This window comes from Sarcophilus harrisii, chromosome 4 (genome assembly GCF_902635505.1).
Source record: "Sarcophilus harrisii chromosome 4, mSarHar1.11, whole genome shotgun sequence".
NCBI lineage: Eukaryota > Metazoa > Chordata > Mammalia > Dasyuromorphia > Dasyuridae > Sarcophilus > Sarcophilus harrisii.
The window spans coordinates 22135154-22276738 of record NC_045429.1 but is presented as its reverse complement, the minus strand read 5'-3'; the positions used below and the strand labels follow the sequence as shown (position 1 = coordinate 22276738).

Sequence of the window (141585 nt, the reverse complement as noted above, 5' to 3'; positions counted from 1 at the left end):
CAAGCTTGAAGTCAGGAGGATCTGAGTTCAAATCTGTCTCAGACACTTAACACTTCCCAGCTGTGTGACCCTGGGCAAGTCACTTAACCCCAATTGCCTCAGCAAAAAAAAAAAAAAGTAAGATAAAAAGATTATTCTAATAATCTGAGAAGTTGAAATTTAATAGCATTAAGTGGAGAGTCCTCTTCTCTGAGGGTCTTTTCCAGATCTATGGGTCTGTGATTCCTCATTGTGGCTGTGGACGATCCTCGGGTTACAAGCTCCGACAGGTCCTACTGACATGGGAAGGCTTTGAGAACAGGTTGTGTATGTGTTGTCTGAGGGCCAGTCTTGGGTTGGAGAGGCTCATTACCAAATTTGCTGCGGCCAACAGACATTTATTAAGCACTTACGTTGTGTCCCCACCACTCGGCATTGGGCCTGGAACACTGTAAGCTCATATTAAATGCTTCTTGTTGTCACCAGGATGATGAATTTTTGCCCCTAGAAATTCAGTCGGGGAACAGATTTCTATTCATTTTGGTGGAAGGGGTGGCTCTGCCAATGAAATCACTCGTCCTTCAAAAATAAAAGCAAATATTAAAAAAAAAAAGTTCTATATTCAGGTTCCAAAATATCAATGGTACCATTGGAAGAGGAGGAGGCAGCCGCAGTCAGACAAGCAGTTCGTGTAATACAAAAGAAAAGATCTGCAGGTATTAGTAGACCACAAGCTGTGGATGAGTCAGCATTATGAATTACGGACCGTGTGGTCTTGGGCCATGGTACCTCGGACTCGGGAGATGGGCTCTGCCCTGTGGGGTGCAGCTGCTGCGCCTTCCCCCTTAGGGCTAAACCATCAAAATAACATGAGGACCAGAAATCTTCCTGGCAGAGGCTGATGGGGGTTTGGGGGTGGGGGTGGGGAGTCCCAGGGCTTCTTTTAGCTTCCCCGTCACCCTTGGGTTTAGGAGGGGCTGAATGGGCTTCTGCTCACTCCCAAAGTGCCTCCCGCGGGCCGTGAGCTGTCTTGGTCTTGGAGCCTTTGCCCAGAGTCTTTCTGGGAACTTCTCTGTAAATCCCAGGATCCCTGTCAAGGCCCGAGCGCCAGGTCCTGGCCCTTAGGACTCACCGACTCCACTGTTTATTGCAGCTACAGGAATCCCAGGCCAGGATGGAGGAGGCAAAGGGAAGCAGCAGTTGTTTGGGAAAGGTCTGGGGCAGGCTTCATGGAACTGCACGCTCAGTATGAGTCAGCACTGTGATGTGGCGGCCCCGGAGCTGCTGCAGTTGGCGGCTGCATTTGTGGAGGGAACGTGGCTTTCAGGAATGAGGAAAGGAGGGTCCCACCGGGCTCTGCCCAGGTCAGACCACGTCTCCACTGCTTCCCAAGGCCTGATTAGGAAAGACACTGATAACCTGGAGAGCAGCTGGGAACCACAGCAGGGATGCGGTGCCATGTTTGGGTTAGGCGGAGGGACTAGAGAAGGTTAGTCTGGAGAAGAGAAGAGAAGACCCGAGGGCAACATGGAGCTGCCTTCCATTATTTGAAGGGCCTTCTTGAGGATTGTTATAAAGTGCAATGGGCTCCCAATAAGAAACAGTTCCCGAGCCCCCTTAATTCTAGTACCTTCTTTCTGTTACTTATCTTCAGTGTAACACATCTACCATCTAGCTATCTATCGTCTACCTGCCTATCTCTATCTAGCTATCTATCTTTCAACCTATCTTCTTACCATCTATTTGTATTTATCTTTCTATCTTCTTATCTATCTTTCTACCTTTCTTCCTATTTATCTTTCTATCTTTCCATTTATCTATCATTTTATCTTCCTATCCATCTATTTTTCTATTTATCTTTCTACCTGTCTTTCTAATTATCTTTCTTTCTATTTATCTATCTTCCCATCTATCTTTCTAGTTATCTATGTTCCTATGTCTCTTTTTCTTTTTTCCTTCCTTTCCTTCTTTTCCTTCCTCCCTTCCTCCCTTCCTTCCTTCCTCCCTTCCTTCCTCCTCCCTTCCTTCCTCCCTTCCTCCCTTTTTTCCTTCCTTCCTTCCTTCCTTCCTTCCTTCCTTCCTTCCTTCCTTCCTTCCCTCCTTCCTTCCTTCCTTCCTTCCTTCCTACTTTCTTTCTTTCTTTCTTTCTTTCTTTCTTTCTTTCTTTCTTTCTTTCTTTCTTTCTCTCTCTCTCTCTCTTTCTTTCTTTCTTTCTTTCTTTCTTTCTTTTTCTTTCTTTCCCTCCCTCTCTCCCTCCTTCTCTCTCTTTTCCTCCTTCTCTTTCTCTCTCTCTTTCTCTCTTGTTTGTGCAGTTATTTGCTTGTTGTCTCCTTCATCAAAAGCCTTTTCTAATCTCCTTAAATTCTGGTGTCTCCCCTCTGTTTGTTCAGGCAAAACCTGGATGGTCCCTTGTCAAGGGGATTCTGGTTCAGTTTCTACTTGGGCTCATGGCTGCTCAGGTCCTTCCTGCTCTGAGATTCTCTGATTCCGTCTTGGTACTGGTATCACTTAAAATAATCCTGTCTTTGAAAGCATAGACTCAAAGGATCATGAACCTAGAGCCAGAAGGGACCTTAGGGCCATCTAGTTTAAAGTGCTCATTTTGCAGATGAGAAAAGTGATGTCAGGATGGATAAATGATTTGTCCAAAGAACCCAGCTTCCCGGACCTTTAGCTACACCATGGGTATAACCACTATTTCCATGGAGACGAGTCCCTCACAGATCTTTTAATCCATTTCTAGTCTATCCTTGGAGCTTCGTTCTCTCCAGCCTCACCTTCTACCCCCTGGATGTCCCAGAGTCATATTGTCCTTAACTTCTCCCAACATCTACTCCTTTCCCAGACTTCCCTATTTTTGTCGAAGTCCCCACAGTTCTTCTAATCCATTGGCATTATCCTCTACTCCTCCTTCTCCCTCACCCCACGTATGTGCAGCTCTGCCTTAAATCCAATTCCCATGAAAAATCAAGACTTCACCCTGTGATATCATCGGTCCTCTTAAAAAATGAAGGACAAACAACAGCGTTCCACCCCATTGGTTGCCAAATTGCCTTTTTTCTCTTGACAACATTTCTCTCATCTGGTGTCTTCTCTCTATTCAGTTACTTCTCACTTCCCACCTGAATTATCCCAAGAGCCTCCTCACTGGTCTCCCTGCCTCAAGTTTCCCCCCTCTTTATTCTGTCCTCCATACTGTGACCCAAATGGTTTTCCTCAACACTAGAAGGACAAGTTGCGTCAACTGACACAACAGCTAAAAAATGATGTTGTTGTAATTTCTCCTCTCTGTGCAAATGTAATTTAAATACAAATAATTACAAGCAGATTTTATAATTTTATGGTGAATAAAAATGTTCCCCCACCAGCTCTATTTTCTTTGCTGTAAGGACAGAAGGGAGGGAAAGCGTCCCATTACTTGACACAGTATGGTCCTTTGATGTACTCTCTAATTCCAGTTCTTCCTCAAGCATTGATCCGGCCATGTCGCTCCCCTGCTCAATTAACTGCGGTGACATCCCAGTGCCTCTCCTCTCAGAGATAAAGTCCTCTTTAGAGCCTTTAGAGCCCCTGGCAACCTTTTAACCCCATTGGGCATTTCCCTCCTTCTCACACTCTGTGACATGGCTCCCACTCTCGGTTTTTCCCACGTGGCACTCCCTCTCTTCTGCCCCAGCCATTGCCCATGGCTGGACCGTATTTCCTCTTGTCCCCCACCTCCAGAATTTCCTGATTTTATTTAAATGTCTCCTTCCTGAGGCTGCCAGTCACTAGTGGTTCTTTTCCCCAATATCTAACTACATGGTACTTATCTGTATCCATTCTCTTTGTATTTATTCTGTCCATTTTTCTCTATGCACATGTTGTGTTTCTAGAACTTGAACTCTTTGAGCTGTATTCAGCACAGTGCCCAGCATACAGTAGGTGCTTAATAATGGGTTGATTCAACCAAAATAAACTCTACTTGTGAGGACTCTTTCACTGTGTAACCTTGGATGAGAATAGCTCTTTTCTCAACTTCCATTTCCTCATCTGTAAAACATGGTGGTTGAAGTGAATGGTCTTTAAATCCTATTCCTGCCTTTTCCTTTAGTTCCTCCTCCCTCCCTCCCTCCTTTCCTTCTTTCCTTCCTTCCTTCCTTCCTTCCTTCCTTCCTTCCTTCCTTCCTTCCTTCCTTCCTTCCTTCCTTCCTTCCTTCCTTCCTAATTGTTTTCTTTTAGTTAATTGATTTTATTTGAGTAATTGTTTTTAGTACATAAAACTGTCTCCCTCTATATTCAGGGTCTATGGACTGCCTGTGAAGTCCGTTGACCTGTTCATTACGTTTATTTTGTTAATAAATCTCATAGCTTGGATTGTTTTCTTTTTATTAATTATCATTTTTATTATTAATTTCTTATTAATTATCCCCCATCCTCCTCAGGCTTTCTGTTCTCTTATTCTGGGTTCCAAGATCCCCTCTCACATTCCCAGAAGCCTCCAGTCTCCGAGCTGGAGTGACCTTGGTGATCAGGTGGTGCACTTGGCACCTGAACAAGCCTTCATTTCGCAATGGATGGGATCCCTGGTCATCCAGCTTCTGTCTGATGGCCTCAGTCAGGGAAGTCCGTTCTGCTTTGGGACATTTCTCACAGCGAGAAGTTGTCTTGATGTCCTGCCTAAACAAACCTTTTGGCCAGTGCTCCCCATCCTTCATTTCCCCTCTCAATTAGGGCAGCTGGGTGATATCATGGATAGAGTCCTGGACTCTACTTAGAAAGGTCTGAGTTCAAATCCTTCCCCCCCATTTGTCTCAGTTTCCTCAACTGTAAAATGGGCATCATAATAACAGCATCTACCTCCCACAGTTGTTAAATGAGATATTAATTGTAGCGTAAGGGAGATATAAATGGTATCTAGTGTTATCGTTCCTTCTGGAACCAAACAGGAAGGTTCATCCCTCCTCCGTGTGGCAGTCCTTCAGATAGCCCTGCGAGACCGCTATTGCCATTGCCGGAGTTTTTTCTTCTCCAGGCTAAATCGCCCAATTCTCTCAACTCAGTCATGAGGTTTAGACTCAAGGCCCTTCATAATCTCTCCCTGTCTCAAGGCTCCCCTCCCAAAGCTCCCAAAGTTACTTTGTATTTCGCCTGGGGATAATGTGTCTCTTCTTATCAGTCCACATGTCTTCCCTTCCTCTCCAGGAGAATATGGTCTTCTTGAAAGTAGAGATTGTTTTCATTTCTGTGCTTGTCTCCCCAAAGCTTGGCGTGGAGCTAGGACTTCTGCTCCTTGAATTGAATTGAACTGATTTGCTGTGCTCTGGCCACTCTCTGGCTTGTTATAATCCTTCTCAAACATGGTTCTCAGAACTGAACCCAATCCTCCATCAGGACCCTGGCTTCCCTACTTCTGGATCCCCTCTTCTCCTAACGCCACCCAAGGTCCCATTAGTTCTTTTGGCCACATATTGATCTCAAATATTAACCTACCTGCCCTGCATCTTTTTCATACAAATTGGGATCTCCTCCCATCTCCCTCTCATCTGGTCCCTGGGAAGTTGATTTTTTGAACCCAAGTGCCAATCTTAACATTTATTCCTATTATATTTCACCTTATGTGACTTGATCCAGTGTTCTAACTGATCTGGATCTTCTGAGATCCTGACTTTGCCATACACACATTCGCCATCTCTCCCTGCTTTGGGTCATTTGCTTACTTGCCAACATGCTTTTGTCCAAGTTACTGATAGATTTTAATCAACATGGGGCCGAACACAAATCCTGGGACTCTCCACTATAGACTTCCTTCCAAGCTGACATAGAACCATGAATTACTCTTCTTTGGTTCCTCCATTCGACCAGCAGCTGTATCATCCACTTACTGAATTAGCATCTGGTCTCCTTCTCCACCAAGGTCAAAGTGAGCGAGAGGACCAGGATTCAAACACCAAAGACAGCACTCTTTCCCAAACGCTCTCCTTTCTTGGATTGGACAACAAATGGTCTTAAAGTACAGCAGGAAGGATGGAGGTCAGACAGTAAGAAGTTTGTCTAACTTCATAGTCAGACCCTAGAATACCCAAGTGGCACAGGACAAACACTGACTTAAGAGGGGTCAAGAGACCCGGGATCTGCTCCCAGCTTTGCCACTATTGGGCAAGTGACTTTTACAAATGATTTCCCCTCTCTGGGGCACAGGTGCCTCTTCTTCAAAGTAAGCAAAGACCTCTGTAAAATGAGGACAATGATGTCTGTAGCACCTACTGGACCAGGTTGTTCCGAGGCGCAAAGTACCCAAGAGAAGGAAGGAAAGTATTTTGCAAGCCATGAAGCATTGTTTGATCACTATCTGGGTTAGGTCTAATACGTGTGAGGCTCTGACATGATTACTGGCACCCAGAGGACACCTGTTTTAACAGACCTTCAAATGATCCTTCTCCCCAAGGGTGGACAGACTACATTTCCCTGCCCTTCCACCCTGAGCACCCAGGGAGGCGTGCAGGGACTTCTGCAAGTTCTTTCCAGGCAGCTATCCCAAGAGAGAGAATTCTTCTTGGCCACTCAGTTCCAAGATCCTGATCTGGCTGCCTGGAATTTCTCCTGCTAATTGAAACCAAACCTAGTTCTTGGGAGATTCCCGCTAACTGAATACCCTGAATTTTCTTTTCTTTTTTGTTTCCCCCTTTCTTCTTCCTTCCTTCCTTTCTCTTTCTTCCTCTTCCTTCCTTTCTCTTTACTTTTTTCTTCTTTCCTTTCTCTTCTTAATTTTTCCATTCTTTTTCTTTTCTTTCCTTTCTTCCTTCCTTATCTCCCTCCTGTCTTCCTTCTTCATTTTCTTTCTTAATTTCTTCCCTTCTCTTTTTTCTTTTCTCTTCCTTCATTCCTTACCTTTCTTTCTCCCTCCCTTTTTCTTTATTATTTCTTCATTTCTTTCTTTTTCCTTTCCTTTCCTTTCCTTTCCTTTCCTTTCCTTTCCTTTCCTTTCCTTTCCTTTCCTTTCCTTTCCTTTCCTTTCCTTTCCTTTCCTTTCCTTTCCTTTCCTTTCCTTTGCTTTCCTTTGCTTTCCTTTGCTTTCCTTTCCTTTCCTTTCCTTTCCTTTCCTTTCCTTTCCTTTCCTTTCCTTTCCTTTCCTTTCTTCCTTCCCTCCCCATTCTTCCTTTTTTTCTCTTTATTCTTCTTTCCTTTCTCTTTTTTCTTTCTCTTTCTTCTTTACTTTTTTCTTCCTCCCTCCCTCCCTCTGTTCCTTCCTCTCTCCCTCCCTCTATTCCTTCCTTTCTCTTCATTTTCTTTCTTCTTTCCTTTCTCTTCTTTCTTAATTTCTTCCTTCCTTCTCTTTTTTCTTTCCTTTCCCTCCCCCTTCTTTTCTCTTCTTTTTTCCTTTCTCTTTTTTCTTCCCTTTCTTTTTTCTTCTTCCTTCCCTCCCTTCTTCCCTTCCTTTCTTCTTTCCTTCCTCCCTTCCTCCCTCTCTTCCTTCCTTCTCTTTTCTTCTTCCTTCCTTTCTCTTCCTTCCTTCCTTTCTCTGTCTGGACAAGAGGTGATGAAGGCTTGAATGAGGGTAATGGCTGTGAAAATGGAAAGAAGGTGAGACATTAGTAAGGGAGGAATGACAAAGTAAGAGCACTGAGCAGACTCTTTGTAGGTAAAGAGTGAAGAGTCCAGTTCAACACTTGGGAAACCAGGAAGATGCGGCCCCACTGATAGTAGCAGGGGAGCTCAGAAGAGGGGAAGGTTCGGGGGATATGCTCTGTTTTGTACAGAGTTGAGTTCAAGATTCCTATTGGTCAGCCTGGTTGGGGTGTCCCAAAGTTGTATTGGATGATACAGGACATAGCTTGGAAGAATGACCAGGGAAATTTTATCTGTATCTATGTCCATGTCCATGTTCATATTCATGTATATACCAGTGTGCATATGTGTTTGTATGTATGTACAAAATGCACACACATATCTGCAGGCATCTGCACAAATGTACACATACAGAGACATGAACAAATATTCACATGTGTGCACTGTCCATGCAGTGTGAGCACATGTATACGCATGTAGTTATATGTGAATACGTATATATATATATATATATATATATATATATATATATGCATGTGTGCATGTTGGGGTTTTGCCTGTATGTGCATTCATATGTGTATGTATGTGTGCGTGTATATAATCTGAGAATCACCTGCTTAGAGGTGAGGATGGAACCCAAGGGAGCTGATGTGATCAACACGAGAGTGAATATAGAGGGAGAAAAGATCGCCCAGGACAGATCCTTGTGGGTCCCCTGCGGCTAGTGGGTATGACACGGGAAGCTCCAGCAAAGGAGGCTGAGGGGATGGGGGCAAAGGAGACAAAGGACTCCAGGAACAGAAGAGAGCCATCAGTGACCGAAGGATGCTGGGGTCAGAGCCCTGGCTCTGGAGGGGAGCTCGGAAGCATGTTACAAATGAAGAATAGTCCTGGAGAACCCAGGTTTTTTGCTTCTATTTTGTCAACCTGTCTCAGAAGTAGGGGAAAGGGAGAAAACCCTGGAGGGTGGTGGAAGCTAATTTAGCCACCAGTAGAGTGAATGAATGAATGAATGAATGTCCAAAGGAATGAATGCAAAGCTCCTCCCAGCCAAACACTTCTTATTTCCTTCACAGAATGCAGACTCCACGAGGTTTCTTTTGTTGGCCTTGGTCTTTGTCCCTGTGTGCTTTTTCTGGCACATAGTGGGAGCTTGTTCACTGAATGGTAGAGGCTACGATTAGAGTTAGAAATGGAAAAGGGTCAGTGAGAGCAGATTCAGAGCTGGGTCATGTGACAAGTTACTTAATTTCTGTATTTATCAGTTTCTGCAACTGTAAAATGGGAATGAAAATAGAATAAATAGGAGTTAAGAAAGGGAGAGCCCTGGAATTAAGAGGATTTGGAGCTGGTTTCCTCTAGAATGTGAGATTTGGGTTGTTCTTCGTTCTCCAAGGACCAAAATAACATCGGTGTGTTGAGATTGGTGCATCCAACTGTGGTTGATCAGACCAATAGGAGCTTGGGACGCTCTGCCTCAGGTCTGGCACAAGCAGTTCCTATGAACATTTGATGTAGCTTCTCTGCCTTTGCCATCTTGCATGTCTCCTGGGCTAATTCAGTCCTGCTTTGCTCCTGGAGCACGGCCCCTTCTCTGAGGAGGGCAGCTGGACTGCTGGGCCTGTGCCAGGGTCTCCCATGTCATACAACCAATCTTCAGAGAGACTTTGAGTGTGTCCTTGTTATGGCTTTTTCTGTCCACCTTGTAAGTGACTGCCCTGTGTGAGTTCTCCATAAAGTAGTTGGGACTTAAGGGGAGGGGACTTAAAGAAGCAAAAGGAACCACAAACAGAGCGAATGCCGCATGGCCAGGAGAAGGGGTCCCTGGATCCAAGAGTTTGTGTAGGTTGGTAGGAGGGGGCAGGGGGAGGACGGGCTTGGAGCACAAGCAGAGGATTTTGGATTTATGGCTGAAGGTGACAGGGAGCCCCTTGAGCTGGTGAGAGACTGAGTGTGTGCTCATGGGTGTGGCCAGATCTGGGCGTTAGGGAGGACTGATTGGCAGATCCCCCAGCAGCCATTGCAATGGTCTAGGGGTTAGGTGATGGGGGCCGTGTCAGAGGGGGTCAATTTGAGGGACGTAAAGATGAAATGGACAGGCCTTGGCAACACTTGGGTTTGGAGCTAGGGAGGAGTCCAGAAGCCTCCTTGCTTGGGAGGGTGAGAGTTTAGGGGGAACCATGGCTTCTGGTTTGGGACTCATTGAGTTCAAGATGTCTGCTGGTTATATCTCGATCCTGGGTCTTTGAACTAGATGATGCTGTAAAAGGCATTGAAACATCCTCCTTTTTACAGATGGGAGAGCGGGGGGCCTAGAGAGGACCCCGACTTGCCCCATGTCAGGTGGGAATAAAGCCCTTCAACCCTGGGCTTCTCTGACCCACCCGCCCTCTCGGCTTACTTACTTCCCTTGGCGCAGCTCGCCAGGAACCAGCCTTTCATTGGTTTTGAAGCCAGAGGAGACTTTTTAGATCTTTTCATCCAGTTCTTTCATTTCCCTGGGAAACTGAGCCCCAGAGAAGAGAAGGGATTTTTTTTTTTTCTGGGTCTCAGTTTTGCTAATTATAAAATGAAAGCTTTGGACTAGACGGTCTCTGAGGCCCTTTCCAGCTTGATATGCTACGGTTTTAGAACCGCTGAGAAACTGGGGGAGGAAGTGCTTAATTCAGGTTGGAGTTTTAAGCAAAACGCTTTAAATGAGCCATTTGTGTATAATCAAGAGGCGACTGGATAGAGATACAAACATCCTGGCTCTCTGGCCAACTCACTGGGCGACCGTGGGTGAGTCTGGCCTTCTGTGTCCCCTGTCACAGAATGAGAACGAGAGCTGAGACCAGTGAGGATCATTGGATTCTAAGCTCCCTCCCACCCCGGACACCCCCTGTGCTAGGACTCTCCCTCTTCAGCGCTCTCCTGGCCCCAGCATTCCCCGTTCCTATTTCCTCCCAGCTCTGACATTCTGTGGTTCACTGTTCCTTGGACACAGGCTGGGGCTCAGACATTTTTATTTTATGAAGAATTATGTTATAGACAGCATTTCCACGCTCTCTGTTGTTGTTTACTTGCATTTTTGTTTTCCTTCTCAGGTTTTTTTTTTTTTTTCTTTCTAGATCCAATTTTTCTTGTGCAGCAAGAGAACTGTATAAATATGTGTACATATGTTGGATTTAACATATAATTTAACATATTTAACATGCATTGGATTATCTGCCATGTAGGGGAAGGGGTGGGGAGAAGGAGGGAAAAAGTTAGTTTTGCAAAGATCCTTGTTGAAAAAAATGACCCACACATATGTTTTGTAAATAAAAAGATATAATAATTAAAAAAAAAGAAAAGAAAAATGATGTTATATTTGAAACTGCACAGTGGTTACAAGAACTGGATTGGGAGGATCTGAATTCAAATTTCACCTCAGATACTTACTAGTGGGCAAGTCACTTTTTCTCTCTTAGATTCCCCATTTATAAAAATAAAATAAAATAAAATAATAATAATAATAATTAATGATGATGATGAAGGTACCTTTCTATCGAGGTTGTTGTCAGGATCAAAGAAATAATATTTGTAAAGTACTTTGCAAATCTTAAATTTGCTAAATTTATAACATTGAATATAACAAAATGCTAATGGTGCTAGTGATATAATAACCTTACCTCTTACTCTTGTATTCCAGAACTCCACTAGGGCAGCCAGGAGGTCACAGTGCATGGAGCCCCAGGCTGCAGTCAGAGAGGCTCGTGTTCAAATCCAGCCTCAGACACTTCCTAGCTGGGTGATTTTGAGCAAGTCACTTCACCCTGTTTGCCTCCATTTCCTCATCTGTCAAATGAGCTGGAGAAGGAAATGGTAACTCTAGTGTCTTTGCTGAGAAAACCCCAAATGGGGTCCCGCTGGGTCCACCTCAGTCAGGTGAACAGCAGCAACAATGGGGCTCCAATAAATAGCCTTTGGGCTTCCCAGAATGCCCAGAGCTGTCCCCGTCCCATGCTCACTCTGTAGCTCTCCCAGGAGTTGGCTTCCCTACCTCCTCCTTCCTTGTTCAGTGATTCCCTCTCCTTTAAAATCCACCTCAAACCCTTGTGACCCCTTCCCTTCACTAGTCACAAAGGCCTCAGTTTCCCCCAATGCCAAACTGGCTACTGTAGTTTCCTCCTAATTTGATCCTCCACAAGACAAAAAAGGGAGGAGGGAAACTTTGTATCTCTCCTGGTGTTCAGCTCAGGAGTTAGCGCACAGTAGGCACTTGAAAAAAAGATTTGGTTAAATAAATTGTCTTGAGAGGTTTATCAGGACTTTTTTTTAAAACTTGGACTAACAAGATCTGTGGATGGGAAGATGTCAAATACAGTTCAGTCATTTAAGTCTTTGGACTGTCCTCAGAGGAAGGGGGGAGAGAAAGAGCCTACTATGTGCGAGGTACTGTCCAAATATTAGATTATTTTATCTTCACAACAATCCAGGAGTGGGGGAGGTTTTATTTCTCTTTACAATTGAGGAAACTGAGTCAAAGAAAGGTCACTCAGCCGGTAGGTATCTCAGACACTACTTTGAACTCTGATTCTGGGCCCAGCGCTTCTTCATCCACCAGGCCACCTAACTGCCTCAAGCACCCCTGGATGTGGGAACAAGTACAGCCTTCTGGAGAGGGAAGGGGGTTTGCTTTAAGGGGCAGAGGCAAAGAGCTCCCTGAAACCTGGCGTTACCTCTCTAAATGGGCGCAGGGAAAGGCCTTAGGCTTGGGAAGTTCCCAGCCCAGTAAGGGGAGTTTGGAGGGAGGGTAGGGGTGTTGGATCCCTGAGTATGGAGCCTGGAAACGTGTGTGTGTGTGTGTGTGTGTGTGTGTGTGTGTGTGTGTGATGGAGATTCCCTTTGAGGAGCTGGGGTGAGCAAACCCCTCCCCCCCAGTCCTTCTTGGTTAGAGACCCAGAGGGGGTGAAGGGCTTCTAGACAGAAATACCCAGCAAGCCCCAGGGGGTCTCTTTGGGGGTGGGCTCTGAGGGAAGGCACCGGCACCAAAAGGCTCGGAAAGGCTCCCGATGGAAGGCGGCATTTCAGAGCAGGCTTAGAGGAAGCCAGGAGCAGAGGCGGGGAGGCAGGAGCTCAGGCAGAGGAAGCCCACGGAGCCGGGGGGAAAAGGGTGTCGTTCGAGGTGCATCAGGAGAGCCAGGGTCCCTGCATGGAGAAGGTGTGAGAAGGCTGGAAAGGTCAGAGGGCCTAGGTAAGGGGGGGGGGGGCGAAACGTCAAGCAGAACGTTTCTATCGGCTCCTGGAAGGTCCCGGAGCTTAGTGACTGAGGAGTGTGAAGTCTGGCAGCTGAGGGGAGAGTGGCTCGGAGTCCCAGAGGGGCCGGGGGCAGCAGACCACCCAGCCAGGCTGCATTGCCATGAGCTGATAAAGGCCTAGACCAGGAGGGCCGCAGAGTCTGAGAAAGCAATAAATAGGAAGGTAGAAGCGCTAGGACTTTGTGAAAGAGGGATATGGGCCCAAGGAAGAATGAGGCCCTTAAAGGACCATCCAGTCCGGTATTCATTTTACAGAGGTGGACACTGAGGCAAGAAGAGTGATTGCAAGATCACAGCCAGGCAGCTGTGGAGCTGAAATTAAAAACAAGATTATAACAATCACTCATCAGGTATTTTGTAAGTTCCTGCGTGGGCCAGCTCCTGTTCTAGGTGAGACTGGAAGGAAGCAGCTCCCACTCTCCTGTTCTCAGTCTGGGTCAAGGAGATGCTACGTGTGCTCATAGGTCAGTACAAAAGAGAACCAAAGAGATCCCAGAATGATTGCTCAACAGCAGGGGCCGGAGAGGTTTCCCAGTCCGGGGGAGCCAGACCTTTGTCCTGGGGAGTCCTTGCAATGAAAATGGAATTAGGGAATGTTTAGCAGAATAAATAAAAGTAGAATATGACAAAGATAATGTCAATCTGTGGTTTTCTCAGCCGTTGGACTAATGTGTCCCATTTGGATCTGATGCTAACACTCTGACCCCCAACTCTTCTGGCTTTGGGGATCAGTGTCCGGAAGCCGGCAGCAAGTGGGGCCATGACAGTGACAGTAATATCGCACCAGACACGCTCTGACACCTAAGCTTGGGGTGGGAATGACCCTGGCGCAATCTCAGCAGGGTCCTACCAACCAGCCAAAGCTTCTGCCTGGGGTCCGAGGACCAGCCTCAAAATCGGAGCCCCCGCGCCAGGTTTAGCACATTCTGTGACTTTTTCTGACCCTAGCAATTTTCCAGGAATAGCTGACAGGTGACAGAGACCCAGAACCCCTGACAACAGCGCTCCCTTATTCAATGAACTCCAGCAGCTTCCCAGCACTTCCAGGATCAAATAGAAAACTTTCTGTTTGCCTTTTTAGCCCCCTCCACCCCCAGCCGGCCTCTCTGATTTCTGACTCCTGACTCCCGTCCATATGCTTCTCCATAGTGAGACCCCAGCTTTCCCGATGCTGCTTGGACAGTCTAATTTATTGTGTGGAAATAAATGTTCTCCGTGATTGCACAGGTATAACCTACATCTGACCGCTCGCTCTCCCAGGGAGGGGGATGGCCAAGGACAGAACTTGGAACGCTAACCAAAGAGTCTGCACCCTACGCTGAGTTGGGGGGGGGGTCTCCCCCAGGTATGGAAAGTTGGAATGGGAGGGTGAGAACAGTCTGTTCCAGTGGCCACGAAGGCAGGGAAGCAGGTGCTGGGGAGCGCTCGGAGCTTGGTTGGACATCAGACCGACCCGGGTCATCCATGCATCCCGAGCCATCTCCAGTCGTCTTGTCTCTGTCCTGCCATTGCCACTGGTGGTTCTGGAAGAGAGGGGGAGGCCGATGGCTCACTCTGCCTCACTTAAATTCAATTTATGCAAGAATCAAAAGGAACTCAAAACTTAAAAACAACAACAACAACAAAAAAAAAAACAAATGCTAAAAAATCACTTAAACGTCATAGGGGAAATTAAATCTTCATATCAAAATTTTAAAATATCAAATGAATTTTACTCCCTTAAGGAATAAGGTGTGTTCCATCCAACTTTGGCTGGCCTTGCCATGTGGGGGAGCAAGGACCCCCAGGCTCTCTATTCAGGGCATTCAGACATCGGTTCCACAATGAACATGCGTAGAGAACGACAAAAAAACCATTTATTCAAATTATAGCAAACCCGGAATCAGAAAATGTACATGGGAGAATATGTACCAGATAACGCAGAATGAAGGCAAGAGAACTCAACTCAAGCAAGCCAGAGATCTAGATCTCGCTCTGTTTCAAGGGCAAACACCTCCTCGTCTCTAGTGTTAGCAAGATGGGGATAGGGACACGGGGGCGGTTTCTGCCTCCTTTCATGTCTTCCCAAAGGGTTTTCCTTTAGCAACGTGAAGGAGAATTGGCTTTTTCCATCTTGCTTCTTGAAGCTGAAAGTCAGAAGTAGGTCACCCTGAGGGAACCGATGCTTGGAGTTCCCAGAAGGAAGCAGGGCAGGTTGGATCTGTCCCCTTCAACTCTGCCCTGTCCCCCCCGGCCTCCGGTCCCTGGCCCTCGTCCCCCCATCACCTGGCCCCCGGCCCCCAGTCCCCCGTCACACGGGCCGGGCATTCGTTTCCACCAACAGGAAGAGAGCCCTGGGTCAGTGGGCATAGGACTGGGCTACATGACCCCACGCTAATAGTATGGAGGGGGTTGGGGATTTGGACTGAAGTTTGAGTAGGCGACCTCTGTCCCTCCCAAATCCAGGCACTGCCTCCGAGGGAAGACGTTAAGAGGAAGGAGGGCTGGAGGAGCGAGTCTCTAGGTGAGATTTCAGGGAAGCCTGGAGGCAGAGGTGAAGTCCAGGCATGGGGAAGAGGTTGTAAAATCCCCCGGAGTTGGGGGTCCAACCGTCCTGTTCCAGTGCGGCCAGGAGGGCGGCGCCACTATTTGCAAGAATACATGATGGGTTTCCTCATTGCCTATTCTTATTCCTTTAATCTCTTTCTCAGCTCTTATTGCTATAGCTAGCGTTTCTAATACAATATTAAATAGTAACGGTGATAGTGGGCAACCTTGTTTCACTCCAGATCTTATTGGGAATGGTTGCAGTTTGTCTCCATTACATATGATGCTTACTGATGGTTTTAAATAGATGCTGCTGATTATTTTAAGGAAAAGTCCATTTATTCCTATACTCTCAAGTGTTTTTAATAGGAATGGATGTTGGATTTTATCAGATGCTTTTTCTTTACAGTCAAAGGTTCTGATAAAGGCCTCATTTCCAAAATATATAGAGAATTAACTCTAATTTATAAAAAATCAAGCCATTCTCCAATTGAAAAATGGTCAAAGGATATGAACAGACAATTCTCAGATGAAGAAATTGAAACTATTTCTAGTCATATGAAAAGATGCTCCAAGTCATCATTAATCAGAGAAATGCAAATTAAGACAACTCTAAGATACCACTACACACCTGTCAGATTGGCTAAGATGACAGGAAAAAATAATGATGATTGTTGAGGGATGCGGGAAAACTGGGACATTGATGCATTGTTGGTGGAGTTGTGAACGAATCCAACCATTCTGGAGAGTAGTTTGGAACTATGCTCAAAAAGTTATCAAACTGTGCATACCCTTTGATCCAGCAGCATTACTACTGGGCTTATATCCCAAAGAGATACTAAAGAAGGGAAAGGTACCCGTGTGTGACAAAATGTTTGGGGCAGCCCTGTTTGTAGTGGCTAGAAACTGGAAACTAAGTGGATGTCCATCAGTTGGAGAATGGCTGAATAAATTGTGGTATATGAATATTATGGAATATTACTGTTCTGTAAGAAATGACCAACCGGATGATTTCAGAAAGGCCTGGAGAGACTTACACGAACTGATGCTGAGCGAAATGAGCAGGACCAGGAGATCATTATATACTTCAACAATACTACTATATGATGACCAGTTCTGATGGACCTGGCCATCCTCAGCAACGAGATCAACCAAATCATTTCCAGTGGAGCAGTAATGAACTGAACCAGCTACGCCCAGAGAAAGAACTCTGGGAGATGACTAAAAACCATGACATTGAATTCCCAATCCCTATATTTATGCCCACCTGCATTTTTGATTTCCTTCACAAGCTAATTGTACAATATTTCAGAGTCTGATTCTTTTTGTACAGCAAAATAACGTTTTGGTCATGTATACTTATTGTGTATCTAATTTATATTTTAATATATTTAACATCTACTGGTCATCCTGCCATCTAGGGGAGGGTGCGGGGGGGTAAGAGGTGAAAAACTGGAACAAGAGGTTTGGCGATTGTTAATGCTGTAAAGTTACCCATGCATATATCCTGTAAATAAAAGGCTATTAAATAAAAATTAAATTAAATTAAAAAAAAAAAAGAATCTTGGAGGATGAGAAAAAAAAAAAAAAAGAACACATGATGGGGAGGAAGGGGTAAGTACCCGGAAAGGGGGAGGGAGACTGCACTACGAAGGGCTCACAGCGCCGAGCGGCAGATTTTGGGTTTGATCCTGGAGGTTCCAGGGAATCACCGAGAGAGTCGCACCTATGATCGGGAAGAGCAGTTTGACAACGAGTGAAGCACGGCTGGGAATGGGAAGAAACTTGAGGTGGGTGGACCAGCCGGCAGACACCATGGGGGGTCGCTCGGGCCCAGGCTGCTCTGGTGTCAGGGAGAGGAGGGGGATGTGTGAGCGATGCCCGAAGTTAGATTGTACACGGGGGTGAGGGAGAAAGGGGGGCCTTCAGGATGGCTCCTGGGCCTGGCCCCATGTCTGGGAGGAGGAGGGTTCCCTTGGCAGAATAGGGAAACTGGGAAGAGGGGAAGGCTCTTTGGGGGGAAGGGGTGATGGACTCGGATGGATCAGCTCATGATGAACTGAAGTTTGGGGACGTCTAGATGTCCACAGGCAGCGGGACACTTAAAACTGGAGGTGCCCTGAGAGTTAGGGATGGACCCCTAGGTCTGCGTAGGGATGATAATGAAATCCATGGGGGCTGAAGAGAGCATCGAGGGAAACAGCCTAGAATCAGGAGGGATCCGCACTCTCTGCCTCATTCCTCGCTCTGATATTCGGGGCTCTGTCATTGTGGAGCTTTCATAACTTCAATAGTCTTTGCTCAAAGATTCTCCCAGGAACAATTTTTTGGTTTGTTTTAGAGCCTCTTCACATTCTGATATCTTCTATTCTAAAGTCCCTCTTAGCTCTGACTTCCCCTGTTCTAAGCTCCCTCCCAGCCCTGATATCCCCTGTTATAAGCCCCCTCCCAGCCCTGACACCCCGTGTTCTGAGGCCCCTCTCAGCTCTTATATTCCATTTTCTAACAGTCAAAATCGCAAGGCAACATGGTCTAATGCAAGGGTTCTAAACATTTCCTGCATCGTAGACTCAGAGGCTGAGTCTGTCGAAGATTTCTTAGGAAAGTGGTTTTGTTTCCTACATTCCTAATTGAGGGAAATGCAAAACTTCAGTTAGAAATTTGTGAAAATAAAGACTTATTATTTCCCATTCAAATCCATGTACCCCTTGAAATGTGTCCCCAGACTCTGTGGCCCAGATTAGGAGCCCCTCACGCCATGGATGCTCCACTGACTGGTACAAATCGTTCTTCACACATGGTGCGATCACGACCAAATCAGTTCTCCCGTCCGAGCCTCAGTTTCCTCCTCTGTAAGATGGGGATAGCATCCTTGCAGTAACATTACCGTGCCACAAAATAGCTGTGAGGAGGAGGGGGCTTTGCTACTTCAGGGAGCTGCGGGAAGCGGACTGGCTTCATGGTCTCCCTGTGAGTCTCAGGTTCTCGTCTGGTTCACTGGCCATTCCGCTGGGCTGTTCACCCCCTCCCCTGGCGCTCAGGTGGCCTGAAAGTCAACAGCGTAGGCAGAAGTCTATGGGGGCAGTGGGGAAAAGACAGAGCTCCCCCCCCCCCATTTCCATTGAAACTGTGGGAGAGAAAGGCAAAAAGCGCGCCATATTGGAGCCCTGGCCGGTGTGAATGGGAGCTTCCAGGAGGAGGAGAAGACAGCTCTGTTGTAGGGAACTCCAAGGAGCCCAACAGGCCGCCTGCCTTTCCCTGGCTTCCTGTTTACCGTCACAGCTGCAACCCCTGCCTCTCAACGTGGCCGTGCTTTCCCAGCAGCCTCTAAACCATGTGCATGAAGTGAGAGAGCAGCAAAATTTGGCGGAGGCTTGTTGGAGGAAGGATCCAGGACTGGAGGCCTCCGTCCTCCCTCCCACCCATGGCCTCTTGGGCTTTTGTTTGGATGGAGAGAGAGAGAGAGAGGGAGGGAGGGAGAGAGAGAGAGAGAGAGAGAGAGACAGAGAGAGAGAGAGAGAGAGACAGAGAGAGACAGAGAGAAACAGAGAGAGAGAGAAAGAGAGAGAGAGAGAGAGAGACAGAGAGAAAGAGAGAAGAGAGAGAGAAAGAGAGAGAGAGAGAGAGAGAGAAGGAGAGAGAGACAGAGAAAGAGACAGAGAGAGAGAAAGAGACAGAGAGAGAGAGAAAGAGAGAGAGAAGAAGAAGAAGAAGAAGAAGAAGAAGAAGAAGAAGAAGAAGAAGAAGAAGAAGAAGAAGAAGGAGGGAGGGAGGGAGGGAGGGAGGGAGGGAGGGAGGGAGGGAGGAGAGAGACAGAGAGAGAGAGAGAGAGAGAGAGAGAGAGAGAGAGAAGAAGAAGAAGAAGAAGAAGAAGAAGAAGAAGAAGAAGAAGAAGAAGAAGAAGAAGAAGAAGAAGAAGAAGAAGAAGAAGAAGGGAGGAAGGGAGGGAGAGACCCCTATAGCATAGAAGAATTTTTTTATTGAGCACCGAGAGACACAGCAATCTGCTTGCAGATACTGTACGTGCATAATTAATAAAACCTCATTATTTATTTATAAAGACACACGAACTGGAGAATTGGGGATATCCCCCTTATGTATAACGCTGGGAGGGGGGGGTAAGACTCTGGAAAGCTAGATCTCAGGGTGGAAGATCTTGTGCTTAATAAAAGAGGGACAAGAGGCGGCAGCGGCCCGGGCTCCGTGGGCAGCGGCCCGGGGACCGGGGCAGCCGGAGCCTGAGCCCGGCGCTCTGGGGGCCCCCGGCGCCCCGCTAGCCGGCGTTCCCGCCCCAGGAAGCGGCGCTGCGGGGCAGCAGGCCCCGGGGGGCTTGGGGCGGAGAAAGCGGCGGGCTCCGGGGGGAAGCCGGGGGACAGCGGGGGCGCGGCCGCCTCCGCCCGGGGACTCAGAGCCAGGGACGGTCCCGGAGCGTGGCGGGCGCCCCCGCTCACGTCCCCCAGGGGGACACCAGGCCCCGGGGCTGCCATTGGCCGAGGCCGGGGCCGGGCCCAAAGCCCCGCGTGCCCGGGAACGTTCCCCGGCATCCTGCGGGCCCGGGAGGCAGCGGCGCCAGTTCTGTCCTTGGCTACAGCGGAGCCGCCGCTTGGGGTACGAGAGCGCCGGTAACGGGCCCATTACATAAGGAGACCCGCGGGGGCGGGGGCGGGGCCGTCGGGAGGGGCTTCCAGCTCGGCCCCTGCTCCCCCCCCGGGAGAGAGGGCTCGCTCTTTATTTTGCCCGGAGCGGGGGGGGGCGGTCTCTGCGGCGCGTGCGGCCCCCAGTGATTTCAGCAGCTCCGTCTCGGAGCGGAGCCCAGCGAGGCAGGGGCGGGCGGGCGGCAGCCAGGGACGGAGGGAGGGGGAGGGGGTGGCGGGGAGGCTTGAAACCGCCCGCGGGCCGCTGCTGATTGGCCGAGCGCTCGGTCTCGGCGTTCCATCCAGGCTGCCCCCCTCCCCCCGGCGCGGTCCACCCCGGAAGGAATTTCCTGCTCTTGCGGCCCCATTGTTGTCCATCCCCGCCGCCCCCTCCTCCCTCCTCCTCCTTCCTCCTCCCCCTCCTCCCCCCCCCCCCCGTATCTCTAGTCTCTCCCTCCTCCCTCCTGCTCTCCCTCCCCCTCCCTCCCTCCTCTCCTCCCCTTTCTTCCCTCCTCCCCCCTGCTCTGCTCGAGTAACCATAGTATCCAAGCGGGGTCCGGCGCCCCCTCCCCTCGCGCCCTCCCCAGCCGCGCGTCTGCAGCCAGCCGCGCGATCATGACTTCATCGGGCACCGGGGAGCGGGCAGGAGGCGGGGGAGGGGAGGGGGCCAGGGCCTGGGGAGCTCCTGGCGGCCCCAGCCGAGATGTTTTCAATTACATGAGGAGGGGGCGGCGGAGAGGAGGGAGGGAGCGTGTGTGAGTGTGCGCGAGTGTGAGTGCGTGTGAGTGTCTGCGAGAGTGTGAGTGTGTGAGAGTGAGTGCATGTGAGTGTGAGTGCGTGTTTGTGAGTGTGAGAGTGTGAGTGCATGTGAGTGAGTGCGTGTTTGTGAGTGTGAGAGTGTGTGAGTGCGAGTGTTTGTATCAGTGTGTGTGAGTGCGTGTGAGTGTATGTGTGTAAGTGTGAGAGTGTGTGCGTGTGTGTGAGTGCAAGTGTAAGTGTGTGTGCGAGTGTGAGAATCTATGTGTGTGTGAGTGCGTGAGAGTGCGAGTGCATGTGAGTGTGAGAGTGTGTGAGTGTGTGTGCATGAGCGTGTGTGTGTATGAGTGTGAGTCCATGTGAGTGTGAGTGTGAGAGTGTGTGTGTGTGTGTGTGGGTGAGTGTGTGGGGAGCGGGCACGGGGGCTGGCGCATCCCTGTCTGTACTCGAGGCTGACAAAACTTCAGGGTCCCCCCCCCTCCCCCGTAGCTCACAGCCGGGGAGGGGCGGCCGGCAGACCCCCGCCTCTGTGCCCCGCTCGGACCAAGGGCAGAACTCTCGGCGCCTGGTCCACAGCGGAGCGTGTGTCAGGGGTCTGGTGGGCCCGGCTGCTGCTGGGAGGTCCCGGGGCGTGCGCCTCCCCCAGGGCCGGCTCCGAGGGCTCCCTCCCTCCCCTCCCCGCCCCTTCCCGCAGTCACAACTCCGCCCGAGTCCCCCACAAAAAAACAAACCTTCCCCCAGAGCGCTCCCGGAGCCCCCAAAGGCGGGATTGCCGGCTTGGGCCGGGCCGCTCCAGACGGCGGAACCGCTCGCGCCTTCTCCCCCCCCCCCGCAGAACTTTCTGGGCCCCCCCTCCCAGACCGCGCCCCCGTGGCCCGGCTCCCTGGGTCTTCTTGTCCCCCCACCCAGAATTCCCTGCTCCTTCCCCGGTTGGCCCGGGATCCTCCGCAGCTCTCCCCAAATCAATGAACTCCCCGAGCCCTCCCTCCCCCGCCTCGGGCCGCTCGCTGCCCCCGCCCCCAGCGGGACCCCTGGAGGGTTTGTCCTCCGCCCCCAGGAGCAGGACACCCGGTCTCAGAGCCGCTGGCTCCTCCTGGGTCCTAGTCCCGAGCCCCAGTGTCCAGCGCTTCCCCAGCGCTGCCCCCAACTCCCAGGAGGTGCAGGACATCCTTCCCCTGCTTCTCCTCAGCAGTGAGGTGCCAGCGGGCCTGCCCAGCAGCGGAACGCGGGGGTGTGTGTGTGTGAACGAGTGTGTGTGAGTGTGTATGTGTGTGTGTGCACGAGTGTTTGTATCAGTGTGTGTGTCTGTGAGTGTGTGTGTTTGTATATGTGTGTGTTGAGTGTGTTTGTGTGTGTGTGAATGTGTGAGTGTGAGTGTGTGTGTGTTTGTGAGTGTGTGAGCGTGTATGTGTTTGTGTGAGTGGGTGTGTGAGTGGGTGCAAGTGTGTGTGTGTGTGTTTGTGTACGCGTGGGCCTCGGCCCTCACCCTTCTCAGTCCCAGCAGCAGGAGCAGAGCCCCGGGCCTCTCCCCCTCCGGGCAGGAGGCCCAGCTGGGCTTTGGGAGCAGCCCCCGAGCTGGCAGAGGACTCCCGTGTTGGAACAGGGTCCACAGGACCCCGGCCCCAGCCTCCCGTTGCTCCCTTGGAATCCTTGGCAGGGCTCAGGCTCCGGCTCCGGGCCGGGGAGTCTCTCAGCCCTCGGGGATGCTGCAGGAGGCTGGTACTGACCCAGACGGGGTGTGGGGGCTGAGAGGGACTTAACTCATACCCAGGAGGGGGGAAGGGGGCCGCCCTCCTGCTCCTCCCTTTCCCAGAAGCCCCCACAGAGGTTGGGGGAACCAGAACCCTCGGCCGGCCAAAAGCTGACACTGACCAACGTGGGGCCCACAGGAGGATTCGAGGGGCTTTGGGAGGCCGCAGGGGGCGAGGGGCCGTGGGGCCGGCCGGTGGCAGGAAGAGAAGGCCGGGGCTGACCGAGCTCAGAGCAACAATGCCCCCTGGAGGCAGGTCTCAGGCTGAGCCCGCTTTGCAGGGTCCAGGGTGGGGTGGGGTGGCTGGGGAGGAGGCTGGGGGAAGGGAGACCGAGGCTGTCTCAGGCTGAGAGGACGGGAAGATTTGGGACTGGAGGGGTCTGTAGAAATGATGCAGCCCCCGGCCGCCCCCTCCCCGCTGCCTCATTTCACAGCCAAGGAAACTGAGTCCCTTGACAACAAAATGAGTCGGCCCCAGGTAGAGTTGGGATTCACGGATGCTGAGATTCAGGGGTTTCTCCTACTGGGCGAGGAAGGGTCCCTCCGCCCCCGAAGCCATAGCCCCGTGGGAGACGCCCTCTCCTGCCCGCCTCAATCACCAGCCACGAGCTGGCGAGACCTTGGGGGCCACGGCCCAGCGACCTCCCTGGGCCGGCCCAGCTGGGCCTTGCATCCAAGGCTCGGGGCTCCAAATCCCAGGCTCCTTCCGTGGCCTGTTGGCCGGGGGGCCAGGCGTGCCCAGCGGCATCGAGACCCCTTGAGGCTGGATTGCCCCGATGACACAACGGGCAAGCCTGGATTTGGGGGCAGCGGGTGCCCCTTGGCCCCTCGGTACCTGTGAGTCATCGTTCACGGCCTCAGTTAATGAGCTCATCCCTTCCCCAAACCCTCTGATCTTGCTTCCGTCCTCCCTTTCGGGCTGGTTTTCTGCCGGCGTCCCCGCCGCTCCCGGGCCCCCAGTCTCGGGGGTCTGCCCTGCCGGCCCCCCTCCCCACCCCTCCCTGCTGGCCCTCGCAGCCCGCCCCTCCCTGCTCCGGCCCAGGCTTCCAGCCGACTGACTGCAGGGAGCTCCTCGGAGCTGAGCCAGCCAGGCAGAGGAGAGCCAGTCCCCCGGGAGCAGGCAGGGAGGGGGCCTGGGGGAGCGGCTGCTCCTGGCTGTGCGGCGAAGGCTGCTGTCTCCCGGCTCACAATCCGCCACCTTTCTCCGCCTCTTCTCTTAAGGCTTTGCCAGAAAAGGCCATGGGGGGAGAGGGGTGGGGGAAGGGGGTTCCCAGGGAACCAGGGCGCTTGGCGGAGCTGGGCTGTGCTCTCAAGGTTTCCCCCTGGCCCTTTTAGCCCCCCCCCCCCCATCCCTTTGGGCATCAGTTTCCTATTTAGACACTGGGACTGAGGTCCCAGCCAGCTTAAGTCTGGGTCTGCCTTGGATCAGGGCACTTCTGTGTGGGCCTGGATTTCCCCCGGTCCTGCTGGTCTAGATCAAGGCTTCTTACCCAGGACCCACAGGGCTGAATGGATTTCAGGAGCTCCACGAGGTAGGATGGGGGAAAAATGACATCTTTGTTTTCACTGCCTTCTAACTGAAAGTTAGCATTTCCTCCAATTGTTTAAAATCCTGCTTCTGAGAAAGGGCCCGTGGACTTCCCCAGACTGACTGCCAAGGGATTCAAGATGCAAAAAAAAAAAAGTAAATACCTGCTCTAAAAATCTCTGAAATCTTTGCTTTTCCTTTGGTAGAGGAGGGAAAGCTATATCTTGCACTTGGGGTGTGTCCCGGGTCATAGCTTCTTTGGGAGATCCTGGATCCTGTTTCCAGCTGCCTCAGTTTACCTACCTGAAAAATAAGCTATGGAAGCATCCTCCAGGAAAAAAATAAATATTTAGGTGCTTTGAGATCCCTCTCATTCTTAAACCTTCACTTGGCCCCTCTCTTCTTCCCTCTCCTTTATAATAATGTCCTAGGGGGGAAAAACCTGTCCACAATCTTTCCCTTCTCTTCCTCACAGCACCACTTCTTGACCCTTTGCCATCTGATTCCTCTTCCCATCACTGAAGTGAAACAGCTCTCTTCAAGGCCACCAGCAATCTCGATGGCTACATCCAAAGGCCTTGCGTCCTATACATCATTGGTGGAGCTGTGGATTAGTCCAGCCACCATGGAAAGCAACTATGTCCCAAAAGACACCAAATGACCATAATACTGCCATTAAATCAGAGGAAGAGAAGGTACCCGGATGGTCAAAAATACTTGCAGCAGCATTTTGGGGATTAGCAAAATCCGGGGCACTGAGGGGATGCCCATCGGTTGGGAAAGATCTGAGCAAACAAGGTATAGCAATGGCACGGACCATTACCGGGCTGTAAGAAAAGAGGAGGTGATTCAGAGCCGGTTTCGGAGGATCCTGGGAAGAGCTGCATGATGTAATGCAGAGGGGAGGGCACAGAATCAGGAGATCAGTTAATTCTCGCCCTAACAACGTTATAAAGACAAACAACTCGGAAAGTGGCTCAGAAGAATTCCGATGAGCTCAGTGACCAGCCAGGATGCCCAAGGAAGGACCGACGACGAAGCACATCCCTCCTCTCCCTGCAGAAAGGTGACGGACTTGGGACGGGATGGGGAGTGCGGCTCTCATCGCGGAGTTTCTGGGATTTGACTGTTCGTGTTCATTACAAGCATTTTCTTTCTTTTTCTTTTTTCTTTTTTCTTTTTTTCAATCTAGGGAGAGAGGGTGGGATGGGATAGGGCTGGGAGAGAAAGGAAGAAAAAGGAAGGAAGGAAAGGAGATCGAAAAGAGTCGCTGAAACATTGCCTTTAAAATGGTCAGAAGAGAAGAAAGTACCAAAGGAACTGCAGAGCAGCAGGACAGATTTGAAAGTTATCTCTTGGATTTATTACACACGTAAGAAGAAAGTCAGGTTGTACTTGACTTTTGGAGTTCGGTGTACAATCATCTTTTCTATGTAAATGGCAATGTTTATTCTTTTGGCATTTCATTTCAGAATAAAAAAATTAAAACAAAGAAAACAATAAAAACCAGTGACCTTTTCCTGGGCCTCCTCTTGCTCTGCAGTTTTTCCCATTGAGGGCTCTCTCCTCTTAGACACTCACCTCTCTGGGTTGTTTTTTTGAGTCCATGTCCCCTTCTCCCTCACGAGCTCCAGAAGGGAAACACAGGCCAAAGGCACAGGCCTGGCAATAGCCAGTCCCCTGTCTGAGAGACCGCAGCGGCTCCCGGGGGTTTTAGAATAAAATACAAGGTCCTCTGTCCGGCAGCCAAAGCCTTTGCCGGTCTGAAGCCAGCCTGTGTCCGTGTGTGGGATGCACACACATGAGTCTCCACTCTGCGCCCTCACCGGTCAGGCGCCCTCGGTGGTTCTCACAATGCAGCCTTTCTTTTCCTTCCTGACTGCAGCGGGGCCTGGATGCTCCCTCTCCTGGGCTCCAAGTTCCAAGCTCAAGGCTCAGCTCAAGTATCCCCTTCCTTATTCCCAAAGTAGTTAATTCCACCCCTCTCCTCCTTATTGTGTCATCATATCCCGTGTCTAGTATATTTATTTGTTAGATTTAGAGCTTGAAGGGACCTTAGAAACCATCAGGTCTAACCCTTTTACTGACAAGAAAACCGAGGCATGGAGGCAGTTGGGGACTTACTCAAGGTCACACACTTACGGGTGTGTCTGGAGCCCAAGTCCCTGCCCTACCCATGGTCTCAGGGTCTTTGTGGCCCATGCAGTCCGAGGGGGAGAGCAGGGACCAGGAACAGCGCTCTGACCCACCGCTCTGACACTCTGTGCCCATCCCCAGCACGCTAGGGTCTGTGCTCCCAGGCCCTCCTGGCCCCCACACTGGGCTGAGGTTTTGCCCTGTGGACTTTGGCCACGGAAAGGATATTTTCCTGGCGCACAAGCTCTGTTGCCCCCCAGTCCCACAAATAGGGCCTGGGTCACTGTGACCCAGGCCGGGCTCTGCCGCTGACCACTGGGTGGTTCCAGTACTTGCCTGTCCAGAGTGCGGTGCCGGCAGGTGGCTGACTGTGAGCCAGACCCCGATGCTGGGAGGGAGAGGGAGGCAGTGGGGCTGGGGGAAGGGCGGAGAGGGGCTGAAGGGCTCAGCGGGGGGGGGGGGGGGGGGGGGGGGGGTGTCCCAAGGCCATGGGATTCTCTTGGGACAGAGCAGGAGGGAGGCGAGAGCTGGCAGGAGTGTCCCTGCAGAGAACAGCACAAGATTACCCTAGTCAGGTTTTTCTCTGAGCCACGTCCTGGTCCTTTGAGGGGCAGAGGCAAACAAGACCCACAGAAGCCCCTCTGCCCCGGACTCAGTTTCCTTTCTGGCCAAATGGAGGCGATAACGCCAGTCCTGACTAGCACACGGGAGGCAGCGTTCACAGTTGGTAAAGACCTGCCAGGGGCTTCCCGGAAGCCTTTGAGAGCCTGGATTGTCACCCCAGGGTCCTGATGCGGTCATTGGGGAGGGGTCTTAGGCAGGAGCCTGGGACTTACCCAAGTCAGAGAATGGGGATATGGTAGGGACTGAATGAGATGTGGACTGGGGTGGGGAGAGGCTTAACCGAGCAGTCCACAAGCACTGATTAAGCTCCAACTGTGTGCCAGGTGCTGGGGATTTGAAACCATCTCTAAATCCTAGGATTTTGTGGAGATTCAGACTCGGTTGGTGGCACCTGCCAGAGCAGCCCCTCTGAGAGAAGGAGCTGAATCTGCTCTTGGTTCCAGAGCTGCAGGAGATGGGACAGTGGGGGCATCCCGGGCGGCCCATGGACCCCTGGCTCGGCAGCCAGGAAGGCCCCAATCCAATCTCAGACGGGTGGTCTTGGGCAGGTTGCCTCCCTGCAGCCTCCCTTATGCCACTGGAGAAGGAAACGACAAACCACTCCAGCGGCTTTGCCAAGAAAAGCCGGTCGCCAGGATGGCGGGCTGCAGTCTGGGGGTCCCGGAGAGCCACTGAGCAACATGCTCTCCTCCCACCCGGTTGCGGGCTTCCTTCAACGGACCCTGGGCTGGCACAAGCCTCGGCTTCAATCAGGCCGGGTTTTGCTCTGTCTCCCGTGGAGCTGGCTGGCAGCCCAGCTCCCTCTGATATCCCTGCTCTTTCCACCCACCTTCTCTCCCACCCCTCTCGCTCTCCCAGTTCCTCTGTCTCCTCCCTCCTTCCCCCTCTTTTTCTTCTCTTTTCCTTCCTTCTCTTCTCCTCCTCTTCTTATCTAGCTGTCCTTTCTTCTTTTCCTTCTCTTCCTATCCTTCCCCTTCCCTTTCTTTATTCCCTCTCTCCCTCTTCCTCTCCTCTCCTTTCTTCCTCTCTCTTCTTTCCCCTTTATTACCACTCTTCCCCCTCTTCCTTTTCCCTCTTAACTTTCCCTTCCTTCTCTTCACTCCTCCTTTCCTTGGCTTTCCCCTCTCTTTCTCTCCTGCTCTTCCCCTCTTCCTATTCTGTCTTCTCTGCTTTCTCTCTCCCTTCTTCTCTCCATCCCTCCTTTCCTTGCCTTTCCTCCTCTTTCTCTTCTTTTTTTCTTTTCCCTTTTCCCTTACCTTCCTTTCCCTCTCCCTTTTCCTATTCTGTTCCCCTCCCTTTCTATATTTCTTCTCTCCCTTTTCTCTCCACCCCTCCTTTCCTTGCCTTTCCCCCTCTTCTCTTCCTCTTCTCCTTTTTTCTCTTTCTCCTCTCCACCTTCTTTTCCCTCCTTTCCCTCTCCCTTTTTCTATTCTGTTCTCCCTCCCGCTCTCTCCCTCCTCTCCTCCCCTCCTCTCCTTGCTTTCCCTCTCTCCCTCACCTTCTCACTCTTTTCCCCAGCCCTGAGCCTGGTGGGTGCCTTTCCTCTCAGGGCAGCCTCCCAGTTAGAGCTGTTGGAAGGGGTGGGGCTCCCTTGGGGGCCGGAGCATGGTAGGTGGGTGTCTATGGGGAGCCTGGTGTGTGGGCTCTTCCCCAGCCCTGGCCCTGAGGGCTTCTGGGGCTGCTGCTTCTCCCTGCGTCTCCCTCAGCCTCCCACCGGAGCCGCAGCCTCTCCAGCTCCCTCGGATGCGGAGTCTGAATGGAGGAAATTAGGTAAATACTGAGGGCGGAGTTGACAAATAGATGACTTGGTAATTGAATTTGTTTCCCCCTGGCTTCCCTGGGAGAGAAGGAGAAAGGAGCCCCCAGCAGCCGGGCTGCCTGGCAGGGATGCCACGGAAAGGGCTGGAGACCTGCAGGCCCCGCCCCTGGGTCTCCAGACTTGGACCAGGGGCCAGCTCCCCAAGAAGCAGCGGCCATGGTGATGGGGGGGCACAGTCCCCTGCAGGCTCCCCCCTCTTTTCCCCCACATTTCTAGTCTCTTCTTTTTCTTCTGGCACATCCCACCTCCATCCCATGCACTGCATCCTAGTTCCACCCTGGATGGCTTTGAAGGAGTGAGTGGATCCTGTGCTCACCGTGGCCCTCCTCAGCCTGGGGAGCTGCTGGGGGAAGGACCCTGAATTTGGAGTCACGGGCCCTGGGTTTGCATCTGAACACTGTCCCTGTGGCCAAGTCCCGTCACTTAGATGACTTTGGAGGTTCCTTCTAGCTCTTGCCCTATGATTTGCCCCCTCTTTGAACCTCGGTTCTCATCTGTGAAATGGGAAGTTCAGTCTCTCTTCTCCTGCCCCCCTGCCCCATCTCGTGATCTCTCCCCCTCCAACAGCCTCAGTCCTTGTTCTCAGATAGTGGTCAGTTCCTCATCTCCAAGAAGCAGGGAGGTGGTATCTTCCATAGCCGAAACCTCCTGAGGGGACTCGACTTTTCCTAAGAAACTGCAGAAGGCTGAGGAAGGATCAAGGATTGGGAACAGGGGGAGGGGCCTGTGGGAGTCTTCCCCTTGCTTATGGCCTGGGTCTTGGGCAGTCCCTTTGGGGAAGGCAGGGGACCCTTCTCAGAGGCTTCAAAATACGTAAAATACGATACAAGAGGTTCCAAAAGAAGCTATTGATACTGAAATGTGGAAATACTTTTTAGAAGCCAAGTTAAGATTTAAGTCCACTGGGCATTTAAGGCGGAGGAAAAGGAGGGCCAGTGAAGGGAAGGATCTTTGCCAAGGTCACACAGGTCATAACTGGCAGAGCAGAGACTCAGCCCCACATCCTGTCATTTAAAATCCAGGACATTTTCCATAATATCTCCACTCTTTCTTTCTTTCTTTCTTTCTTTCTTTCTTTCTTTCTTTCTTTCTTTCTTTCTTTCTTTCTTTCTTTCTTTTTCTCTTTGTTCTTTCTTTCTTTCTTTCTTTCTTTCTTTCTTTCTTTCTTTCTTTCTTTCTTTCTTTCTTTCTTTCTTTCCCTCCCTCTCTCCCTCCCTCCCTCCCTTCCTCTTTCTCATCCTTCCTTCCTCCCTCCCCTTTCTTTCTTTCTTTTTAAATAATAGCTTTTCTTTTCTTTTTCTTTTCAAAACATATTCGTAGATAATTTTCAACATTCACGCTTTCAAAACCTTGTGTTCCAAATTTTCTCTCCCTTCCCCCCACCCCCTCCTCTAGCCAGCAAGTAATGCAATACATGTTAAACACGTGCAATTCTCCTATCTATATTTCACAAATAACTTGCTGCACAAGAAAAATCATATCAAAAGGGGAAAAATGAGAAAGAAAAAACAAGCAAGCAAACAATTACCCAAAGAGTGAGGATGCTGTGCTGTGATCCACCCTCAGTCCCCACAGTCTCTCTCTGGGTGCAGACGGCTCTCTCCATCTCAAGACCAATGGAACTGGTCTGAATCAGCAAGGAGCATGTCTTAAATGCCTACTATGTGCCAGGCTCTGGGCTAAGTGCTTTACACATATTTGTTGGTTTGCTCCTCACAGGTGCTGCTGTTCCTTCACACTGAGGAAACCAAGATAAGCAAAGGGGAAATCTATTGTCCCAGGCTGTGTCTCTAGGAAGAATCTGAGGCTAGATTTCAACTCGGTGCTTTCTGACTCCAGGCCCAGCGCTCTGTTACCTTGTGGAACAATTATAAAAACATCAGATTGGATCAGTCCAGAGAAGCTGGTGGTGGAGGAAGTCACTGAGGTAATTGAGGGGGCAATATATAAAGATGCTTTGAAGGAAGGAAAGAGGCCAAAGGTATGAAAATGATTCTGGATCTTTTTGTTGTTGTGGTTGTTGAGGAAATTGGGGTTAATGACTTGCCCAGGGTCACACAGCCAGGAAGTGAGAAGTGTTTGATTTGGATTCGAACTCAGTTCCTCCTGACTTCAGGGTTGGGGCTCTCTCCACTGCCCCACGGACCTGGTCCAATTCTGGATCTTTTAAATAACAAAACCGAACAAAAGGTGAAAGGAAACATTGAGAGTCTCACCTGGAACGTCAACGGTCCACCTCCAGTCTTTGTGCAGTCACCCAGTACATGAATGGAGATGGCAGATCTCGGGCTGTCACAATCACGCTTCAACAAGGAGCACGTCCCGATGATTTCTCAAACAAACAGGGAGAAAATAAAACGACTCCGTGCCTACTGTTGTAGATTATGAGAAAGCATTTGATTGGCTGAGCGTGCGCTCCTGCAAGGCCCTTCTCCAAGAAAGCGCCTCCCGTGCCTGCATCAGGATCAGTCCGGACTCCTTGGAACAAATCACGCCAGAAGTCATCCTGGTCACCCACCTTCTGATCGTGAACATCAAAGGAGGCAGAAAAATGGGGGATTGTGCTGGCTAAAGGTGCCTGACACTGACATAAAGGAAACCTGGGCCTGAAAAGAGATTCTCCGGCTGGGAAATCCTCCAGGTGTCTCTTTTTTATGGCAGATGACGTGATGCTGATGGGGTTAAGCCCTCGCAGAAATCCATCACCTTTCAAGAGTGTGACCTCACCATCCACCTGGGAAAGACCAAGCGGATAAAGAAGAAGGCCTTTTACTCAGGTTACGCAGTTCACTTGAATGGACGGCCTGTAGAGCTCTTACTTTGGGGAATCTATCTGAGAGAAACATCGTGTGTGTGTGTGTGTGTGTGTGTGTGTGTGTGTGTGTGTGTGTGTGTGTGTGTGTGTGAGTGTGAAAGGAAAGGACTGGGTTTCCTTAAGGAAACTGCACACCATTTTCAAGATCTCCAACTTCCCATGGAACAAAGGCCTACCTTTAATGCCCAGGACTCTACCAGTGTGGATAAATGGGAGAGTGATAGGGAGAACAGCAATCCCTGGAAAACTGGAAAATCAATATGGCCCAAAAGGCGGCGGAGAGGCGGGCGGCAAGTATGAACTGGCTGTAGCTAATGAGGATCGGCAAAGTAAAAGTGCCACCGGGGACGTGTTTGACAGGAAGAGGAGATGAGTTGGTTGTGGGGCGAGAACGAGCTATGACAGATGGACAACCTGAGAGTGCCATTGGTACAGAAATGTTAGGAGAGGAAAGGAACCAAAAATGGGAGGATCCCACTGGAGGGACCACACAGGGACTTAGACAAGGATGGTTGGGGATGAGGGGACTCTGGGTGGTTGGTGATATAGAATGTGGGAGGGGATGCCACCATCATCACCACTACTGGCGCCATCGTCACTGCCCTCATTCCCACCACCATCACTGCCCCCATTCCTGCCACCATCTCTGCCGCCATTCCTGCCACCACTGCCGCCATCATCCAGATTCATTGCTCTAGGGAAGGCCTGGGGTAACCAGTGCAACTTTGCAGTTCCCAGTCAGAGTCACTTGGAGCATTGAGTGATTTACTCAGGGTCCCGCTGCCAGGTGTCTCAGACCTCGGACCCAGTTCTTCCCGACGTGGAGGGAAGACCCTTTCCCTTCTCTGCATTGTTTCATGCTTCCTCACATCATCATCATCATCTGATTGATAGGAACGATTATTGTTTGTTTGAGCTGAGGCGACCAAGAGGGCCCGGGAGCTGTGGTCTCCACCTCACTCTTGGGGGCCGGGCCCGCTTGTCGCCGTTACAGGGAGTCTTGGCCGGGGCTGGCTTGGACTTCACAGCTTGGGATCCCTTCCGGCTCCGAGGGTCTGTGACACCGGTGGGACATGGGGTGTTAGTCTGATAAATGATGTCAGAGTCAGAACTAGATCTGTTTTCAGGAGAGGCAATAAGCTTTTCATAAGCAGAGTTGTCTTACAATGGCACTGACTTCTGGGGAAGATAGTGAGCTCCCCATCACTGAACATATGTGAGCTAAAGCTCAATGGCCATTTGTTGGCCGTTGTTTGCCAGAGATTCTCAATTCCTGGGGCGAGTTTCACTAGACGAATGATTCGGCCTCCATGGAGTTCCATAAACCCCATGACCCGTTCTCATTCTGTCCAACGACTCTGAGCAGAGGCATTGATCAGCATCAGAAATGGCCTTGGAGACCTTGAGTTCCAACTCCTGCCTCCAATCTGCTGCCCCATAAGAAGGTATCGGTGGGCTCCATGTTCCACAGCCCCGAGGGGCCTCTGAGCTCGCTACCAGCCCTGGTGCCCTGGGGAGCTATGATGGCACCGTGTGGGTCTGCAGGGGACGTGGGGGGGCGGACCCCGGTGCCCACCGAAGTGCAGAGACACACCTGGCCAGGGCAGATGCTGGAGAGAGGCCGTGAGGCAGGAGGCAAAGCTCCGGACCTGGGGCTACGTCTGGGTGCCGTGGGGCTCCCTTGTCACGGTCCCAGTGCGAGCCTGTTTTCTGAAAAATGGGCACAGGGAGAGGCCCCCACAGGGGCTGGGCCCAGGGATGGTCTTCAGACCTTCGAGGTTGCTGACATCACTGCTTAGAGGCCCTGCCCCCTGCTCCTATGGGCCCTGGCTGCTCCTGGTGAGGGGGGCGGCTTTGCCAGGAGCCCGGGCTGGGCCCTGTCCCCACTGAGGCTTAGCTAATGCTTCTGACTCCCCAGCTGCGTGATTTATTGGGCTAATGTTCTCACACATTTTTTACTCTTTCCTAATGACTCTTTTCCACCAGGGGATGTCTGGGAAATGCTTCTTACTCCTGCCCATTGGAGAGGGCCAGCAGGCATATGCTGGGAGGTTTCCCCAGCCAGGGAGATAAGGGTCTCTCTGTCATGCTTTCTGTCTCTGTCTCTCCATGTCTCTGTATCTCTGTATGTCTCTCTCTCTCTCTCTCTCTCTCTCTCTCTCTCTCTCTCTGTCTCTCTCTCTCTCTCTCTCTCTCTCTCTCTCTCTCTCTCTCTGTCTCTGATGCTGTTTCTCTCTCTTTCTCTGTCTCTCTCATGCTGTTTATGTATCTGTCTCTCTCTATCTCTCTCTCTCTCTGTCTCTCTCGCTGTCTCTGTCTCTGTCTCTGATGCTGTTTCTCTCTCTTTCTCTGTCTCTCTCATGCTGTTTCTGTCTCTGTCTCTCTCTATCTCTCTGTCTCTATCTCTGTCTCTCATGCTGTTTCTGTCTCTCTGTCTCTGTCTGCCTTTCCTCTGCCCTTCCCTGCCTTCCTTCTTTCTCTTCCCTCCCCTCCCCTCTCCTGTCTCCTCCCTCCTTTTCTCTTTTTTCTCTTCTTTTCTCCCTCCTTCTCTTCCTCCCTCCCCTTTTCCCTCCCCCTCCCCCTCAGGAGGACCAGGGACTCTGGGTGGGTAGGAGCTGGTGCCTGATGGGAAGGAGCTGGAGGGAGGTCAGCCCCAGTTGAGCAGGAAATATAAACGGAAGGCCCCGGGCAGGCCCCATATGGTCCTGTTTAACCATCATTCCCTTCTGGGTGATGGGTGGGAGGGAAGGAAGCAGAGCAAGATGACGGACACGAATGACCTAGTTGCACGCTTCCTGAGCCGGGCCTAGGAGAGAGGCTCCTGGGGAGGAAGGGCAGCTTTCAGGTGGGGTGGGGGGGCTCCAGCTGGGGTGGACTCTTTCCCTAACTGTCCTCCCGCATTAACTGACTGCAAAGAGGGGTAGGTGGGGATTGGGTGAGGTGCCCTCCCCCCCAAACATCTGGATGCTTAGACAGATGGGTTGGGGGTCTCGTCCAACCCCTCCCCCCCCAGCTTTCCCCAGAGAGAACAGGCCGCCGTCCCCACAGCTGCAAGAGGGGAGAGAGGACCCTGAGACTCTCTCTCCTCAGAAGGAAAGGGAGGTGGCCATGAAGTTCAGGAGACTGAAGAAGGAGGCTGTAGGACTGAAGAGCTGGCACATGGCGGACAGAGGGGCCCTGGCCTGGGAGCCCGAGTTATGGCTTTGGCAGACTTGGCCGGGTGACTCTGGGCCAGTCCCTTCCCTCAGATTCCCCTCCTCTGAGGAGGAGATCCCCCTTCTCGGAGGATCCCCCCCGGCCAGGGGATCTCCGGGGTCCCGTCCAGCTCCAACCTTAACTGCTGGCCTTCGTCCCAGGCCCGGTCTCCTTTCCCAGTCTGAGAGCTAAGTTAGGGCTTTTGTCCCAGACCAGTCTCCTTGCCTGGGAGCTAGGTTAGGGCCTTTGTCCCAGGCCCGGTCTCCTTTCCTAGCCTGGGAGCCCGGTCTCCTTTCCCAGCCTGGGAGCTGGGGCAGGCCCTTCATCCCAGGTGGTCCCCTTGCCTGGGAACTGGGGCAGGGCCTTTGCCCAGGGAAGCTGCCCGGCTACAGAGGATGGCCCATGGGAGAAGAAGCCGGTGTGGACGGCCACTTGTGCATCCTTGCCTAGGCTGCCCCCTGTCCAATGCCCTCAGCTCCCAGTTCTCTCTTCCCTCCTAGAGCACCTCCCGCCTTCTCAGTCTGCATCTCTCATTAGAACAGGAGTCCCTTGGGGTGAGCTTCTGCCTCTGTGCTGTCTTGGGATCTCCAGGGCCTGCAGAGAGCTGGGATGGGATGGGCTTGGGGGGAGCCGGCAGGACCACGCAGGGTCTCCCATCCATGATGCTTGAAGCCTGGGTTGTCCCCAAGTCTCTGGAAGGCCTGCTGCTCCAAGGAGCCCCGCCACAGGACTAGAGGGTTTCCCAGGTTGGGAAAGTTCATCTCTCTGAGCTGGGCCAGAGACCAGCCATGGCGGCTTCCCAAAGACCCATGGCCAGCATCGAAGCTTTTCCGGGGAGCCCCGTGCCCATTGGCCAGTCCCTTTGTCACGTTCTCCTTCCTTTTTCAAGCATTTCCCATCCTTGGCTAATAGGTCAGGGGCGCTAGGTCCAGTTCCCAATCCAGAACCTACTTCCGAGGTCCTGGGAGATCTAAGCATTATCTTTTTTCTTACTTCCCCAGGGCCATACAGACCACCCGGCACAAATACCCAAAGAAAATCCTTTCTATTATAGTCTGATAGGAAACCCATTCCCTAGAGAGCTTCCCAGACCAAGAGTTTTCCACAAAGAGATTCTGCGACCTCCATCCGGTAGAGCCACCTCCTCCAACTGGCTGGTCTGCCCCCCGGCCCTGGGTCCTCAGCTGGGGCTGGGGCTTTCTACCGTCTCCCCCTTCTGCCTCTCTCCTTTCCCCGTCTCCGGGTCCCACCATCCACCTCTGGAGCCCGTCCATTCTACTTTGGAAGATCTGGGTTTGGAGGTCCGCCCTGATGCCTTGTCCAACTTTGCTTCTGGACAACCCAACCTTTGCTCCTAGTTCTGCTCTTCGGGGCAACAGGACCAGGCTGGCCCTTCTTCCATGAGACAGTCCTTCAAAGACTTAAAGAAAAACTACCGATAGCCCCCCAGGTCCTGCCCCCAAGCTTTCTCTTTTTCAGACTAAAATGTCTTCAGTTGATGGACTTCCATTTATTTGGCAGGGTTTTTCACCATCATTTGGCTACCTCATTTTACAGAGGAGGGCCTGAGACCCAGAGAGGAGAAATTGTTCTCAGTTTCTCTTTTGTCTTTGAATCCCCAGTACTTAAACATGGTGCTTGGTAAGCAACAGGTGCTTAATAAATGCTTCCTGATTAGTTGTTCAATCATAATTATTTGTGTTTGTGTCTCAAAATCTCTTTTCTCTAAGCCACATCTCCAAGCCATAGAGATCCCTGAGGCTACTGAGTCCCATCCCCTCATTTTATAGATGAGGAAACTAAGTGACTTGCCTGGGCTCATACAGTGGGATTTGATTCCAAGTCCAGGCCCTCCTCCCTCCGCCATTTTGTTTTACTTTCCCTGAGCCTTCTCTCCTTATGGCTAAAATTCCTTGTTTTACATGTATGCTAGTCCAGACAGGGTGGCCTTTTGGTTGTTCTTCATTCGTTATCCCTTCACCTCCCACTTCCATACTTTTGCTCAGGTTGTTCCTCATTTCTGGAATGCCCCCGTTCTACCCCTTGGAGTCCATGCTTCCATTTCATTCTCCTCTCCCCAATTTATTCTTAATTTTTTTTTGAATTTCCAATTCCAAATTCTCTCCTTTTCTTCCTCCCTCATTGAAAAGCCAAGCAATAGGATAAATGGTTTCTTATTTTCCCATCACCTAGCACAGGACTGGGCACACAGTAGGTGCTTAATAAGTGTTTTTGCTTGGCTCACCGTGCTTTATTTCCTTTTTTAAAATTAACTAATTAATTTTTAAAAATACACATTGCTTTACGAATCATGTTGGGAGAGAAAAATCAGAACAGAAGGAAGAAACCATGGGAGAGAAAAAAAAGACAAAAAAAAGACGTGAATGTAGCATGTGTTGCTTTACATTCAGTCTCCGTAGTTCTTTTTCTGGATGCAGACAGCATTTTCTGTCCAAAGGCTACTGGGATTCCTTAGACTTTATTTCCTTTTTTTCACTGAGACCCCCAGAGTCTTCAGAGACTGTGTCTTTCTGAAATTTGGTCTCTCCTTCACTGTCCTGTACAAAGCAGATTCTTGTTAAGTTGTTGCTGATGCTGTGTGCTATAGATCTTGGGAAAAGCCCTTTTTAGATCCCAGTTTCTCCCTTTTTAAATTCAGGGGTTTGAATGAAATATTCTCTCTCTGTTCCCAATTCTCTAACCTTTGGGTAGAGTAGGAAGAGCACTGACATCAGAACTTTGGTTTAAAACCGGAAGAGCCGCTTTCGGTCAGTTAGGCCAAATGTGGCACCCTGGGAGGCCGCTTTCCCAGCTCACTCCCAGGCCCTGGAAGGTGACTTATCACTTCTTTTTAGGATTCTATACTAGATTTCTAGTACTGGCACTCATGAGCCCCCACCAGTCTTGTTTCCATTAACAGCGCTCAGTCAGCTTCAATAAGCTTTAGACAAGGGATATTTTACTAAGGTGATAAAATAAGAACAGAACTTACAAAAACTCTCTCCCCCAAACGTGGGGTTATTCTCTCACCGTGTTCACAGGAGAGCTTGGGGAAAGTGAATTTAAGCTTCTTAGACCAGTGGGGCACAGGTATAAGGAACACGTGGTGGAAAAGCAAATCCACAATTCCTGCTGCTTTATGGATCGGAAGGCCTTTCTTAAAGAACACATTTGTCACTTTTCTCTGGCCATACTCCCTGAAGTGACTTTCCCCCTTTGTTATCTATTCTTTGGATCTGTCCGTGTCTATGTTTACATTTATCTTTGGTGCCTCTTTCTCTCTGCTTCCAGGTACCGTCTTTCCTTTCTCAGTTATTTGCCCTAAGTATGTCTCTCAGCTGGAGAGATTTTTTTTCTCCTTCTCGGCCTTTCTTTCCAGGGACACAGTCAATGGAAGGGAGGGGAGGAGATGGAAACTATACCTTCCTATACCTTCTCAGGGGCCTGGACCTGGAGCCTTTTCCCACTTAATAACTACTGAATTTTTTTTTCAAAATTTAAAGCCCTGGAGGATAAGGTTAGTTAATTTACTTCTCCAACCACCTTGCTCCCCTCCTGCTCTAATTAAAAAGGAATTCACAAAAGGTTCACAAGGTCTAGACAATTTTGTTTACAAATTTTAAAAACCCAGTTCTGTATGTTGACTGATTGAATTAAGGGCTTGCATTTCCCTTTCTTATGTTCTCTCCCCAGATAAACATTTGCTGTCCCCAGACAATTAACTGGAGTGTGTTGGGTAAAGTCTATAGTCCCAAATCCTAAATAGTTTTCTAGTGACTTAGAGAGCTTTAAGCACAGTTCTTTTTCAGGACCTTCTACTAAGATCTTATAGAAATCCATATGGCGCAGTTCACAAACAACTGGGAAATAAAGCTTCTTCCATACTTCCAAACTATAGCGTGACACAACTTACCAGTCAGATGTAATTTGGCAAAACTCTCATAGGCCGCTGCCTGTCTTGATGCTTGCAAAGGTTTTTCTCATTAAAAAGAAAGAAAGAAAAAGCAAAAGATAATCAATCCTTCCTCAGATCAAAAGTCGGTCCCTATAGAGCTACCAGAACAGTTAAGGCTCTTTCCTTAGAGATTAAGGAGCTGGGATCAATTGGAAGTCACTCCTCAACTCAAGTGAGAAACTCATGAGCCCCCATCAGTGTGTTTCTATTAACAGCGGTCAGTCAGCTAATGTGAATTAATATGAATTAATGCTTATGTAGCAACTCTAATCCATGGGCATCAGGTTGAGGGGCACTCCTCTGTTTGGGCTCCATTGAATATCAAGGACTATGATAAATCAGCATTAGGTCTGGGGGAACAGGGACACTTTCTATCTCTCCCTTCTTCCCTCCCTCTCTGTCTCTCTGTCTCTTTATCTCACTTTCTGTCTCTGTCTCTCCAATCATAAACAATTCCTTTGTATTCTAGCAACACAGGGCACCCCAAAATTTCTCCAGGAATCCAACTGGAAACAACCTCATTTCCCAAACATCAAAGAAGTGTGTGGGCTATTGTGGAAAAGAGGTGAGAGTTAAAATTTCAGTGTGAACATTTATATTTCAGAAATTGGCCAACTACATGCTGGGACTTGATGTATTGTTTTGTTGATTTCCTACAGTAGAGAAGACAAAACAAGGGCTGAAGACTAAATCCAATCTCTCTGTACAACCCTAAGCTAATGTTAGTTCTTACATTTTATTCTTGATTCTCTGGGTCTCACTTTTATTCTCTTTCTTTTTATTTTGTTCTTTAACTTAATATCTTTCATTTTTTCTCAATTACATGCAAAAGCAATTCAACATTTAAAAAAAATGCTGAGGTCCAAATTCTCTCCCCCTCATTCAGAAACAAGCATTTTGACAAAGGTTATATGTGTATAGTCATGTAAAACATATTTCCATATAAGCCATGCTGTGAAAGAAAACATGGACTTAAGAAAAGAAAGAAAAAGGTATCTCTAATCTGCATTTAGACTCAGCCAGTTTTTTCCCTTTCATTATAAATCCTTCAGAATTACCTTGGGTCATTGTATTGCTAAAACTAGCTAAGTTTGTCACAGTAGATCATCACACAATATCACTGTGTACAATGTTCTCCTGGTTCTACTTATGTCACTTTTCATCAGTTCATGTAAGTCCTTCCAGGTTTTTTGAGAGCATCATGCTTGTCATTTCTTATAGTACAAAAAAATCCCACCACAAACACATACTACTTGTCCAACCATTCTCCAATTAAGGGACAATTTTCAAGTCTTTTCCATCTCTAAAAGAGCTGCTACAAATATTTGGGTACAGATATATCCTTTTCCTTTTGTTTTTTTCTCTCTTTGGGAGAAAAACCTAGTAACGGAATTTCTTAGGATCAAAGCAAGGCCCACTTTTGTGTTGTTGCTGTTGTTGAGGTACTAGGGATTAAGTGACTTGCTCAGGGTCATGCATCTAGTCAAATGTCTGAGGCCGAATTTGAACTCAAGTCTTCCTGGCTCTATCCACTGTGCTACCTAGCTGCTCCAAGGGTCCACTTTTCTTAAAGGTTGTACAAGGACTGTATTTGATTTGGCAATCCCTGATTAGTAGTACAGAAAATGTTAATAATACAATTAATCTTCAGAGTGTATCCTGTGTACTTTTTTTTTAAAGAGCCAGTTGTCAAACATTTGCTGGAAGATCTAAAAAAAATGTAGCTCTGGAGGTTGATTATTCTGGGTTTTTAAGCCAGAAAGTATTCCTTACCCTTCTGTCTATAAGGACCTTATGTACCCATCCTACAATAAGGGGAACAATCTAGGTCTAATGCAAAGCAAAAACAAAAAAAACAAAAAAACATTTATGAAGTATGTGCAACTAAAATTTTTAAATAGCTTTTTATTTTCAAAATACATGCAAAGATGGTTTTCAATGTTCACCCTTGGAAAACCTTGTGCTGCTAATTTTTCTCCCTCCTTTCCCCCCTCCCCTAAATAGCAAGTAATCCAATATATGTTAACCATGTGCAATTTTTCTATATATATTTCTACATTTATCATTCTGCATAAGGAAAATTAGCTCAAAAGGGAAAAAATGAGCTAAAAAAACCAAAATGCAAACAAACAACAAACCTTGCTGCTGAAAGTAGCTATGTCCATCAGAATGGATCATCGTATAATCTTCTTGTTGCCATGGACAATTTTCTCTCGGTTCTGCTCGCTTCACTCACCATCAGTTCCTGTAAGGCTTTCAGGGCCTTTCTGAAATCAGCCTTATCATCATTTCTCATGGAACAATAATATTCCATCATATTCTTTTCTTCTCCCCTAGTTGAGTCCTCATAAAGTCCCCTTGGCCCTGAGCATCCGTGCCTCTGTAGGGTCCAAGAATAGTACTTCTCTTCATCATTGTTGTTGTTTAACTGTTTCAGTCATTCCTTGTGACCCCCTTGGTTGGATTGTTTTGGTTGTTTTTATTCTTTTGGCAAATTTATTGGAGCGGTTTCCTTCTCCAACTCAAAGGAGGAAAATGAGTTAAACAGAATTAAATGGTGAAGGAGGAAGGAACTAGAGATCATTATTGATCACAAAATAGAAAATTTTGATTATATCAAATTAAAAAGTTTTTGTACAAACAAAACTAATGCAGACAAAATCAGAAGGGAAGCAACAAACTGGGAAAACATTTTTACAGTTAAAGGTTCTGATAAAGGCCTTATTTCTAAAATATATAGAAAATTAACTCTAATTTATAAGAAATCAAGCCATTCTCTGATTGATAAATGGTCAAAGGATATGAACAGACAGTTCTCAGATGAAATAATTGAAACCATTTCTAGTCATATGAAAACATGCTCTAAATCAGTATTGATCAGAGAAATGCAAATTAAGACAACTCTGAGATACCACTACACACCTCTCAGATTAGCTAAGATGACAGGAAAAGATGACAAATATTGGAGGGGATGTGGGATAGATGTGGGCTAGAAACATTATTGGTGGAGTTGTGAATGGATTCAACCATTCTGGAGAGCAATCTGAAATTATGCTCAAAAAGTTATCACACTGTGCACACCCTTTGATCCAGCAGTGCTACTACTGGGCTTATACCCCAAAGAGATACTAAAGAAGGGAAAGGGACCTGGATGTGCCAAAATGTTTGTGGCAGCCCTGTTTGTAGTGGCTAGAAGCTGAAAATGAATGGATGCCCATCAATTGGAGAATGGTTGGATAAATTGTGGTATATGAACATTATGGAATATTATTGTTCTGTAAGAAATGACCAGCAGGATGAGTACAGAGAGGCTTGGAGAGACTTACAGGAACTGATGCTGAGGGAAATGAGCAAAACCAGGAGATCATCAGATACCTCAACAACGATACTGGATGAGGATGTATGCTGATTTCTTCAACAAAAGAGAAGATCTAATTTAGTTCTAATTGATTAATGATGGACAGAATCAGCTACACCAGAGGAGGAACACTGAGAAATGCATGTGAACTGTTTGCATTTCTGTTTTTCTTCCCAGGTTATTTTTACCTTCTGAATCCAATTCTTCCTGTGCAACAAGGGAACTGTTTGGTTCTGTACACATAGATTGTATCTAGGATATACTGTGACATATTTAACATGTATAGGACTGTTTGTCATCCAGGGGGAGGGGATGGAGGGAGGGAAGGGAAAAGTCGGAGCAGAAGTGAGTGCAAGGAATAATGTTGTAAAAAATTACCCATGTATATTCTGTCAATAAAAAGCTATAATTTAAAAAAACCCCAGGATTAAGTGACTTGTTAAGGTCACTCACCTAGTGAGTGTCTGAGGCTGGATTTGAGCACATGAAGATGAGCCTTCCTGACTTCAGGCCTGGCACTCTGTGCACCATGGCCCCATGCTGCCCTTTCTTCACCCTAGGATTCTTGGGGCTGCCACTGAGCTAGTCCAAAATGGAAAACCACCAGCTAGCTCATAGATAATCTGGGACTCCTGGAATCTTAGCATGATGGCTCAGCTCATTTTGATTTTTTCTTGTCCAAAGTCCAGCAGACCACATTACCTTTCCATTCTTCTATGACACACCACTGTGAACGATGTCGATGGGTCATTGGACCCTGTGAAGATGCTCTTAGCCCACAGCTTCTGGAGACGCTCTGTGGAGAGGTCCACGGAATTATCTTAGGTCTTTTGTGGACTGGTCAGGTGACAATGAGCTGGATCTTGAGAATTACTCCTTCCCACTTATTCCCCATCCCATTTATACAGTGAGAATACAGTTGTACTCTAGCTGAGCTTCCGGCCTCAACTGTCTTCTGGACTTGGGGAATCCCCCAAGTTAAATTTCCCCAGACCATTTTAGGGGGTGAAGAGCCCATGATCTCTGAATGTCGGCCAGCGCCGTCCTCTGCAGGGACACGTAGTGTTTCATTAGAATGAGGAAACTGAGTCATACAGGTAGTAAGTGTAAAAGCTGGTATTCAAATTCAGGTCTCATGAGTACAAGTTCCACACGCAGTTTTGTTTTCTTTTCTTTTTTTGGTCGCACCTGTGATGCTAGCCATGGGATCATGAGAAAGTTATTTTTCTCCAAATCTTAGTTTACTTATCTGTAAAAATGAGGATACTCAGACTCATTCTCTGTCATCCTGATTTTTAAGAACCCATCCTATTTATGTCCCAGACAGAAACACTCTTTATTGGTCCCCTTCCCCTTAATCCCTCCCTTACTCTGGGAACTTTAATCTAAGCAATAATAACATTGCTTCTGGAGAAGGAGTATATCGATAGATTGTTCTCTGCTTGTGATTCCCTGGGGCAAAACACTCCTGCCAGACCCCCCTTCTTCTTTGTGCTGGCTTATAGTAGAATATAAGGTCCTTCAGGGAAGGAAGCATCTTTTCTGTTTGTATCCCTACTACAATGCCAGCTGTCTGGTAAGCACTTAATAAATGTCTTTTCCTTCATCCATTTATCCACCATCCATCTGTTCTGCCTTACAATATTGTGTATGATTTTACTTTTTGTTTTTTTCTCTAAAACAAGTTTTTATTTTTTGTTTCTTTTTGTTTCTTATTTCATCTATATTTCCCCAATGTATCTTCCTTCCTTTTGTCATTTTGTATGACAAAAATTTTAAAAAGAGCAGGAAAAAGAATCCATTCAGTAAATCTCATCAACATATGGAAAAGTCCTATATTATATGTAGTGTTGCTTACCCATAGTCCTCCACCTTTGCAGAAAATGGGGGCAGGGTCAGAAAAACACGTTATAAATCTTAGAGCACAATAGAAAAAAGAGCTGTGATGCAAACTTCAACAAATACTACTTAAGAGGGCAGGTCCTTATTTAAGACCCTTTGGTGGACCCTGGAGGGAGATGCAAAGTGAAGGAACACAAGGTCTCACTCCACTCCCATGGGGGCTGCTTGGTTGTCTCCAGTCCAGGTTACTATGAGTCCCCCACAGGGGAAGGGAGGTGAGAGCTTCAGAGCGTGGGTGGCAGCCTAGAGGCCTTGGAAACTGCTGATGGCCCAGAGTCTGTGCAAGAACATAATTACTAGCCTTACTTGCCCCTGCCGTGACATCACTAGACTGCAGTGGCCCCTGGGCCCCATGCCTGCTGTTGAATCAGTGGCGTCTGGTTGGCGGGGATGGTGCTTTTAGGAAAGCACGGCATCCCACGTCTCTGGCCCGGCTCTGGGTATGGGGTCCCCCGGTTTGGCAGATTCTGGCCGTTGATTGCTTTCTAAGGGCTCAGGTCTGGGTGAAAGGGATGAGTGGGAGCTAAGCCCTGTCCTCTGGACACTTGTTTTACGTATTGTCTTGCCTGGATGGGAAAACCAGGCCCTCTTGCTTGAGACTTCCATGATTAGATAATGGGCCTTCAGCTTCCACCTCTGTGGCACTGGGAAAAGGCCAGCTGGCTCGCCCACCAAGGCTGTCCAGAAGACCCAGGTACCGAGTAGACGACACCAAAATAGCCTGACACCGATACCAAAGACCCAGAACCCCGAGATCCTTTTCTGTGGCTGCTACTAATTTGCTGTGACTTGGGAAGTATGGGAAGACTTTAAATTTATTTTTTGATTTTTTATTAAAGCTTTTTATTGACAAAACATATGCATGGGGAAGTTTTCAACCTTGACCCTTGCAAAAACCTTCTGTTTCAATTTTTCCCCTCCTTCCCCCCACCCCCTCCCCTAGCTGGCAGGTAGTCCCACACATGTTAAATATGTTGAAATACATGTTAACTAGTGTGGGAAGACTTTTATGACCTGATACAAAATGAAGTAGACACAGCAACTGTAACCACATAAGTGGAAAGTTAACCCCCAGACAATCCCAGCAGAATAACCATGCTCAAACTTGGTCCCAAAGACTGATTCTAGTTGCTGGTGGGATCATGGGATCATGGAATCATAGGATCTTTCCGTCTCATAATTTGGCCTCCTGAAGAATCCCATCTCTGAATCAATCAAGGATGAATATTCATGAAATAATCACAGGTGCCAAGGGTTCCTGAGGACATGTGGCTGGTGGGGAGAGGCAGTTTGCTGCTCTCACCCACCTGGAGTCCTTCTTGGCGCCCTCACTTTCTGGAAGGAAGGAAAGTAAGAAGACAGACCCTTTTTATGCGCACTCAGCTCTAGTTTGACCCCCTCCTGAGTTGTTGGTTCTTCCAGCTCTGCAGCCAATTAGAAGGCTTTTTGTTAGGACCCCAGGGCCTCATGGCTGGAAACCAGCTCCTCCAAATTCCCCATTTTTGGAATATCCCCGGGGGATAGCCGAGCAATTTCCTAGAACCACCAGGGAGGGCAAAGCTAAGGTCCAGTCGAGGACCGGGCCCTCAGTCAGTCCCCCAGGACACAGCTATTTTTCTTTGTTACAAGGCAGGGTTAAGTATGGAGAGTGATGGAAAGAAGTGGTTTTCTTCCCCCTCCCCCCACCATTGATTCTAACGTAAAGCCTAAAGTCATCAGTAAAATGTATTTTTAAAATAAATAAACGGCAACCCTGGGTCTTAAGTGCATTACTTTCAATGGTGCACAATGGAGGTCACCCAAGGTAGGGTCTCTGACCCAGAATATTATGGAGTGCTTTACTGAAGAGGGGGGACCCCACCGAGTGAGACAGACCCTTAAAGTGGCTGACCGGAGTACAGGCTCTGTTTTGTGAAGAGCCAACAAGACTTCTCAGAAAACGACCGGGAGCCAGGAAAAACTAGGGCTGGAGGGGAGGACCCAGGGCCAAGGTCACCAGGGGACAGCTGATGAATGGGGCCTCAGAGCACGGGGAGAACAGAGAGGGGAGAGGATGCTGAGCTTCTGGGGCCGGGGAGTGGCCACCGCAAGCCCAGGGCAGGCGGCCTCTCTGCCCAACAACCGAACAGGGGCAGAGCTCGGCCCGAAAGAAGCGGCTTGTTCTTTGGGAGGCAGAGGGATGTCTAAAGAAAGCAGCTTGGACTGAGACCAGATGACAGGAACGGAACCGAAAAGTAAGATGGGGAAAGGTCGCTGGGACCGATAGACACCTAAGAAGCATGTGCCGTGGGCCCGGCACTGTGCAGGCTCCAGTTAAGTACAGGAGGAGCAGTGTTGCTGAGTGGTTAGGAGCCAGCTTCAGCATCTGGAAGTACTGGGTTTTAGTTCTGCCTCTGGGCAGTCTCTTCATTTCCCAGTCCCCTGAACAGCTCCCTATGTTGTAAATGGCGGACATGCAGCACAAGGGAGTCTGTCTGGTTATCAGGACCTCCTCACAGCAGTGAGATTGGAGGTCCTGACAACAAAAAATGGAAAAGAGACAGAAGGCAGGCAAGTTACAGGCTCTTTGAGCCTCAGTTTCCTCATCTGCAAAGTGGAAATACTGTCTGTCAGCCAACTAACATTTATTAAGCACCTACTTTGGGCCAGGAGCTGGGATGTCTGTGATGGAATCCAAGGTCCTCAGAGCAGGGACTGTTTCTTATTGGTCCTCAAATCCCTCATAGGTGCCTAATAACTGCTTGTTGACTGACAAGCTGACTGCCTCCCTTCTAGAATTGTCATGATGCTCAATGAGATGATGGATGGGAAGTGCTTTGCAAACCTCAGAGTCTTATATAAATGTCAGTTACTATCATTGACATTAATTTGTCATTAGTAATATTAATTAGTGACATCAGCAACCCTTTAACTGAGTTTTTTTTTTAAAACACGATAGAAATATATGTAAATCCAATATAGGGAAACATTTATACAATTATCTTGCTGCACAAGAAGAATCAGATCAAAAGGGAAAAAAAATGAGAGAGAAAATAAAAAGCAAGCAAACAACCACAAAAAGAGTGAGAATGCTATGTTAGGCTCTACACCCAGTTCCCACAGTCCTCTCTGGGTGCAGAAGGCTCTCTCCATCACAAGATCATTAGAACTGCTCTGAATCATCTCATTGTTGAATCGATCATTGTGTAATCTTGCTGTTGCCATGTACAATGATCTCCTGGTTCTGCTCCCTTCACTCAGCACCTTTAACTGAGTTTTGAAAGAAAAATCATGTTAGGAGCCTGGGCCTAGAACCGTAAGGGTTGTCATGGGCAGCTAGGTGGGGCAATGAGCAGAGAACAGGTCTGCAGTCAGGAAGTTCTGAGTTCAAATCCAGTCTTGGAGACTTGCTAGCCATGTGACTCTGGGCCAGTCACTTAATCTTTAATCTGTTTCCTCATTAGTAAAATGAGCTGGAGAGGGAAATGGCAAATCCCCTCATGAAGAATTGGACACAAGAGAAAATGACTAAACATAGAAAAGAGTCTTCACTGGATGCGAGTCCGAACTCTATCATTTGACAGAAAAGGAAACTGAGGCTTGGGGAGATTGTGACCTGCTCAAAATCATAGAGGAGGAATGATCAGAAATGAAATTTGACCCAGACTCTCTGACTCCAGAGTTGCCACCTTCTCATACGTCCATAGGTCAAGAGCCAGAAGGGACTTCAGAAGCCCTCACGTCCAGCCTCTTCATGTTACAGATGAGGAAATTGAGTCACAGCCTCCCATAACAGGACTCAGTCATAGACTGAGTGTAAGGGAGAAAAGAGTCAAAGGATGATTCTGAGGTTATGGACTTGGGGGCTGATGAAATGGGGATATATCAACAGAACAGGGACATTTGAAGGAGAGAAGGGATTCTGGGGAAGATAAGGGATTCCCTTGAGAACACGTTGACTTTGGGATACCTATGGAACATCCACGTGGTGATTTCCAGCGGTGATTGGTGGAGCAGGATTGGCATTCAGGAGAGAGATTGGAGCTGGATGTATAGATCTGGGAACTAACCACAGAGAGAAGATAATTAAACCCTTGGGAACTTGATGAAATTACTAAGGAAAAGCGTGTGAGTGTATAAAGGAAGGAGATGATGGGCCCAAGAGAGAGCCTTGGGGCACACCCACTCTTAGGGGATAAGAAATGGATAATGATCCAGCAAAGGAGGCTGAGAAGGAGCTGTCAGGCCGGGAAGTGGAGGATCGGGAGAGAACAACATTGTGGAGGCCAAGAGAGAGAAGAGCATCTGGAACCAGGAGCATCAAAAACAGAATTCAAGGAAGATGAGGACTCAGAAAAGGCTTTTGTATTTAACGGTTCAAAAATCACTGGACTGAGGAAAAATGCTCTCCACCTCTGGAGAGAGAAATAAGGAACTCCAAGTTCAAAATGAAGTGTAATTTTCTCACTCTATTTTTCTTGCCCTTTTTAGGGGGAGATCTGGCTAATGTGGAAATATGTTTTGCCTGATTTTGCATGTGAGATTAATATATTGTTTGCCTTCTTAGTGGGTAATGGACTAGGAGGGAGCAAGGGAGAGGATTTGCAGCTCAAAATTAAAAAAAAAAAAAGGTGTAAAATAAATAATAACATTTTAACCCTCCTCCCAAATTGGATCAATTTTATTTGAGTGGTGGGATTGGAAGCCAGACCACAAGGGTGTAAGAAGTGATGGCACGTTGAGGGGGAATGGACATGCGGGAGCTTGAGAGAATAGCGAGGGCCAGGGAATGGTCCAACTTGTAAGGGCTGTAAGCTACTGGGAAGTGGTCAACCAATAGGAAGGTAAGAAAATAGAGTTGGTCAATAGGACAAACTGGGAGGAGGAGGAAGGTTGGGCACAAGGAGAAGGATCTTGGGACAAAGGAGACCAGAATGATAATTAGCATAGGGTGTCCTTGAGAGGCAAAAGAGGAGAAATGGGGGCGCTCATGTGGTTGGTCTTGTTCTTGTCCCTGAAGGAGGTGGTGAGCTCATCAGAGTGGGGTATGGTGTTGAAGGCTAGGGGAAAGGACTTGAAACAATTATTGCTGAGGGTATAGAGTCAGGGAAGTATGGGAAGACTTTAAATTTATTTTTTGATTTTTTATTAAAGCTTTTTATTGACAAAACATATGCATGGGGAATTTTTCAACCTTGATCCTTGCAAAAACCTTCTGTTTCAATTTTCCCCCTCCTTTCCCCCACCCCCTCCCCTAGCTGGCAGGTAGTCCCACACATGTTAAATATGTTGAAATACATGTTAACTAGTGTGGGAAGACTGATACAAAATGAAGTAGACACACAGCAACTGTAACCACATAAATGGAAAGTTAACCCCCAGACAATCCCAGCAGAATAACCATGCTCAAACTTGGTCCCAAAGATAGAGAAGATGACACTGCCCAACTTAGCTGTGAGGTGTGGTTTCGTGGCTGAGCAACGCTGCACAAAATGTCTGATTTTCCGGTGGGCCGATTAGTTTTGCGGAACTATTTTGTCTTTGTCATAAGGGATGATGCTCTCAAAGTGGGAGAGGAAAATACCTTAGGAAAAGTAGGTGATGTTAAAATGAGATATCAATAAAAATTAATTTTTAAAAAGGAATCCGTGGAAGAATGGAAAAGGGATTGCCATCCAATAGCGAGGGCCTAATGAAAGCAGATGGCATATACTCCTGCTAGACCCAGTCTGCTTAGTTACATGTCTTCCGGTAACCGCATTCAGCAGTAAATGAGCGGGAGGGGAGGAGGTAGATAGGATCGATCCAGGGTTGAGCATCAGCTGGGCAAAATTGACATTTGGAAAAGGGAACAGATGTTTCCAGGGGAGACGGCAGAGTGAGGTTAACAGCAAAGTCAAAATAAGGAAGCAAGGAAAGTGAGGCAAAATTAGGGGCTGGACTGGGAGAATGGGAAGGGATGGAGGGGCCAAAAGTTGTAGTGAAGGAGAAATGAAGCAGGGGGAGAGCTGGGAGGAAAGGTGAGACCCGATGGCCTCTGGGATCCCTTCTAGATCCTTTCTCGTCCCCTTAAGGCCCTTTTGGCTCTGGAATCCTGCAATTCTGATAAAGCAGGAATTTTAGAGCTTATAATTGTGCAAATGGAAAATGAAAGAAATTCAAATAAACTGTTATTTGTATGATACTATAGGTTTGCAAGGGGCTTTGCATATATCTTATTTGATCTTCACATTATACTTGTGGGGTAGGCGCTACATGATGAAGAAATTAAGATTGAACCAAGTTAATCATGAGTCCATAGTCAAAACTCTAGAAATACTGAAGGCAGGACTTGACCCCAGATCTCTGCTGAACCATAGTCTACCCTGAAGACAAAATACTTTATGTTTAATATATATTGGATTATTTGTAGTCTATGGGGGGAGTGGGGGGAAAGGGAGGGAAAAACCCTGGAACTCAAGGTTTTGCAAGAATGAATGTTGAAAATTATTCAGGCATATGTTTTGAAAAAAAAATAAAACAAGAAATTTAAATTTCCAAAAAAAGATGGAATGCTTTTCAAAAGCCTTGGGTGATGGAGAGGGCTAGAGGTTCCCTGACACACGATGTGTAAAGTGAAAATGGGTATCATGAGTTTGAAGGGAGTTGATAACTTATTAAGGGAGTCTGGGAAATTTGCAGGTATGTGAATGTGTGTTTTGAAATCCCCAAGTAGGATGATAGGAAGAAGACTTGGAGGTAGGAAGAAAAATGAGCTGGAACCAGGATCAGAGTTAGGAAATGGAGACGGAGAGAGTGACCCTTCCAGGAGGAAATGTTCCTCAGTGGCAACAATGAGAGTGAGGAAGTGGGGTCTGGGAATGTCCTTGGAGAACAAGGAGGACTTCCAGCTCCTCTTCCTGGCCTGGTGGTGCTAGGACATGGGAAGACACATCCTGGCGGGGAGAGAGTGTCTGAGGAAGGGGGACCATTTGGACAAGACCTTAGAGGTGTTGGGTTATGGGAGGATTCTGGTTGAGCAGGACCTCTGCTGAATTCTGCACCGGGGTTGCTTCAGGCCAGTCCAGTGATTCAGCTCAGGATTGGAATGCCATGAAACAATGGTGAACCATAAAATATAATAAAAATAACTTTGTCATAAAAAAGGATATACTTCTCTAAAAAACAAGGACAGCTCTCCTCCACATCCATGTTTGCCAAGGCAGCAACCTGATCCCCAGGCAACAGAAACCTTGCCAAAACTCCTTGTAAACTGGTGTTTTTATATCATTCCTCACCATCCAACCAAATCCCTAGGACTTCCTCTTGACCTCCTTAAAGGGAAACCATTCTAGCTTGTGGAAAAGAAAGGCTATTTCATCTGATCCAGTCCTCTCATTTAAAGAGAAAACAGACTTGCCCAAAGCCACATCAGCCTGATCTGATGAAGGATTTGAATGCAGTCCTCGTGACTCCAGAGAGAATGCCCTTTCCACCGGGGGATGCTGCCTCTTGCCTGGAGACCTGCTCCTGAAAACTGCCTCCCTGGGGTGGAACAGGTCATCTGTCACTTTGCCAAACCCCAATGCTGAACCTGTTCGAGTGTGAATGCTTTGCAGGTAGAGAGAATGTTAGCTCCTAGAAAGCAGCAGCAATTTTGCTTTTTGTCTCCGTGTTGGCAACACCTAACATAGGATCTGGACCATTGCAGGGACTTAACAAATGTTTGTCGATTGACCTCAGAGCCTCCCACCGGGGCTTTAGATGTAACAGACACCTAACAGATGTGAGAATTGAATTGAAAAAATGAACTGAAGCTGGATCAAGTGGCCTCTAAGAGTATCATTTGCTTCCTCCTTTTGCATGTGGTCATGAAACCAAATGAAAGACTTGAGCTTGATCTCCATCACGTTCCTTCTTCATTAGACCAACGGCTATAACTTCTCATCTATCTTTAAAAACCTTGACTTTGTCATCTAGTGTGTGGTCTGTAACCCCTAGTGTGACAAGTCCCCTGTTGAGGTTGGGAAGGGACCCCCAAAATTTGGGGTCATAGACTGATCTCGAGGTGTCTCAAAAAAATTTGCAGGCTCGAACCCATCTCCTAATCGGGGGCCAAAGTTCATTGTAATTGTGATGCCATTATAAAGCGTTTACAATTTTTTTGTATTACAAATTTCAAAAATTACAAAGAATTTTCTAAGTGAGCAGAGAAAGAGAAGCAAAGAGACATATTTATCCAGCTTCTATCATTGATGTGCTAATTCTACGGCTCATAGGTAGGATGGATTTGGTTCTCACTAACAAGATTCTCAGTCAGCAATGAACTGGGGATTGGTCTCCAGAATGCGGCAGATGGTCAGAACAATTGCATTTCTAGATTGGGTGTGAGCGGGGCAAAGCCAGAAGACTTTGGAGTCAGATAGATTGCCAGAACAGAAGGCCCTCCCCCCCTGGGGTCAGGGAACTCCCAAACCACCACTGTATTTCCCAAGGAGCTATACCATATCTAGGCACACTTGGAACACCCTTAATTCTCTGGTTAGAGGCTTCTTCCCTGATCACGCAAATTAGCCTGGGCTACTTCTTGGAGCTCTCCGAATGGGAGAAGGGAGGGGATATTATAGGCTTCCATTGGCTAACTTCCCATCCTTCTATCTGAGTTATTGAATAAAAATATAACAACTCCCAGCCTGTTAAAGAGTTGGAGCTTGCAATCTGGACTGAATCTATCTCCACTGTTACCTTTGTTTTGTTTTTTAATTTCACGGTAATCTAAGGGATAGACCTGAGCACAATCCCAACCTGCAGTGTTTTTCTTTCTTTATTTCCTTAAAGAATTAGCCTTCTGAGGATCTGAGTTCAAATGTGATCTCAGACACTAACATTTCTAGCTATGGGACCGGGGTAAGTCACTTAACCTCAATTGCCTCAGCAAAAACAACAACAACAACAAACAAACAAACAAAACAACAACAACCAAAAAAAAAAAAAAAAATCAGTGACTCCCAGCAAAAATGAAGAAACTCCTGGTTCTAATCCTCGTCTTTCTCCCGACTCTGCATGGTGTGGGGCAAACCCCTCTTAAATCACTCTGGGAACCAGCTTCCCCAGTTCCCAAAGAGGACTCTCCTAACGTCAGCTCTCTGATCATTGTTTTAGGACCGACGTGGACATTGGTCACCGAGACAGAGGCACCGGGAGGACGGGAAAGGAGCCTTCTGGGGCTCTGTGGGCATCCCACCCCTGGCTCCCGCGGGTGATTAGGGGTAAGTCGTTCTCCTTTTCTGCATCTAGATTTCCTTATTCATAAGATGGGAGGAGAACGCCGGCACTTTCGCCTTCATAAGGCTGTTGTGAGACTCCAATGAGATAATGCGTGTGAAGGACTCTCTTTGAGCGTAAAACTATAGAAACACCAGCTGTGATTACTTGAAAGCGGCTCCCTCGAAATGCTCGGGGAGCAGATTGCCTCTGAAGGCCCCTCCTGGCCCACCCCCCGTCTCTCCACGGGAGGCACTTCAGGGATTTGCCCCCTCCCGGTGCGGCCCCCGGGGAGAAGGGGGTTTATTTTTATTTGGGGGCGTCGGCTTCTCCCCCCGGACTTTGTTTAGGGATTAGCGTTGGGGCTTCAAGGCCCATTAGCCCGGAGCTCCGACGGGGCTCCCGGAGGGAGGCTTCCCGGCTCTCAGACTGACTGACTCCACTCGTGGGCGCGGGCGCGGCAGCCAGCGCTGGCTCGGCGAGCACAGCCGGGCACGCTGCCTCCCGCCCCGGCACTCGGCTCCCGTCCTGGTGCTCCTCCGTCGCCATATGCCGGCGTCTTTTACAGTTCTTTGGTGCATGGCGCTCAGAGTGTGGATAATTAGCTAAATGAATTAATTGACATTCATACTTGTAATTAGTAAACGGTTACAAGCAGCTATTCTCCTCGGGACGCCCAAAATTTCTAGGGGAGGAATGCGCAAATACTGGCAGATCATTAGGAATCAATAAGGAAGAGCTGGCGTTTACAGAGGCTTTTAAGGCTGGAAAAGCCCTCTACAGATGTTAGATCATTGGATCTTTACAGCTAACGAGGAAGAGGGATGGCAGGGCCTGATCTGGGAGGTCAGCTCGGCCAATTCGTCCTTCCTTTCCCTTCCCACACTGCATCCCGCCTCCACCTGCCTTTAGTTTGCCTTTTTTCCCCTCTGACCTGCCTCCTCTTTTTCATTTCCTGATTTCTCTCCCTGTTCTTATTTTTTTCTCCTTCTTTCTACCCCCATCTCTTCATCTTTCCTTTCTTCTGTTCCTCCTTTTCTCTCTCCTTCTTTTCCTCCTCCAATTTTCTTCCTTTTTTCCTGCTTTCCTCCTTCCCTCCTTTTCTTTCTTTTTTCTTTTAATCTTTCTTTCTCTCTCTCCCTTCCTTCCTTCCTTTCTTCCTCCCTTTCTTTTTTCTTTCTTCCTTCCTCCCTTTTTCCCTTCCTTCCTTCTTTCTTTTCTTCCTTCCTTTCTTCCTTCCTTCCTTCTTTTCTTCCTTCCTTCCTTCCTTCCTTCCTTCCTTCCTTCCTTCCTTCCTTCCTTCCTTTCTTCTTTACTTCCTTTTTTCTTTATTTGTTTCTTTTTTCTCTCTTCATTCTTCCTCCCTTCCTTTCATTTTCCTCCCTCCTTCTTTTATCTTCCCTTCTCCTTTCCTTTGTTCCTTTCTTCATTCATTTGTTAGTTTGTTCATTTGTTCATTCCTCCTTCCCTTTCTTCCTCCCCTCTTTCTCTCCCTTCTTCTCTCCCTGCCTCCTTCCCTCCTTCCTTTCCTTCCTTCTTTCCCTTCCACACATCTTGATCTCAATAGCTACTACCTAGACTTTTTGGGTTGAACATCTATTTAAAAATGTGAATTTAGACCCCACCAATGCATCTTCATCCCACACCATAACAAATGACATGAATTTAAAAATTAAAAGACATTTAATTAAAATAGAACAGCATAGTAAATAACAAGGAACTAAGTCAGGTAGTTAAAAAATTCTTACATTTAAATATAAAGTGATTGCCACATCCCATTATCTCCAGGGGAAAATGATGCTAGAATCTTTATTTTTCATTTTTGAAGATTCTGACCTTAACAAACATCAAATCAAATGAACATTTCCATATGTGTTGGACAAAAGGAAAGGATTATATATGGGACTATGGGACTACAAATAACTATCATTTATTTATAACTTGTTTTTCTCTTAAGATATGTTATAAATTTAATTTATAACTTTATAAGTTGTCTTGTTTGTTTGTGATTCCTTCTGTTCTTTTTGAAGGTTTAGAGGAGGGAGTATGGGCACCTTATCCTTAGTGCTCCTTACTCTTTTACTTCTCTCATTGAAAAGAAAAGAAAAAAAAAAACACTCTATAAGAAAATTAAGAGTCAAGCAAACCAAATCCCCCAATTTCCCATGTACCAAAATGTATGTCTCATTCTACCACTTGAGTTCCTCACTCCTTTGTCAAGAGATGGGCAACTTTATCATTGGTACTTTTGAATTGTGGTTGGTCGTTGTATTGATTAGAATTTTCATGTGAATGGTTCAAAGTTGTTTGTCTTTACAATGTTATTATAACAATCATTCTCCTGGTTCTGCTCATTTTACTCTCTATCAGTTCATACCAGATTCCTCGGGTTTCTCTGAAATCTTCATCACTTTCTTAATTTCTTACTTTGAAACCATTTTTTATTATACGCATATATTACGGTTTGTTCAGAGACTCCCCAACTGATGGGCACCCCCTTCATTTACAGTTCTTCACTGCCACAAAAAAGAGTCGCTGTCAATATTTTTGTTTGTGTGGATCCTATCCTTTTTTGCGATCTCATTGAGTATATGGGTTTATTAATGGTGTTGCTAAGTTCACAGTTTAGTAACTTTGGATGGTTTCAAATTGCTTTCCAGAATAATTACTAATTCCAGAATAAGTTATAGAAATAAGTAGACTAATTTAGGTAGAATTGTCAAATTCTCTTTAAGTGTATTGATGTGTCTGTCCTACTACAGCCCCTCCAACGATAATTGTTATTTTTGCCAATCTGCTGAGTGTCAAGTTGACCCTCAGAGGTGCTATATTTCATTTATCTAATCAATCGTGATTTGGAGCATTTTTCTTACATGGTTATTGATGTTTCTTTGTTAATCAATCAATTGATCAATAATTCTACAAGCATTTATTATACGCTTATTCTCTGCCCAGTTGGGTATGTCAGTTGTTGGGAATACAAAGACAAAGGTGAAACAGTTCCTGCCTTCAAGAAGCTTACATTCTATGGGGGTAGGGGGGGAGAGAATATATATATATACAAAGTAGATGCAGCTTAATTCTTTGTCAGGACGGGGAAGGTGCTAGAAGGCGGAGGGGTGGAGATGAGTTTGGAAAGACCTGATGGTTCTCGAATTCACTCCAGAAAGAAATGGGGAAAGCTGATGCAAGGGTGAGGAGACAATATATTCCAAAGAAAAATAGAAACAAAAGCCTGGAGATGGTATTATATGTGGAAGGTGCTCAAAATGCAACGAAGCCAGCCTGGGCTTCCTTCTGAGCGCCCCATCACTGCTCCCACCAACCCTGTCCCTCTAGATCACAACACAGGGTCATTCTGAACTCCCCCCTCTCCCTCTCTCCCATCCAAGTGTTGCCAAGGCCTTTCCTCTCTATGTTTCTCATATGTTTCCCTACTCTCCAGTCCCTGGTACGGACCTTCATTGTCTCCCACCTGACAATGGCAATAGCCACTGAGGGACTGCTTCCCTCAAGTCTCTCCCCATCTCGCTCCATCTTCCATTTAGCCAATTCACAGGTTTTCCTAACTGACATTTACTTTCCTTCTCAGTGAACCCTCGTGGTTCCCCATCGCCTCCAGAATCAAATATAAAATAATCATTCTGACCTTCAAAGCTCCTCATGACTTGCCCCCCTCCCACTTTTCTAGTCTCATACTTTACTTTCAAAAGACACTCTTCAGTCCAGAAACACCGGCCCCCTGATTTATCGACAGATCCTCCATTTCTGGGCTTTGGGCTGTTCCCCAACGATGGAAGATGCTCCCTCCTCCTCTATGAGGTCTGCCCTCCCTGGTTTCTCCTAAGTCCCACTAAAATTACCTGTGACAGCAAGTCTTCCTCAGCTCCTCTTCATTTTAGTCCCTCCCCTCTCAATCATTTCCTAGTTATCTTATATATAACTTGCTTTATATACCTAGTTGTTTGCATATTGTCTTTCCCATTCGACTATAAGCTCCTTCTAGTCAGGAACTGTTTTTTTGCCTCTTTTTGTATCCCCAGGAATTATCAAAATGTCTGGTAGCAGTAGGCACTTAATAAATGATTATCACAGGATATCTTCAGTACTTAGTATAGCCCAGCACACAGTAGGTCCTCAATAAATGATTATTGATTAATTGAGAGATGGGAGAGTGAATGTCTTGTGTGATAAGATGAGTTTTATGAAAGATAGAAGGAATGAAGGGGAATAATGTTTAACAGAATACAAGTTGGAATCAGATTATGAAGAGCTTTGAACAAGCAAAAGGACAGTTTGTAGCTGGCCTTAGGGGTAGTAGGGAGCCACTGCAGATTATTGAGTAAGGGTTACTGTCTGTGCTTTAAGATGATCACTTTGGAAGCTGTGTTGGAGGATGGCTTGGGTTGGGGTGAAGTTTGGGAGAGTAAGGAGCTGTGCTGGTAAAGATCACCTCCAGGGTGGAGGTAACGGGGGCACAGGCCTTGGTGCCTGTGAAGAGAGAAAAGGGAACAGTAACTTTCAGGCCTGGAAGGGAAGAGGGCCTTGGGGGAAGGATGGTGAGCCCTGGACTTGTTGGGTCTGAGATGTCCAAGGGATATCAGGTCGGGCAGTCCAGTAGGTGGTTAGTTGGTGACATGGGACTGAGGCTGGAGGGGAGATGGGGATCATTCTGGAGATGGGAACTGAGTCCCTGGGGCTGATTAGATCATCAGGAGACCAGAAGAGAACAGGAAACCCTGAGTTCAAATCCAGTCTCATATACTCACTAGCTGTGTAGACCTGGGGAAGTCACTTAACCACTCTCTGCCTTAGTTTCCCCATCTATAAAATGGGTAACATAATAGCACTGCCCTCCTGGGTGGTTGTGATGCTCAAAGGAGATCATAATTGTAAAAAAATTTTTTAAAAAGACCCATTTAGAATTGTATGTACACACCGTGATGTTTGTTCTTTGTTTTTGAGGAAAACTGTGAAGTCCAGGAGGTGACTCCCTGATGCCCAGTGAGCTGGACTTAAGCAAGGGCGGGCTGGCCAAGGCCAGCAGTCTCTCTCCCTTCCCCAGAGCCTCTGGGCCCAGCGGTCACAGCTCAGGAGGCCCGGGGATGGCCCGGGAGCAGCGGAGGCCTTGGTCTTTCCCCTAACCCACAGCAGATGCTGTAGAAATGCCGCTTCCTTTCCCCATCTCAAGGCTCCAGGAAGTCATGTTTTTGTCTGGAGCAGCTCCGGGGCCTCAGGAAAGGGCCGAGGGGAGCTGTGTCTGTCCTCACGTCACCAGAGCTGCTGGGTAAACAGCTGGAAGGTTTCCGAAGGCCTCGGGAGGCCGGCAGGCCAACGTCTGGGTAGGATTGGAACCCGGGTCTCTGTGACCCAGACCCGGACCCCATTCACGGTGCGGCCCCCAAATGATGACATCGTGGGCCTTCAAGCAAGAACAGCCAGCACTGGGGTATCATTTCCGGGTTCTGCACAGCACTTTCCTCCACAGCCTCGCTGAGCCAGAGTTGCTCAAGGCGCCCGGAGGGACTTAAGGGGGGCCCTGGGGGAAGGTGAGCTGGGAAAGGGGAAGAGGGAGGGGGAAGAAAGAGGAGGGGAGGGAAGAAAGGGGAAGAGGGAAGGAAGGGGGGGGAAGGGGAAAAGGGGGGGGAAAGGGGGGGAGGAGGAGGAAGAAAAGGGAGGGAAGGAAAGGGGGGAGAAGAGAGAAAAAGGAGGGGGGAAAGAAAGGGGGAAAGGGGGGAGAGGAGGAGAGAAAAGGGAGGGGAAGGAAAGGGGGAAGGGGAGGGAGTGGAAAGAGAGGGGAGGTGGAGGAGAGAGAAAGAGAGGGGGAAGGAAAGGGAGAGGGGGAGAGGAGAAAAAAAAGGGAGGGGAAAAAGAAAGGGGGGGGGGGGGAGAGAAATGGGAGGGGGAGAAAGAAAAGGAAAAAGGGAGAGGAGGAGAGAAAGAAAGAGAGGGGGAGAGGGAGGGAGTGAGAAGAGAGAGGAAAGATGGAGGAGAGAGAAAGGGAGGGGGGAAGGAAAGAGAAGGGGAGAAAATTGCTGGAAAGTTAAAGGGCTAATCACTCCACAAGCATTTATTAACCCATCTGGCCAGGGGCATTAGAAAAAGAAAGACCCCACCCGCCTTTGAGGATTCCCATTCCCATAGAGAAACAAAGCCCTGTTTGCCCTGTTGGGAGGCGTAGGGCGCAGAGGACAGAATGGTGGCTGTAAAGCCCAAGGACTCCGGGTCAAATTCACCTCTGTAACCTCGCTTCCTTTGTGGGGTCTCACTTTCTTTGCCTGTAAATGGAGGGGGTTGGACTCAGTGGCACCTGAGCTCCCCTCCAGCCCTTGCTAGGAGCCCATTGTCACTTCGAAGTGTATGTAAACAAAGACAAGTCGATTCTTGCCCACTACAGGGAGAGAGGGTGAAGCAGGCCAGAAGTGGGGCTTGCTTGTAGTTTTAACAAGTGAGTATTAAGTGCCTACTATGCGCCAGGAGATGGTGAGCACGGGGAAAGCTTCTGGGCAATAATCATCTTCCTTGATTCTGGGTGCTGGGAGAGGGAGGCAGGAGGCTGTAGTTGTGGGGTGGTGGGAGAATCACTGGGCCAGGGAGGATCTATGCCCCTCAATATTTAGGTGCTCTGGCTCAAAGCCCCGTCTCTGCTGCCCTGGTTATGTCCCTGCCACCCTCACTGACAACCAACGTGAAGAGAGTGGAAAACAGTCAGGAAGACTAGTTCAAATTCCATCTTGGGTAATGCCAGCTGACTCTGGGTATGTGACTTAGCCTGTGTCTGCTTTGGTTTCCCGATCAAACCATAATGGCCATGGCTTTTGATCCATGTGTAAAGTTGCATGAAGTTTTCAGTCTCACTCCTTCCTCTAAAGCTGTCACTGTCCAGTGTCAGGACAGAGACAAGATGACTGGGGATGGCTCAGGATGCAGTAGATGACCCAGGTTGGTCTGATGTCCAACCAAGCTCCGAGCGCTCCCCAGCCCCTGCTTCCCTGCCTTTGTGGCCATTGGAACAGATGGTTCTCACCCACCCATTCCACCCGGGGAAGTCTACCCTCCTTTTCTGAGGAGACACCCCTAACTACCCTAGGGTTTGACCCTTTGGTTCCCCTCAACCTGGCTTAGTCCATCTGCTAAAATGGCGTGGCCCCTGTGCGTGGAGCCGCAGGAGAAGTCAGTGTACCCCAAAGGCGGAAAGCAGCCCTGTGAAGGGCTCGGCAGCTTCCCCCCGCAGTGGTACCAGCCTTCCCTGAGCACACCCTATCCTACATCACTCCCCCCTGCATCATAGGCTGGTGGGAGGATTACACTATTTGTAAAGCTCTTAGCATGGGCTTGATGGGGCACAATCGGTGCTTAATAGGAGCTTATTCACACTCCCATCCCATCCCAATGGCTACAAAACCAGCCCTTCTAGGGGTCATTGAACCATGAGAGACCAGAGGCTTCTCCCCAAGTCTGCCTCATTTCATCTCCACCAGCCCCATTCTGGATTTTTGAGGCTGGGAAACTAAGATACGGATGTTTTTTCCTAAGGGGGGGCACAAAGGAAACTCAGATATTTGGTTGGGTGAAAGTGGGCTGGGGCAACGGTGAGGAATGTTGGCACCAGAAGAAGCCTCAGTGCTCAGAGGGTCACTGGGCACCCTCTCTGGTAGTCCTGGCAACTGTTTTAACGTCTGCCACTGAAGACATCCAATGAAAGGAGCTCACTACCTTTTCACAATCCCCACTCCATTTTTGGGTTGTCATTGTGTCATTTAATTATTCCTGACTCTTTGGGCTCCATTTTGGATTTCCATGGCAGAGATACTGGAGTGCTTGGCCATGTTTCTGTACAGTTCATTTTTGTAGTTATGTTTGACTCTTTATGATCACTTTTTTGGGGGGAGGAGGGTTTCTTGGCAAATACACTAGAGGGCTTTGCCATTTCCTTCTCTAGCTCATTTTACAGATGAGGAAACTGAGGCAAAAAAATGAAGAGAATTGCTTGGGGTCACACAGTTAGGCAGTGTTTAAGGTTGGATTTGAACTCAGGAAAGTGAGTTTTGCTGAGTCCAGACCCAGTGCTCTGTGTACTGTGGGGACCCCCCTCCCTTTAGCTGTCCTCCATTTTTTGGACAGGTCCAATGGTTAAGAAGCCCTGGTGCACATTCTGCCTGGGTGACTGGCTTGATGTCTGGTTACAAGTAATCCATTGAATCTCTTTAGGCCAGTTTCCTCCCCTATTAAATGGTATCATAACTGTGGTACCTCTTTTGTTGGGTTGTTTTCGGGCTCATATGAGACAAATATAAAGTGTTTTTCTTTAAGCATCAGAGAAATACCAGTTATTATAATTAAAAATTGAGTTTTGCTTCTGGCAAAACTCCTGGTATCTTTCCCTTTCCGTTCCTTCTTATGGGTCCTGGCTCTACCCACTGAAGTCACACTGAACAAATCTGTTCCTTCCCCCAACTCATGCCCTCCTAAAATCGCCTCAATCCACAAAATCTACTGATGTCAAGAAATGGACATGAAGTGGAAACTGAGGAATCCTTGGAAGCTTAGTCAAGACAGAAACCTACTCAAAACAATATGTTTAAAAAAGAAAATTTAATGGATTTCTCTTGCTTTTGCATTATTTACATTTCCCAGTATGCTTTCCAGACACAGCCATCCCTCAGAATGAAGTATCCGGAAGGCTGAAAAAGCACAATCAAGCCAACAGATTGGATATTATCCACAATCCTAGTAACCCCCATTCCCCCCCCCCACTTCCCCACAGGAGCAAGGGAGGAACCTTCTCAAATTTTTCCCTCTTTGGGGCCAATTTCACAACATTTTATGTTATTTTCATTTCGTTGTGTATATTTCTTCCTTGTTCTGCTCTCTTCTCGATGGTCAGTTCAGGCAAATCTTCTGATGCTTCTCTGTATCCTCATAGTTAATGTTTTTCCCCTCCCCCAGACAATTCCAGTCACACCAATAGTGTCAAGCAAGTGAGGTCTGATTTGAATTCAGATCCACCTGACTCAGGTTGGGTGCTCTATCCATTGCACCACCCAGCTGTTTCTTACAGAACACTATATCCTGTTCCATTCATATGCAGCAGTTTGTCCAGCCATCATGTAGATGTTGGGCTTCTACTTTGTTTCCATGTTTTTCCTACTACAAAAAGGACTGTTGTATATGTTTTGCTGTGGATGGGACCTTTCTTTTTATTCTTGACTTCCTTGAGGCATATTCCTTGTAGTTTCTTCCCATAATTCCAAATGGCTAAACACATTTTTTAGCGAGATGTACCAGGACGGCTCAATGAGGGCCCAGCTAGTTGGGTGTACTCTGGCTCCCTGTAAATGTGGGAGTGCCAGTGGCCCCTGCTGCCTTCAGAATGAAACGTATTTGTCTTTTGATGACAATCTGACTTTGTCCCAACACGCCTTTCGGGGCTTACCACATATCACAACCCTTAGTGAACTCTTCTGCATCCCAGCCAAGGCGCCCAAATTGCTTTGCTTATATATATTTCCCAACTCCACACATTCCCACACCTTGTTTCCTGTGCCCGATGTGCCCTTTTTCTTCGCCTCTTCCTTAGTGCGCCTGTTTTCCTTCCAAGCTCAGCTCGCAGTATCCTCTTTTATAGGAAGCCTGTCTTGATCAAGCCCAGATGCTGGTGCTTTTCCCTGGAAAACTGTTTTGTAAATATTTTGTGGTGTTTTGTGTGTGTGTCGTGTGTGTGTGTTTTGTGTGTGTGTGGACATGTTATATGTTTTTACTCCACTCCCCAGAATGTCATCTCCTCCAAGGGACTCTTGTTTTTGCCTCTGGGTTCCCATCAAGCACTTGTTAAGCATTAGTACAAAGACCAAGATGCAATAAGGCTTGTCTGGGAACATTTTCACGAATCCCTCTCCCCACTCTCTCCACCATAGGTCACAAGGGTGTGGCGGTGCTAGAGTAGGAACCCTGCCTTCTCTCTCCTGCTCTAGGCTGGCTGCGGGCCAAGGGGCTTGGCTCTCTAAATTGTGGAGTGAACACGAGTTCCCTTGCCTGATCTTCAATCCCAGTCCCTGATGTTCTCCTCGGCAGAGAACCGGGCCCCTTCCCTCCTCCTCCCCCTAACCCTTTCCCTTCCCCCCCCCCACTTTGTGTGGTCTCCGGTCTGACTGCCAGCCTTGGTCCGACCACCCAGCCGTCAGCAGGGCGAAGGCTGGAGCCGCAGACAATCCCAGAGACGGAAGAAGGGCCCCAGAGAGCCGCTTGCCCAACACAACCCGACAACAGCATCCTCTTCCTCGTCCCCCCCGCAAAAGGTCCCCCAGCCTTGGCTTGGAGATCTGGCTGGGGAGCCCGGCCCCTCCAAAGGCAGCGTGGCCCTTAGGAAAGCCTTTTCTGCCACTGGGCCCCGACGCCCAGGGGCCCCGACGCCCACCCCTTTAACCTGCACTCTGCTCCCTGGAACCCAGGAGGAGCTGGACCCCTCTTCAGATACTTTAAGCCAGCTACCCGCCCCTCCCCCGCTCCAATCTGTTCTTCCCCAGGTCTTTCCTGGAGTCCTTCTGCTTCTCTCCCCCCCACAATCCCCTACCCCCCCCTTCCCCTGCAGAAAGGCAGGAGGAGGGAGGAAGCCCAGAAAGGCAGGTCTGACACGGTGCCGGGGGCTGGATTTCCAAGGTGCCACCTTAAGAAAAGTTGAGTTTCCTGTTCTCAGGAAGGGAGGGGGTGTGCCCCAGTCTGGAGCCAGTTGGCCGGAGGCCGCCGGGGCCCCGAGGGAGGGAGCACGAGAGCCCCGCCGGGTGAAGGGGACTGGCAGGTGGGTCCGGCGCCCGTCCCTCCCTCCCTGATTCCCTCCCCCTGCGTCTGGTTCCTCCCGCCGGTCCCGGGCCGTCCCCTGGTGGGGGGGGGGGGACGCTCCTGCCGAGGCTGCCAGGCGCGCCCGGTGCCCAGCCGCGGTGCCCGTTGGCGGCGCAGAGACCCCGCTGGCCCGAGGCCAGCGGGGGCAGCTGCGGGGGCGCGGAAGGGGCTCCCCCAGAGCGGGAGGGCGCGGCGCCGGGGACGGTGCGGCTTGGCCGCAGGCCGGGGTGGGGAGGTGGCGCTGGGAGGGAAGGGGTTGACTGAAGGTGAAGGAGGAAGGGTCGGGGGGTGGAGTGGAGAGGCCGGCTTCATTTAAAGCCCTGCGCCGGGAGCGCCGCTCAGGTGACGGCCGGCTCCGCAGCTCCCGGCTAACGGTCCCGCGGCCGGGGCGCGGGCCCGGGCAGCCCAGCGGCGAGATGCAGAACCTCGGCGCCCAGCTCCGGCGGGTAGGGAGCGGGCTGGGGGGCGGGGGCGGGGGCCTGCGGCCCCCCGAGCGCTGTCAGGTGGGGGGGCTGGCTTCGGTGACCTCTGCATCGGCTCCTCGGGAGTTTAGCAGCCGAGCCCAGCCCCTCTCCTGTCCCCTTTCGGGGTGTGTGTGTGTGTGTGTGGGGACTCGAAGCCAAAGTGTTGGGAACAAACCCTCCCCCTCCCCGCAAACCCCTCCCCCCCCGGGTGCCGGGCTGTCCCGGGAACGTGGGCTCCTTGCGGCTGGAGCTCCGAGGGTCCGGGCGCTGCTCCGGACTCTGCAGAACGTTCTGGCCCCGCGTCCGCCTCGCAGCTCCGGGGAGCGCGTTTCTCGGGTGCCTGCGGCCAGGATGGGCTCGCGGCAGTGGCGAGAGAACATTCTCTGTGTGGGGGCGGGGAGCACAGGGGCTTGGGGGACTGAGGTGGGGGGGAGCAGATCCCTCCGTTAGGGGCTTAATAAATACTCACTGATGACACACTGAAGGAACACTAGACTTGGAGTCAGGGGAGCTGGGTTCGAGTCCTACCACCACCTGTATGACCTTGGGCCAAGAAACCCCTTCCTCTCTCTGTTCTTTGGTTTCTTCTTCTGGAAAATGAAGTGTTGGACCAGATGGTCTCCACTTCTATGGATTGGGCCAGGTGCTCAGTCCCCCGAGAGCTCAGTTTCCTCATCTGTAAAATGGAAGATTGGCCTGGGTGACCACTAAGGTCTCCTCCCCCTTCTGATCTATGATTCTATAAATTTGGGACTAAGGACTATGGGAAAAAACCCTCCCAAGATGATCTCTTCCAACTGGCCCTGAGAGAAACAGGACTTTGGAGCTGAGATGAGCTACCACCCGACTCAAGGTGACTCTGGGGAGCCCGGAAAGGGGCAGGGCCAGAGGCTGCATCTAAGGAAAGCTTCCTAAGGAGCCCCGATCTCCCACAGTGGAACCTCAGGAGCTGGGACAAATGCAGGCTTGCTTTTGAGAAAGAACTTCCTAATGATTGAGTCTTTCTACAGAGGGACTAAATGCCTCCTGGAAGTGGTGGGTTCCTTTTCCTTGAGTTTTCAAACCACTTCCAGGAGGTTATAGAGCTGCCAGGTTCCCTTCCAATTCAAGAGATTCTGATTCTGTGAAGGAGCGAGTTTCGGTCACCGGAATCAAAGCCTAAATGGTTGGAGACATTGGCAGGCTAAGGGGAAGGGACATTCAGGTAAAGGTGGCTTTTCCTGAACAGGAGAGGCCTTTGAAGTTCCTTCAATAATAATTTAAATCCACGCTAGTTTAAGATCCGCCAAAACATTTTCCCGACACTTGGCAAAACTTGGCAGGCCTCCTCTAGTTTCCATTTGTTCCTTTGGTCCAGACTTCGGATGGCATCGTGTACGGATTCCTGTAGGAGAGGTATGTTCTCCTGAAACAGGGTGACGACTCCTTGGCCAATTCTGGCCTTCTAGAGTTGCCTGAAACACTGGGAGGGATGCAGGGGAAAGGTCGGTGAGGTTGGACTCTGCTGTTTTTCCCACGCCCACTTTCCTTTTGAGGATGCCCAAAGACAACCTAAATCTGGAAGCGTTTTGCCATGCCTTTGCCCCATAATATTCATCTGGCCCCATTTGTACACAGTGCTAGATTCTTTCTACGTTTAAGGATGTCCACAACTTAATCAGTGTCTAGGCTCTTTTCAGGGATTGTGGCTATAGTTCTTCCCCATCACAGTGGATGGTTCCAATAGTTGGGATGGCTGAAAAAGATTCATCAGCCTTCCAACTCAGCAGATCATTGGGAGACAGTGTCATTGCCGGGACCATACTTAGCTCTCTGAGACAGAAGAGCTTCTGGGCAGATGGTGCTGTTTTGTTGGCTTTCCAGAGTGAGGGCTCACTTCCACATCCCAAGGACCTGAGGGCAGATCTAAGCTGCCATATGAGTGACAGATTGGACATCCAAGGTCCTCTATCTACATCTTTTTTCCTCATCTGCCAGTTGAGGGAGGAAACTGCAAGAGAGGTCAGCTGCTTCACGTGTTTCTCATGATTCTCTTTGACCAAATGAACCATGGTGCACCACCCTGTTCCAGGCAGACTAAGTAAGAGCTTAATACAGCTTGTTTACTTGCCTTGGTCTTCCATCCTCCAGGATCCTGTGCCTGGAATGCCTCCTTTGTCACCCCAATTGCTGAATCCCTACATGTTCTTCAGAAGTGCAAATGACACATCCAGAAACTCTATCCTGATGTTGTCACTCTCTCTCCTCCCTCTTCTTAGGAAAGAGGACTTAAGACTTAAAAGAATATCTGTACTCTTCCACTACCATCTATTCTTTTTCTCTTTAAAAAAATACTTTATTTATTTTAATCAGCTAAGACTCACCTTCTTACTTTCACCCCTCCCCCCCACAATTGAGAATATAAGAAAAAGCAAAACCTGTTATATACATGTCTATCAATCAAGACAAATGTCCACATTGGCCATTTAAAACAAACCAGCTAAATGGCACATTTAGTGGATAGAGTGTCAGTCTTCCTCAGTTCAAATCTGGCCTCAGACACTTCCTAGCACGTAATCCTGAGCAACTCACTTTTTTTGCCTCAGTTTCCTCATCTGTAAAATGAGCTGGAGAAGGAAATGGCAAAGCTCTTTAGTGTATTTGCCAAGAAACCTCTTTCCCCCAAAAAAAGGGATCATAAAGAGTCAGACATGACTGCAAATAACTGAAAACCAACAAAACCATTTGTCTCATTCTGGATTCTGAGTCCTTCTCTATTAGAAGATGGACCATGCTTTTTCACTAGTCCTCTGGAATCCTGCTTGGTCTTGTGCTGATAAGAGTTCATCCAAACTGTGTTCAGTTACATTTCTATACCCTAACTTATTCAGCCATCCCCCCCAATTTATAGATGCCTGGGCCATAGATTTTCAATTTTTGCCGCCTCAAAAAAAAATATAAATATATTTGTCTATCTTTAGAATTTGTTTTGCGTAGAATGAATCCCTTATCTCTAATTCCTTTTCCTTTCCCTTCTTTCCCTCCTATTTTCCTATTGAATGAAATATATTCCATTCCCAACTTTGCAAGTGTTTATTCTTCCTTATTTTGACCAGTTCAGCTGAGAGGTCAAGTTCAAGTGTAAGTCACTCCCCACCATCCTCTCCTCCTAGTTTGTATAGATGTTTATTTGTGGACCTTGTTTATGGGAATCATTTTCTAAACTTTCTTTCCCTTCCACCTCCCTTCCCCCAAGTGTATTCCCCTTTCTCTCTCTTTCCATTTTAAATTAAAATTATCACGAGACAAAAGAACCAGCTCTAGACTTTGATTAGATGTCCTTTAGGAACCCTAATAGGGTTCAGAGAGATACAAGTATCACCTACTCACTTTTGTTTGTAGGTTCATTCATTCTTCTCTTTACTGCTTTGTTTGTACTTCAAAATTTCCCCAAAGCTCTGATGTATTCTTCAGCAATGCTTGGAAATCTCTATTTCATTAAAGGTGCAATTTTTCTCCCCCTCCCCATATTTAGTTTTTCTGGGTAAATTATTCTTGGCTGTAGGGATATGTCCTTTGCCTTATGGAATATCATATTCCAAGTTCTCCACTCTCTTATAGTGGTGGCTGCTAAATTGTGTGCGATTCTGATTGTGGTTCCCCCCCCCCTTTTTTTTTCTTTTTGAATTCTTTCTTGCTGACTGTATGCAGTATTTTTTTTTCTTTTATCTGGAACTTCCGGGTTTTGGCTCTGATGATCCTGGAAGTCTTTATTTTGAGGTTTCTTTCAGGAGGTTTTAAAGTTATTTTTTAGTATTTCATTAACAGTGATCTCTAGGTTCTTTAAAATGTTTTTGGTCACAGTGTTCAGACATTCCAGTGATTCTTTAAAAAATTATTTATTTTAAGTACACATTGTTTTATGAATCATATTAGGAGAGAAAAACCACAGCAAACGGGAAGAACTATGGGAGAGATAAAAAACAAACAACAAAAAGAAGTGAACACAGTATGAGCTGATTTATATTCAGTCTCCTTAATTCTTTTTCTGCGTACAGAAGGCATTTTCTGTCCAAAATCTGTTGGGATTGCTTTGGATCACTGAACCACTGAGAAGAACCAAGATACCTTATGAGATACCTTACATTTTTTCTAATTTTTTAGCCTTCTGACTTTGTTTTAACATTTCTAGTTGCATCATGAATTTGGCCTTTATTTGGTCCATTCTAATTTTCAAAATGTTTATTGCTTGGACAAGATTTTGTGCCTCTTGTCCAAGCCGTTCATTTCCTAACCAGTTTTTTCTTCCATAGTTCTCCTTTGTTTTCTATTTTTTCCTCATGTACTCATTTATTCCATTTATTACAATTTTAACAACATTAAAAAAAACTCTTGCTTCATAACTTTCAGGAGTTCTAGTTGAAAAACACAATCTGTGTTTTTCTCTGAGACATTGTAGATATTTTGGAGTCCTCCTTCTTCTGTATTTGTGTCTTGAGCATCCCTTCCACCATGACAGCTCATTATGGTGGGCTTCTTCTTTTGTTTGTTTGTTCATTTTTCTAGATTGTTTCCTGACTTCCGACTTGATGTAAGGGTTGGGCCCTGTGCGCTTGTGGAGGGAAGGTCTGGACTGGTCCTGTTGCTACTTTCTTGGAGTATTGAGTGTTACAGTGTGCCAAGATCTCAGGGATAAGTTGGAGACTTAGAAACTTGCAGAGCTCTTGAAGTTTTCTGATCCAAGGCAACATATGATCACTAACCCTCTGAAACCTCTTTGAGCTCTGAAAGCTCCTGACCTGGGATTAGGTCTGAGCTTGAGGATGCTGCTGGGCTCCGCCTCTGTCAGCACTAGAAAGCTCTTTTGGTTCAAAGTGGCAGAACTTCAGGCTCCCTTTTGGTCTGGGATTCCTATCCAGGTTATTCTTCTGAAGGCTGGACTGGATGCTGGAAGTGAGATCCTGTTCCCAGTCTGGGCTCTGCTGCTGGCTTTTGAATAGCTTCTTTTTTCAGTAGCCTCCCTAAGAGGAGGAGTCCAGAGCCTCCTTACCTGGGAACTCCCCTTCTCCCCTCTTCCCATGAAGGTTTTCTTCTCCCTTCTCTCTGGATCTGTGACCCAGAGCTGGATAGTGGGTGACCAAACCTCCAGTCTCCAGACACCTGGGTCTCTCAGGAGGAATCAGGAACCTGCTCTTGCTCTTGTGCATAACCTCTCCCTGGGAATTATCATTAGCTGCGTTTGATGGGCTATTCTAATAGTGCCCTGTATGGATTCAAATGTCTCCAGTCCACATAGCTGTCAAAATAATCTTCCTAAAGCAAAGAGAGTCAAAGAGGGGAAAGTCCCATAGAGAGATAGCCTTGGAGTCAGCTATACCTGTCTTTGACATACATCTTTCTTCATCTCTCCAGCACTTGGCACAGTGGCTGGTACACAGTAAATGCTTAATAAATGCTTTCTTGACAATGTGACTCTGAGCAAATTGCCTCACCTTTCAGTGCCCTCAGGCTGCTATAAATTGTAGAGCAGGAGCTATTCTGCAATAGTAGAGGGAATGTCCACACCAGGAGATCACACACAGGTAAAATCACAGATCTGCACCAAATAAAGAGGTAATAATCTTTATGGGAGTAATGGAGATTATTATTATCTCCATTTTATGATTAAAAAACCCTGAGATTTAGAGGTAACTAGTGTGAAGAGGAAGTGGAATATAGCAGCCCATGACAGAGCTAGGATGTTTGAGCTGGAAGGAACCCTTGGAGATGTTGATTGCCATGAATGAGACCTGGGCTTCTTTTGTTCTCCTAGAAAGGCCTTTGGGTGTTCAGTTGAAATCATACCCATTCTAGGTCCCTGGGACCACCTCTTCCATGGAGCCTTCCTTAATTTCCTCCCAACTGGAGGCTCTTTTAGGCTTTCCCAAACCCCATCATAATACATTGTTTATGGTTTTCTATGGCCTCTAGCCCATTCGGTTGTTTCACTCCTTATTTGATCTGTTCCTTCAGTATTTTTAAGTGTGTTTATTCTGTGGAGGGCCTTGGGCTCAGTGCCAGGGATATAGGGAGTCCTTTCTACAACAAGTCTTCCTTCAGCTTCTGTTCGAAGAACATTATCTCCCTGGGTTCTAGAATGAAACCAAATGTTGGTTCTGTTCTCAAGGAGCTTATAGTCTACTAAGAAAGGAACCCATTACCTACCTGAGATGATAGGATGAAATCAAATATAAGTCCTGACCTCACAGAACTTATAGAATAAAACTAAATGAAAGTTCTGCCCTCAAGGACTTAGTCTTTTTTTTTTTTTTTTACATATTTTGAATTCTCCTTGATGTTCCTTTTTTTCCCCCCCAGGACATTTCTTTTATTATTTTCTGGTTATACATGTACATTAATATTTTTAATATTTTTAAAATTTTAATTTTTTTGGTAAATTTGTAAAAATTGTATCTTTAATACACATTTCTTTGTGAATCATGCTGGGAAAGAAAAATCAGAACAAAGGGGAAAAAAATCATGAAAGAAAAAAAAACAGAAGAAAAGAAAAAAGTGAACATAGTATGTGTTGATTTATATTTATTCTCCATAGTTCTCTCTCTGGATGCATATGACATTTTCTGTTCCAAGTTTGTTGAATTTGCCTTGGATCACTGAACCACTAAAGAACAAAATCTTTAATATTTGATCATTGCACAATCTTCTTATTACTGTGACCAATGTATTCTTGGTTCTACTTATTTCACTCAGTGTCAGTTCATGTAAATCTTTCCAGGACTTTCTAAAACCATCTTGTTCATAATATTTTATAAAACAATAATATTCCATTACTTTCATATACCATAATTTATTCAACCATTCCCCAAATGGATGACATGTTCTCAGTTTCCAATTCTTTGCCACCACAAAAAGAGCTGCTACAAACATTTTTGCCCATGTGGGTCTTTTCCCTTCCTTTATGATTTCCTTGTATGTAGACCCAATAGAAACATTGCTGGATCACTGGATCAAAGGGTATTCTCAATTTTATAGCCCTTTGGGCATAGTTCCAAATCGCTCTCCAGAATGGCTGGATTGTTTTACAATTCCACCAACAATGGAGATTATAGAGTGCGAGTAAAGAAAAAGGAGTGAATAAGACACCTTCACTAAGTGTGGACAAAGCATAAGATCTGAAGTTTATTCCTAGCTCTTCTATTTGCTAGATGAAGTTTGGAAATTTGATATCTCTGAACCTTAGTCTTCTCATCTGTCGAAAAGAAAGATTGGATTGGATGATTTCAAAGATTCCTAGCTGATATTCCGTGATTCAGTGACTCGCTGCTATATTTTGCTTCATCTCCATTTTAATTCTTTGAATCTTGCTTTTCTTATCTGAAAGATGGAATCAAAAAAATCTCCCTATTTAAACAAAATTAATAATAATATTTTCTTTTCCCCCCTCACATGTAAAAATAATTTTTAGCATTCATTTAAATTTTTTTTGAGTTCCAAATTCTCCCCCTTCCTCTCTCTCCCTTCCTGAGATAGTAAGCAATTTGATATAATTCATATATGTGCAATCATGCAAAACATATTTCCATATAAAAGATTGAAAGAAAACAGAACAAAAAATCATGAACAAATTAAGTAAAATATAGAATATATTCAAACTCCAGTTCTTTCATTGGAGGTGGATAGTATTTTTTATCATAAGTCCTTCAGAACTGTATTGCTAAGAGTTACTAAGTCATTGATAGAAAATTATTGTATGACATTGCTGTTACTGTGGACAGTATTGCCTGGTTCTGCTCACTTTGCATCAGTTCATGTAAGCTTTTCCAGTTTTTCCGAAACCATCGTTTCTCATTATACAACAGTATTCCATTACAATCATGTTGCAACTCATTTTCCAAATCTCTTTGGAATAAAGACCTAGTAGTGGTATAGTTCTAAACTGGACTAACGGGAATCTTCATAAAGCTTTCTTTAGCCTCTGCGTAAATATCCCATTATTCTCTGGAGTGCTATGGGTACTTGTCTTTCCAGAATGGTAGGATCACTAGGACTAAAGTCTTAATTTTCCCACTTCTTCCAGCATTTATTATTTTTCTTTTCTCTCATACTGGCCAATCTGGATAGATATGAGATGGTACCTCAGAGTTGCTTTAATTTGCATTTCTCTAATCAGTAGTGATTTAGAACATTTTTTTTTTCTTATGTCTAGCGATAGCTTTTATTGTTTTGTCTGAAAACTGCCTGTTCATATTTTTTGACTATTTCTCAAATGGAGACTGACTTACATTCTTATAAATTTGACTCAGTTCTCTTTGTAGTTGAGAAACTTTTCAGAGACACTTCTGTAAAAACATTTCTCCAGCTTTTTGCTTTCCTTCTAATCTTGATTGCTTTAGTTTTGTTTGTGAAAACAACCTTTAAATTTAATGAAATCATCCTTTTTACATCTCACAATTCTCTTCCTATTTCTCTTTTAATCATAAATTCTTCTCTTATCCAAAGATCTGATAAATAAACTATTCCATACTTCCCTAATTTGTCCAGGGTATTTCCCTCTATGTTTAAGTTATGTGTTCATTTTGACCTTATCTTGGTGCACACTATAAGTCATTAGTCTATATCTAGTTTTTGATAAATCGCTTTTTCGTTTTCTCAACAGTTCTTATTAAATAAGTGAATTCTTGTCCCTGAGGCAGAAATCTTTGAGATGATCAAATATTAGATTGCTATTGTATACCTAAGCTATTCCATTGGTAGATTGTTGTTTACTAATCTATTTTCTTAGCTAACATCAGATTGTTTTGAAGAGTACCGCCTTGTAATACAATTTGACATCTGATATCGCTAGGCCACTTTCATTCACATTAAAAAATAATTCCCTTTATATTCTTGATTTTTTTTCCTTTCTAGATGAATTTTGTTATTATTCTTTCTAGCTCCATAAGATAGTCTTTGGTAGTTTGGTATGGAACTGAAGAAATAAATTAACCTAGGTAGAATTGTCATTTTTATCATATTGGCTTGCCCTAACCATGAACAATTGATATTTTCCCGGTTGTTTAGATTTGATTTGATTTGGCTGAAAAGTGATAAACTCTACTTCTTAAGAGATGGCAAGAGATTCAGATGCAACAAAATGCTTTGAAAACCTTAACAATAAGAACTGTTAATGGTTAGTGTTATTACAGGTGAGGCTCGATGAGGGCAAAGGGGAGGACCAAAGTTCCTTTTGACTTGAATAAGATGCTTCCTGTCCCTGCCTGCAGAGGACTTTGTTTCCTCTCCTTTGCCCTCAATATATCCTGCCTTCTATAATAATTAATAATAAAGACATCTCATGTTTGCCAGGCACTGGGCGGGTGCGCTATCTCTCTTTACTGAATGAAGATTGCTTAGCATGAAGTTTCTTGTAATCCAAAGCTTCTCTTAGTGGATTTAAATCCCCGGCCCAAGTCCTGTTGCTTCCTTTCTCAAATCTAGTCAGCAACAAATTCATTAGTCACCTACTGAAACATCGAGAAAGGCAAAAACGACGGTCTTTGACCTCTAGGAGTGACAATCAGATAGGGGAGGCAACATGCAAGCTAGCACAAACGTGATGGAGACAGAATAAATTGCGGGTGATTTTTAGCATGGCTCTAAATTTTCTCCTACATAAAATAAGTGAATCAGATTAGATGATCTGTAATTTGTGAGTGAGCATTTATTAAGCACCTTCTAAGTGCTCAGGTACTATGCCCTGTTGGGGATACAAAGGGAAAAGTTCCCACCTTGAGCTTACAGCAGAGGTGATTCACTAGTCTTTTAGCCTGAGGATGTCATAGCTAGGCATGACTTTGCTGCTCAGCTGATTCAAGCCTCTCAATTTCCAGTTGAGAATCGGAGGAGTGAAGGATGGGATCTTGCTACTGGCCTGGCCGCAGGTGCCCTTTGTGAGAGGTTCCAAGGCTGGGTTTCTCCTGAGACCTGGCAAAACTTGACAGGCTTGACCGAACTGCCAGGCTAAGCCAGGCCGGGCCAGTTTCCCCTAGTGGGATAGCCTGCTCCCCAGTAAGAATAACTATAATGGTGTCAGAAAACTCAGTTCAAATCCCAGCTTTGCTGCTGCTGCTGCTGCTGAGACAGTTGCTGCCTCCCTGAACTGTGGTCAAGAAGGATGGTCCGTGGGGACTGTCTGCTCCAACTACCTCATTTACCAAGAAGGAAATGAGCCCAGAGTGGGGGAGGGACTTACTCACCAGGAGCCCACAATGATGGCAGAGCTGGGGAAGCCAGGGCTCCAGGGGCCTTGAGGAGGGACCTTTTCCAGCACCGGCTGTTCTTTGGGGAGTCAGGCATGAAAAACAAGACATTGTGTTCCCAGAGAGTTCAAGAGTGCTGCTTTCCCAGGAGAAAAATGCACATTTGGGGGGCCCTGAGCTGTTCTTTGCAGACAAGTCCCTGGGACATAGTTTTTGGCGAGTGGGCAAAGTTGGAAGAGCTTCAAGGTGCGCGGTCCTGTGCTCTGTGCTGGCTGGCAGGCTGAAACTTGGGCAAAATACAAAACACCATTGTCTGCCCAAATGACTTTCTCAAGGTCACATGGTCAGGAAGTGCCAGAGCCAGGATTAGACCCCAGGTGTTCCCAACTCCATCCAAGGGCTTCCATATTGTGAGGTGGGTTGTGTGTCCTTAAACTTATTTGACAGATGAGGAAACTGAGGAAGAACAGAGAATCTAAGTGGAGTTTCCTGGTTACAGCTCAAGGCTCTCTTTACTAGATTCCACAAGATTGAGAAATAGGGGGAATGAGAGACCACATGGAAGAGAGAAAGAATCAGAGACAGAGAGGGACAGAGAGAGAGAGGAGAGAAAAAGAGAATGAGAGAGAGAAAGAGAGAGAGAAAATGAGAGAGGAAGACACAACATGAAAGATAGAAAGAATCAGAAACAAAGAGAGAGAGAGAAAAGAGAGACAGAGAGAGACAGACAGAGACAGAGAGAGAGAGAGAGAGAGACAGAGAGAGAGAAAGAGAGAGAGACAGAGAGCAAGAAAGAGAGAGAGACAGAGAGAGAGAAAGAGACAGAGACAGAGAGAGAGTATGTGCTTGTGTCTCTGGGTGCTGTGTTTGTGTAGTGTGTTGAGGGTCTGGAGAGCTGGTCAGGATGCCCCTGTTCAATTGTTTTCTCCTATCCCTCCCTTATGCCCTCACCTCCTTACACTTCAGTGATGAAATCATAGAAAGGGCATGTAATATATTGGACTACCTGCCATCTGGGGGAGGGGGTGGGGGAAGGAGGGGAAAAGTTGGAACAGAAGGTTTTGCAAGGATCAATGTTGAAAAATTACCCATGCGTATGCTTTGTATATAAAAAGCTATTAAAAAAAACAAACAAAAAAACTGTTTGGGGAACTAGGCAAAAAAAAAAAAAAAAGAAAGAAAGAAAGAAAGAAAGAAAGAAAGAAAGGGCATGTAACAGACACATCTTTGTGTTCCTTTTTTGCTTTGTGGCCCCTTTAAGAGGTATGACCTTCTCTTTGATGGAATTAGAAGAGGGGCTTGCCATTGGCTAGCCAAGGATTATGGGCACAGAGGATAGCCTTTAAAAATCCAGCTCTGGACATTCTAGGACGTATGAAGGTTCTCGGCAATCTAAGGAAACCCCCCCCCCCCCCATGGAAGGAGAATCCATCTGGAGAGGAGAGTCCTTGCTTCTCTTTGAGAGAACATCTCTCTCTCTCACTCTCTCTAGCCCCTCTCCCCAGGCTCATGGTAGAGCTAAGAGACATCATACATACAAAGAGCACGGGGTCAGCAGTGCAGCCCTGAGGAGAGTGAGCCCTGGCAGCAGAGAAGAGAGCCAGCTGTGGAGTGGGACAAGAGCTGCTCCTTAAGCTTACAGTAGAGCATCTTTAAGTGGCTGCAGCCGGATGGGATGAGGGACTCTTTCAAAGGGGATGGTCCATCCACTAGCAGCTGGAGCTGAGCCGGTCACTCTGGAAACAATGAGTTGTCAGTGTCCTTTTTCTCTCCCAGCCGGAGTCAGGACTTCTGCTCAGAGAGAAGAAATAAGAACAGATGAGGACTTGGGAAACGGATGATTGGAGAGAATGCCCTGGAAAGGATTTGCCACATACGAGTGATCCCGGGGAGGCCGATTGCTCCACCTCCTAACTGTTCCCCTCTTCTGCTTTGTCATGAAATGAAAGAAAATATGAGGAAGTCAAAGAGAGCAGCGTGAGGAGGGGAGACTTTTGGCAGACAGGGAAGGCCAGCTAAGGCTGCCCTCCTCATCGGCTCTCTCAGCCCTAGTAGAAGAGCTACCCCTCTCTGGGCCTCAGTTTCCTTATCTGTAAAAAAGGTTCTAAATCTACCAGCCTCTCTGGACCCAGGTCTCAACACTGTCCCCACCTCACACTGTTGCTGTGTAGACCCACTGAGGTATGGGACTGGGAATGCTTTGTCCAAATGCTCACCAAGCACATGGTAGACATTGAAAAAAGTGGTTAAATTAAATGGAATAAGATTACATAGAGAGGCAGCCTGCAATATTGGGTACTTGAGCTGGGAGTTGGCTTTAAATCTCCCCTACAGGGGCAGCGAGGTGGTGCAGTGGATAGAGTACCAGCCCCAAAGTCAGGAGGACCTGAGTTCAAATCTGGCCTCTGGCACTTAACACTTCCTGGCTGTGTGAGCCTGGGCAAGTCACTTAACCTCAATTGCCTCAGCAAAAAAAAAAAAAAAATCTCCCATAGGATACTTGGGGGCTATATGACACCCCCCCCCCCGGGAAGCCATTTTAAGCTTGACAGTTTCAAAAGGCTCCCAAGGACAGTGATTCCCAATTTTTTTGTTCTTCAATGCCCTGAACCTTTGGGGTAATCTTATAATCTTATAATAATATAATATATAAATATATAATATAATATTCCATATTCCATAATCTTATAATATTCTGCCATTAATCCCCACTGAAGGTACCATGAAATTTTTTTTAAGTGCGAGCCTCCTGTTCCGACATCAAGAACTAACTAGCGAGTGCCCGAGGCCTCATATTCGCTACGTTCCATAGAAGGTCATGGGTGGAACAGGAAGTTCCTTCGACTGACCTGTCCTGTTCTACTGGGTCCCATGGGTCCGAACTAGAGAAATGGATGGGAGTTGCTAAGAAGCCGACTTCAGCTTGATGTCAGCTTGATAAAGGGAGAGAGAGGAGACTTTCTTAAACTCTCATTCTACACCAGGCACCAGATCAGGATCCGCTTCCTGACATTGAGTGAAAGGAGCCCCCTCAAGACTTGAGGTCCCCTGGGAAAGGCCAGAAAACTTTTGTCAGGACTGTTCTAGCGGGGGTCCTCTGTGAGCTGGGGTTGGGGCCCAGGGGGATTTTCCTTCTAGCCCCTCTCCTCCCGTCTCTTTCCCTCCCAACCTAAAGCAAACATAACTGGGCCCCGGGGGTCTCTGGGAAAGCTTAGTCATCCGAGGATGGGGTAGAGGAGGGAGCGGGGGTGTTGTCTCCGTGGGCCGGGAACTCTGTGTGCCTCTGTGGATTTTAGTGCTGACCTGGGTGGGGGCCCTCCAGCTGGGAGCTCGGGGCCCTTTGTTCCAGCCGGAAGCGGGACTGTTTATTCTGCCTTCTCTGAGGAGCACCGTAGGGCTGTGGGCAGAACGTCGGTTGTGGTTAGAGCGGCTGCATGTGAAAGTGTGAGTCACCGAGACCACGTGGGAGACCCGGGCCCCCTCCTCAGCCTCCCCCAAGTCTCCCCAGATCCCCAGACTCAGCAGCCTCCACAGGCAGAGCTGCTAGCGCTGTAACGTTTGCAACATTCTTTCCCAGAAGTGATCCTGGGGGGTGGGTCCTTCCCTTTTCAGAGAAGAGAAAATGGGTTCAGAGCAGACCTAAGTCTCAAGTTGGAGGAGGAGAGTCCAAATGGATCCCACCTTAGAGACTGGTGCCTCTGGGGCTGAGAGGGACAATGACTAGGACTCTGGACTTGGGGGGCGAGAGGACCTGGGTTGGAGTCCTGCCTCAGCTCCTTACCCAGGGATCCCTGCTTCCTCACCTGTAAGTGAGGACCTCTCAGCTCTGAATCTGGGCTCCTATGTAGGATCTGAGTTCAAATTCAAAGGTCTCCGACTCTGTGACTGTGGTCAAGTCACTCTCTGGACTCCACTTGCATCATGGGTAAAATGAGTCAGTCAACAAGCCCGTACCGTGTGCCAGGCACTGTGTTAAATGCTGGGGACACAAAGAAAGGGCAACGCAGCGATGGCCCCGCCTGCAGGGGCTCGGCCTCTCATGCAGGAGGCAGCTGTGGAGGGTTAATGGAGGTAACCTCAAAGGGAAGGTCCCTGGAGGCTTAACAGAGCAGTGATGGGGTCTGACGTGGGCCCCTCACGTGGAGGCTGGAGCAGAGACTTGGAGGAAGGAGACCCATTAGTACTGGCCGCTGAAGGCCAGAGGCCGAGGAGGAGGCGTCTGGGGGCGATGGAGAGAAGGGCGAGTGAGGGGAGAGCAGGCAAAAAGAAGGATAAGATTGGATCATTGATTGGATGTGGATGTAAGAGAAAAGAGTGGGAAAGGACTCCCACATGGGAACCTTCAAAGGTGGTGAGGGAAGGGTGGTTCGGGGAGGAAAGAGACAGAGAGAAACAGAGACAGACAGAGAGGAGAGACAGAGACAGACCAAGATAGAGAGACAGAGACAAACACAGAGAGATAGACACACACAGAAAGAGATAGAGGAGAGACAGAGACAGACAAGACAGAGAGACAGGGAGGAAAGGAAGGAGATACATAGAGGGTAGAAGGATAGGTGGATGGATGAGTGTGTGTGTGTGTGTGTGTGTGTGTGTGTGTGTGAATGAGCACCTCAGCCGGAGGTAACAGGAAGCCACTATGGCCCACTGGGCTTATTTCTGGCTTGTGGGGGCTGTTCTCTGGGCCTCTGGGTCATTCTCTCTCTTCTTCAAGGGGTCCAGAAGCTGTTCTTTCTTCTTGTTTCTGTTCTTTCCTCTCCTCCGAGTCCTGCGCTCCTTGAAAGGCCGGCTCGAGCCCCGGGCCTCCGTGGGCTGTTAGGTCAGCCCTGGTCCCTCAGTTCAGCCTGAACAGAAGCTGGGTTAGGTTTTGTCCAAGCTCCCTCCAGGCTGAGTCGGTCACAGAGCACTGATGGGCGCCCTGAGCTGTGCTGAGTGCTGGGACCCAGAGAAAGGCAAGCCCAGCCCCCAGCCCTGGTAGAGGAGACAAAATAGAGCGTTTTCTGTTGCAGGCAGATTTTGTGGGTATAGGTTAGTTTGCCCAAGCAGAGTGCCAGTCCCCCAGGGCAGGGCTGGCCCGGCTTTGGCACTAGCTCAGCGCCTGCCATAGAGGAGGCTTTCATATGTTGTGGTTGAGCCATTGCTGGGGAGGGGGTACGGCAGGCCGGGTGATGGTCCCAGAGCCCTCGCCGTGCTCCTTGTGGGCTCAGTGCCCTCCCCTTGCCTCACCTGAAATGCCTGGACGGGTTCCATGACCCAGAATGCCCCTTGCACAGGGCACTTTTCTGCCAGCTGCCCATGTGGTCCTGGCCCCTGTGGGGCACACGAGGGACTGTCAGTGAATTCAGGGAGACTAGACTGGAGGAGAGCGGGCGCTTCTCCCTCGGGCAGTGGGCCCTGCTCCCTCTCCTTGGCCCGAGCTGACCCCAGGTAGTTGCTGGGGAACGGTGACCTCCCCTCGTTTCTGGCTCATAGAACCCCAGGGGACAGAACGTCCTGCCAGGCTGGTCCCTGGCCAGGGTCCTGAGCCAGAAGCCTCCCGAGTCCCCTTCTCTCCCTTCTCCCCAACCCCCAGGCCCTTCTCCTGCTGTGGGTGCTGGGAGCGAGGACTTAGTGGAGAGCAGAAAAGCCCCCTCACAGGGGAAAGGAAGGGGCTGAGGCAGGAGAGCTGAGCTTTGTTCTACTTCTTAATAACAGCCGGCCCACGTGGCCCCGGCCCCTCCAATTTGAAGTTCTGTGATTCACTGAATAACCTTTCAATTTTTTGCAAAAAGCATTGGGTCTATTATCTCCTCAGAGGCACCCAATGACCACATTAGTTTGAGAATGTGGTTCTTAGTTTGAGAGGAGGGGAGAGGTGACTTGTCCAAAGTCTCTCAGTGTGGCAGAGCTGGGCTTGCGAGCTCCTGACTCCCAGGCCAGCAACCCCCGGCCCTGGCTGCTGTGGGAGGGCAGAGAGCAGGACAGCCCTTCCAGTCCTTCCTCCTTAGTCCAAAAAGCAGCCCTGCTGAAATTTCAGTCAGTGAGTGTGAAGACTGAGTTAGCTCCCCAGATGCCTTAGAATCAGCCAGAATCAGGATAAGCAAAAGTCCTTGGTCTTTATTCTTGGTCTTTAGGGAGAGAAGTGAAGGGGATGGACGCAGGATCTCCACGACCTTCCTTCTCATCCATTGCCAAAGTGACCCTGGCTTGTCTTACTCCCCCCCCCCCCCATCCTTCCCACAATTCTCTGTATACACCAATCATTGAGCCAGCACAGGACAGTGGGAAGGGCCATTTCCCAAGCACATGCTAATAGAGTGTTTTCCAATCAGTCATTAGCCTTAAGTGCTGGGTTGTCCGATTCCAGGGCACCCACTCAGAGTTTCAGCCCTTTACAGGAGAGCCCGTATTTGTTTCAAAATGAATTTCGGAGACATCGTTTGTTTTTAGGTCCCTGGCGTCTTCCACTGTACGTGCCACCCTCCGTCCTCTCCCAGCCGGTCTTATAATAACAGACGTGCAGGTTTATAAAGCATTTGATGTTTGTTATCTCGTTTGATCTTAAGACAAAGAATAAAAAAGCAGGGACAGGAGCGAGTCACCAAAACTAACCTGGATTTGGGGAAAATCTGCGATTCTTCACCACCCAAAGTCCTCGATTTCTGTGAAGAAACGGGAGCCTGGGGCTTGTGGACTTTCTCTGGGGCCAACTTGGGGGAAATGGTTAAAAATAAAAGTCTCTGGCCCCTAACATCATCCTCTTCCTCATCTAGTCCCCGTGTCTCTAATGTTTCCTCCAACAGCCTTTCCAGTAGAGTGTGCAATTAGGCCCATTTTTAGATGGGGAAGCTGAGGTTGGGAGCAGGGAATGGGGCTCTCTGACTGCCACCCAACAGGAAGTTCCGGGCTCGGGCCTCCAAGCAGCCATTCTGACTCAGATTCTGGAGCTTTTATTTGGGGCCTGGCTCCAGGAAGTTTGAGATGTCCCTTCCCCCCTTTTTCCTGGGAGAGGCCCCTGGTAGCAGGAGGGAGGGGCTGGACTTCAGGTCCTTCGGTCCTGGCTCTGACTTGCTGTGGGCTGGCCCTGCAGTGGGGGTGCTTGGCCAGGGCCTCTGCCCTTCCTGGTTGGTGAGCTCAAGAGCAGAGGCACCAGGTGAGTTAAGGGGGACTTTCTCTTTACTCCTGGGCTCAGCTCTCCCTCCTGTTCTTGAAGGCCATCAAGGGTGTTTCTCACCGGCCCAGTCAGTAGGAAGATGCTTGGGCTGGGAGCAGGGGCCACTTATGGCTGGGTGACTGCACAAATGATCTCAGTTTCCTCATCTGGAAAATGGGCTGGATTTGGAAATCTCTAAGGGCTTTTCTGGTCCAAAGTCTGTGGTTGTGTGCGCTTGTTCCTTTGTGAGGGTTGTAAGACCTGGAAACGCTGGGTGCTTTAGTCTGTGCTCACCCACAAGCCTAGGAGCTGGTTCAGAGGATCTTGCCCTGAAGAGAATCAGGCCTCCAGGACCCAGCTCGCCTCCAATTCCAGCCCGGGGGTTCGGCCCCTGACCACTGTCAGACCTGACAATCTGGGGGAGGGGGGTTTCTGAAAGGACTAGGAGTCTTCTCAAGGAAGGAGGAAGCCCTTGTCTTAGAATCCACTTGCCCCTAGGCTTATCCCTTCTCCAGGAAGCCCTCCATGCTCACAAGATTGCATAGACCAGTGAACAGGGGGATCTGAGTTCAAATCTTGCTAGCAGTGTGCCTTTGGGTGAACTGATTCATCTTTCTGTATCTCAGCTTCCTCATTTGCAAAATGAGGCAGATTGGGCTGGATGGCCTTGAAGGTCCCACCTTGGAATATCAAGGGAGCCTGAGTCAGGACGGCCCGATCTGCTGTTAACTTTGCATTACCTTGAGTTGTGTCTTTGGGCTGGAGTCTCAGTCTCCCTGTCTCCAAAGCTTAGCATGGAGAGGGGTCCCAAAAGGAGCTCTTCTAAGGTCCGTAAATGTCCCCCATGATGCTTTTCCAGAAGGGACCTTAGAACTTGGTGTTCTGAAAGTCAGACTGAAAAGAATGCTAGAACATAGAACGCACGTGCCCAATGTTGGAGGTGGAAGGGACCCAAGAAGGGTGGGGTTTGGAGGCAGATGTGGATTCAAATCCGGACTGCATCACTTACTGCCTGCATAAGGCGACCAGCAATAGATGGAGTCTGGGCGTGGGGTCTGGAAGGCCTGAATTCAAATCTAGCCTCAGATGGCTGCTAATTGTGGGCACTTAGCCACTCCCTGCCTCAGTTTCTTCAACTGTCAAATGGGGAACATGAGAGCACTTGCCTCTCAGGGTAGTTATGAGGCTTAATATTTATGAGGTGCTTGGCAGGGTAGCTGGCACATAGGCACTTAGTAACCCTCTCCCCCATGTGACCTTGCCCTCTCTGGACCTCCGTGCCCTCTTTTGGAAGAAGAGAGGGTTGGAGTCAATGGCCTCCGAGGTCCCCACTGGTTTTATGGTCCTAGAATCGTGTGTCCAACCTTCTCATCTGAGGGAGCTGGATGTGTGGGCTCAGAGAGGGGGAGAACTGGGCCAGGGTGCGGGCCCCGGCTTAGGGAAGGACTTGAACTTGCAGATGTAAGCATGCCCCGACCAGGTGCAGTGGTTTCTCCCAGAGAGGGAAGAGGTGGGGCTTGGAGTGTGGCCCCGGGAGTCTCCAGGTGAGAAGGCGGGACGATATTCCGATGGGTGTCAGGGCCTGGCAAGGGGCCGAGGAGGAGCCCCGGATTATAGGATGCTTATGCTCAGCCCTGAAGCCCTCCTCTGTCCCGACCTGCCCTTCTGCCTGCTGTGGCTTCCACCTGGGCAGGAAATCAAAGAGTTGGCCGGCTCTCTTTCCTCTGCCAGCAGCCTGTGATCTCAGCTCTGGGGGCTGTGGGAAGCTACCCCGGGGTTGGAAACACCAAGGGGTGCAATGGGCTTGGCCCCCTTCCCTCCCTTTCTCTTTCTTCCTTCCCCCTCTCTCCTCTTCCTTTCTTCTTTCTTTCCTTTCCTCTCTCTCTTATTTCTTCTTTCAACTCTCCCCTCTTCTGTTTCCTCCTCCTTTCTCTCTTCCCTCTTTCCTTTTCTGCCTCTGTTCTCGCTCCCTCTCCTTTCCTTCTTTCTCGATCTTTCTCTTTCCTCTTCTCCTCTCTCGTTCCCTTTCCCCGCTCCTTTTCTTTCTCCCCCCTCCCTTTCCTCCGCTGTCTTCTCTTTCTCATCCCTCTCCTTCTTTCTCTCCACCTCTGTCCCCCCCACTCCTTTTTCTTCTTTTGTGAACCTTCTCGCCGGCAGGTTTTTCTTCCCACCTTGTGGCTTGTTAGCCCCAGAACAGCCTGTGATGATGACAAACGGCGTATTTGACTTTTAAGGTGCTTTTGCCGGAGCCCCTCCCCCCGGCCTGCTCCCCTGGCCCAGAAGTGGGTCACTCGTGGGGTGATGGTGAGCGGGCTGCCGCCGAGAGGTAATGCATCTGGTTGCCATGGGGACCCAGAGGCAGCATCCGTCAACAGCCTTAAAAATTTGACAGCTGAGTGAGACTGAAGATTTTTAATGAGGCCAGACACTTAGTTCCTTTCAGTCCCCTAATATTCTAAAAATACTCCATCCATCTTGTTAATATTTCCAGGGTCTCCAGGGTGTAAATTAATGTGGATAACTGAGGCACGGCCCCGGGGGGGTTTGACACCTGAGAGGCTTTGTCTGAGAGGGGGGCGCTGCCCGTGGGTGGGCTGGCACACCTCGGGGGGCACCAGCCCCGGCTCTGTGGCACGTGTCTGTCACCAGCCAGCTCCCCTGCCTCCTCCCTCCCACTGAGCCTTGCTTGGAGGAGGTGAGGGGAGAGAGAAAGAAAGGAGTGGGGAGAGGTGGAAAGAAAGGAGAGGGGAGAAGAGGAGGGAGAGAACAGGGGAGAAAAAGGAAGAGGGGAGAAGAAGAGGAAGAGGCAGGGGGGAGAGAGAGAGAAAAGGAGAGGGGAGAAGAAGAGGAAGAGGCAGGGGGGAGAGAGAAAAGGAAAGGGGAGAAGAGAACAGAGGAGAGAGAGAAAAGGAAAGGGGAGAAGAGAACAGGAAGAGAGAGACAAGTGAGAAAGGAGAAGAACAGGAAGAGAACAGGGAAGAGAGAGAAAAGGAGAGGGGAGAAGAGGAGAAAGAGGACAGGGAGGAGAGAGAAAGGAAGAGGGGAGAAGAAGAGGGAAGGACAGTGAGAAAGAGAAAAGGAGGGAAGAAGAGGAGGGAGAGGCCAGAGGAGAGATAGAAAAGGAGGGGGGAGAAGAAAGGAACAGAACAGGGAAGAGAGAAAAAAGAGGGGAGAAGAGGAAGAGAACAGAAAAAAGAAAAGGAGAGGGGAGAAGAGGAGGAAGAGGGCAGGGGAGAACCAAAAAAGGAGAGGAGAGAAGAAGAGGAAGAGAACAGTGAGAAAGAGAAAAGGAGAGGGGAAAAGGGAATGAGTGGAAGGGAAAGAAAAGGAGGAAAAAGGATGGGGACAAAAGAGATCATTATATTTAAAGCTAGAAGGGAAAGAAACAGAGTTAATCTAACCCAGCCCCCTTATTTTATAGGTGAGGAAACAGACCAGGGAAAGGGATTTGGCCAGGATCTTCAATTAAGAGGAAAAGTGAATGGGGAGAGCTCCTTCTAATCCTTGGGGAGGGGGGTGCAAAAATTCTCCCCACCTAAAGTTCCCTTCCAGCTCCAAATCCAAGGCCGGATCTCCTCCCATCCCCTCCACTCCCCTCCTGGTAGAGAGATGTTAGTCTTGGCCAAAGTTGACTTGTTTTGCTTAATCACTTCTTTATGATGTACTGTGGAGCTCTTTCCTTAGGGAGAGGCCCTCCAGCACCCAGACTGGAAGCTTGGCCAGGACAGGAGTTTCCCCTTTGCTCTGGGTGCCCGATGGCTAACAGGGTACCTGCCCACAGCAGGCTCTTGGATGGTGCTCGATGGTCCATTGGCTTATTACTGAGGATGGTTTTTTCATGGGAAGGGAAGTTTTTCCAAAAAAGGTGAAAGGGGAGAAGGGAGAGAGAACACGGGGGAGAAGTTGGGCAGAAAGGGAGAGGGTGAGGACTTCAGAAGAGGGAAGTAGAGAACAGTATTAAGCCCTGTCTGCTGGTAGGATAACTCAAGTCATCGGAAGGCATTTATTAAAGGGGGTTAGGCAAATAACAAGGAATTAAGCCCTGCCCTGAGGGAGCTCATGTTCTATTGGGAGAGACAGCAAATTTATACTTAAGTATATAGAGAAAAAATAGTCCACCAGCATTTATTAACCTCCTCTACAACAGGTACTGTGCTAAGTGCTAAGGTTGCAAAAGTAGGAAAAAGCAGCCACAGCAGCTCCAGGGTTCCTACTCTCAGGGAGCTCATCTTCTCATTTGAGAGACAAAATTCAAACAATCGGATGCAGATAAGATACAATTGCAGGGTTGTAATATAATAATAAGTAATCGTAATAATTAATAATAGAATATTAAGTAACAGAATATATTAGAATAGAAAATATTTAATCAGCATATAATATAATCGTACTATATAACAATTACATAGCACAAAAGGATATATAATATAAAAGTAATACTTAGTAATATAAGTAATGCTACTACTAAGATAAGACATAACGATAAGAGTTAGAAGATCATTTCAGAGGGCAGGCACTAACTGTGAGCTACACCTGTGGTTTCACTGACACAGAAAACTTCCTGATGGGGATCCTTCCTCTGTCCAATGCAAGATAATCCCTTTTCTGCAGATTCATTTTGAAGAGCTGCCCAGAAGCCTGAGAAATTGTGACTTTCCCAGGGCTTCCTGCCCCAAATCTCTCCCTCTCCCCATCAGCCCATCCTCCACTCCACTGACAAAGTGATCTTTCTAAATTGCAGGCCTGCCTGGGTCACTCCCCGACTCAGTAACCCCTCAGTGGCTCCCTATCACTTTCAGGATTAAATTTAGAACCTCTGCTTGGAGTCGTCCCTTCCATTGACTCTTCATTTAACATTGCTCCTGGTATGTTCTTTTAGCTCTGGGCATTTCCCCCCATGTCCTTCCTCATCCTCCTGGCTTCCAGGGCTTCCTTCTAGCCCTAATTGAAATCACTTCTTAGGAAGCCTTTCCCAACTTCTCTTAATTCTGGTGCCTTCCCTCCATTTACTCTTTCTAGTTCATTTTATTGCTCTTTTGTTCAGGGTTATTTGCATGGGGTCTCCCCGGTTAGATTGTGACATCTTTGAGATCAGCGACTAGCTTTGGCCTGGACACACAGCTCTTAGCCCAGTGCCTGGCACATTGGAGATACCCAATAGACGTTTATTGACTGACTGACAATGGGACCAGCTCTCCATCTTCTATGCCAAAAAAACAAAGTTTCTGCCCTTCTAGAGAGCAGAGTGGAGAAGGGGTGGCTGGAAGAGAGAGAAGGAGAGAAGCCCCACCCCCCACCTCAACTTGATTTTCTAGAATAGTAATAATAATCGCTGACATTGACATAGCACCTTACGGTTTACAAAGCACTTAATATCCATTATCTCACTGGATCAAATGAAATCTCATATGTAAAACACTTTAAGGTTTACAAAGAGGTTTTATAAATCATCATTATTGATATCATTGTTATTAATACATTGAATTGAATTGAATCCACCAGGGCAGGGAGGATGGCATCCAAATCTTTTTCTAAAATGTTTATTTATCAAGAATCAAGTATTTTAAAAATCAATCTAGGCTTCTACCTCCTTTCTTAATCAAATTAAATTTAATTTTAAAAAACCAAATCAAATCCTTCCATACACAGCGTTGTCTCCAAAAACATTTGTCTCTCTCTGCAACTCAAGTTCATTGCCTCTCCTTCGGGAGGTGAGAAGCATGTTCCATCTTCATTTGGGGGGATATGCCTGTGGTTTCTCATTTCGATGCTTTGAGATCTAAAGTCTTTTAAAGTTGTTTTTCTCTAAAATCTTGTTCAGTCATTTCAATTGAGTCCAACTCTTGTTCCATTGGGGGTTTTCTTGGCAGAGATATTGGGGTGGTTGGCCATTTCCTTCTCCAGATCATTTTACAGATGAGGAAACTGAGGCAAACTGGATTCAGTGACTTGTCCAGGGTCACACAACTAGTGAGTGTCTGAGGTCTGATTTAAACTCAATCTACAATCTACATCCTGACTTTAGGCCATTATGCATTATGGCCCCTTGCTTGTGACTTCACTTATGCCCAGATTGTTATTATCACAGTGCACCCTGTTCTCTGGGTTTGCTCACTTCACTCTGTACCAGTTCATGGAGGTCTTTCTTGTTTCCTTTGAAATTGCCCACTTCATCATTTCTTATGGCACAATAATATTCCATCATTCATATATCAGTTTGCTTAGCTATTTCCCAAGAGGAGAAGCGTTCCTCAGTTTCTAATTTTTGGCAATCTTGAAAAGAGTTGCTGTAAATATTTGTGTACAAATGGATCCTTTTCTTATTTTTTTTATCTCTTTGGAGTGTTATGTCTATAGTAGTATCAATAATGGTAACAGCAAGAGTAGTGATGGCAATTGTAGAGGCAGTAGTAGTAGGGACAGCAGCTGCAGGAGTAGTGGTAATAGTAGCAAGAGCAGTAGGAGCAACAATAGTAGTGGTAGTAGCAGCAAGCATTAAGAGTAATAGCAGCAGCAGTAGTAATAGTAACAGTTGCAGCAGTAGTAACAGCAGTAGTAGTAGTAGTAGCAGTAGTTGCAATGGTAATAGTAACAGTAGTGGTAGCAATAGTAGTGATAGAGATAGTAACAGCAGTAACAGTAAGAGTAGCTGCACTAATAGCAGCAGTAACAATAATAGTAGCAGTAGCAGCAGCAGTAGTAGCTGCACTAGTAGCAGCAGTAATAATAGTAGCAGTAGTAGTAGTGATTGGCTTCAGTGGCTGTGGTAATAGCGATAGAGATAGTAACAGTAATAGTAGTTGCACTAGTAGCAATAGTAATAATGTAGCAGTAGTAGTGGTAATAGTAGCAGTAGTAGTAGTGATGTAGCAGCAGTTGCTCTGGTAATATCAATAGAGATAGTAACAGTAGTAGCTGCACTAGTAGCAGCAGTAGCAGTAATGGTAGTGGTAGTAGTAGCAGTAATAGTAGCAGTACTTATGTTATCTTATCTTTGGGTATGCAATTTGGTAACTCTCTAGGCCAGGGATCCTCAAACTACGGCCCGTGGGCCAGATGCGGCAGCTGAGGACGTTTGTCCCCCTCACCCAGGGCTAGGAAGTTTCTTTATTTAAAGGCCCACAAGACAAAGTTTTTGTTTTTACTATAGTCCGGCCCTCCAACAGTCTGAGGGACAGTGAACTGGCCCCCTATTTAAAAAGTTTGAGGAGCCCTGATCTAGGCAGTAGTTCCAAGTAGGTTTCTAGCATTGTTCCCATTTCAAAGGCAGATCAGAGAGATGAGATACATTGATATAATGTACAACGATTTGCCCAGAGTCATCCAGCTTGTAATTGTCAAGAGCCAGGATCCCATCCTTAGGGAGCTAGGTGGATAAAGAGCTGGACTGGTCTCAGTCACTGACTATCTGTGTGACTCTGGGCAAGTCACTTAATCCCTGTCTGCTTCATCTGTAAAATGAGGATTACATACAGCACCTACTCCCAGTCAGTGACTATCAAAGGAATTAATAAATGTAAAGTGCTGAGCACAGGGCCTGGCACATAGTAGGCAGAATATAGATACTGGGTGGCTGTTATCCCACACTGTCCTACCTCAATTCTGGCACCCTTTCTGGTCTACCCTGCCTGTCAGGGTTGGGGTTTCTACCTAGTGCAGGTAAACAGGACTTTGCTCTTGGGTGTGGATGTGGGAAGGGGAGTAATTGCCAGACTTGATTTGAGCTTCTGGGCTCATTGCCAGGATGCTCCCCCCCCCCAACACCAGTACTTGCTAACTGTTCTTTATGCCTCCCCCTTCCCCCTTAGTAGAATTTGCCTCAGGCACAAGAATTCCCAGGTGGGACTCTGGGAGGGGATCTCTCTTTCTCTCTCTCTGTCTCTGTCTCTCTCTCCCTTTCTCCTCTTTTCTCTCTCTCTTTCTTCCTCCCTTCCTTCCTCCCTTCTTCTTCCCTCTTCCCCCTCATCCTCCTTCTTCTTCCTCCTACTTTCTTATCCTTCTCCTCCCTCATCTTCCTTCTTGTACTTTTTCCTTCTTGTTATTCTTCCTTTTTGTTCTTGTTCTTCCTTCTTGTGTTATCCTTCTTTTTTTTTTTCTTCTTCCTTCTTTTTCTTGTTCTTGTTCTTTTTCCTTCTTATTGTTGCTCTTTTTCTTCTTGTCCTTGTTCTTCTTTTTGTTCTTGTTCTTGTTCTGTCTGTCTGTCTGTCTCTCCCTCACCCCCCAGGACTTGGTGGTCCTGAGCCCAGCCATTCCCTGCTGACTTAGCCAACAATGGAGAGCCCAGCCCTCGCCAGCCTTCAGCCTTTCTGTCGCACTCAATGAGCAAATCTAATCTGGGATAAATGAAGTCCAAAGTCCCTTCGTAGGGCACGGCTGGAAGTCAAAAAACCTTCTGAGGAGAAAGACAGAAAGAGAGAGACAGAGAGACAGAGACATGGAGACAGAGAGAGAGAAAACAAAGACAGACAAAGAGGGAGACAAAGACAGAGACAGAGTCAGAGAGAGAGGGAGATACTGAGACCGAGACAGACAGAAAGAGAGAGAGAGAGACAGCCAGACAGAGACAGAGAGGTTGGATACACAGATGACCATCCTTTTTAGGCTCCTGGGGCAACTGGAACGTTTGCTGGCCATTCCTCCCGTTTGAGTCTGGCGCAGGAGAAGACTTTCCTTACAGCTTTGGGAGACCCAAGAGACTGTAGTAGATAAAAAGTTGTCCCCAGTCCTGGGACCTGTTTGCATCCCCCTCAGGCATTTAGGCTCACGCAATTATGGATTTAGAGCTGGGCAGAGGCGATAGAGCTGAATAGAGGTGATTGAGCTGGGCAGAGGCAATCTAATTCAACTCCTCATTTGATGAGGAGAGGGAGGCACAGAGAGGTTCAGTGACTGCTAGTGATCGCCAGAGGTGAGACTTGAATCTTCTCACCTCTGACCCTACTTCAGCACCCTTTCTACTGCCTTATTTACTTGATGGATAACCTCTCAGAGCCTCAGTTTTCTCATCTATAAAATGGGATCACTCATGATTGCCAGCTTCATGGTTGGTGTGGCATCCAGGAGGCACAGAGCATAGGGTATTGGCCTTGGAGTCAGGGAGACCCAGATTGGAATCAGACCTTATTCTCTGACTAGTTATATGTGACTTTGGGCAAGTCGTTACTTGCTCTCATCCTCAGTTTTCTCATCTGCCAAATGGAAATAATGTTCAATAAACAAGTCATCGAGTCTTTCTCTGCCTGTTTCCTCATCTTGAACATGGGGATAATAATATTACCTACCTCACAGAGCGGGGCAGTGGATAAAGCTCCCCCCCAGACTCATTGTTCTGAATTCAAATCTTCCCTCAGATACTTCCTAGGGGTGCAACATTCTAAGCAAATCATTTAACCTTGTTTGCCTCAATTTCTTCATCTGTCAAATGAGTTGGGGAAGGAAACAGCAAAGCGTTCTAGTGTCTCTGCCATGAAAATCCCAGTGGAATCACAAAGAGTTGGACACGACTGATCAACTCCAAAACAAAGAAACAAACAAAAAATTTCCCAGACTATGAGAATCTGTAAAGATCTTTGCAAATCTTAAAACACTATATAAAGGCTATTATTTTTATTGTTGTTGTTACAATAATTCAGCGCCTAATGGGGGCTAGTTCATTCTGAGTGATGAACTTACCCAACATGGGCATTCAAGGACAAGATGGCTGACTTCACCATTAGGGATGTTCTAGAGGAGATTCCTGCCCTATGAGGACAGCTCAGAAGTGCTGAAGTTCTGTAGAGAACAATTTTCTCTCCCTCTTTCTCTGTTTCTGTCTCTGTCTCTTCCTCCTTCCTTCCCTCTTCCTCTCTTCCTCCCCCCCTCTTGCCTATCTCTCCCCAATCTATCTACCTATCTCTCCATCTCTGACTGTCTGCCTCTTTTTCATTCCTTCATAGGATGCTGAGGCAAGTAATATGAGACAAGACTAGCTAAGAGAACAGTATTAGGTTGTGGAGGCATTGAACGCCATGTTTATGAGTTACAACTTTAGTTTGTGAGTCAGAAGGAGAAATGGAATGGACTTCAGTAAAAGAGGAACGTAGCTAGCAATAGCCATCTCTCCTCCATTGGCTTTGGAGAGGCCTATCTGGAGATCTCCAAGTTGGAGAGAAGAATGAATGTTGACAACTTCTGGAAAGAGTTTTGGGGATCCCTCCAAGTCTTCCAGTTTCTTAGTACAGTCTATCAGTGAGAAAGAGGCCCCCGGAGGGAATGGGGAGCCACTGGACTTGCTTGAGCAGGGGAGTGACATCCGTAGTCAAATTTGTTTTTAGGAGGAGGAGCCTGGTGGCTAGATGTAGTGCCTTGGCCCTGCGCCTTCACTAACTGCCATTATGACGTTGCCTGAGAGCAGAGTGTCAGTAAGTGGACTTCCAATAGGAGCCATGTTTGGCCTGATAACCAAGTGGAGCTTGGTCTTTTGTGCCGCCCGAGGTTATGTTGGGTCAGGGACCAGATAACAGATTGGATCGAGAGCCAAGAGAAGCAGATGTTTTTCAGACTTCGTTGATGGATTTCTCTTCTCTCTTCTAGAGACAATTCTCTTCAGGTAACTGCTGCAGGTCATGGGGTTAGAGCTAGAAGCGATCTCAAGGGACATATGGGGCATTTTCTAGATAAAGAAACAAAGGCCCGGAGAGTCTCAGTTATTTGTTGAAGTTGACAAGTTAGACAATAAATGTTTATTAAGCACTTGCTATATGCCAGGCACTGTGCTAAGCACTGGGAATACAAAAAAAGAGCAAAATTCAGTTCCTGCCCTCAATGAGCTTATAATATTTTTAAAAAAATTTTACTTTTTATTGTAGCTTTTTATATACAAAACATATGCATGGATAATTTTTCAACATTGACCCTTGCAAACACTTCTGTTTCAGCTTTTCCCCTCCTTCCCCCACCTCCTCCCCTGGATGGCAGGTAGTCCCTTACATGTTAAATATGTTAAAGTATATGTTAAATACAATATATGTATACATATTTATACAGTTCTCTTGTTACACACACACAAAAAATTGGATTTAAAAAGAAGTTAAAAATAACCGGGAAGAAAAATAATAATGCAAGCAAACAACAGAAAGAGTGGAAATGCTATGTTGTGGCCCACACTCATTTCCCAGAGTTCCTTCTCTGGGTGTAGCTGGTTCAGTTCATTACTGCTCCATTGGAGCTGATTTGGTTCATCTCATTGCTGAAGAGCCACTTCTATCAGAATTGATCATCATATTGTATTGTTGTTGTTGAAGTATATAATGCTCTCCTGGTTCCGCTCACTTCCCTTAGCATCAGTTCATGTAAGTCTCTCCAAGCCTCTCTGTCTTCATCCTGCTGGTCATTTCTTACAGAACAATAATATTCCATGACATTCATATACCACAATTTACCCAACCGTTCTCCAATTGATGGGCATCCACTCATTTTCCAGGTTCTAGCCACTACAAAGAGGGCTGCCACAAACATTCGTGCACAGACAGGTCCCTTTCCCTTCTTTAGTATCTCTTTGGGGTATAAGCCCAGTAGAAACACTGCTGGATCAAAGGGGATGCACAGTTTGGTAACTTTTTGAGCATAGTTCCAAATTGCGAGCTTACAATATAATGAAGAAGAAAAAAAGCAAGCAAAGATATACAAAGTAAGCTCTAAAGAGGGTAAATAGAAATTAAATAAGCGAGGGAAGGCACTGGAATTAAGAGGAGTCAGTAAAAACTTCCAGTAGAATATGGGATTTTAATTGGGACTGAAAAGAAGCAGGAAAACCAGAATGTAGAGAGGAAGAGGGGGAGAGTATCAGTTTAGAGGCTAGTGCCTGGAGCTGAGAGATGGAGTGTCTGGTGTGTGGACCAGCCAGGAAGCCAGTGCCACTGGTGGGAGGAAGCTCTAACAAGACTGGAGGAGGTATGAGGTTATGAAGGATTGCAAATGTCACATGGAGGATTTTGTATTTGATCCCGGAGACAATAGGGAGCCATTGATATTTACTGGGTAGAGAAGTGACAGTGATAGTGGTGATGATGGTTTCAGTCATATCTGACTCTTTGTGACCCCCTTTGAAGTTTTCTTGGCAGAGATACTAGAGTGGTTGGCCATTTCCTTTTCTGACTCATTTTACAGATGAGGAAACTGAGGCAGACTGAAGTGACTTTACCAGGGTCACACAACTAGAATGGGTCTGAGATCAGATTTGAACTCACGAAGATAAATCTTTCTGTTTCCAAGCTCAGTGTTCTATTCCATCGTGCCACCTAACTTCCCTGTCCTGGTTAGACCTGAGATTTAGGAATATCACCTTGATGGCTTGAATGGGGGCTGTATGGAAATGAGGAGAGGCTTGAGGCAGGCAGATTTATCCGGGGAGACTGGGCGTCAGGAAGGAGGTTAGGGGAGGATAGATAGACTTGAGAATTGCCAGCATAGAGACAGTAATTAAGTCTGGGGAAGCTGGTGAGTTCACCAAGTGAAATAGTATGGAAGGAGAAGAGAAGAGGGCCCGAGACAGAATCCTGTCACACACCAGAGGGCATCAGCTGAATGGGAGGCAGAGGAGGAGCACTCAGAGAGGTAGGAGAAGCAGGAGAGAGGAAAACCTAGGGAGAAGATAGTGGGGTGGGGAGAGTGATAAATAGGGTCAAAGTTCAGCAGAAAGGTCATGGCCACAAGTAGCCAGCAGCCAGGCTGGAGTGTGGATCCTGTCCCTCTGACGAGACTCCATTGGTACCTGCTCTGGGGGTGCGCAGAAGTCACAAGCCACGGCCCCCTTGGCTTCCTCGTGGGGCTCTCCTTTTCTCCATTTACTGTCCAATGCCCCCTTGTCCCGCCCACCCCATGACAATGTTCTTTGTTAGTTTTGATTGGATCACGGCTGGGTTGATATTATTGACACATCTGTGTCTTCTTAGTGGATTTGGGGCAGCGCTCTAATGAGGGGCACCTGACGCCTGCTTCCCCTCAGCAATGCCTGAGCTCTCTGATCTTTCCTTGGCGGGACTTAATCCTCATTCTGTTTCCTTGGCCTTGTCTTGGAGTTCTGAGGGGGCTGGAATGGGACCGAAACCCCTTCTGCATCAACCGTGGGGCCACAGGGTAAATCATACAGAGAACCGAGAATGGCCGGGCAGGAAAGAGCTGGGAGAATCTCAGACTTGAGAGGGACCTTTGGGACCATTTAGTCCGATTCCTTAAAAACCAAGGTTGCAAGTCCTGTGCTTGCATCCCACAGCTAGGCAAGCCCAGAGGCAGGATTCGAACCCAGTTTCTCACAACTTTAGCTCAGTCTTGTAGACATCCCAATGAGTCATCAGTCCACAAGTATCTTCTATTTATTAAGCACTTATTATATTCCAGGCTTGTGCTAAGCCCTGAGGATTCTAAAGAAGGCAAACAAACAAACCCCAAACCCCAAACACCCAGCAATCCCCATGAATCTCTGCTCTCAGGGAGCTCCCAGTCTGAGGCAAATAGCTTTCTAATAGCATGATATAGACTGGCTAAGTTAGGCCTGATTTACAGAGGGAAGGTACTAGAACTAGGAGAATGGAGAATGGCTTCCTGTAGGTGATGGATTGTTAGCTGGGACTTGAAGGAAGCTGGGAAAGCCAGAGATGAGGAGGGAGGGCATCCCAAACATGGGAGAAAAGCCGAGAAAATTGGTGGAGTTGGGAGACAGAGAATTGTGTGTGCAGAGGCCAATGTCTGCTGCTTTGTGTATGTAAAGATGGCCTTCTGAAGGCAAAGAGATGGAGAACTCTGGAGAATAGCACCGGTTTTTCCATCTCACCCAATGTACCTAGCACATGCTCAGCTTGTCCGCTCCGTAAATATCTATTGGACATTTACTAGGTGGAGGACCCCGTGTTAGGGACAGGGGAGGAAACAGAGACATAAATGGCTCAGGGATGTTGGCTTTGAGTCAGAGGCCCTGGGTTTCAATTATACCTCTCCTGCTTACTGCCTCTATGCTCTTAGGGCAGTCATTTAACCTGAATTTCCTAATTTAGGAATGAGGGGCTAAAACTTGATGGCTAAAGTCCTTTCCAGCTGCACTTGTGCCAGAAGATTCACTAGCTGTATGACTCTGGGCTGGTCATATAACCTCCCTGAGCCTCAGTTTTCCCATCTGTAAAGTTGGGATAATAATATGCAGGGCTGTGAGGGAAGCGCATTGTAAATGGCAGAGTTTCAGAAATGGAAATGGAATGGAATCAAATAGCCCTCAGGCCCTCGGTGGGCTGCTGCATGTGCGTAGTTCCGAAGCCTGTGGAGAAATGAGGCCCCTTACCCAGGAGCATCAAGAAGCATTGCATGTCCAGGATGGAGAAGGTTGCCTCCCTGTCTGGAAGCCAACATGGGCAGGGGGAAAAGTATTGAAGCTGGAACGGAAGGCCCTGGGCTCAGCTCTTGTCCCCACCCCTGTCTCAGTTTCGCTATCTGTAAAATGGAGAGGAAAGGAGGGAAACACTTTGAAGTGCTAGAGAAATGGGTCCTGGGTGCTGAGCCATCCCCTGCCCTCAGCTAGGACCTCAGCAGGCTGGAAGGTTTCAGGCCCGGCCAGGAGCCGGGAGGCTGGGCACAGGGAGGGGCTGCCTGACCCTCTGGCTCCAGTGCCAATAATGGGGGTGGGGGATGTTGGGGCCCTAGGGCCTCTCTGGCTGCTGAGGGGGTGGGGGTGGGGCTGGCTGCTTTCTGTTCAGGGCAGTTCCTTCTGCTTAGTCCTTTGTGTCCCAGGAGCCTGGGCCCCCCTGGACAATGAGACCATTGAAGGGGAACAGCTGTGGGTTTTTTCTGGCCCAGAGAGGGACGGGGACCTTCTGTGAGAGTAGCAGAGAGTGGGAGTGTGTGTGTGTGTGTGTGTGTGTGTGTGTGTGTGTGTGAGACTAGCCATGTAAAGGGGCAGCCATAAAACTTGGAAGCCCCCTCCCATGGGGTGACAAAGCAGCAGATGGTCTGCTACAACAGCAGAGAAGCCCATAAACTGGGAATGTCAGAGCTGGGAGGTTTAGAACAGGAAATGTCAGAGCTGGGAGGGCCTTAGAACTGGGGGTGTCAGGGCTGGGAGAAACCTTGGAATAGGATGTCAGAGCTGAAAGAGGTCCTAGAACAGGGGATGTCAGGGCTGGGAGAAGCCCTAGAACAGGGGATGTTAGAGCTGCAAGGAATCTTTAAACAGGAGATGTCAGAGCTGAGAGGGACCTTAGAACAGAAGATATCAGAACTGGGAGGGGCCTGAGAACGGGGGATGTCAGAACAATAACAATCTTGATGAAGAGAAAAGAAAGGAAGGTATGCTAGGAGGGTCTTGCAGCCCCTCTCTTAGGTGGCACCAAGGACCTATTCTATGGAAAAAGGAGGGAACAAATTCAAGAGAAGTTGTAGAAGTAGAATAATCCACATTGAGGGGCCAGAAAGAGGATTAGGAGTCAGCAAAGGAGTGCTTAGATGGTTGGAGGTGAGCAGGAGGTGGGTTCTGAGGTCCAGAGATAAGAGATGATATGTCATAAGCCACTAGCCTGGAGGGGAGCTCTTGAGGCAGAGGACAAAGTAAAAGCTATCGAATTTGGAGATTAGACCTTTGGTCCTCAGTGACCAGCAGTGGTGAGGCTAAGGTGGAAGTAGGGAAATGGGAGATTCGGGCACAGGTAACTTTTCCCAGAAGTCTTGCAGCCTATGTGGAGCTTGGAGGGCGGGGGAAGGGGGGTGTATGATGGCTTACATCTTGTCTGAGAGCCAGAATTCAATAAGATCTGGACAGGCTGATGGATTGGGCTGAATCGACTAGGGATAATTCTGTGGAGATAAATGTCAAGTCTTATAGAGGTTCAAGAAATCAATTTCCTAAGTATAAGGTGACAGAAGCACGTGTAGGCAATAGTTTCTTTAAAGAAGGTCAGGGAGTTTCTGATACCCTCAGGTTCTGTGTGAGTCCACAATGTGATAGGGAAGTCATGACAGCTAATGGATGGAGTCTTGGGCAGGACTCAGAGAGGTGGAGCTCCCAGAAATACAGAGATAGTTGGCCTGCTCTTAGCTCTTAGTTCAGATACAGATATCTGAACTGTATCGATTCCAATTCTAGGTGCTGCATTGATCCAAAGAGAAGGGCAATGATGGTGACTCATTTGAGGATCAGTTTAGGATCTGGGATGTTTAACCTGATAAGTCTTCAATCACAAGGAAAAGGAATTAGATTTGTTTTATTTGTTCCCACCATCCCCACCCCAACAAGGCTGATTTTTGTTTGCTATCACTATGGAATTCTCAACCATGAGTGGGGGCCTAAAAAATGGGGGTTGCCTTATCAGGGATGGGCTCTTCCTCTTAGGAGACCCCTCCAGTAGAGGGCTGTACATCTTGTCCAGTACACTGTACCGGGGCCTGGTTGGCCTGGATACCCTCTCAAAGGACATTGCAAGTCTAAAATTCTGTGAAAGGGGAGGAGAGATAGGGCAGCCATTGGATACTCAAAAGAAGACTTTCTTAGAATTAAGGGGACCTGATCCTATTTGTTGGGAGATAAAAAGAACCTGAGGAGAGGAGATAGATGAAGCTTGAGGGTAGGGAGGGTCTAGACTGGGCCACCAAGCATTTATTACATAGGAGATGGCATCTTAGCTGGTTCCTGGAGAAAGCCAAGGAGCTTGACAGGCAGAAGTGAAAGGAGGGAGGGCATTCAGCGGATCCTAGATCTGGCCAGGAAAGGATCCCAGAAACCACTCAGTCCCATTGCTTTCCCTTTACAGCTTTGGAAAATGAGACCTAGGGAGAAGTGGCTTACCCCACACAGCAAGTGGTGGATATGACCAGAATCCAGGTCTTCCGAATCCCAAACCAATGGGCTTTCCACCAGCAAGGTCCTAGAGCAGTAGGAGAAAGTGGGATCGAGGGAGCAGACTGAGTTCCTTTGGCAGGTGTAGGCCTGGGCCTTTTTTTGTACCAGAGGAGAGGAGAGAGTGAGTGGAGATAAGTAGAAGATCTGAATAGTGGAGGAGGGGACATGTCACAGGGAGCAGAGTAGGGAGTAGTTGGACTTAGATGGAGAAGGGTTTGAATCGTGCCTCGGCTACATGATCCCAGGCTTTGATGGCTTCCGAAGGCCCTTCTAGCTCCAAATCCTGGAATATCATTTTCCCGAGGCCCAGAAAGAAAGGGAAATAGCCACGGTATCGCCATTAGTAAGCAGAAGCATGGGGTCCCTGGGCAAACATGGGGTCCCTGAAGGGGGGCATGTCTTGTTTCTCTAATGTCACCTCCCTTTCCCACCTCCAGGGAAGCTGGGCTCTGATTCTCAGCGTGGGAAGCCTCAGAGCCCGGGACCATCGTTTGCCCTTGGCATTGCCATCGGATGCCCTGACATGATCCCGGGGCATCTTCTCACCCAAACCAGCCCCCGGGTGTCTGGCCTCGGTGGGGGAGGGTGGGAGGAGGGAGTGGCCCGACTCCCCTAGTACCATTGGCCCTTGGCTGGGGTCCTGCCTCCAGGCTCAGCCAATGCCTCCTCTGGCCTCCCACCGTCCCCCAGCTGGTTCTCCCAGAAGAAGGGAGGGCAACCTCCGTCATCCCAGCTGGGAACCAGCTGCCTCTCCTTGGCTGGGCCAGGAGTTTCCCATATAAGGAGCGGGGAGCCAAGCCACGCTCTCATACCGGCTTCGTCTATACTCCCCTTCCCCTTACTGCTGTGGTGTGACTGCTCACTCTGAGCGAGGTGGGGGGAGCTAAAAATAGGTCCCAGCCTTTGGCAGTGGAGCTTCAGCCCTTCTCAGAGGCAGTAAAAAGGCTAGGACAAGCAGCAGGCGCCTAATGGGGTGGGGAGTGAGGGAGAGGGCAGCCGGGGCAAGGATGGGAATGGGGAGAGCTGGAAAAGCCATGGAACAGCGACTTTAGACACTGAGATTATAGGCTCTCCTATTTACCGTCTCTGTGGCAGAGGGCAAAACCCTGTCCCTGGCTGGACCTCAGTTTCCTCATCTGTCAAATGACAATCTGATTTGCCAAGACTGATATCTTGCTCAAAAGGTCCTAGATCCAGAGCAGGCGAGGGATCTTAGCACCCACTGCATCCAAACCCTCAGTTTACAGCTGTGGGACTATTGAGGCCTAAGCAGCCCTGAGCTGTTCAAGGTCATCCTATAATGGCACTGGGCACTTCCAGGATCGTGGTCATCAGCCCTAGAGTGAGGAAGCTGACCTGGAGGTCTTTGGATGCTGGATTTGAAGCTTTGCTGGGCTGAGCAGGACTTTTTACAAGGTCACACATGGTAGCTGGGAGCAGATGGGAGCTCTGCCTCCCTGGCTGGGAGCTGGTTTCAAGGATCTGAAGGATTGTGACCCGGAGGAGGGAGGAGATTTGTTCTGCTGCCCCAGAAGGCAGAACCAGAAGCCAAAGGGGAAGGGGGGACTTAGAGCCCAGGCAGTATGGACTTATGAAGGGAGGAGAGAGCACGGGAGGAGTGGGAGAGCTAGAGACAGAAAGAGTGGAAGGAGAGTTATAAAGAACAATAGAAAAGTCATAGGCAGAATGGAGAGGGAGGAGAGAGGCAGCACAGGACGAAAATAGAGAGCAGATAGGAGCCAGAGAACAGAGAGACAGGAAAGAGACTAGGAAGAACCGAGGAGAGGATAGAACATGGGGAAGAGACATGAGAAAGGAAGAGAAGAGCGGAAGGGAGAGATTACAGAGAAAGATGAGGAGAGATAGAGACAGAGGAGGAAAAGCATGAGAGGAGAGATGTAAAGGCACAAGACATGAAAGAGAAAGAGAGGAAAGGGATAAAGACAGTAAGAGGAAAGATAAGACAGAATGGAGAGGAATGGAGAGAATCAAGGAGTAAGCAGAGAAGATAGGGAAAGAGGAGGAGAGATGAGAGACAAGAGAGAAGAAGAGAATAGAGACACACATACAGAGAGGCAGAGAGACATAGGCATAGACACAGAGAGAAAGAGACAGACAGAGAGAGAAGGGAAAAAAAAGAGCAGAAAGAGAGCAGGGGAGAGGATAAGGATAGAAGAGAGCAGAGAGAGCAAAAGAGATAAGGGACAGGGAGAAGGAAAGAGGTAGGGGAGAGACATGGGACGAGATGAAGAGAGCAGTAGAGAAAAGAGAAATAAAGGCAAGAGAGAGAAAGACAGAGACAGAAGAGAGAAATAAAGAGGAGAGAGAGACCAAATAGATAAAGAATAGGGAAAGAAAGAGATAGAGAGGCAGAAAGAGAGCAGAGGGAGAGAAGAGAAGGGGGAAGGAGAGGAGGGGATGAAGGAGAGACAGAGTATAGAAGAGAGCAGAGAGAGAGGAAGGTGGGAGAGAGGAGAGAGAGAGCAGAGAGAGAGAGAGAGAGAGAGAAGAGAGAGGAAAGAGGGAAAGAGGAGGAGAGAGAGGAAGGAGGGAGGGAGGGAGGGAAAGAGAGACAGAGACAGAGAGAGAAGGAGGGATAGGAGAGAGAGAGAGATTTTATCTCATAATGAGGGTTTCCTAACAATTCTGCCCAGGAGTGGACTGGGCTGCAAGAGAGATAGTAACCTTCCCATAACTGGTCTTCATGGGATGGAGGGGATTCTGCCCATGTATGGCTTGTTCTCTGTGCCCTCTGAGATTCTGTCCCGCTTGGGGATTTTAGAACAGACCTAGGTACCTTTGAATGTTTTATATATATGTAGTTATTACCATAGACAGAAGACATATTTGTAGATGCAATCCATGATGAGTTTCTTTCTTTTTCTATTTCCATGGTTGGAGTGTAGATTTTCACTTTTTACAGTTTTTCCTAGTAGAGTTTTTCTTTGCAGGTGTGTGTGTGTGTGTGTGTGTTTCACTTTAACATTGGTCCTTTTGCTATGTTGCTTCTTCTCTCTCTCTTCTCTTCTTCTCCTCTCCTTCTTCTTCTCTTATCTCCTCTCTCTGTTTCTTCCTTTTCTCTTTCTGTGTTCTTTCCTCCTCTCCCTGTCTTCTGTTTCTCTCTCTCTCTTCTTCCTCCTCCTTCTGTCTCTGTCCTTCCTCCTTTCCCTTCTCTCTCTTTCTTTGCTTTCTCCTCTTCCTTCCTCTTCTTCTCTCCTCTCTCTTCTAGTCGTTTTTCCTCTTCCACTTTTTCCTCCTCCCTCCCTCTCCTTCTCTCTGCTTCTCTTCTCTCTTCTTTTCCTCCCTCTCTTCTTCTCTCTCCTCTCTCTCTCTCTCTCTCTCTCTCTCTCTCTCTCTCTCTCTCTCTTTCTTTCTCTCTCTCTCTCTCTCGTTTGCTAACCCGAGGCGCGTGACAGCCCGGGAACGCCTGGCACTTGTCTCCATGGTAACAGGATGGTGGTGGGCTAGCTCACTCACTTGGAATGTGGGCCCCGGGAAGGCTGGCTCTGGGGGGAGTGGAGGGAGGTGATTTTCACCAATGGTCCAAGGCAAAGGTGGAGAGAATGAGCAAGGGCTTGAGAGCAGAGATTTGGTCTGGAGCTGGGGCACTGGGGAGATCGAGAGGCTTAGAATAACGAGTCTCTGGGCTTTGGCTCATCTTTCTACCCCAACTTCTGGCTGGCCTTCTCAGCCTCAGTTTCCTTCTTGGTAAAAGGAAGGGAACAGACTGACAATCTCTCCAGCCTTCCCAGCTCTGAGTGTGTGAGGATCCTCCCCCCAGCCAGGCGTGGCTCCGCTTTCACGGTCTGTCAGGTCACAAGTGGAAGAAGTTCCCAGGGGTCCATACAGAGTATGCTCATCGCACCTGTGGGGGGGCAGAGCTGGCAGGAAAGGGGTCAGCGCCAGACAGGGGTTCATTCTGAACCCATGAAGAGGACAGGCCTCATATCCAGTCACTCCAACAAGTTATGATTTAATAAAAAACAAATGTAAAGTCTTATGTGGGGATTAAAAACAATGAACTCCATGAGTGTGGGGTGTGGGGGGTGTTGACATTTTTACAAAAAAGATCCCAGACCAGTGATCAGTGGGTTCTCTATTCTCTCCTCTCCAGCTGATGGGGATTAGAAATCAGAGCCTTAGAACAGGTGATGTCAGAGCTGGGAGAGAACTTAGAACAGGGGATGTCAGAGCTGGGAGGGGGCTTAGAACAGGGGAGGTTAGGGCTGAGAGGGAGCTTAGAACAGGGGAGGTCAGAGCTGGGAGGGAACTTAGAACAGGGGATGTCAGAGCTGGGAAGGGCCTGAGAACAGGGGATGTCAGGGCTGGGAGGGACCCTAATACAGGGGATGTCAGAGCTGCGAGGGGCCTTAGAATAGGCAATGTCGGAGCTAGGAGGGACATCTTAGCACACCTAGTCCAGCCTCTTCATTTAACTAGTGAGGAAATGGGCTCTGGAAAAGGAAGTGATTTTCTGAGGTTTTGCTCTAGAAGCCTTCTCTCCTGACCTCCTGTCTCCACTGAGCAGCCTCGTCTAGACTAATCTGACCAGTGCCCTAAATCAAGAAAATGCTCCTTGTGCATGTTTCTATTTGTAAGGATATCTAGAATGATCAAATCTGCTATCAAAAATACCCTACGGGATAAGTCAATGCTAAGTAAATTAAACTCTCTGAAGGAAGGAAAGAAACATTTATTAGGCACCTATTGTATGCCAGCCGGTATACCAAACACTTTAACAAATATTATATTATTCAATTCTCAGGACAATCTGAGAGTTTCCTAACAATCTATTATTATTCCCATTTTACAAATGAGGAAACCGTGGGAGAAATTAGCTAAGTGACTTACCCAAAAACACATGGTTAGTGTCCGAGCCTAGATTTGAAATTACGTCTTTCTGATTCCAAGGTTGGCAATCTAACCATTGTCCTCCCTAGCTTGCCTGTCACACAAAGGACATGTTACAAAGGCTTGTGGGTAGGACTAGACCTTTTATGTGTCATGAGGCCCCTCGGGCAGTGTGGGGAAACCTATGGAGTCCTTCTCAGAATCATGGCTTTTTCAAAAATTCAGGAATTGAAGGCAATGCTAAATTTCATTTAGTGAAAATAAAGATAATTTTCTCATCCAAGTTTGTGGTCCCCAAGTTTACACTTCCTACTCTTTAGCGTGTAAGCCCCCTGTGGGCAGAGCTGTCTGCATTTATATTTTTTATGCCAAAGGAAGAGTCTGGAGCCTCCCAACGGAAGCCTTCAATGTTTGGTCTCTTCCATTAGAATGGGAGCTCCTTGGAGGAGCTGTTTGGATGGCCTGTAATAAGCACTTATGAATAGCTCATTAATTAATTAATCAATTGAGTTATGGATGGATCAGATTGGATTAGTACAGAGAATGAAGGCTGATACTTGGCCATCAGAGGCCCAGACGCGGCCAGGGTGGGCTGCCAGCTAGCATGGACACGGTCGGAGCCTGAGGCCAGGGTGACTCCCATAGCAGGACCGGGAAGAGAAGGGTAGTGCGGTGTACGTGGTGGTGCTCAAGCTTGTGTGCGAGGAGACCCTGAGGCCGAGTTCCGGGTTGGGAGTCCTGGGTGTGGGCTCCTTGGGCCAGGATGGCATGAGGCAGAGGTGGCCGTGTAAGTCTGTGATCAGGGAGACAGTGGGGCAGGGGTTAAGGCCCATTGACCCCTTCCTTCCTAGGGCCTGGGGGTGGTGCCCAATCCAGGGCTGGTAAAACCAGGGTGCTAAGGGCATGAGGGAATTACTGAGGCACGTGGATGCGAATGGGCATTAGTTGCTGATTAATCCCGATATTCCCTTTCTTTTTCTGCCTTTCTCTGTCTCTGCCCCCACCCCTTCCTCTCTTCATCCCTTGTGATCATCCTTTTCTTCCTTCCCTCTTTTCCCTTCTGTTCTCTCCCATTTCCACACTTCCTCCTTCCTGTCTCTCTTCCCCATCCCTGCTTCCCTCTCTGCTGCCATCTCTTCCTCTGGCCCAGGGCTTCACCTCCGTGTTCTCAGGCCGGGCAAGCCGGAAGCAGGCTGCCCGTGCCCAGGACCCAGTGGGCACCATGGAGACCTACAGGAACCCCACGGAGGTACAGATGAGCCAGCTGGTGCTGCTGTGCCATACCAACCACCGCGGGGAGCTGAGCGTGGGGCAGCTGCTGAAGTGGATCGACATAACCGCCTGTCTCTCAGGTAAGGGCCAGACTGCGGCCGGGGCAGCGCCCCGCTGTCGCTTAGGTAACCTCGGCACCTGCTGCTTCCCCCTCCATGCCGTGGCCATCTCTCTCTTCCCACCTCTGAACCTTGGCTTGTGCTGTTCCAGAGCCGCCGTGTGCGGTCCAAGAGTAGCAGTGATGGGGATGGCTCAGGTGACCTTAAAGTTCAGGCTGCATTTTTCTTATAACAGTGGAGGTCATCAGAGGTCATCTGGTCCAAGCTGGGTAGAAATCTATGGCCGCCCCAGTCTCTAAATGAGGACCTCCCAGGAGGAGAGGACCCTCCCCCTCTCTGATGGCAGCCTGCTCCAGCCATTGTGAGGAAGCCCACAGTGACATCTGTGTGACCCCCTGGCTCCTTTTTCTGCCCCCTGGGTCGAGCAGAAAGTCCAGTCACTGCTCCCTTGCTCCCTCCCAGCCCCGCTGGATGCCCTCTTCCATCCCCTCACCCTCTTGTGGCCTGTCCCAAAGCATCTTACCTTCCTCGGCTTGTCCGTGGCCTTCCCAAAACATGGCGCCCAGAACTCAACACAATCTGGACACGGCCTGAGGTGGAGGTACCTGCTCAGTCCCGGGCACCGGGCCATAGGGTGAACCATTAATGCTGAGCATTTCTATGGCACCTTTAGGTTAACAGTATTTTTTAGAAAATAACAGACCTGGAATTATTATTTGTAACAGACCTTTATTATTTCCATTTTACTGATGAGGAAACAGGCAGATGGGGGTAAAGTGACTTGTCCAGAGTCACACTGTTAGTAAATTTCTAAGGCTGGATTTGAACTCAAGCCTGACGCCACTGTGACATCTTACTGCCTGATGGTAAGGTAGTATGTGGGTCCTTATTCCAGTTTTACAGATGAAGGTGGGGCTTGAGTCATGGCATAATAAACGGAGCCCTAAGTTAGAGTTGAAAGATCCGAGATCGAATCCTTGCTCTGACATTTTCTCTTTGGGTCCCTTCTCTGGGCCTCCATTTTCCTCCTTTATTAAGTGAAAAGATGGGATTAGATCATCTCTAAACTTTTTTCTGACTCCAAGTCTTGTGACCCGAGTCTTGGCCAGTGTCACTTGGAGAGTAAGTGGATTAGAGTTGATGGATCTGAGTTCGAATCCTTGCTCTGACTTTGTGTCCCTTCTCTGGCCTGTTTTTCTCCTTTATTAAATGAAAAGATGGATTTAGAGCAAATCTAAACTTTTATCTAAGTCTCGTGACCTGAGCCCTGGCCAGTGTCCCTTGGGTAGTAAGTGCTAGAGTTGAGACAGCAAGATGCCAATGGCCGTGCACTCTCTGCACACTCTTTCCCCCGAGGCTCCCAAGCTCCAGAAGTGGAAGGCCCTCCTACAGTCATTTAATCCATCCACCTCTTTTACAGATGGGGAAACCATGATGCAGAGGGGTTAAGTGTCTGGCAAGGAACCAGGCAGACATTAAGCAGAAGGGCTGAGATTTGAATCCAGCTCCTTCGTCTTTTCGAGAACGACCTACATATTACCTCCTTTGTGCCAAATTCATTCATTTATTCTAACGGCATCGTGCTGGGGAATAATCATGGGAGCTGGGACCTCGGAGATCCTAGAGTGCAGCTCCCTAACTTTGGAGGGGGAAACTGAGGGATTTAGAAATATGAGAAAGCATGATTCCTGCCTTCAGGGCCCTTTCAACCAACATAGCAGCCAGACAAAGACCCAGATGGATTCCTTGCACTCGTATGAACTATTTGCGTGACGCGGGGTCATTAAACATTTATTAAGAAGCTGCCATTTTCTAGGATACAAAGATCTGCCCTCACAGATCTTCCAGTCTAATGGGGGAGGCATTTAAAAGGATAAAAAAAGCAAAGGCATGCTGGGAAATGACCTGAGGCAGTGGGAGTTACAGACTAGATTTCACTTTGCAGAACAGTGGTCCTGGAGAGGATGAGGTCCAGGGGAGGGACCAGGTGGGAAATGATGAAGGGATTCCCTGAATGTTGGGAATCTAGGACGAACCCCCATTTGGCTGCCTCCCCCTCACTCCAACCAGAGGGAGCAGACACAGCCTTAGAAAGGTCACGTCTCTTGTCTAAACTTCAGTCCTTTTTCTATAAAAAGATGTAGTTTGGATTAAATACTATCTAAGACTGTTCTGGCTCTACATTGTTTTCTGTCTCCCTCCTTGGTTCTTTCCAGGGCCTTATTTGGAACATTATAATCAATGTTAGGTTTAGGGTCAGGGCATCAGACTCTATTTGAATCCCAACTTAGCCACTTTGTGACCTATGAGCCTCAGTTTTCCCGTCTGTAAAATGGCATTCTAAGCCTCACAAATCTTAAAGTATTACAAAGATGGACGCCATTTTGTTTTTCACGAGCCTCTTCATTTCAGTTTTGTCTCGTGAGCCCAATTCTGGCTACCCTGGAAGCGTGGGGTTGTCAGAAGCCAGAGCTGCTGGGGGAATCCTGGTTTTCCTACTTACTAATTAGGCAAGAAGATTTGTCCCTGCGGGCCTTGGTTTCCTCATGTGTAAAATGAAGGGGTTGTACGAGGTGACCTCCAACAGCCCTTCCAGCCCTAAATCTGTGGTCCTTTGGATGTGGTTGCTGGTGTCTGAAAACTTGGCTCCCAAATTCAACGACTCGGGACTTTCTAAAGAGAACAAGATTTCCCCAGGGGTCCTTCTGAGAGCAGCCAACCAAATGGTGGTTTATGGAGCAAGGATTCGGTGGGAGGGCTATGCTTCCTGAAGGTGTGTCTGCCCTTGGCCTTGTTTAAGAAACACACAAATATGGCCCTTCCTCTTCCTCGCCTCATAGTGCGAGGGAACTGAGAACAAAGCCCGCTTCCAGCGGTGACCGCTTGGGATGGAGCCAGTTCAGTGTAATGAGCATCCAGAAGGCGCCTACTGTGTGCTAGGCTCCTACTATGTGAGGATCAGGATTAGGATGAAAGAGATGTTGGCCCCTAACCAGTGAGGGCAAGAAAAGAAGGATGGCTTTAGGCCCAGTCAGACTTGCTGGTTAATAAGCCACCCATTGTCCCTTGGGGCCTGGTCTGGCAGGTGGGGCTGGAGAGAAGTACCAACAAGTCCCGTTCCCAAGCAGCTCCCAGCCCGAGTCTTGCCTGCCTGCCTGAGCCTTCAGGAGCTGGAGACTGCAAAGTCCCTGCGGGGAACACTCAACCAAGTGACTGAGTGGGTGGTTTTTCCTTGGGGGGAGGGGTAACTCCCAGACCTGGGGGGAGGATCACGAGATGTGAGCCAGAGAGATTTCTAGAGCCTAGAATGTATCACCCTGCAAGCAGAATGTTAGAGCAGCAAGGGACAGCTTAGAGCACAGGACTTGGGAAAAATGTGAGAAGCCAGAGGCTAGGATTTGAGCAGGAAGATGTTGCAGAGCATGGAATTATTAGAAGACAAAACATAGAACGCCTTCAAAATAGATTTTTCTTGGTGTCTTTTGTTTTCGCCATTGCCTAGATTTCCCCTTGTATCCCTCCTCCTCTCCTCTCCCAGAGCCACCTCTTGTCACAAAGACATTTTTAAAAGAGAAATAGAAAAGAAGGAAGAAGAGGAACAGACAATGTTACAGTAGGGAAAGATCTGGGATAATAGAATGTTAGAACCTAGAACATAAATGGTTCAAACTGGAAGGATCTTTGAACATGTGATGTTAGAACAAAGAAGGTTGGAGTAGGGAAGAGTCTTGGAAAATAAAACACTATTCACAAAACAAAGAACATAGAATAAAATGCTGAACAAGAGCATTGAACCTAGAACATCAGCAGGGAGAGATCTCAGGAAATGGAATGTTAAAAACTAGAACATAAATGGCTCAAAGTGGAAGAGATCTTTGAACATGTGATGTTAGAACAAAAACACTGTTCACTGAACATAGGACAAAATATTGAACAAGAGCATTGAACCTAGAACATCAGCAGGGAGAGATCTCAGAAGGTGAAATGTTAGAAACTAGAACATAAATGGTTCAAACTGGAAGAGATCTTTCAACATGGGATGTTGGAACAAAGAATGTTGGAGTAGACAGGAGTCTCGGAAAATAAAACCCTATTCATAGAACAAAGAACATAGAACAAAATGTTGAACAAGAGCATTGAACCTAGAACATCAGAGCAGGGAGAGATCTCAGAAGGTAGAATGTTAAAAACTAGACCATAAATGGTCAGAATTTTTAGGGAGCTTTGTACATATGCTATCAGACTCTAGAACATTAGACCAGAGAGAAATCTCAGAAGACAGAATGATACAACTAAAAACATAAATAGTTAAAACTAGTAGGACCTCTCTTAGAAAATCTAGACCATTAGAACAGGAAAAGATATCAGAAGGTGAGGAAGCTAAGAGTCTAGAATGTTAGAACCTAGATGATCGGCTTAGGACCAACACTGACCAATAAGCCCTGGATTATGTTCAGTCATTCAGTCCTGTCTGACTTTTCATGACCTCATAAATTACATTCGTGGGGTTTTCTTGGCAAAGATGCTGAAGGAAGGGGCTTGCAGTTTCTTGCTCCAGCGTGCCCCCATTTTACAGATGACAAACTCAGGCAGATAGGGCTTAAGTGACATGTCCAAGGTCACACAGTTAGCAAGGCTTGAGACTGAATTGGCACCTAGATTTTCCTGACTCCAGGCCCAGCTCTCTGTGCTCTGCAGATCTCTGGGATGCGAGAATCATGTCGGTAAAAGCTTACACTAAAATACAGAGGATTACTCAGGAAACATTATGCTAGAGGAGAGTTGTCTCAATGTTTTTAAAAAAGCAGGTTACAGTCCCTCGGTTGAGAGTCCCTGAGCTAACAGGCTCTGGGATAAAGCTGCCATCCTGGCCCTGCCGTTTCTGACTGGGGCAGATTTGGGGCCCAAGAGTGGTACATTGGACAGCGCCCATGGCCTGGGTTTGAGTCCTGCCCTGTGTGCTCTTTGGGAGTGGGCTTGCTTTATTCTTTGTCCACATCCCCTCAGAGCCTGGCACAGTGCCTGGGTCAGAGGAGCTGCTTAATAAAGGCTTGTTGAGTGATGATAGAGTGGAAAGAATATTGTGTGTGGAGTCCAGACCAGCCGGGTCCACTTGCTTCCTGGTCCTCAGTTTCCAAATCTGTAAAATGGCAAAGGTGGAGTAGATGGGGTCCGGGGGCCCTTACGGCTCTAAGGAAGAGGCTTGTGCATTCGGCGGCTGTGTGACCTTGGGCAAGGGTGATGGCTCTCTCCGGGCTCAGCCCGTGATGTGCCTGGGTGCATGTTCCTGGCGGGGACCCAGAGCGGGGATGGTTGGGACAAGCTCTGCCAGCGGCTCTCTCTCCTCTTCCTTCCCGCCCACGAGCCGGGGCCTTGAGCCAGGGGAGCTGCCTCCTAGGTGGCGGGGGGAGGGGGAGACACGGGGGAGTGAAGGAGCACAGACCTCCAGGGTGGAGTCACGGAGCCTGCCTTCCCCGACACGCCACAGGGAGCCAATGTATTAAATTCATTTTTTTAATTTATAAAGTCTCCCCAGTGGTTTCTTTTAGGGGAAAGATAATCAATGCAGCTTAGGGTGCACGCACAATAGCATTAAGGAGCTAATTACATTTTGCAATTAGATGTTGCTACCCTGCTTTTTTAAGTCTTGGTTGGCTCCCAAAAACCGTGGTGTTTGTGTTTTTGTTTGGCTTTTTAAAGGAGAAAGCCCCGGTCGGGTCCCGGTAGCCATCGTGGGGATGAGGGGTTGCCTTGGTCCCGGAGGGCAGAACTAGGGATGATGGGAGCGGGGGCGAGGGGCCGATTTAGGCTGGACAAATATCCTCAGCGAGTGAAAGGAGCTGCCTTGGGAGGGGGTGGGCTTCCCTCCCTGGAAGTCTTTGGGCAGAGAGACTGAGGGGCAGCAGAGTGAGGGTGACATTGAGAGTCCAAGGGCGGTGACCAGCACGATGAAGAGCATGAAGACAGGGGGGAGGGACCGGAGGTTCCCTGGACAGCCCAGACTGGGTCAGGACCCTGGGCGGACGCCTCTGAGAGGCAGTTTTAGGCTTCGCGTGCTAGGAGTGGGCCCAAACTCGGGAGCCACGAGGTCTGTCCCTGAGGCTGGTCGGTCATGTCTCAGGGTCAGGGGGATCTTGGGCAGGTCAGGGCTGGACTCGGTGATCTCAGAGCCCTGCTCAGCCCCAGGTGCCTCTGATTCTGGGGGCCAGAGGGTGACTTTGGGGGCGCCCGCCCCCCTCTTTCCTTGTGTTTAGCTGAGAGACACGCAGGCTGCCCGTGCGTAACGGCCTCGGTGGACGACATCTATTTTGAGCACACCATTAGGTGAGTGACCGCCTTGTCTGCTCTCAGATCCCCTTTCCCCTTTGGGGCTGAGCCCCCTTCCCAGCCCAATCTAGCCCGGATCTCTCAGTGTCCCCAGTGCTTCCTAATCCCCAAACTGTGCCCTCTGAACCTTGCTGGTTGCTGAGGACACTTAGCCCTGGAGAGGAGAAGGCTTGGCGGGGAGACAGCCTGGGCCGGAGCTTAAGTGCCCAAAGGCTGCTCTGGAGGAGGAGGAGGAGGAGGAGGAGGAGGAGGATTGTTCTTCTTTGCCTCAGAGCTAGGCCGGCCAGCCTTGTAGGGAGGCAGCTGAGAAGGCGGAAAGGACCCTGATTCCGAAGCCAGGGAGACTGGGCTCAGATCCACTCTGAGTACCTGTTTTTTCTGCCACTGGAGCCTCAGTTTCCTCATCTGTAGAGTGGGAAGGTTGAACAAGATGGCTTGTGGGGGCCCTTCCAGACTAGGAGGACTGTGCAGCAAGGGGGTGTGCCAATTGTGCAGGGGGTGAGTTTCCCGTCATCCCTGGGGGGAGGCCTGATGACCCCTCGTTTGGCACACAGTAGGGGTCAGACTGGACGCTCTCCAGGGCCCTCCCAGGGCTAAGATTCTGTGATTCTTTGGCTCCCTGAGCCGGGCCAGTTAACTAAAAGGGAGTGTGTGTGAGGGAAAGAGCTTCTTGGGGAATATAATCACTCAATTGCTGGAGAACTTGTTGTCTTTTGCTCCCCTTGACCTTGTGATGGAGGGAATACAAATATTGTTATCTCCATGGGCCAGATGAGAAAACTGAGGCAGGGAATGGAAGTGACCGGTGCATGGTCACACAGGTTTAGTCCGGAGGCCAGGAAGTGTCTCTGCTTGAACCTCGGTCCCAGGCCTCGGCGGACGGGTGAGCCTGGGAGAAGGGCAGTTAGCCTGAGCTTTGGCTCAGGGTTCTAGGGCACAGAGAAGGATCTGACCGTGCCCTGAGAGGACTGGAAGCAGTGCCCTGTGGGCCTGAGCTGCAGGAACCGGCAGGGTTTGGCACAGAGCAGGGAAGTCTCCCTTGCTTTTCAATCTCGTCTGACTCTTTGGGACTCTGGGCTTTTCTTGGCAGATACGGGAGCATTTTGTGATTTCCTTCTCCAGCTCATTTTACAGATAAGGAAACTGAGGCAAAGTTAAATGACTTGCCCAGGATGACACACTACTAAGGCCGAGGATAGCTTTGAACTCGTGAAGGCTTCCTGACTATGGCACCGCCCAGTGACCCCCAAGAGAAGGCTTAGGCAGGACAGAATAATTGGGTTGTAGAAGGGGGATTGCCTGTGTTCTGCCTGGGCCCCAGAAGGCAGAGCAGGTGTCATGGATGGAAGGATGGAAGGCAGGGTGACGGCCCCTCGGTCACATTGGTCACAAAGGCAGGGGTGGCCTCCCTGGCTAAGGATGGGCACACGGATGGATGGCGCATTGCTTAAGCTCCTTCTGTGTGCTAAGGGCCGAGCTCACACATACAAACAAGCAGCCCTCGGGGAGCTAACGAGGCTCAGGCAGGCTCAGGGGGCAGCAGCCTAGGCTGCCAGGGAGGACCGGGGGTATGTGTGGGCAGGGCCTGGGCTCCTGCTCCCGGGAGGCTCCCACTGCACCGAGAGGCGGGCAGGCTCTGCCTCCCGGGGCCCTCCCGAAGCGGGATGCGCCTGCTTGGGTACCCGGGGTGTGGGCTGGATGTTGCGGCAAGCACGTCGAAGGCGGCTGTTGTGCTAGTGCTGAGGGAGGGCCTGGCTCTCCCGAGGAGTCTCCCTGCCAAGGGGGACTTGTTCCCTCTTGTCTCCATTGGATGGCACCTCTGCAGGATGCTGGCGGGCGCCCACGCCTCGCTGTGCCGAGTGCTTCTGACGCATCCGGGCAAGGAGTCTTACTGGCCCCGTGCCCAGGGCTGAGAGAGAGGGGGGAGGGAGGGAAAGGAAGGAGGGAGGGAGAGGGAGAGGGAGGGGGAAGGAGGAGGAAGAGACAGACAGAGGAGAGAGGGAGGGAGGGAGGGAGAGAGAAGAGACAGGGAGGGAGGGATTCTCTACATGTGACTGTGTGAGAGATGGAGGAAAACAGATCGAAATAAGAAGAGAGACAGAGACACACACAGAGAGAGACAGAGAGACAGAGGAGAGAGGGAAGGAGAGAGAAGAGACAGGGAGGGAGGGATTCTCTACGATGTGTGTGTATGTGCAATTGTGTGTGAGAGAGGAAAATAGAGATAAAAAGAGGGAGGGGGAGGTAGAGATAGGGAGAGGCAGAGAGATGGGGGGAAGGAGAGACAGACAGAGATACAGAGACAGAGACAGAGAGAGAGAGAGAGAGAGAGAGAGAGAGAGAGAGAGAGGGGAGTGGTTCTCTGTGTGTGATTGTGAGAGAGGAAAGCAGACAGAGAGAGATGAAGATTTTAAAAAAAGGGAGAGACCGAGACAGACAGTGCTCGTGGCTTGTGACGCCGGCCTATCAGAACCAGAGTGGCCATTGCTCTCAGCCCTGCTGGCCCGGGAGGCCCTGAAAGGACTGGGGGGCCATGGTTGGATGAGTCGACAAGGTCAGCGGGAGGGCAGAGCATTCCCAGGCATCGAGGCTGGCCCGGGCCCAGGGAGAGGCGCGAGGAGACGGGCCTGGGCCATAACCGTCGGCCCGTGAAGGGGAGGAGGCCGAGGCCGAGGTCTTGACCAGGGAGAAAAGCAACTTGGGGATGGGAAGTCAAGGCTGCGGCAGAGACTGGGGGGGTCAGGACTTGGAGAGTCAGAGCTGAGAAGGAGTGACCCGGGGGAGCATCCAGACCATGGCTCCCTTCACAGAAAAGGGCACGGGCTTTGGGGCGTCGGCAGGTGGCTGCAGGGCCAGGTCCCCGGGCCTCCACTTTCCCTGCCTTGTCCAGGAGAGCTCTCTTTCCCAGGCTGCCCTTAGAACTCCACAGGAGCTCAGATCTGGACTACAGGTGTACCTGTTTGCCTACACACACACACACACACACACACACTCCTCTCTCTCTCTCTCTCTCTCTCTCTCTCTCAGCTATTGCTGCCATTGGGATGGGAGAAGGCAGGAGATTCCTAACTGTTCCTCAAGGGCAATGGGTGGAGAATTGTGGGAAACTCTGGCTGGGGAGCCAGGAGAAGAGGAAGGGGAATTCCATGCCTTGGGGAGAGACAAGCAGACTTCTGGGAGAAGACCCTGTCTTGGGCTGCTCTGGGGAGGGGCGGGGGAGGATATTCAGCAAACTCCAAGGGCTCCCGGGCGCCTCCAGGATCTGGCAGAGGCCTGGCATCCAAAGGCCTTCAGGCTGGCCCCTCTGCCTTCCCGGTCCCCTTCAGCCTTGCCCCCTGCAGTGACGCCAGCCTCCGGGCTGTTCCACATTCCCCCAAACCCCATCTCCAGGTTCGGGCATTCTCTCCGGCAGCGCCCCAAGCCTGGGGCTCTCACCCTCCTCATCTCTGCCAACTGCCTTCCCTGACTCCTGTAAGCCCCAGCTAAAAGCCCGGGAGGCCCAAACCCTCTCAATTCTAGGGCCTGCCCTCTACGAATGGCTCCCTCCATCCTGCCCATAACCTCTTTCTACATATTCATTCACACGTTTTCTAGACATTAGATTGTGAACTTTTGTTTTTGACGCCTTCGTATCCCCCGTGCCCGGCACCGAGCAGGGACTGCGTGTGGGCCTCCGATCCAGGTGTCCGAGGGAGCAGGCTGGCAATGCATCTTGGGAAGCTTTTACTAGGGACCCATTGCTTTTCTAGAACATTTCACCATCAGTTTAATTCCCCAGGGAAGGAATTGGCTTTTCCAAGAGCTTTCTTTCCCCCTAAAAGACAGGCCTAGGAAGGTTCAGTAATTTGTCCCCCCCCCCCCCAGGGTAGCCGAGCAGAGCTTTGCCATTGCCCACACTGTCCCTCCAATGATGTCACAGGCTTCAGCTGCTCTCCAAGAGGCTTCCCAGCTCTACCAGGCCTGAGCGCCCACCAGACACGGGGGCTGCCCCTGCCCCAGGAGGCCCGAGTGCAGCCAGCCAAAGGGTCCCTGGCTGCCCTTACTGGCGACGAAGGGCTCCAGGCCCTCAGAGGGAGCAACTTCCCCAGACACCGGTGGGAAGGGACTCCAAATCAGGGGCTCTTCCAAATATTACACAAGGGCTTTGTGATGTCATGTGGGAGGGCCTGAGAACATTAGAGCTCATGATGGTGTTCTTGGGACAGTCTCTGAGGCCTGGGGGGAGCTGTCCCGGGGGGGGGGGGAGCTCCCTCGGGGCTGCAGGTCTCCTTTCATCTCCCCCCGGATAACTTAGCCTCATAGGCCTGAGAGCTGAAACGCACTTGGAGGTCGCCCTTCTGACCCCTCATTCCACAGCTCAGGACACCGCTGACAGCCAAGAGGGAAGCAGCCCCGCCAGGATTTGAATCCAGGTCCTCTTGGGCCCAACTGCGGCCAGTTTGACTGTTAACGTCACACTTCTTGTTCTTTTCCCAGAACTGGACAGGTGGTTTACATAAAAGCCAAGGTGAACCGGGCCTTCAACTCCAGCATGGAGGTGTGTGGGGGACAAGGGGAAGCCTGGGGGCTGGAGCTGGGGGTGAGGGGCGAGGTGTGTTTTGGGGAAGGGCTTGGAGACGGGGGAGCAGGAAGCATATGGGGTAGTTAGAGGGGGAGGAGACATATGTAAAGTCGGGGGATGAGAGAGCTTGGGCCCCCCCAAGGCGCCGTCTGGGAGCTGGGTGGTTGGCTCACTGCCCCGGCCCCAGCACCCCAAGTTCCCCTCCCCACTAGGGTGTCTCCTTCCTGCTGGTCACTCTCGGGTTTTCTGCCCAACATCAATGACAGCTCCCATTTCTCTGGTTCACAAACCCCAACATTTATAACTACCCCCTGAGGAGAGTCATCTGAGGCCTCTCTCCTACTTTATTGCCGAGGCCCAGAGAATGGAATTAAATTACCCAAGATCGTTGAGTTAGGAACCAGAATCCAGACCCCGCGTCCCGGTTCTTTGCCCTCCGGAGGTCTGAGTATTTGGCAGTGTGGAGCAGTAAGCAGGACGCTGGGCCGGGAGCCAGGGGTCCTGGGTTACCGTCCTCTCCAGGACTTTGGACAAACCCTGAGTGCTCACTTCCAGCACATCCTGAGCCTTTGGGCAGCAGCCCCCCAGCGGGTGCTCCCACTCCCGTCCAGGAGCTTGGCCAGCAGGGGGGAGACCAAAACATTTTAAAATTATAGCAACTATTAAAGTCCACTTTCCAAGGCCAAGAAGGCTTGTGATCTTTGTTATTCTAAGGAAACCAGAAATGGAGGCTCCTTGCAATATTAAAGATTAATGTTTCCCCTGGCCCTGGACAACATCTAGGACTCCAAGCGCTAGAGGCAGGTGGTGATCTGATTGGTAGAGGGACTTTCCCCACTGGGACTTTCTTGTAAATCACAAATCTCCCCAAACTTCGTCATTGGGATTCTGAATCCTGCTGTGACCCCGTGGAATCTTTCTCTCCACGAGGTTGGGCCAGCTTCCCACGGCAGGAGGGCCATTCCCATGAGCCTGGTCTCTCCGCCACCTTTCGGGATACCAGGGGAGGCCCGTGGCCTCCTGGACTCGTCCCATGCGGCAACCTTTGGCCTGCTTCTGGCGGCCGTGTTTTTCCAGGGGTCCCAAAGCACATTCAGATTTTAGATTAGGCTTCTTCCCAGTCAGGCCTGGATATATGAGAGTAACAGGAAGGACCAGGACTTGGGGAACTCTTAGGGAGGCTGATGGGAGCCCAAAGCCCCCCTGCTGAGCTCCCTCCAACCCCGAGGCCTTTATGCTTCTAGGTGGGCATCCAGGTCACGTCAGAGGACCCGTGCACCGAGAAGCAGTGGAGCGTGTGCAAAGCTCTGGCCACATTTGTGGCCCAGAGAGAGTCTTCCAAGGTAGGGAGAGGACCTTTCACCTTTCAGCTCCCCTGGGGCAGGGAAGGCAGCCGAGAGGGTTTGTCCCAACAGAGTCCAGCAAATGCCCGTGAAATGATGGAGGCCCAAGCCTGGCGGGTCGGCTTACTTGTAGGACTCTATAGAGAGTGTTTGGGGATCATAGGGTCCTAGATGCAGGACCGGGGTCATAGATGAGGAAGGTCCAGGAAGAATTTTATAAAGTAACAGCACCTAAGAATGTCAGAGATGGGATTCAAACCCAGGTCTCGTGCAGCCAGAAACCGGAACGCTCTCCACCTTCTTTCTGTTCCTACTGTCTGAAGATCGGAGGAAGAAGCTGCAAAGGAGAGGACTGGAGTGAGGAAGGAGGGGAGGGGAATGAGAGGGCTGACAGCCTTCTTCTATTATCTGAAGTGCCAGTAAGGGGAATTGGGATTGGATTTCTTCTCTGTGGTCCCAGAGAGCAGAAACCAGAAGTACATGGAGAGTTGACGTCAGAAAGAAATTCTTCACAGTTGCATTGTCCCAGGATAGGACGGACCAACTCTGCGGCATATTCCTCTGTCCCTGGAGGTCCCTCAAGCAGAGAACGGCCAATCCATTGTCTGATTTGTTGGGATAGTTTGTTTCCATGTACACGTTGATCCGGGAGACTCTGGAAGGCCCCTGCCCTTTATCAATCTTTATTCTTTATTCAGTCATTTCCAAGCACTGTCCTAGGTGCTGAGGATACAGATAAAATCAATGAAAGTCTCCCTCTTCCCAAAGGAGGCTGATTCTCATTTTACAGAAAAAAGAGCCTGGGAAGTGATTTTCCCAGTGCATCACAGTGGCTAAATCTTCTCATGGGTCTGGAGGCAGCTGGTAAAGCACCGGTAAAGCACCGGGCTTGGAGTCAGGGAGACCAGAGTTCTAATCCTGCCTTAGACACTAGCAGGAAAGCCATTTAAGCTCGGTCGGCCTCAGTTGCCTCATCTGTAGAGTGAGGATAATAATAGTACCTACATCTCTGGTCATTGTGAAGATAAAATGAGATCATTTGTAAAGTGCTTTGCAAACCTTAGTGCCATTATTTGAATCCTGCAGTCCCCAATCTGGTCGGATGTCTTATTATTCCTTTGAGAGCGAGGAACCAGGCAGGGGAGGAGTTGGTCAGCAATCATGGAAGGCAACCTGGAGGAGATGATTCTTTTTTAAAATTTTATTTCCAAGGACAACTCTTGAGTGGGGAGTTGAGGGAAGACATTTTCGACACGAACTTTAGTGGAACAGGTCAGGGCGTGGGGGCAAAGGGACTTCATTCAGGCCCGGCCAGGAGCCTGGGCTGGCTGGGGCAAGCAGCTGAATGGTAGGAAATAAGTTAGCATAGGTAAGGAACATAATTGCCCAGATAATTAAACCATAATCTCTGGCTCGGTTAATCATTCCTGGTGGAAGCATCCGGTTTGAACCACAATACCATAACCTATACTATTATTATAATCACTACCATCAACTTACTGATGTTAATAATAATAGCTGGCATTTGTACAGAGCTTTAAGGTTTGCAAAATGCTTTATGTACATTATCTCATTCGATCTTTTGCAACCTGCCTGGGAGGCGGGTGAGATCGTCTCCATTTTACAGAGGAGGAAACTGAGGCACAGGGAACTTAAGCAACTTGCCCAGAATTCAAACTCTGGGGGTCTCTGATTCCTAGCCCAGCACTCCCCTGGGCCGCTTAGCGCCCTCCAAATAAAAAGTTCAGCCTACATATCACTTGTACGCAAGTTCTCTGGAGGGCTAAGTGGACGTTTCCCAGCCTATCAATGCCATACCAAGGATGTTGGACTTGATGTAATCAAAACTTGGGCACTGGTTTAGACTCCTGGCAGAAAAGTGAACTCAATGAATCCATTGATGGACAGGAAGCTCTGGGCACTTGTAGTCAGAGAGATCTGAGTTCCAATTCTTCCTAGCTGTGTCACCCTGGGCCAGTCATTTCAGTTTCCTTTTGTAAAATCAGGATCACCTAAGCATCACCTCACGGAGTCTTCGTGAGAGTCAAATAAAATATTTGTTAAGTATCTTGCAACGATATAAATATGAGCTATTACTATAAAGTGATTGAACAAAAATGAAATTGATATTTTCTTCTGAAGCCAAAATGCTTCCTAAAGCATCGCCTTGTACCCAATTTCCAGATGTAAGAATTTAGGGTCTTCCTCACCTGTAAAAGGGACCCGGACTAGATAATCTCAGAAGTCCTTTTAAACACGGATATTCTGTAATTCCTGTAGATGGTGGAAGGGACACTAGATTTGGGATGAGAGGGCCTAGGTTCAAATTGTGGATTACTTCCCTAAAAGTATTTATTTTACATTTAGTTCTCATTTTATTTTTCTCAATTATATGTAAACAAAAATCGAAATATTCTTTTTTATTATTGTAGCTTTTTATTTACAAAGCATATGATCGGGTAATTTTTCAACATTAACCCTTGCAAAAACTTCTGTTCCAACTTTTCCCCTCCTTCCCCCACCCCCTCCCCTAGATGGCAAGTAGTCCCATACATAATTTTTTTTTTAAATTGAGTTCTATTTTCCCTCCCTTCTCCTTGAGAAGCCCAGTTATTTGCTATCAATATACATGTGAAGCCTCGCATTTATTTTACATGTATTCAATATAGATTTATCTAAGTACATATTGTCTTCCCTATATAATATTAGCTCCTGGAGGGTCTTTTGACCAAACACTTAGAGCCCTGCCAGGAACATAGCAGGTACTTCACAAACACTTGTTGATGCAGCAGAGCCCCCGGCACACTGGAGGACACCAGAGGGATGCTCTTGGTTGCTCATCTTTAAGGAAGAGTGCCATAGGCTAATAAACTTCTTCTTGACTCTGGCTGTACTTTTGAAGAACTCTCTTCTCCCTCTCCCTAATCCCCCCTTCTTCCCTCTCTGTCTCTCCCCCCTCCCGCTTTCCTTTCTCCCCTCTGTCTTTTTCTCTCTCTTCCCCTTTTCTCTTTCCTCTCCCTTTTTCTCTCTCTTCTCTCTTCTCTCTCTCTCCCTCTCTTCCTCTCTTTCCCCACCCTCCTCTCTCATTTCTCTCTCTCATTTCTCTGTCGATCTGTCTCTGTCTCTCTCTCCTGTCTATCTGTCTCTTTCCCCCTTCTCTCTTTGTCTCTTTCTGTGTGTCCTTTTCTCTCTTCTCTTCTCTTCTCTTCTCTTCTCTTCTCTTCTCTTCTCTTCTCTTCTCTTCTCTTCTCTTCTCTTCTCTCTCTCTCTCTCTCTCTCTCTCCCCTTCCCTCCCTCCCCCCCACCCTGGTCTTCCTTCTACCTCTCTGATAGCTCCTTCTCAGTCTCCTTTGCTGGATCCTCCTCTAGGTCAGAGCAGCTAACACTGGGGACCCCAAAGTTCTGTCCTGCACCTCTTTCTCTTCTCCTGCTTCACTTGGTGATCTCATCAGTTCTCGTGATTTCACTGATCTCTTTGCAGTTTTTAGATCCCCTTGTCAGGTCCTGACTGATCATTTTTGCTTGCGGTCCCCTGTGCCCAGAGTTATCTGTCTTCTCATCTCTGTCTCTTGGTCCCTCTGCTTCTTTCAAGTCCCAGACAATTCTCCTGATCCAGATTTCCCTCTTAATGCCAGCACTTTCTCCTGTTTATTATCTCTAGTTTATCCCACCTATGGCTTCTTGGTAAAGAGTTGTTTTTAATATTGTCTCTCCCATTAGACTTTGAGAGCAGAGAGTAGTTTTTGCCTTTCTTTATATCCCCACTGCCTGGTACACAGTAGGTACTTAATAATTGCTAGTCAACTGACTACTGGTTGAGCATCTTTATTATTAGATATTGCAGCTAATGAAGGTAAGTCTGTAAGAAAATCCCTTCCCTTTCCCCCACCCTACTACTCTCTATTACCGACTCCACACACCGTCTCTTGCCCTGAGCCTGAAACTCTGAGCTGCATCATTGACTCTGGGGAATGGCCACCTCAGCTATTTAAAGACCTCTAGGATAGGGCCGGTCTTCAGCCAGCAAGCCCCTAATGCTCTTTCCAATTCGATCAGAGAAACTTTGCTATACTTTGTAAGGGCTGTCTGGGGGCTACAACAGCTTTGTAATTCTTTAACCCCTCTTAGACACATTACTACTTTATTACTTCTGTGATAAGTATTTTGTTTCTGTGACTGCATCATTCAACACCAGTGAACCAAAGACTAACTGCCCCCTTCTCCCTAGATATCTATTTACATGCTCTCTCCTCTCTGAGAATGGAAGCTCTCTGAGGGTAGAACATGTTTTTTTCTTTTTTGGGTAACCCCAGTATCTAGCACAGTGCTTGATATATAGAATGTGGATCAGTTGTTCTCAGTCATGTCCAACTCTTCATTACCCCATTTGGGGTTTTTTTGGTAGATACTAAAGTGATTTGCCAATTTCTTCTTCAGTTCATTTTACAGATGAGGAAACTGAGGCAAACAGAGTTAAGTGACTTGCTCAGGGTCACATGGCTAGGAAGTATCTGAGCCCAGATTTGAATTCTGGAAGACAAGTCTTCCTGGTTCCCAGCCCAGTGCTAACCCCTATACCACCACTCTTGTAGGTGCTCAACAAATACTTATTGGTTGATGTCAATTGAGCCCTGGTAAACTGGTTGAGGCAAGGGGAAGGGTCTAGGTCTTACTTTAGCGAAGAATCAGTATTATAGTCTAGAATATATCATATATTAAAATGTTACAGGCTATAATATATCAGACATTATAATGTTACAATCCATAATATATCAGATATTATAATGTTAGTCTATAATATATCAGATATTTTAATACTACAGTCTAGAATATATTATATCAGATATAATAATATATATAATGTTATATATGTAACATTATAATATCTGACATGACATCTATAATATATCAGATATTATAATGTTATAGTCTACATTATATCACATATAATGTTCTGGTCTATATTATAGACACATGTGGTAGTGCCAGTGACCCAAGAGTAGGAAGATCCCTTAGCATCCATAACCTGAGCAGCAAATCCCTGTTAACAAATTATTATGTGCCTAATATGTGCAGGGACTTTTTGGAACCAGAGGATTTAAAGCTAAAATCAATCAACAAATATTCATCAAGTACCTACTGAGTGCCAGCCAGGCTTTGGGATTGCACAAAGAAAAATGCCCTCTGGGAGCTACCATTCCATGAGGGTGGGTCATGTATTTGCATATGTAAACACAGAAATCACTATGGGGCTCAGGGGCTCACTTGCCTTCTCCCACTAAGGGTCCCATAGGTATACAGCTCAGGTCCAGTCCTGAGGGAGCTTGACGTCTAAAAGAGAGGGGCCAGTTTCCTTCTCATACTCTTTGGTTCTTTATGTTTCCTCCTCAGAGCCTTGTGGAAAATCACCAAAAGCTTAGATTTGACTCAATTCTGCGTTAGTATAAAGAGTACTCAATGTCCACCAGGACAGTTATTTCTTTCTTTCACTAAGAAAGAAATGCTTAGTACACTAAAAACTAATAAGTATGTACTGACAATGACTCAAAACTTGATCCAGTCACTAAGAACTCTTATTGGACTTTCCCAGGAGACAGACACTTAAAAACATTAAAATGTTTAAATTAAAAACATTTAATGGGACTGTTGAATCGACATTTCATCTTTACTTTAACTCTATATTGTTCAATGCTCCCTTAAGGTCAGTGTCTTCCGGGAAACCAGGGCTTGGTTTTCTCCTCCTGTCTATTTTCTTCAGAAAGTGCTTAAAATAGCACCTGGCTGAGGGACTCAGGGGCTTCTGACTCATGAAATCACCTTAAAGATGAGAAACATCTATCTCAGGATCACAATTTGATCACCTGTGATTAGGGAAAGAAATACAAAGACAAGGAGGCTGACAAGGGCTTGTCTAGGCAGCATGTACTTTAGCTATGTAAATCTGTTGCTGAAGTGTAAAGGGGAGGGGTCAGGGGTATGTCGCAAGGGGCCTTTCCCCCACATTGTGGGAAGTCCGGACAGAGAATCCAACATTATAATATTTGATAGAATGTAGTGTAGACTATAACATTATAATATCTGATATGTTATAGACTGTAATATTATAACATCTGATATATTATAGACTGTAGTAATAAAATATCTGATATTTTATAGACCGTAACATTATATTATCTGATATATTATAAACTGTAACATAATATCTGATATATTATAGATGTAACATTATAATATCTGATATATTGCAGAGTGTAATATTATAATGTCTCATAATATTCCAGGAAGAGGGAGAAGAAACTGAGAGGAACTATTCTCTTTCTTTTAAGTCTAAGGTAGACTTAGAGAATTGGGTAGAATGCTTGGTCAGAGAGGTCAGGGGGGTATAGGGGAAGGATTCAGGATCTTCAAAGCCTTTAACCTAGAGATCTTTGGAAGAAAAGATGCCGTGGAGCTGTCCAAGGTGGGGTCCCAAAGATGAACCTTCTTCATGGCACCCTGACACCCATGAATGCATGGGTCATTCAGTGGTATAAATAGATGCACTTTTTGTTGACTCCAGTCTCTTGTTGCCCTTGTTCCTCTCTCCAATTCTGGGTGGCAGGTAAAGCTCAAACAGATCCTGCCGCTGACGGAGGAGGAAAAGGTGGAGTACAGTGTGGCGGCAGAGCGACGAAGAATGAGGCTGCTGTACACGGACACCATCCAGGACCTGCTGGCCAAGAGTGTCATTCAGGATGGTGAGATGCCCCTGTGGGAGCGGACCATGGGGTGGGCAGAGAGGAATGGGCTGGGATTAAAGTCCAGAAAAGGTTTACTAGGGTGATAAGACTGAAGAGCGGGCCAGATGAATAGGAGCTCATCCAGAGAAGAGAAAAATTTGCAGATCTGTGTGGAAAAGAGATTAGACTTACTCGGTTGTCCCCAGTGGGCAGAACAAAGGATCCGAGTTGCAAAGAGTGGGTCTTTGCATCCTCCCCCACATTTCCCTGTGACCTCCCTGACCACGCCTTCCTAACAATTAATAAGTCTGCCCCTCTCTGTACCTTACTTTACTCTTCTGTAAAATAAAAGGGTTATATTATATGACCTTTGATTTTCTTTCAATTTTCATGCTCTAGGAACTCAATAATTATCTGATATATGCATGTTTCCATTTTTTAGAAAATTAAGAAAAAATTAAAAAACAGACTTTTTTTTAAAACAAATATGCATAGTTCAGCTAAACAAATTCTTCCAGTGACTATCTATATGTTTCATTCTGTATCTTGCATCTGTTGCCTATCTGTCTGTTAGGAAGTGGGTAACTTGCTTCATCAATGGTCCCCTGGAATAAGTCTCCTTTATATTGTCCCTGAGAGATCTCAGATGCTTTGCTAGAATCTCCATGAACTGTATTCATATCATTTCCCTCATCCGTGGGTCACTAAACGTGGCAAAAAAGGAAACTGAGCTAGTCTGGCGTACTTGTTCCCGATGAAGATATCCTGAATCATTGCTTTTCTAGATGTTCTCTCACCATCTTTTTAATTATCTGTTCTGGAATTGTGTTTAGAATAGAAACTCAACTCACTGACCTATAATTTATAGCATCGGTTTTCTCTCCCAGCCTTTTTTTGTTTTGTTTTTAATTTTTTAATTTTTAATGTTTTATTTTTATTTATTTATTTAGACAAAATCAGGATAATATCTGCCCTTCTCCAATCCAGTAGCATCATTTTTGTAGTCAGTACCTAGGAATGGATGTGGTTCAGCTGGGCCTTGTGACTCATTGCATTCAGAGTCCCGAAGGAGTTCTTGTTATCTCTTTGTTTATCTTGAGTATCGCCTCCTTTGTCCGCCAACTTTTGTTGTGCTCTTTTCAATCCAAAGATCATTCTGTTTAGCCAAGAATACAGAAGCAAAATAGGAATTGAACACTGAGCACTTTGTTGTCACTTTTTATCCACCACAAGCAAAGGTCCGATTCCTTCTATGACTTCTACTATGAATTGGAAAACTCCCTTTTGTTGATTTTAGATTTTCTTGCCGGCCTCAGCTCCTTCTAAATTTTTGCATTCTTGACATTATTTTTTCCTGGACTGTGTTATTCTATTATACCTATTTTCTGTGACCTGACCTCACTTCTACCTTTTAAAAAAAATTTTAGTCTTAAAATTTAAGTTATTCAGTAAGTTATCTGTGTATATTATCTGTGTATACCTATTAGTATCTCTAGTCAACTCCACATTTTTTTTTTTTTTGCTGAGATAATTGGGGTTAAGTGACTTGCCCAGGGTCACACAGCTAGGAGACCCTATTTGAACTCAGATCCTCCTGACTTCAGGGCTAGTGCTCTGTCTACTGTGCCACCTAGCTGCCCCTGTTGTTGTTTTTTTTTTTTTAATATTACCTTTTTTATTTTAAAACTACTTGTAAAGATAGTTTTCAACATCCACTATTGAAAAACCTTGTGTTTCAAATTCTTTTTCCTCCCTTACCTCCACCTCCCTCCCCAGACAGCTAGGAATCCAGTATAGCTTAAACATGTGCAATTCTTCTGAACACATTTCCTCGTTTATCACTTTGCACAAAAAAAAAAATCAGATCAAAGAGAAAAAAATGAGAAAGAAAAAAAAGCAAACAAACAACAACAAAAAGGTGAAAATCCTATGTAGTGAGCCATATTCAGTCCCTATAGTCCTCTTTTTGGGTGCAAATGGCTCTCTCTATCAAAGTCTATTGGAATTGGCCTGAATTACCTTACTGTTGAAAAGAGCTGGGGCAGCTAGATAGTGTGCTACACTGATAGAGCACTGGCCCTGAATTCAGGAGAAGCCGAGTTCAAATTCAGTCCCAGATACTTAATACCTTACTAGCCGTGTTATCCTAGGCAAGTCATTTAACCCCATTTGCCCCCCTCCCCCCAAAAAACTGAAGATTCCATCAGAATTGATCATCACATAATCTTGTCATCACTGTGTACCATGTTCTCTTGCTTCTGCTCATTTCCCTCAGCATCAGCTCCTGTCAGCCTCTCCAGGCCTCTCTGTAGTCATCCTGCTGATCATTTCTTACAGAACAATAATATTCCATAACATTTATATACCACAATTTATTCATTCATTCCCCAGCTGATGGGCCTCCCCTCAGTGTCCGAATTGCCAGTACAAACGATGAATTCCAAAGCGAGTTATCCAGTGGCTTTGGTTACCTCTTGACTTGGGTATGTGCTGGCCGTTAATTGTAGATCGATTTAAAAACAACCAGGAAGCTCAGAAACTAAGGGGGATGTGATTAGTCTAAAAGCATGAGAGACCCAGAGAGGTTGTTCATGGCCTTGTTCTCCAAACCCCAGGCTACCCTTAGGTGTCCTGGAGTCAGAAAATGCTTGTTTTTTCAGTCACGTCCAGCTCTGTGACTTTATTATGGGTTTTCTTGGCAGAGTTTTGCTATTTCCTTCTCCAGCTCATTTTACAAATAGGAAACTGAGGCAAGGTTAAGTGACTTGCCCAGGATCACACAACTAGCAAGTATCTGAGGCTGGATTTGAATTCAGGTCCTTCTGATTCCAGGGATAGTGCTCTATTCACTGTGCCTCCATTAGGAACTTTTAAAGGAAAATGGAGATGTCTCTGAAGCTCATTGAATCTCAAAGCCTCAGGGGATTGTAGAGCCAGGAACCTTAATGTCAGTCCTATTTGGGGCAGCAGAAGCATCCTGAATTTAGAGACTGGAGAACCTGGGTTCAAATCTGCACTCCATTACTTACTAGCTACTATCCCTGGGCACTCTTTTTTACTCTCTGGTCCTCAGTTTTATCATCTGTACAATAGGGACACTACCTATTTTATGGGGTTGTTAAAAGGAAAATGATCTGTCAACCTTTAAATGCTATAGAAATGTGATCTATTATTATGATAATATTTATGATTTGTCATCTTTCAGATGCTATAGAAATGTGGCCTATTATGATGATCATATTTGTTATTTATTAATTAATAATACAATTAATATCCCTGAACATAAGCTCTTTCCAGAAAGAATAACATGATAACAACAGCCGCCATTTATGCTGCGCTCTAAGGTTTCCAAAGCACTTTGCCCGTGTCTAAGTAGCTCCCTGATGATCTGAAGTTGACTTGAAGGAAGGAAAGCATCATTCTGCCATCCAATAGAACGGGAGATGGGCCGGCCCCTGGGACTGACCATAATGTCAACAAGTTCAATTCAGCAAACATTTGGGTCCTGGGAGAGGTTCTGAATGCAGAGAAAGCTCAGTTCTCGTTCCCATAGAGCTTATGGAAGAATAAAGCAGACTCTAACCTGCGATGTGAACATTATACAGATGTGGATAGAGTGCCCTCTGGGGTCCGAGGGAGAAAGGTCATTCGTGGCCAGGGGGGGAAATACATTTGTGTCGGGCCATGGAGGACAGGGATTTGTCTTTGTATGTCAGGAGCTTAATATGATGACTGGCACATAGTAGGAACTTAATAAATGCTTATTGATTGATGGATAGAGGGTCATAGAATCACAGACCCAGATGTCCTGTTCTGATACGTTCCCAGAAAAGCATCTGCCAGCCTTTGTTCAAAGGGCTCCAGTGAGGGAGAACCCACTTCCTCTGTAGGCAGCCCAGTCCACTTTAGGGCAACTGTCGTGGCCAGGAAACTTCCCCTAATGTTGAGCCTCAGTTTGATTCTTTGTAAATCTGACTGCTCTTTGCTTCTGATTCTGTCTGTGATCCAACAGAACACATATGATCCCTCTCCCCTGTCAGTCCTTCAAATATTCAAACACATCCATCCTATTTCCTGGTATTCTTTTTTTTCCAGCTTCAATGTGCCCACTTCCCGTAACCAATCCTCAAAAAGCTCAAATCCCTTCACTGTCTTCTTCTGGGCACTTTCAGTTATAAATGACCTTCTGAAAACATGGTGCCCGGATCTGATCACATCAGATATGCTCTGAGTCAGTGCAACTCAGCAAGCATTAATTAGATGCCTGCTGTATGCAGGGGTTGTGTTAGGTACTGGAGATAAAAAGACAGAAAATAAACAAGCTGTGTATTAATGTTCACTTGCCCAATAAGCTAGCCGGAATCCTGAGGGCAGCCTCCTGATTGCCAGCAAGCCCTCAGCCCCGTTGCTTGTCCCTTGTCAGATCTGGAGAGAAGGGACTGCAGTAAGATGGTACCTGCCGAGAAGACCCGAGTGGAGAGTGTGGAGCTGGTCCTGCCCCCCCATGCCAACCACCAGGGCAATACCTTCGGTGGCCAAATCATGGCCTGGATGGAGAACGTGGCCACCATTGCAGCCGGGTGAGGTCTAGCTGAATAACCCTTCCTTAACGACCCCGAACAACCTTGCTTTCCCCAGTCTTTTGTGGGTGCCGTGGCCATCTAATGGGTTCCCTGCCTTATGATCCTCAGCCCAAGGTTGGATTACAGGGCAGAGGCTTAAGCTGAAGTAGGATTTTCCCCTCTGGTGGGTTTGACAATTAAGAACTCACTAGTATCTCTGGAGAGAGTAGTTTTGCTTGAGTGATGAGGTCGGAATACAAACCATAGAGATTTAAAAAGAGAGGAAAGAAAGTAGAGCTATCTGTTTGTCTATCCTTCTGCGATTTAGCCCCCAAAGGGAGGAGAGGAAGCAGGGACGGTAAGGATAAAGTCTGAGGGTTTGGAGGTTGGGGAGATGGATTATTTGTAGACGTTAAGGGGAGAGATTGAAGATGGGAGTGAATAGGGATGATGAAGGGAGCACTCTGCTGGAGGACAGAGGACGGAGTGGGATTTTGGACAGGTGGAGGGGCCGCCTCCTCATCTGAGACAGATGATGGAGGAGATCCAGGCAGAGGGCATCTGGGAGATGAGAGAAGAGGCTTCAGTTTCCCCTGAGAAGGTGGGGAGAAAGGGACTCTGGGAAGCTTAAGAAGAGATTGGACGGTTCAGAAAAGTCACCATGGCAGGATAACGAGTTAATTGAGGAGATGTAAAAGGATTGCTGAACAGCAGTGACGGCCCATTGGAGGTTGGGGAACATAAATCTGTGACGGACTCGGTAAGTGCGATTTTGTGATTCTGCTTCAGTTTCTTTTGGTCATACAAGAGCCCGAGCCAAGGTGGAAGATGGAGGGCGTGAGCCAAGGCGGAGGCTTGGAAGGGCACAGTATGATAAAGTGATCGGGAACTCAAGAGAAAAGGTCAGGGCTCAAGATGGGGAAAAAAGGAGAGAGGGGTTAATGAGGCAGTGACGGTTTGGAAGAGAGCTGGGGCGTTGGGAGACTGGAGGGGACGCTGTGGATGATGGTGGGTCTTAGTGAGGGGAGGCAGAAGGAGAAATGGAAAACCAATAGATTATGGCAAGAAAGGGGGATTTTGGACTTCCAGAACATGGAAGTGGAGCGTCTGTGGGGGATGGTAAGGTCAAGTTCATGACCATCCCTGTGTATTGTTGAAGTCAGGAGGAGGAATAGGTCTTGGGAAGTGCCTGAGTGGGGGGACTAGCAGTTTAGAGTGTTTGAAGGAGTATTGAGATGTATAGTGATGTTTTCTAGATGAGAGGAGGAATTGGAGAGGAGAAAAAAGATGGCGAGCAAGCCCTGAACGCACCGAGGTCGGAAGGGGAGTTTCCTGAGGGATCTGTAGGTGACAGCTGGCAGGATTGTGATTGGGCTGCAGATAAGAATGACACAGGATTGGCTACTGAGCGATGGATAAAGAGTGAGAATGTGGAAGTGGCCTTGGAGAGCCAGGATGAGGGAGTTGGGGGTGAGGAGTCCGGCCCCCCCTTATTTTATAGATCATTACACTGAGTCCCCGAGGCATGAAGTGATTTGCTCGGGATCGCACTGGTGTCCTGAGGGTCAAAGCCAGCTCCTCAGAGCCCAAACCCGGCTTTCTTTACTGCATCATGTTCCTCCTCGAGGGCAGGGACCATATGGTGCTCCGTGTTTGGGCTCCTGGCGTAGGGGCTGGTACATCATAGATGCCTAATAGCTGCTTGCTGGATTGATGTGGAGGGAGAGAAGGGGGTAGTTGGGAAGTTTCCTAGCAAAGCTGGGATGCGCACAGAGTTTTAGAGCTAGAATAGACTTTAGGGTCTAATGAGTCGGGCCCTCTTATTTCTCAGAAGAGGAAACTGAGGCCCAGAGAGGTTAAGTGAGGTACCCTTCAGTTAGAGTACCTGTTCTTCTGCCATGTTGCCTCCTCGTGGCATGAACTGGGCTTTGAAGGATGGCCGGGATTGGGATGGGGCTGGGTATTATTGACAGAGGGAACAGCTTGACCTCAGAGTAAAGGAGACACAAATGAACTGGGGGTGGGGGGGTGGGGACTGGGAGCCAATACCCAGCTGCTCCCTCCTTTTCCCTCCTGTGCTCCCATAAGCTTTTGCTACTTCTCCCTTTCCCACCTGGCCCATTCCCACCCTGCTGAGAACATAGTCAACTGGGCCTGGAAGGCCTGTTGAGTGATGGACCCAGGGCCCGGCAGGTGGGTCAGGGCCGGGCAGGCTCTGATATCCAGCTTCCCCCCATGACCGCAGCCGCCTATGTCAAGGCCATCCCACCCTGAAGACAATTGAGATGTTCCACTTTCGGGGCCCCTCCCAGGTCGGGGACCGGCTGGTGCTCAAGGCCATCGTCAACAATGCCTTCAAGAACAGGTGGGGGCACAAGGGGGGATGTGTGCATCCTGGGGAGGGGAGAGTGGGAACTAACCGTGCACCAAAAACCATAAAGGAAACTCACAGACCCTGAGCATGAGGAGGGAGGGAGGAAGAGCAGGGGATGTCGGGGCTTGGAGGGGTCTCAGGACAGAACTTCAGAGCTCCCAATGCCATGATTTTAGAGAGAATAACAAAAAGATGGCCAGTGGTTACCTAGCACGGGGAGGTTTCCCAGTAGAAGTCTAGCGACCAGAGCCAGGCCCAAGGGTTTCTTGGAGGGGCCGGGGGACCGTCTGGGAGACAGGGACGGGCCTTGCCTGCCAGCTGCTGGTCTCTGCAGCATGGAGGTCGGGGTGTGCGTGGAAGCTTACCGCCAGGAGATGGAATCCTGCCGCCGGCACCTCAACAGCGCCTTCATGACCTTCGTGGTCCTGGATGAAGAAGACCAGCCCGTGACCCTGCCCTGGATTCAGCCACAAGGCGAGGTGAGCCGTCCCCCGGGCCGAGGCACCGGAGGAAGCTCTTCTCCTGTGCCCAGCCCCGGGCGCTGGGACTAACCTTCTTCAAGGGGGGCAACATGAAGGAGCGGATGGCTGGGGGAGGGAGCAGATGTCTGGGGGGGAGCAGATGTCTTGAGGAGGGAGCAGATGTCTGGGGGGAGCAGATGTAGGGGGGGAGCTGGTTAGAACAGCAGCTGAGGGAGGAAGCTGCTAGATTGGGAGGGACTAATGAGGGGAGGGGATGCAGAAGGAGGCAGTGGGTGCCTGGGAAAGACCCCACCCGTCTGCTGGGATCAATAGTTTGTTGACTACTCCTTGGGTGAGTTGGGCCGGCCCATTTCTAGTCTGCAGAATACTTTAATCCAGCATCCGATTTGGGAGGGAGAAGCAGTGGGAGACAAGGTCAGAGGCAGGAAGGACGAAAGAAAGACTAGCTCTTTCAGGAGGACTCAGTTTCCTCAGCCAGATGTCAGGAGGCCTGGGTGGGAGGCCGGAGATGTAGAGGCCGGGCCCTGGCAGGGGGAGGGTGTAGGAGCTGCCCCTTCCTATCAGCCTTGCCTGAGCCCGGCCCCTCTGCTCCCCCCCCCCGGACTGAGCGCCTGCCCCCCTCTTGGACAGTGGGCCCTCGGTGACCACCCACCCAGGACTCACCTCTGCTTCCTCCCTCCTCAGGAAGGTGAACGTCGCTACAGGGAGGCCAGCGCTAGAAAGAAGATCAGGCTGGACAGGTAAGAGGGTGTGAGGCAGCATGTGGGGCTTTGCAGCCCCCGCTCCCCCCCCCCCAAGCTCTGGCTTCCATACCGGCCCCAGCCAGCTCCTACTGGCTCAGAACCCAGATTTTTGGTGCCGGGGGGATGAGACTCTGGCTGAAACGGCCTCAGAGGCTTTGCCACTATCATCCCGCCGGTTACCTTTTCACTTCTTTTTCTGTTTTTCTGATTTTTTCCATCGTCTTTCCCTTTTGCTCTGATTTTTCTCTTCCCACATGATCCACAAAGCAATGTGTGTTAAACATAAATAAACTCACCACGATAAAAAAGCTAAGAAACAACCAAAAAAACCCAAATAAATGGCAGAAAGAGAATACTGACAGCTGGGGGAGGTGAAATCAGGGAGGACTGCACAAAGGAAGAGGCCCTTGAAGAAAGCCAGGAGGTTCCAAGAGACAGGTTGGAAAAGACAGCATGCCGGCCTGGGAGCATACCCAGGGAATGGTCTGCTTTGGGGAGCCCACAAGGGAATGGGAGGAAGCGAGCCTGGAAAGGTGAGCGGGCTTGGGCTGAGTTCACGTGCCAAGCCAAGGATTTGCTATCTGAGGGTAGCAGTAGTGATAAGGAGCCATCGAAGACTCTTGAGGAGGCATGTGAGAGAGGGAGATTTAGATCGGTGACTGGGTGGAGGATGGATAGAAGAGGAGAAAGAGGAAGCAGAAAGTCTCCTGGGAGGATATTGAGATCCTGTAGGCAAGGGCTGATGGGGCTCGATTGAGGCGAGGACCCCCAAAGGAAGAGAAGACAGATTTGAAAATGTGGCCCTTCCTGCCCCCAGAGTCCCTGGGCTGGCAGAGGGGCAAAACATCAACAGAGGTTACTGTGGTACAAAACACAGTGGGCTGGAGGCAGAAGAGGAGTCTGGGGTCCTATGGGATCAGTTATTTACAAATGAAGCTTTTATGGAGTGCCTACTAAGTGCCAGGCCCTCTTGTAAATTCTGATAATAAAAATGGAAGCAGGACAGGCCCTGTCTTCCAGGAGTTCCCAACTGAACCCAGAGAGAGGAGCTGGAAGTAACAGGAGAGGCAAGTCTTTCTCAGGGCCAGGGCTGGATGTGCAGCAAGTGCCAGGCCCGGGCTGCTCCATCAGAGCCAGGGTGGTCCCAAGAGTGGAGTGCGAGTTCTGCCGGGCCCGGGATGGGGGCGAGTGAGAGGATGGAGTATGGAGCCAGCTTCCGAGGGGAGAGGGGAGAATAGTGAAGGACTTCATGAGGGAGGTGAGGTGCTCTGTCAGCTTCCGGGCCAGCTAGATGACCCGCTAGTCCTCAAAATCCAAATTCAAGTCTCAGATGTTACTAGCTGGGAGACCTTGAGCAAGTCCTGTAACCCTCCAAAAATTAAGAAGAAAGAAAGAGGGGAAAAAGGTCAGCTTGAGCTGGGCTGGATGCGGGCCTCTGGGCTTCGGGCTGTGGAGCCAGGGCCTGCTTTGAAAAAGTCTTTCCTCAGTTTCCTGATCTGTTAAATGAGGGCATTGGGTTCAGGGAGCTCTCAGACCTCAGCTTAGACCCCTGGGATCCCTGGTCAAAGCCGTTGCCCCCTCCCCCACTCCCCAGCCTGCACTTTGAGAGCACAGTCCCATGACGTGTGGCAGCCCCCATTTGTTGCATGAGCTGTCTGCAGGGGGAAGGGCCTCTCCACCCTTCTCCCCTTTCCCCACCCTCCCTAAGGGCCAGCACTGGGCCGGGGGCAGGAAAGGAGACCCTCCCTAACGCCCTCCCTCCTGCTCTCCCCAGGAAGTACATCGTGTCATGTAAGCAGGCTGAGGTCCCTCTCTCGGTCCCCTGGGACCCAAGTAACCAGGTAAGTCCAGGCCATCCTGCAGGAGCTGAGAGCCTCCCGGGAGACCTCTGGGGGATGAGTCCAGACCCCTGATGGGAGGGGGGCTAAAGGCAGAAAGGGAGAGAGACGCCCCTGGGTTACCGCCCATGGTCCTCCAGGACTGGCTCCTGAGGTGATGGGGACCCTTCCCTGGGCGTTTCCAGCAGAGGTCAGATGACCTCTTTGTGAGCTGTCCTAGAAGGGCCCCGCTGCACTGAGTGCGAGGTTAGACTTCTGCCATCCCTTCCAAGACTGAGAAGTGTCACCTGAACATGAAGCCTCCCTCCTGCTCTTCCCCTTCCACCACCTGGCCCCAAATGACTGTCCCGCTCATTCCTGCCCCACTGGCCTCTGGAACCAAGATTCCTCTTCCCACTTCCCGTCTCCACAGCTCGTCCCTCACTTTTGCCTCTTTGAATCCCTATTTTCCTTCAAAGCCAGGTTCACGCACTGGCGTCTACACTTTCTCCTCCTCCCCAGTGGCTCGTGCCCTTCCCCCACTGCTTTGTATTCTTTTGGGCCTGTTTTGAACTTGTCTGTATCTGTGTGGGTCACCTGTATGTGTCCGTATCCGTGCGGGTCACCTGCATGCTTCAGTATCTGTGCGGGTCACCTGTACATGTCCATGTCTTTCTGGGTCACCTGCATGTGTCCATGTCCCCCTCCCTGCAAGTCACCTGTATGTGTCTGTATCTGTTCGGATCACCTGCATGTGTCCATGTTTGTGTGGGTCACCTGTATAGACATGTGTCTGTATCCATGTGGGTCACCTGTACATGTCCACCTCCCTCCCCTGTCCCTCCCCTTTGCCTAAGAGCCCTGTGGGGAGACTTTGCTTGTTTTGTTCTTTCCCCAATGCTTGGCGCTCAGTAAGTGCTTCCCTCTTGGTCTTCCTGATGATGAAGCTGTGGCCCTCTAGGAAGCTGTGGCATTTATGCTCATGTGCGGCACATTCCCATAATCCTACTTCCAGCTGGGCAGGGGTGGGGGTGGGAGTGGGGGGTGGGCAGGGAACTCTTTCCCCTCCCCTTCCTCCTCTCCCTTAACCGCACAGAGACCCCTCTCACTCCTCGGAGGGGGTCCAGGAACAGGTGGGGTGGGCACGCCTAGCTCTCCAGCCCAGGGCCGGCGTCCCCGGACTCCCCTGAACCCCTGGGGTGAACAGGCTGGATACCTGGCCCACGTGGCTGCTTTCTAGCTCCCCACCTGGACTGGGGGATGCTGATGTTCCTGGGCCTTCCCTCTGAGCAGGTATATCTGAGCTACAATAACGTCTCCTCCCTGAAGATGCTCATGGCCAAGGACACCTGGGTCCTCACATCAGAGATCAATAAGGTAGTTGACTTCTGTCATGAAGTGTGCATGTGTGTGTGTGGGTGTGTGTGGGGGGGCTCTCCTTAGAAACAGGTGGGAACCTCCTGGCTTTTATTTTCCCATGAGGCCGAAGGAGAATTTACTTGTGACCCGTGTTTGGTCAGCGTGGTGGGCTGCACTAATGTAACCTAGGGTCATACAAATGGGGCCTTGACCAAGGGGATGGTGAGCATTTTTCTGAAAAAGATCTGGGGGTGTCAGTGGACTATGGACTCAGCAGAAGTCATCAGTCCAAGATGGCGGCCGAGGAGGCCAGTGCAGAGATCTGGGCTAAGGGGAGCCGGCTCCTCTGTCCGTGGTCCTGAGCACTGGGTTCAGTTCTGGGGCCGCGGTTTAGAGGACACTGAAAGCTCTGGGCCAGGCAGGGAGAGTGCAAGGGCTGGGGACGGGACCCGCTGCATTCGGATGCCATCGCTGTGCGCTGCCGTGGTGAGCTACAGTCTCTGTCCCCCTCAGATCAAGCTCTACACCTTGGAGGATGACAAGTTCCTGTCCTTCCACTTGGAGATGACGGTCTACACGGACACAACTCAGGCCTTCCTGCTCCTGTCTGACCTGAGCCGCAGGCCCGAGTGGGACAAGCACTATCAGTGAGCCCTAGTGGTGGGGCTGGGGTGGGAGCCATGCTCAACGATCAGATCCCTCCGCTCCACCTTGGCTGCTCAATCAACATCCCTTAAACCCTTTAGGGCTTTAATTTCGAGGTGGGAAGTGCCTCAGTGGGTAGAGTGCTAGACTTGGAATTAGAGAGACCCGAGTTCAAATTCTAACACAGACACTTCTAGCTGGGTGATCTTACTTAATCTCTCCCATCCTCAGTTTGACACTAATGGTTCCTCCCTGCCAGGGCTGTCATTAAGGTGGTTGTCTCAATGCAGCGATCGTGCTCCAAAGGGAAAGTGAGGCTGGTGACCTTACCCAGCCCTCCCTCACTTCAGCCCCTTCCCAGCTCTGACATCCCCTGTTCTAAGCTCCCTCCTAGCCCTGACACCCCCTATTCTCAGCTCCCCCATTTCCCGTGAGTCTGGCTCTCTGAGTTCTGTTCCCAGGCTGCCCTGCACGCAGGCCCTGTGTGTATCTCCAGCCAGCGCTCTTCCTCTCGTGAACAATAGATGGGACGCACAGTATTCGGGGCTGCGCAGCCCGGGGGGTGGAGCAGCCGAGGCAAAGGGCTCCTTGCTCCCTTGGGGCTGCCTTGGCTCCCCAGGGCCGCCCCCATCCACAGACCGCCTCGTCCCGCAGGAGCGTGGAGCTGGTGCAGCAGGTGGACGAGGACGACGCCATCTACCATGTCATCAGCCCCATCCTGGGAGGCGCCGACAGCAAGCCCGGGGACTTTGTCATCCTGGCCTCTAGGAGGAAACCCTGTGACAGCGGGTGAGTGGGCCTCCGGTGTCCCGGAGAGGAAGCCAGCTTGGGGGCTCACTGCGGTTTGGGAAGACGCGAGGCAGAAAGCCGGGCCCTGCCAGCCTCGGCTCTTGGCTTTGGACCCTAAAGCAGGGGAGGGGGACCCTCGAGGCCCCGAAGGGCCCCATATACATAGACAGATGACGGTGGGATCAGGGCGGAGGCCCTGTTTGGTCACTCCCTCACCACAAGGCTGCCAGGTTTACTGATGGGAAAATGAGAGTGAGCAGGGGCAGAGCTGGTTAGTGTGGAGGCGGGGACCTGGAACCCTTCTTGTCTTTCTTATAGGAAGTCCTGCGTGGTGTCCAAATATATATATATGATGTCAGAGCTGGGAGGGGGCTTAGAACAGGGGAGATGTCAGACCTGGATAAGGGCTAGGGAACCTTAGAGCATCCATAATATTAACATAATGGAATGTTAGCTAGAAGGAACTGGCTCTAGAACCTCCCTAGGACTGAGAAGAGCCCTTGCTGCTTCTCCCTGCGCCTCCTCTCACAGCCCCTCAGTTCTCTTGCGAGTCTGTCATTTCTTGCCTCCGTCTTCCCCTCTTGGCGCAGAGGGCAGCCCCCTGGCAGCTCCTCTTTGGTCTCTCTGCTTTCCATCTCTCTCTCCCTTCCTCCCTTACCCTCCACACTTCCCATTAGAATGGCGGCTCTGTGAGGGCAGGGGCTCCAGCCTGCTTCTATTTGCATCCCCAGAACCGAGCACAGAGGTTCGTAGTGTGCACTTACTAAAGGCTCCCCCCTGTGTATGATCATCTCCCACCTCTGGGCCTTCGCACAGGCACCTCCCTCCCCCATATCTGGAAGGCACCGCTTTTGCCTCCTAGAGTCCCCAAGCTCAGCTTTCGGCCTTGATTCCTTCTTGGTGAAGCTTTTCCCAATTCCCCCAAGTGTTCACTCTGTTCCTCCTGAAATTGCCTGGAATTACCTTGCACATGCTCTGTATTTATTTCTCTTTGCACGTTATCTCCCCCTCCCTTTTGTCTTTACATCTCCACGAAACCCCGGCTTTTCTGCTTCTTTTGTTGCTTCACTTTGGGCAAGTCACTCGTCGGGCCCGGCCCCCAGGTGAGAGCTAATGATGTAGTAAATGATCTCTTAAGATTTCTTCTCGTTCTAGTCTTTTATTTTTATTTTAACTAATTTTTTTCAAGTTTTAAAATTAATTTGGGTGTGAAGTAGGAAATAGACTAAGAATATTAACTGGTGAGTTTAACTGTTCATGAGTAGTGGGGACTGGTCAGTGAGAGTGCAGTTCTGGGCGTCTACAAGGGTGACCCCTGAGGATGTTTGGCGAGCCGGACCCTGGAGGCTCCTGGGGGATGGACGGGCCCAGCTCTCGGCTTAAGAGCATGGCCAAGAGCTGCCCGGCCCTCAGGGACGCGGTGTTGGGCTTCCCTTCGCTTTGTGGAGGAAGTCCACTGGCTAAAGGGACCTGCCAAGGTTATGGAGGTCATAAATGGGCCTTGAAACCGGGTCCTCAGACATCAAGGATCCCCCTCTGATGCTCCACTGCCTCACAGACTGTGCGACTCTGACCCTCCTTATTTCTCAGGCCATGAATCGGGTGCCCTGGGAGGGAAAACATGCCGGGGTGGGGGGGGTGTCCTCCCCAGGATGAAACAGCCCTGAGCTCCCAACCTGACGGAAAGCGGGCGGCTCTCTCTTCCTCTGAATTGCTCTCCGTGTCACCTCCCTCTCCTTCTGTTCTAGAGAGCCCTTCGTCATTGCCCTAAGGTCGGTCACCCTGCCCACACACCCCGAGACCCCTGAGCGCACCCGAGGAGAGACCCTGTGCTCCGGCTTCTGTCTCTGGAAGGAAGGGGACCAGCAAACCAAGGTGAGGGTCACATGCTCCTCTGCTCGGGGACCGTCTTCTCCCCTGCCCAGACCATCTTTTCTCCCATCTCATGCTACAGATCTCTCTTTGCTTCCCTTTTATCTCCAGTTCCAAATTCTTTCCCTCCCCTGACCCTCCTCCCACCGATGAAGAAGGCAAGAAATATAAACCCGATTACATATAGGAGTCCTATATTTCTGCCAATCAGTCAGGAGGGAGAAGACAAGCTCGGGTACTTAACCCCTGCTGCCTCTTCTGATCCTGAGGCTGCACCCCCATTTTACAGATGGAGAAACTGAGGCTCACAGTGAATCGGCCATTTGGCTAGTAAGTGGTAAAGTGACTAGAAGGTTTTTCATTACATTTTTATTTTTACTTTTGTTCTTGTATCATTTATTATTATATAGAACTTGTATCTCACCTAGAGAACCTCAGAGCAAAGACTAAAAGAGCCATTTAACTTCTCTGGGCCTCAATTTGCTCTTCTATAAAATGGGGACAATTATAGTACCTACTTCACAGAGTCTTAGTGAGAATAAATGAGATAAATCTTTTTTTTTTTTTTTTTTTAAAGAGGGAGACAAGAATTCAGCAAAACAAGCCCTCATGACGAGGCAGTGTGTCTTCAGAGGCTTGTTTGGTCACGAATTCTCTGGATGAGAGGGTCTGTGGCTGTTGTAGGACAGCACTGGGTCCGAAGGTGCTGCACAGAGCAGGGAGGTCACCAGGATTCAGTCCCTCCCTTCCGCAGCTTTAGTTGAGAAGGCCCCAGACCTAGGCCCCCTGGCCAATCTCCTTGTGCCATCCAGTGTCACCCGCCTTCTTGCTGCCCACCCCTTCCCTCTGCTACTGATGTGTTATTTATCTTCTCTCTTATTGGTGCAGTTTTTTACATGTCATTTATTCGAGTGCCAGCTCCCTGAGGACACGGGTTGTTTCTGCCCATCCCTAGCACGGTGACTGGCACACAATAGGTGCTTAATAAATGCCTGTTGCCTTGACTTGATCAGCCCAGGGGCCTGACTCTTGCCATCCCTCCCAGGTATCCTACTACAACCAGGCCACGACCAGTTTCCTGAACTACGTGACAACCAACGTGTCAGGGCTGTCGTCCGAATTCATTACCACTTTCAAGGCCTGCGAGCAGTTTCTCTTGGACAACAAAAGTGAGCTGGCCCTCAGCCTCCAAAGCCTTTAATGCCTCCCCAGCCCACCCAGCCCCCTCACCTGGGGCTCCTGCTGTCCTTTCCCACTCCATTCCTCCCCTTGGAGCACAGGACACCTTGGAGTGGAAGGGGACCCCAGATCCACCTCTCCTGGCTGGAGATCCGTCCCCTGGTGCTGCCTTCTCAGGGGCTGAGCCACGAGTCAGGCATCAAAGAGAGCTCAGTGCTCTGAGACTGGCTGCCCCGGCTCCTCCGGCTCCTCTTCTCTGACCTCTTTGTTTTAGTCTGTACCTTGGGCCGTTGGCAAGGCTGCGCCCAATGGGACTGGGTAGCGTTAGGATCTCCCAGCAGCCTTGGAAGAACAGAGGTGGCCAGTGCCCCCGTGGCCTCCCCACCAGTGCCAGAGCCCCTGCTGACGGCCCTGGTAGCCAACAGTGCCCTGTTCATAGAGGCCGGCTGGCGAAGTTCTAGGAGACAGAAGGACCCAGTGACCAGCCTCAGCGGCCTAGGTCTAGGCAGATCCTGGACCCGGACTGGAGGGCCAGGAGTAGCCAGATATGTGTCAGGGCCACTGAACACAAAAGGGCAGATCCTCTGAGGCTTAAGTTAGCTCCTACCACCCAGAAGTGCCGGAGACCAGGGGTGTCCCAGGGTGCCTCAGGACAGCTTAGGGAGGGGAGAGGGAGAGGGCAGTTAGGCCCAGAGCAGCTGGGAAAGAGTTCCCGGGGTCATCCATCACCAGTGATCCAGTCCCTTTTGATCCAGAGTTAGGATATGTTTCAAAGGCAAAGGAAGGATTGTAAATTTTTGTTAATTTGTAAATTAATAATTAATTTGTAAAATCCAATAAATAGTCAAGTCCTCTCTAGGTTCATGTCTGTTTCTTCACACACCATCCTCCCGGGCTCCTTCCAAGCCACTGAGTTCAGGCTGCCAGGGGAGAGGGGGGTGGAGGCAGGATTAGGTGGAAGATCACCAGCCTCAAGTGGGAGGCTAGAAAATCCCAGAATCTCTGAGCTGGAACACTTCAGAGCCTACATTGGATGAGAATCCCTTCCACAGCTCTCCTGAGAAGTCATCATCAGCCTCTGGGAAGATCTCTGGGGAAGGGTGGCCCGCCACCTCCCAAATTTGTCCATTCCTCTCTGTGACAGCTTGAATCCAATCTTCTGAAAGCTCCTGATGTCGAACCAAGTGTCGTTCTCCTCAGATCCTTCTCCTTGCTCCTGGTTTTGCTCGGTTGACAGTAGGAGCTTAATAAATGCTTTTTGACTGACATCACTTAAATTTCCTTCTTTGCAACTCCCACCCATAATTCCTCATTCTGTTCTCTGACTCTTTGGAACTCCATTGGGGTCTTCTTGACAAAGTTCTTCAAGCAGTTTGCTATTTCCTTCTCCAGTTCATTTTACAGATGAGGACACTGAGGCAAACAGGGGTAGATAACTGACCCAGGCTCACACAGCTACCAAGGGTCTGAGGCTAGATTTGAACTCAGGAAGATGAGTCCTGACTCCAGGCCCAGCATGCTGTGCGTTATGGCACCTCCTAGTGGCCTCCTTCAAATGACAGGTACTCAGATACTTGGCAACATCAACCTTCATGTTTGCCCTCCGACTTCCTTTCTCCGGGATAAGAACCTTAGTTCCTTCAGTTGACCAATTTCAAGTCTTTCCTCATACACACTAATCTTTCCAGCCTTAATGGTCTTATTAAAAAAAAAAAAACTTATTTATTTTAATACACATTGTTTTATGAATCACGTTGGGAGAGAAAAATCATATCAAAAGGGGAAAACCATGAAAAAGAGAGGCAGCTGGGGGGTGCAGTAGACAGAGCATCACCCCTGAAATCAAGAGGACCTGAGTTCAAATCTGTCCTCAGACACTTCACACTATGTGACCCTGGGCTTAACCCCAATTGTCTCAGGGGGGAAAAGCACAGAAAAAAGAAGTGAACATAGTGTGCATTGATTTACACTCAGTCTCCTTGGTTCTTTCTCTGGTTGCAGATGGCATTTTCTGTCCAAGTCTATTGGGATTGCTTTGGATCCCTGAACCACTGAGAAGAACCATACTTGATCATGGCACAGTCTTCTTGTT

General features: G+C 48.5%; 1 protein-coding gene across 4 annotated transcripts; it reads left to right on the top strand.

Annotated features, from left to right (window-relative positions):
• The first annotated feature begins 63738 nt into the window (after positions 1 to 63738).
• ACOT11 (acyl-CoA thioesterase 11) lies at positions 63739 to 140764 on the top strand. Of its 4 annotated transcripts, none has more exons than XM_031969066.1 (17): positions 63739 to 63827; positions 104541 to 104742; positions 110976 to 111045; positions 115525 to 115585; positions 116854 to 116952; positions 123554 to 123689; positions 128095 to 128251; positions 130479 to 130598; positions 130942 to 131086; positions 131774 to 131829; positions 133607 to 133673; positions 134943 to 135026; positions 135522 to 135655; positions 136308 to 136442; positions 137522 to 137545; positions 138191 to 138317; positions 139360 to 140763. In XM_031969066.1, exons 2-17 carry the CDS (start codon positions 104613 to 104615, stop codon positions 139513 to 139515), a joined length of 1701 nt encoding a protein of 566 aa, XP_031824926.1. In that variant the 5' UTR covers positions 63739 to 63827; positions 104541 to 104612; the 3' UTR covers positions 139516 to 140763. The 4 variants fall into 4 exon arrangements, with proteins under 4 accessions (XP_031824926.1, XP_031824924.1, XP_031824925.1 ...); XM_031969064.1 differs by lacking the exon at positions 63739 to 63827 and adding an exon at positions 64159 to 64314 and having other exon boundaries at positions 139360 to 140764; XM_031969065.1 differs by lacking the exons at positions 63739 to 63827; positions 137522 to 137545 and adding an exon at positions 64159 to 64314.
• Positions 140765 to 141585: the final 821 nt, after the last annotated feature.

What these genes read in the sequence shown, in the direction of transcription:
- ACOT11 (XM_031969064.1), top strand. Translation starts at nt 64,285, where the DNA reads ATGCAGAACCTCGGCGCCCAGCTCCGGCGG. An exon ending in TCGTCGGGCCCGGCCCCCAG is followed by an intron (nt 137,546 to 138,190) that starts GTGAGAGCTAAT and finishes CTTCTGTTCTAG; the next exon opens with AGAGCCCTTCGTCATTGCCC. An exon ending in AAGGGGACCAGCAAACCAAG is followed by an intron (nt 138,318 to 139,359) that starts GTGAGGGTCACA and finishes CATCCCTCCCAG; the next exon opens with GTATCCTACTACAACCAGGC.